Source organism: Dermacentor silvarum, chromosome 1 (assembly GCF_013339745.2).
Source record: "Dermacentor silvarum isolate Dsil-2018 chromosome 1, BIME_Dsil_1.4, whole genome shotgun sequence".
Taxonomy (NCBI): Eukaryota; Metazoa; Arthropoda; class Arachnida; order Ixodida; family Ixodidae; genus Dermacentor; species Dermacentor silvarum.
Genome location: NC_051154.1, coordinates 235,124,883 through 235,244,625, shown reverse-complemented (window position 1 = coordinate 235,244,625; position 119,743 = coordinate 235,124,883). Strand labels below are relative to the sequence as shown.

Sequence of the window (119,743 nt, the reverse complement as noted above, 5' to 3'; positions counted from 1 at the left end):
GAGGGCAGAATGCAGAAGCGCTGGTTACCATGGTTTAATGAATACAACATATAATTTATGTAGAATACTCACTGGAATTTCATCAGTGCTCATTAATTGGCTGCAGCTTGAGCAAAAGCACCACTCATATCCTGAAAAGTAATGTTGCCTGCGAAAATTCTAGCTAGTAAAAGTTTTCACCTTATTTAGGCACTGTAACATTTAACATTCAACTTGAAAGACATGCTTGAGAAGGTTGTTGTGCTTGAGCTCTGGAAATGGCCAGTGACAAGACTACTGATGTGTCATACTGATGAGGCTGCAATTATTAACTGGTGCTGATGTAACATATTTTTAATTTGTTTCTGTTTTGATCTTACTTGCTGTTTTGACTGGCATATCATGGCAGCAGCTCAATTTCACATTTGTCCTGTACAAAGGGCAATTATACTGGATAATGTGCTACGTCTGAAGTAACGGCCAGTAGCAAGGATCTGATTTTTGCATTTGTTTTACCGTGATAGTTGTTATTCAGTCAATCGTAGGAACTGAAGTTGCCTAGACAGCATAGCATAGGTAGTGTGCTCATTTTGCATTCTTTAGGTTACTTACATGGAAGCACACTTGTCAGAGCACCTTTCTGTTAACCAATGCAATGCAACACTGTAGTAACAAATGTGCCAAGTGCATGTTATGCAACATTTTCATTTGAAATATCAGGCTTTGGATTCTTCATTCAGCTTGTGAAACCGAATCGTACCTTTGCAAATACATGTTAATCACGTTACATTTTTGCAATATAAATTAAATATTTCGCAAGAGAAAATGTTGCAGCCTATATTGGTGAGGCCCAGCAACAGCAAGAGAACGATTTGAATGGACGTTTTCTATGGATGTTTTTCAAGTAACACAGTTATTTTATTATTTAATTGTGCAATTTGTGAACTACTGCAATTACTAAAGCACCAAGGCTAGTTTATTTCCACATAGGCTGCATACACAAAGGTTACCCGCTGCAGTAGCTTAGTGGCTATGGTGTTGTGCTACTGTTCGAGGTCTTGGGTTCGATCATGATGGCCACATTTCAATGGGGGCAAAATGCAAAAACGCTTGTGTACTTAGATTTAGGCGCATGTGAAAGAACCCCAGGTGGTCAAATGAATCTGTAGTCCCTCTCACAATCAGATCGTGGTTCTGGCACGTAAGACCTCTGAATTTCATTTAATTTTAATTCACTAAGGAAGGAGATAACCATTTCTTCCTTATCTCTGGTGTTACTCTGGGTATTTGACAGAAGCTTCAACAGTTGCATATGATAAGTGCCACTTATTGGCATCTAAATTCAAAGCTGGGATGTCCTAAGTTTACGCCATCATTTTGGATCCATAAATCTGGTGACTCAAGAAATGGCGAAGACACATAGCATCTAATTTTAAAGCTCTCATTTTGCTCTGCATTTGCTAAAGGAAAAAAAAAAGAAAGCTAAGGCTAAATTATGATTTTGATGATCGCGTCTACAGTGCTCACACAAATGGCAAATAACCAAGAACCAACTGGATAAGCCATTATTATTTCTAGGTCATGCAAAAGTCTGCAACTTTGGATGACACTGTTTGTGGCAGTTGAATGTCAGAGAATGTCAGTCTCACTTGTGCACATTTCGAACATTATGCATAAAGCAACATGCGCTAGCAGACACTACTTGCATACATGAAGCTCTGCCTGTGATGTCACTGCGGTGCCACGTGGAATGGCACCACACAGTGCAGTTTTGATTTACTGTTTTTTTTGCTATTTTAAACATATTTTACGTGATATTGCCTGAAACAACTTGGTGTGCTCCAATGGAGGGAGTTGCGTAGGATATGCCACAGCCTTTGCCTTAAAATGTTCGGAAAACCCTCAAAGTTGCCCTTTAAGCTGTTGAAGCTTTTACCCAATATGACTGCTATAATGTAGATGATCTTGGGTCATACTCATTGTATCAAGCGATTGACAGGAGAGTCATATCTAAATGTCGCTTCATAGTCACTGTACTGCTTGATCTGCAAAAGTACACTTTCAAATGTAAAGAAATGGTACAGTGGTGTTTAGGAAAAATACAAGGAGCTGCTTGCTAACTTGAGGTGTGTGGCTGTACTATAAAGGCACATTGCTTGGAGCAAGCAGCCTGTGAGATTCTTTTTTTGGCATCTAGTTTTAGAGGTGTAAATCCATTCAAGGTTATGGTAATGTCTGGTATAAGAGAAAAACAAAAAGGTGGTGTGCTACACTGATAGGGATTCAGTCATATGAATTGATGAATTGTGCTCTACTCTTTGCGAATTATTCACAGCTTTTTTCATTCGGAACCTAGACAAGATATTTGCTCGTTGTTTGCAGGTTATGAGTCAACATAGAGCTAACCATAAAATCCAGTACTTGTAAAAAAAAAAATTATCCAAAATGGAAATTGTTAGATATACTCTTGTACGCCCCACTTCAGACACTTTGTGTTTAAGAATTTAAACTTAAGCCTGAAATTTAGCATGATGAGACATTTTCCTGTTGCGAAGGGTTCCGGTCACCATATGTGCCACAACAGCTATAGTTACGTGTTTTAACAAAAGTAATTGGCTTGCTGCTCTAGGCTATGGTCTCTTAATGTATTCTGTTGTAAGGTGTAGGACCTATGTTACTGTTCTAGAAAACATGGCACAAAGCAACTGAAATTGTGCTCTAGTGCCATCTTACATAAATCACTTTCTCGACTCAAATAGGCTTTTTTTTTTTTTCTTATTTTTGCATACTTGCATACTGCTTTTCTACCAGACATTTTTGTTCCTCTTCAATTGTGCCATGTCTTGTTATGGCATAGCATTGCATTTCTTAGGTGCATGGTGAAGCTGCTGCTAGGTTAGCAAAATTATTTCTTTACTAAATATTACCATCAGAATTCGCCATTGATAGATTATGTTAATATGTATATTTAATATGCATAGTTTTGCCTCCTTCATATGGCCCTCATTAAATTGATTACTCGAATTATGGAAGTCTTTGTGAGCACCAAACATTTCCAATGCATATGTGCCTCAACACAGAAACTATCTGCCCAAATAATAGACATGGCACAGGAGCACAAAGCCCAGAGTGTATTTTTGTGTTAATATGGACCGTGTCAGCATAGACAGGACATCCTCTAAATCAAAACAGCCGAAAGCCCTTTGCACACTGGCAGTGAAATGCATGCCACTACCAGCATTGCACATTACTGTCAGCACGACTGCACCGGCCACCATCTTTCCTTCTGTGGCACTCACGTGTTAGCTTTGGTACTTGCATGTTCTCTCAAGTGTACACACTTGTTTTTTTTTTTTTTTTTTCAATGAAAGATTGAGCCTTTTGTGTTTCTGCTGTTCTACAGGCATCTAGTGTGCTGGAGTCAGTGGAGACAAACCAGCTTTTCCTTATATGTGCTAACTTTGTCAACAAGCTGGTAGCGCTCCCTACTGCACTCTTCTGCTGGATTCTGTTCTCTTGACACTTCTGTTGGATGCACTTTCTTTGAGTGAAAGCTCCATTGTTGGGAGTTCCATCAACGCGAAGTCTGCCGTCACAGTCAGCGTGGCCAGTGAGGCACTTCAAAGTGCACTGTAAATTTTTTTTTTTTTTTTTGAAATAGTGGTGACTAGAATGCACTCCAACTTGTCAAAGTTCAAATCTAATGTGCAAAAACAAACTGCATTTAAAGCATTTGCTTCTTTCCCTCCATAAATATATTGTTTTTCGTAAGTATTTGTTATTATGGGGACAGTATTGGTCGGGAACCAATGTATCCATGTTAACGAGGCATGACTGTATAGTGTTTGCTCCAGTTTAAGAGTGAGGGAAAAATGTTGCGGGGGGTGCTGAAAAGTTGAAGGAACAGACTAACAGGCTTTCAGGCATAATTTTCTGCATATTTCCTGCATATTCAGAAATAATATTTGGCTCAAATGTTCACAACAGCACTGTCTGGCGACTATGCAAGTTTATTTACCATGGTTAAAAAGTGTTGCAAGACCGGCCCCTTTAGGATTTAACCTTGTCATTCTGAGAAACAGTGTGCAAAGCGCACTTTAGTATTGGTGGTGAGTAAATGAAACCACTTTAAGCTAGAAATGGTTGTTGTACCAATAGAAAATAAGCCAGTGTCACACAGTGGGGTTCTGCCGAAGTTTGCCTGAGAGCACTGGAACGTTTCTCGTGTACACACTTTGTCAAATGTGTACAGGCCACACCGCATGACCATTGCTGGCACAGGGACCATGTGGTATTGTTCCTATTGCTTCTCCAACAGTCCAGTAATATGGCTGGGACTTTTGTCATTGCTCCATTTAGAATGTTGTAACCCCAGGAGCTCCATCACATGCCTTACTGGCAGCTATAATCATGCCTGTACATTTTTGACAAATGCTGTACATTCCTGTGTTGTTTCTTGTTAATATGCAATAGCATTAATTATGCCACTTGTTCCCCAAACCCTGCTGTATTGTTATCTACCAAAAATGTATCACCACTACGTTTTATGCCCCATTAATATAGTTTGTGCGCATCAGCCCTGAAAACCAATTCAAAAGAAGATATGTATGCACATCAGCACGAGTGACTTTGACTCCTAAGTCTGGGTCTATGCTCTGCTTGTCTTTAGTTTGTACCAGTATTGCTGAAGATGATCCCTATTTTCTTGGGCTGAAGTTCTTTCGTCATGGCTTTTGAGGAACAACCCATGTTCATCATCTAGTTTCAGGCTGTGCAGTTGTTTTTCACAACTTATGCATGTTATTTGGGTATCTACATTCCTTTTATTATCATGAGTTCTAACAACCAAACTCGGCAGGCATTCAGGGAAATCCTTTTTCTATAACAAGTTTTCTTACTTTCAGTGTGTACAGGAACTTGGCCAGAAGTGTCATATAGTTATGGAATATGGGTCTGATTGTGCAAAAATTTGGTGAAACAAATAGTGAATTTGTCCACATCTTCGAAGCAAAATGAACTTGGGTGTTAAAGGTTTAGTGGCCAAAGTCCACTTGTTTCTTAGAGCAGTGTTTCTTAAGTGAAGGCTGAGCTCAAGCTCTACAACTCCTATTTCTGAGTCAACGTTGAGCTCCCAACTAGTATTTTGCTTTTATTGACAATCGTTTTCTCATGGTGTGCTTCGAAACACCTCCCCCCCAGTAGCTCAAGGAATACTGGCTTACGCACTTGCACTTGAGAACATCATTCCACTTTGATTGGACGGGTGCCATTGCAGTCAGAACAGTGGAATCATGTTTACTGTGATCTTTTGGTGGGCTTATATAAGTGCAACGGAACATTGTTGGTTTGATCTGGTCATGTGCGACATACATTTTCTCAGAATAGTGGCCACTCTTGAAAAATTCATTATGTAAGGAATAATATATATATTTTTTAAATCAAGGGTGATTTTCCTGATCTATTCAATGGCTGAATTATATCATATTCTCGGTGTTCTAAGACTACTCGCTAACAAAACGTTTTGCATGAACGGCACATATTTTACTGGGACATATCTTGTTAACTCGTTCAGATTTTTAAACATGTATGTGAACAGTTGGCCGAATCAAACCTAATTTAAAATAATAATTAAATGACTTGAAAAGCTTGGAGTCTTTAACACACATGACATATTTTATTGACTTTTTTTCTGCTGGTATTAATGCCCGTTTTGCTTTAGATGCATCTGTACAAAGGCTGATATATTACCATACTCTACTTTTCCATCGCTACCACTTTAGACATCTTGTGGTCGTTATATTTGTACTATCGTGGTCAAATTAAATGCAAATGGAAAATTATAAAGCAGGACACTTTGCACAAGTAATAACTAGAGTACTATTTTGCACTGCTGCACACCTGGTCACCAAAGGTGGCGTAGGTCTCGAACTAAGTATACAAGCTCAAATATGCCGACATCACACGAAGTGGTGAAAGCGGAAACGAAAGAACGCATGCTAGTTAGTTGAAACTTTGTGTCTTGTTTGCCTGTGGTAGCACATGGTGAGCTGGCTGAGCAGCTACAGCAACAGAGTTGACAGGACAGCTGTACACAATGATGGCTGCATTGCTTTGTTGTGCAGTAGCTCTCTCTTTTTTGTTCAGTGGTGCTAAATGTACTGCAATGTATAGGCAGAATGTGCTTGCATTTAGGAATTGATAGGGCCTTGTTTAATTTTCAGATAAAAACTGGAAAAAGGAAATAGTAAAACGAGCTACATGTTAAGGTGTGCATTAGCGGGTGGTCTGGCCATAAAGCCAGCTGCAGGTATTTCTTAGGTGCCCATTCATCGAAGAATGCATTAAAAGAGGCATATTTAAGAAGCTCTGAAACATCCTTTGCTCGTGCTGATTCTTCCCTCATTTGCTGCTTGAGTACAAGGTTGTATGTTCGATTCTGGCAGCAGCAGCACCCATTACTATGAGTGCAGGACATTGATGTGCATGATGTGCATGTGCTGTGCATTAAAAAAAAAAAAAGAAAATCAAAATTAGTTCAAAGCCCTTCACTGTAGCATCTCTTGCAGCCCCGGTATAGATTTGTGACATAAAACTCACAGTGGTTACTGGTCTTATATTGCGCAGGGCTAGTGTAGCATGCAAGATGCCTGCACTTTTGTGCAACATGGTTTTTGTGTGCTGTGTACATGCTCTTCTCTTCCATCCAAGAAAACATGCCAGTGGTAGCTATACCGTTCATTTTCTCACTTGTGTGCACAGTGAGTTGTTAATATAAATATTACAAAAAACTACTGTACAAAAATGGGTGAACGGGAACATCGTGTAGATTCGTTAAACATTCAAAGTTGTGGCTGTTGAGACTCAGCTGCTGGGGCAGATTGATGCTTGGGAACATTGCATGGGTGAAAGCTTAGAGATTTGTAATTATAATTTATTCAGCTACGTACATTTTCTGCACACAGCATTTCCTTGTTTCTACCTGCCATGACTGATTTGCTATGAAAATTCTGGATGATTGTATCTGAACACTGTTCTCCCAACTGTCTGGATTTACAGTTGTTTTAAGCCATGCAGCATGCAGAGGCAGCAGAAAGAGCATTTTGCCTTTAAAATAACTTTTCCCTCTTGTTCTTAATGTCTAAACTTCATTCCATCGAGGATTATCAGTCCAGCCTTCCTGAAATTTTATCATTGCAAGTTTTTATTATGGTTAGCTTCCGCAATCTAAAATTGCACCTTGTGAAGCATGGTATTAGAAATTGGACTCAGAACTGCAAAATCATTTGTCATCACTGCCTCCTCCTCATGTATCTTTTTTCTGTTCTACTGTGGTTCGCATAGTCTCTTTATGCAGCAGCTAATTTACAAGTTAAGTTGCAAAGCTTAGTTTATATATAAAAGCTTGGTGTATCGTGGTTGCCATATCATTCCGTAGCATAGCTAGTGTATCTAAAGGATTTTTTGTAAAAGCTGATGTAGCTGTGCCTTTAGTTGTGCAAATGGAATGAAATGTAAACGGTCATCATAACTGTGTCCTACAGACCAACACACAATACTATAATCAAAGTTGGGATGCATAGCTCTTGCTATTTAGTAAGGTGGCACATCAGTTCATCTTAATAGTAGATTTATATAGTCTATATGCCATTTGCTTGCTTGTTTGTTTGTAAGACCATGTTCCAGGCGGCACCAACGGTTTCAAGGATGTTCCACATCTGCTACTATGGGTGTCAGCAGCACTGGCTCACTTTCAAGGCTATGTTCCATCAGCATGTGTGTTGTCTTCCACTGTTAGGGAAACACTTCATTAGCATTCAGTCCTGTCTAAGTTTGTTTCTTCTGCTTTATTTGAAGAAAAAAAAAACAGCTATTGTGATGCCAAATGTAGAGGTCTATTAATGGAAGACTAATCTGTGGCTCTTCAAATTTAAGCTGCTCTTGACACTTAAACACTAACGAGGTGTTTCCTCAGAAGAGTGGACAACTGTGAATAAATACCCAAGAAAGTGAAGGGGAACAACCACCAGTGTAGCTCAATTGGTAGAGCACCACATGCATCTTGCAGAGCTTAGTTCAGATCCCACTGCTGACATCTTGCCTTTCTTTAACATACTTTCATTTTTATCACAAAGATGAACAAAGGCATAAAATAAGAACATTGCAATGTCTCTAAGCTTTCCTTAGATTCAGTGACCTCTTAATTCTCTACTAGCCATGATTGAGCTCCTAGTTTCCCTTGATTCTCTTGCAAACTGTTCAATTTACTTCTTTAACTGTATGTTGGGCAACTTGTGTTGTGCTATTACTTCTGCAGGCTGTTTAGCACCCAAAGCAAATTGTGTTCATTCTTTTAACACTTTTCATTTTTGCATTGTGGTATTTCAGCACTGTGAGAGGAGTTGTTTCTAAGATATAAACAATACACGAAAGCATCAATTTACAAACCACCAACTTTGCTACATATCCAGATTAATGTGTGTGAAGCCTCATCATGAGAAAGCTGTGCAATACTAAGCGATCCATGATTTCAAAGTTTTATGATTTAAGTTGCAGCAATTCAGAGCAGACTTTTGCTTTAGAAACAAATGTCATGGGGCACTTCCTGTGTGCATAGTGAAATCATTGGCCTCTTGTGCACAAAGGCAGCTTTGCTTTCGTTACTTTGGTTTCATGTATACTTTGCAATTTTGATCAACCAGTGAGTAAATTTGTTGTGTGTATCTTTCATTTATACTATTTGCACTATTGCCACCAGTATTTTATAAACTAGTCGTTCTTAGTGGTATATTAGTGTACGTTGTTCTATGAAGTGTTTTCCCGTGCATCATGTATGGGTGCTACGCAGCGGTGGGTTTATAGTGGTGTTGACTGATGTGATGAATTATAGTTACTAATTCACCTGGTGCATTGTTGTATAATAAAAATGTTTCTAGACCCTTATTTAGTATTTCATCTTTTTATTTCTTCTTTTTAACTAGTCGCTGCTCTTCAGAACTAGTTATGTGCTTTTTGCTGAGAACGAGGTCACTGGTTCGATTTCCAGTCTTGGCAGCTGCATTCCAATGGGGGCTGAATGCAAAAGCGCTTTTGCAGCATACTTTGGGTGCATGCTAAAAAACTCCAGGTGGTCAAAATTAATCCAGAGCCCTTCACTACAGCATCCCTCACAAACCACTGTGCAGTTTTGAGACGTTTCACCCCATAATTTTAATGTTGTAGTTAAGTGTTTTCATGAAGTGTGTAATACTAACGCTAACTCAACATCACAAAAAGAATTTTTTTTTTTTTTTTTTTGTGAACTGCCACTGCAACACTGTTGCACCCAACAGGCTATATGTACTTAATTTGGATGTTTTTGTCCATAAATGCTTAGAAAACATGCTTGAAAATAGGTAACAAATGTATTTCTACTAGTAAATTTGAAACAAAGAATTATGCATAGAAATTGTGTGGTTAAAATGTACAAGAGGGAAAAGAGTTGCCGAGAATGGAGTTTTACACCATGCTTGCCACCCAAGCAATGACACAGTCTTCATTTGCACCTACACAAGCTCGCACGATTGGGTAAGTTGTTGGCTACTGCACTACTGTAGTGTAAACCATACAGCCACACACCACTTATGGATACTTAGCAAGAAATTGTGATCAGCCTGCACAGCGTGTATGCAAGACAAGCATCTGGCATTGTGGACAGCATCTGGACTTTATGTGACTCCTTTTTTGTACTTGCTAGTGGCACAGCCAACATGCCTTAAATTGCTGTCCTGTAACAAATTTTATAAGCTAAAGTTTGTGAATTCTATTGCTCTACGTGCAAGACAAATTGAGGACCACGCAAAGAGTGATGGAACGAACAATGTTAGGCGTAACAGGAACAGCCGCAGCGGGGTGGATCGGAGAGCAAACGGAGATAGCCTATATTCTAGTCAATAGGGTTGATAACTGGTGGACCATTAGAATGGGTGCCTGTGGAAGGGAAGCGCAGTGAAGGACAGCAGAAAACTAGATGGGGTGATGAAATTAGGAAATTTGCAGGCACAGGTTGGAATCAGCTAGCACAAAACGGGGGAAATCTGAGATTGCAGGGAGAGGCCTTCGTCCTGCAGTGGACATAAAAAATAGGCTGATGATGATGATGTGCAAGGTGCACTCTGATGACTGATGACATATCAAAGAGGAACTGGTCACAAATAGAAGCATGCTAGTTCTTTACGAAGCTACAACTTGTGTTATTTGTAGTCCATTATTTAAAATTGAACAAGTAAATGCCAGCTAGTAGATTTCACCTCTAAAGCTTTGAATAAATATGCATCAATATTACCTGAAACTTAATACTAAGCCTCTCTAGGCTTCACTAAGACTGCTTTAAGAATCATTTCAAAGGCAGCATACTTTTTGAGACATGGGACGAACACTAAATCACACAAAGATGGGCGCTGATAACAAAGATGAGCGTTGATAATTATCAGCATTTTCTTTTCTTTGGCAAGCCCTCGGATTTGGTGATTTTGTCTCGTTTCCTCTAAGCTTAATTTCTTTGTTCATGTGGAACAAGGTGGATTTAGTGTTTGTCCATGTCTCAACAAGTGCGCTCGCTGCCTTTGAAAGGACAATCGCCAAACAACTAGCCCACCAATACCTCCCGAGTACTTTAAAATATGAGCAATAATTGATTCACAACATTATTCGCCACAATTCTCACTGACTCGAGTTTCCGACCTGGTTTGTGTGGCATTTCAGTAACAAAATGAAGCAACAACACAGTAGTACACCTGTAAGGCATAACTTTTTTTAAGTTCAATTGTTCTCCCATTTAGTCAGTTTTTGTTGTAACTGCAGCTTCATCTTTATTTCTACAATGAACAAAGGAACCCAAGAAGCAGACGCTCGGCACAAGAAGTGTGACATCTATCTTGCCCTTGCAAACCTATTCTGAAAATTGAACGTACTTGCGTCTGTTTTGATAATTCTCTGCATTTTTTTTTTCTTTGGCAAGCCCTTAGGTTTAGTGATTTTGTCTTGTTTCCTCTAAGCTTAATTTCTTTGTTCATGTGGAACAAGGTGGAGCCAAATTACACTGCATGTTTATGGCTGTATGCAATCAGAAGCTTCAAATGGACAAATACAATAGAGCACAGACATGTCCACCCACCGTGGTGGCGTAGAGACTTTAGCATTGCGTTGCTATGCCCAAGGGTGCAGAATCAAATCTCAGCCGCAATGGCCGCATTTCGATGGGGCCGAAATGCAAGAACGCTTGTGTACCGTGCATTGGGTGCACATTAAAGAACCCCAGGCAGGGGTCAAAATTAATTCGAAGTCCCCCACTAAATCCCATAATTTTTTTATCTTTCTTTATGTTTCTGTCCACAAGAGTTGTGAACTTTGGATGTCTAAACAAATGAGCACAGCAGACTGCATAAAAGTATACAACTACAGGTGAAAAAAAGGACCTTTGCACCACCTATCGCACATGTCTAATTCTCCTTTGAGGCATTGTGTTGGAACCTCCTTCAACATTAAGAACCAGCAATAGCACTAGAAATTTCTACAATCACCACCAGATGCAACTTGAATTTTTGTCTCTCCATTTTACACATCACAAGACATTTACCAAGGTGGTCACTTGACTAGGACTGTTGAGTTGTAGGAAAAAGTGTGTCAGGAAATGTCACCCCTCACTTTAGCCCTTGCAGGTGCCACTTCTTATTTTAGGCTTTAAAAAAATAGGATATTGTAAAAATATGCAGACTTATGCTCAAGATAAGCAGAATTATTGAAATTAAAACATGTTAAAGTTAAACTTTTTACAATACATGTAGTGTGCCTCATAATTATATCAAGGTTTTAGCACGTAAAACCCCAGAATTAATTTTTTTTAATACATGTACACAAAGATGTTACTTATAGCACCACAAACATTTATTGTGAAGGGCAACAGAACAGTTGTGATCCTTTTTTACTGTGCTTTTAATGCTAGAAATGTGAAAATGCATGTATTGTGGCTGATTTATGTAGTAGAACAGTTCAACAAATTTGCATAGTGCATGGCTTAGCGAGTTTATAAAGAGATGAAAAAAAATTATGCAGTGCTCCAAGTAGATTCAAACCTCGGTCCCACAGATTAGCAGTCGGAGGTTTTACCTCTCAGCCACTCGACCTTTTTTTTTTCTTTTTTTTTTTTTTTTGCTTCGTGTCTTTTCCCACTCCTAATTCACTTTGATATGGGAGGTACCGCGAAGCGCCATTCGCTCGCCACTGCTGCCGCTCTTCATTGTGCCAGTGTTGTCATAGCAAGTATTCGTGGTTATCGAGTGACATGTGCTCATGTTTGCCCGTGCATGCGGGAGACCATGCTTGGTAACGTAATTAGTAAGCAAACGCTCACTGAAATTTATACGAGCCTTGCTTTGTGTTGTTGTCTAATAGTTTGCTATCGCAATCAATGCTTCACTTTTTGGGTGAAACTGCAACATTCTTTCATTCTTTAATACATGGAAAACAAAACTGAGAATATCATACTACAGAGATAAAATTGCAATACACACATGCATCGATCAACTGCATCCATTCTGGCAGAAGTTCCAACACAGTATACACACTTCTTACAAAAGCTGCAGTTTCATGAAAAAGGATCTCTCAGATAACAGGCTTTCTGTATGTGATTACACAGTCTAGACCTCCAAAGACTGTATATATAGATCCAGCAGTATTAACATGTCATATGGAGGTTTGCCAGTATTCCGAAACCGTAGAAACCTAATTTAGTATGGCATGATGTCTATGTCTTTTTTAAGTGTTTGTTGGAGAATGACCCAAAAAACAAAGCATCTGCAGTCTATACAACAGTGATCTATGGTCTCAGCGCGTAGACCCAGTCAACAGTTTGTTGCCCACAGCACAAAGCAGCCCCTCAAATTTAATCATGTTATAACAGGAAGTGTCTCCGATTGCAATTTAAAGAAAAAGGTTTTCACTCCAGGAGGTAGACGCGTTCTACAGAACCACCTAAGTACATCCTGATATGGCCGATCTAGATAAGGTTAACGATACAAAGGATCTGGGAAAAGTGTGTCCACTAGTGCCAGCAGAAATCAATTTACCACTCAGAGTGAAAACGTATTCCAGGCTGAATCTGGCCTTTAATTAGAAAAGAAATGATTCAATGACCTTCTTGAGAAAGCCTCAAGGAGCCTGTGGAACACCTATGACAGCTGATGACACTAATACATTAGGAAGATAATGAATTAATTGGAGCGGCAACATTTCACACAAAAACAAAAGGTCAGCATCTGGAAAGGAAGAACATGTGAGAAAACAGCAAGAGACAGGCCACCACATTCAAGGGGGAGGAAGAGATTCCGCCACATCGACTTGTAACGTGATCTCCAAATAAATATTGCAAATATGCAATGCAGTACTTGCAGATGAACTCGTGCATGAGCAGTGAAATACTTGCAGCACATACACAAGACGGGAAACTAAGAACACACTGCAATCTTCAGCAAAACTGAATACAGACAGATTGCGCCCCTGCCATGAATTCGCTTTATGTTGTATTTGTTAAACTTATCCGGAACAGTAAGCATTGCTGTTTTCATACTGTGAGAGAGGTACGTACAGCAGCAGCGGAAAAAGATAAGCACAACTGACCGATGACTGGAGCAGAGAAATTGCGGTATGTGGCGCTCTTGTTTCCGTGCACACTGGTATCTAAAGTACCACATGATTCATGTTTCAAAGAGGCACTGCCTGGCACTCTCGTTTTAGGCATGCTAGGGAACAACAGCATCGCCTACCGCAATTTATCTGCTCGGGTGATCGGTCGCTTGTGCTTATCTTAGTCCGCTGCAGCTGTACTCCCAAATAAACAGTGCACCCAAAAAGCGCAGATCTTTTTTTCCATTAAATGCCTGTGTAGCTTGTACAAACCAAAAACCTGAGCTTATTCACAAATGACTCGTCTAGTATTGTCCAGCTCTGAGGATATCAGTTGCATTACACCGATAGGAATGCATATCAAAAGCCCAGGCCTTGACATGGCTGTCCAGCCAGGTCAGCATGTATGAAAATTGAATTAAGGACAGTATTGCCATTTGGCAGACGAGGAAGAATTACTTTATATAGTTAACAAAATCGGAAGTTGATGAGAACGAGGCTGATAGTCATCAGTTCTCATCTCAACAGAGGAAGATAGTCAACAGTATGGCAATTGGATCACAGATGTCACCGCTTCTTTTTTGCTTGTATTTGGAGCTACTTTGCATGCGCATTCTTCAAGAACAAAATTTCTGGGGGTTACATTGCATACAAATGAGATTCATGTTCTCATGTACGTTGACGATGTGGCCTTTTAACAGCGAAGCTGTTCTAACTAACCGTAAAAAGTACCGCCTGCTGCCACAAAACCTCGCCGAGCTATGACGTCGCTGCCTTGCCTAGCAACCACCTCACGGAGCAGCGTGTGCCTCGCCCCCTCTCCGTGCCGTGCATATGTTGCCTTGACATGGGACGTTAAGGAGAGGGAAGGAGAGCATGCGCACGGCACGCGCAATGCTTGGGAGAGGGAAAGAGAAAATGAGATCGAGATAGAGAAAGAAATTGTAGCAGCACCAACGAGGCAACGTGCAGGGCTGCTGCCGACGCCGCCCGTGTTTCCCCGTTTCCTGCATTCGCACCAGGGAAATGCGGGCGGCATCGGCAGCAGCTCGGAGACACTGCACGCAACCGGTTTCCGCCGCCGCGCTGAGATCTGCGCATGCGCCGTGATAATGATTGGAACTGCGCATGCACTGACCTTGAGGCAACGGCTATGTAAGTGCGTGTGCGGCGGCGTTCGATCAGTAGAAGCCATGCGATGCCCAAGATAGTTCGTACACTCCCGAAGAAGAGGCCACGCTTCGTGATAAATTCTGGGAAATGCTGGGGATGACTTGGTAGTGCTTAGCCTAGCCCGAAAGCCAGGACTAGCTAGGTGCCCATCAGCTCCGCTGTCTCTTTAGCATTAATTTTCTCCTCCAGTGCAAGCTACACAAATTTTTTTCTGTATTGATAGCGTGGTCACACCAAGTTAGCTGCTATGATGGACTGACGCCATGCTCTGCATCTTACCTATAACACCAGCACCGAGGTGAAATGACTTAATGAAGCCAGTGGTAGAACACAAAAAGCAGGATAGGAAAGAGGAGGAAGAAAAAAAAACTATTGACAAATCTCACATGTACATGTAAATTAGCAATAAGTGAAGTTGTCTTTGCTGCACACTGAAATGTCTTCACTTCTCTTTCATTTTCATGTAGCTCAACACTTCTCACTCAATGCACACTCTGGTCCCATTTTGTACCCACAATTGGCTGCTTTTGTTGCAGACTTATTCACTTCTCTATAGCCGACTTCATCACTTATGTATTTCCTCTTGTTCTGCTCTATTTGGGCACCTACCCAGTGGCACATACACATTCTGAAGGAATGGCCAAGAGTGTTCATATACCGAGTGGCACATATCCTGTGGCCCAAGTTCTGTACTCGAGAGGGAGACAAATCTCTGTATAGAAAAGCAGAGTTTTTGGCCAGTGTATATTCACCAACATGCTACTCTAAGGGAATGGGACCAAAGGAAAGAAATGCCCCAAAAAATTAACTCTCCGCTTAACCACTGGGGAACACTAACTCCACACTGAATGAAGTTTTTCTTCTTCATCTTGACAGGAGATTGCTCTGTGCGCATCTCTGTATGTTTGCAAGACTTACTGCACATAATATTGTGCTTATGCTGATGCTATAACAGAAAAGAATAATGCACCTGAAGAGCAATGAGTGGTTGACGCCACCACCTGCAGCTGATCTATAAACCAGCACTGAATTGAAAAAATTTTAACGAAGAAAACGGTAAGCACCAGGCAGGATTGGAAAGAGAAGGAAGAAACCATGTCTCTCCACTTGTTTGTGGAGCACCACCCTCCACAAAGGAAGGCAATTAACATGGGCTAGAATCGACAGTGAAGAATGTTTTCTTCTTTTTTGAAAGGATATAACCCAGGCATGTTTTAAATGTTTACTGAAATCAATACCAGATGAAACAGTGCAAGGCACCTAACACTGTATGGGCACCTTAGTCACAATACAAAAAGAACACAACTGAAAAAGCTTATGTAATCTTGAATATGTGAAGAAGTAACTGCATAGATAGGGTGAATATTGCTATCTGATCTCTTATGGGTTGGCGTCAGTGGTATGAATAACGAGCGATTCTAGAGAAAGCCATAATGATACATTTCAGTCCATCACCAAAGTTTTTGCACCACCACAGTCTATAGTGCATCTTATCTGTATAAAACTGGACATATCCACAAGGTACACAATTGTGTACAAAGTACCTGATGCTGACACTGGCAGTACAAAGCCACACCCCCTCCCAGTGGAGGGAAGTGTAGGCAAATGAGTTCTGTGGAAATTTGCAAGATGGAGAATCTTTCCCAAAACAGAAAGTTGGCCATGAATAGTATATGTGACGGTTCACGGTCATTCAGCCGGATGACCGTGAATGAGGAAGAGGAAGCACACGCGACGAAGAAATAAAGCCCAGTGTTCAGCTTGACATCATGGCCTTTTTGTCACATTAAGTCAATAGGATCAACCTCAGCAGCATCATGAGAACATCCAAAAAGGTAATCAACATCCCGAAGTACACAGGAGCAGAATATGACGTCCCTCTGGACAAATGGCTACGCTTCTTTGACTCCAAGGCGACAACTGCAGGATGGCTGGAGCGAGACATGTTAAACCTGTTCAGCGATCACCTGGAAGGTGAGGCCTCCGACTGGCATTTGACCCAGATTTTCGACACGTGCGAATCATATCAAAGAAAGCATGCTCAAACGATTCACTGCGCCCGTTGGGGATCCATTCCGCCGGTTCATACATTGTCGCCTGAAGAGAGGTCAACCAATCAAGAAATATTACGAAGAAAAAGTACAATTGAGCCACCTCGCCGACTTGAAGGACGTCCACATCGTTTCAGGCGTGACTGATGGTGTGCCTCCAGAAATGGAGATGCATCTTGCTGCGAAGACATTCTCAATGCCAGCAAAGTGGCTTTCAGCTGCACTAGAAGCAGAGTCATCTTTGCAACGCGCTGACATTCACCGTTCAGCAAGGCGGGCAATGGCACAGTGTGATCTTGCTGCGAAGCGAGAAGACTCAGCAGGACCGCCACGCATGCCCCCCGGTGAGTGACGACACTGCGTCTCATCTGGACTGAGACGACAGCTTCACTGGCACAACGAATGCCCTCACCGTGAAAGCGTTTCTGCCTTTGCCGCCGACCAGGGAAACGAGAGTGACCCAAAGTTATGTTGATAGGGCCCTTGTGAACGGGAATGCAGTGAGCGCTACTCTATATACAGGAGCTACCATTACCTTCATCAACGAGACTGTGTTCAAAGCTCTAAAACTGTTATTACTCAAAGATCCATGCATGACCGTTCAACAAGTTACCTCATCAACAAAAACTTTGGGTCGTGTGCAAATAGAACTCCAAATAGGAAATTTAAGAGAGACAGTCCAAGCACATGTGCTGCAAGGCATGAAGACACAACTGTTACTTGGCCTGGACAATGCCCGCTTTTTCAACCTCTCATTGAACCTCAACACTGTGACTTTGTACCAAGGCAACAATATTATCGAATCCCCTCTAACGTATCGAAAACAAACCTTCAGTGTTGACGTTTCTTCATTGCAAAGTGTTGACATGACCCATCTCGAGGAGTGTCAACAAGCAGCATTGAAGGACGTTTTTCAGAAGTATGAAGACATTTTTTCGAAATCCCAAATGGACTTCAGGAGCATTGCGAGTGAGCAACACCGCATTACACCGACCAATAACATTCCCAATCACTGACCGCCATACCGATGCTCCCAGGCCGACAAAGCGGAGATTGCAAGACAAGTAGCGAAGTTCCGTCAGGCCAAATGGCCTTTAGCTTCGCTTCGTTTTTCTGTAGGTGTCTACAGAAATAAACCGTTCATTCATTCATTCAAGTTGCCTGTCTTCTCGGACAAGGTGTAGTACGACCATCTTACTCACCTTACGCTGCACCTGTCATCCTAGCTGAAAAGAAAGACGAAGGCCGTACTCGTTTGTGTATCGACTACCAGAAGCTTAATGCTGTTACACTATCAGCCTATCCCACGCATCAATAATGTGCTAGATAACTTTGGTACATCACAATACTTTTCAACTTTAGATATTACGTCAGAATATTGGCACATTCAAATGCATGAAAAGGACATTCCGAAAACGGGCTTTGTTAAATCTGTTGGCCATTATGAATGGTTAGTCATGCCTCTTGGTCTAAAGAATGCACCCACCACATTCAGGGTGCGTACAGGTCCTTGAAATCCTTGAAAACCCTTGAAATAGAAAAGTGCGTTTTCAAGGCCCTTGAAAGTCCTGGACTTTTTTTCCTTCCTTGAAAATCCTTGAATTTCGTGAGCAATGCACTCTTGATATCGACATTGCGACCTCCTTTCTGTGCTAGATCGGCATCGAACTCACCACACATGGTTCTGTTTTGCAGAACTGCGTGGAAAAAATAAAAGGCTTCACCGCGTTAAACCGCGAACGGAGCGAGAGACCCATGCCGCGCTTCGGTGCTGGCTCGGTTGGCAGTTTACGCTGCTTTTGTCACCCTATCGTTTGTTTCAATCCTCGCCCATCGGTCTGTCTTGTGCCACTTTCACTCTAGCGCGCGAGGTGAAGATAGTGAAGCTAAAGAGAGCTATAGTAGAGCAACTTTACCACTGATGCTCAGTGCCTTTGGGTGGAGGTTTGTTATAATATTATTTATGATAATATAAGTGCAATAACATTACCGTATTTTCCTTTAATTCGCACCATTGTATATAAGACGCACCCCCCTCAAAACGGCAGTTTTCCCGAAAAAACAAAAACAAAACGTGTATAAGTCGCACGGGTGTATAAGCCGCACCTGTTCTTTCGTTAAGCGATTTTAAAAAGTAACGGTGACGTTTCGCTCCGTGAACACGGGTCATGCGCAAGCGTATGGGTGCCATATATTTCCACTCCAGGCGCATTTCTGCCGTCGTGGTTGCCGCGATGTTCCGTTTAAAGTCCAAGGGCGATAACATCGTCGCCACGAGCCGTATGCTGTATTGTGTGCGAATGAAAGCGTGCGACGGCGAGCCAAATCACGCACAAAGGAGGAAAGCGGGAAGGCAGCCCGGGCGGAAGGGTGGGGGGAGCTCCTGTACTCTCGGAGCAACTGCGTAGATTGTAGATTGCGCAGCGGCGCGCGCAGTATCTTGACAGCGATCTGCAGATGCGAGGACTTCGCGGTCGATCGACTCGCGGTGGGCCAACCGCCGCTTGCGTTGCTGCACCATGCTTCTCGCACGGCGCTCGGGCTCGAACTTGATCACGAGAACCCGCAACCTCGATAGCGCGCACCGAACCCGTAGCAGTTAAGTCAGCCAGCGCGCTTCTCGTGGCCATAACTTCGGATTCAATTTTGATGGCAGTATTTCTGAAAAAAAAAAAAATGCATGCATAGGTCGTTTAGAAGAACTTCTTGCTGGGCGAGTTGGTGCATAGCTGTATCGGGAAGCGTTGCACATACACACGGACAAACGCAGGAAAAGAGAGAGGTAAACGCATAGAGCACGAAGGAGCGCATAGGTCACGTCGTTATAAGACGCACCGACGAAAAATTAAGAAAAAATGCGTCTTATACACCGGAAAATGTGGTATGCTGAATGTTTTTTAAATGTTTGATGAACCAACCCAGCTAATGCTGCAAAAGCCTGAGCAGCTGTTGTGAGTGTTCGTTGTGTTACGTTTTAATATTCCGGACTTGAGAAATGATCAAGACAAACCATGTTTTACAAAATTGCAGTATACATCTATTTGTTATAATATAATGGATGTGTAGGAAGACTATACCGAAGTGATCAAGGCTAGATATTAGCATCATTGTAATATATATTTATTTATTTTTACGCTGAATGTTTTCAGTATTTTTGGTGAACTCTGCCCCGCCTATACCGGAGAAATCTCAGCCGCTGTTCTAAGTGTTCATTTTGTGTTGTGATACTGAGAGGTTATCAAGGCTAGACATTTTTATTATAATTGTGATATACATTTAGTTATAAGTGCAATAAAACTGGTCATTTTTGGAAATGTTAGAGTAAAGAAATCCTACTTTGGATGCCGCTTTGAGTCCTTGAAAAACCTTTGACAGGTCCTGGAAAGTCCTGGAATATCCTTGAATTTTTGCCTTAGAAATATGTAGGAACCCTGACATTTTAAAGGGCTGTAAGATCAATCATCACAAAGCATCATTTGAAGAATGTTGTCAACTACTTCAACGACATTGTAGTGTTTTCTAACTCATTTCCGGAGCATGTAAGTCACTTGCAAGCTTTGTTGGAAGCCCTGAAGATCGAGAATATTAAACTGAAGCTCAAGGAGTGTCATTTTGCTCTGAATTCTATTCACTATCTTGGACACAGAGTTTCTCAAGGCACAGTGACACCCAAAAAGAGCAATGTTAAAGCAGTATTGCTGTTTCCAAAACCGACATGTCAGAAAGACCTGCCACAATTTCTAGGAACCATCTATGTTTACTGGCAATACATTCCCCATTTTAGCACTATTGCTTATCCTCTTAAGAGAATGCTACGCAAGGACACTCAATGGGAATGTGACGTTCTATGTGAAAATGCTTTTAATGAAATGAAGAAATGGCTTACCGAAGAGCCAATACTCTGAATATTCAACACCGACAAACCATGCGTTGTTTACTGCGATGCCTCAAGTGTAGGCAGCCAAGCTGTGCTGAAACAACCAAATGACGAAGGAAACGAACAACCTGTGGCTTATTATTTGTGGGAATTACTGAAGCACGAACAGAATTATGCAATAACAGAGCTCGAATGCTTGGCCATAATTGATGCTGTCGACAGGTGGTATTGCTACCTGCATGGAAAGCCTTTTACTGTCATAACCGACCATGCTGGCTTACAGTGGCTTAAGAACATAAAAAATCCGCACGGACACTTAGGTGGTCCTTAAAGCTATCTATGTACGACATCAACATCCGACATCAGAAAGACATCGAAGCAGATGCATTTTCTCGGAGTCCTGTCATCCAACTTCTTTCCATACCAGAGCTTCAAGACCAATGAGATGACCATCCACATTGCAAAAACGCGATCCAAAATGGACTCACCATTGTCAGCAGAAAGAGAATTAAAAAAGTCTATGTCCCTCATGCCCTCCGACTGGGACTTCTCGAGAAAGCCTACTGCCAGATGCTGGAGTGAAGAAAACCTTGCGAATACTTTCACTGCAGTATTACTGGCCAGAAATTATCAGTGATGTTTCTACATACATCCGTCATTGCGATACATGCCAGAGATGCAAGAAACCAAAAAGCAAGCGATTTGGGTTACTGGAATGTCTGCCACCTGCAGAACAACCTTTTGACCTTCTTGCCATAGACACTATCGGTGGCTTTGTGGGATACAACTCGTCAAAGAAGTTCGTTCACTTGGTGATAGATCACACAACGCGTTATGTGTGGGCATTTGCTCACAAAAGTGAGACATCTGCTGCCTACATATCTTGCCTGAAAAACATCTTCGCTGCTGGAAAGCCGAAGAAATTTCCCTCCAACCGTGGAACAGGATTCATCGCAGGCAAATTCAAACAGTTCTTGAAACACAACAACATTCATCGGCTCTTCACACTGTCTCAGCATTCACATTGCAACGGCACGAATGAACGCACAACTATAGTGACTCGACTCAAATGCAAAATCAATGAAGAGCCTCGCAACCCATGGATTCAACAATTTTCAGAGATCGTTCACGATACAACAAGACTCCACACGAAGTGAGAAGATATCCACCTTCTTTTCTGATGTTCATTTATTAAATACCTTCTTATCCTCCACTGTTAAAGGGACACTAAAGCAAAACAATAAATCAACTTAGACTGATAAAGTATTTTTTGGAAACTCTGCTGTAGTAAATTACACTGCAATAGGTCAATTATGACAAGAGAAAATGAAGCTCAAAGTTAATTTTCTTGAATTTCGCGCGGGAACTCCAACGTCAGCACTTCAGTGTGACGTCACGACTTCTAAAGTAATTTTTCGTATTTGGGCCACATTGGCTCAGTCAATGTTTGCGAAACTTGCCACATTCAGTCTTGGGCTCCTTTAGAACACAATGTAGTCAATCTTTACCGCTAAAAAATTAACTGGGACCTAGAAGATGCTGTCAAAATCCATGACGTCACAGTGAGCTAGGGCGGGAACTTCAAGGTGGCGTCGCCACTTGCATCTGTGTTTTTCGTTTCTTTCTGGCTTACCAAGCGGCTTCTCGCGGTAAGAGTGGTGTTTTCAGTATTGTGGAAGGGTAATCTACCGATTCAGAAGAAATCATTTTTCCCTTTAGTGTCCCTTTAAACAACGAGCCCGAAAATCTGGAAGAGGCAAGAAAGGCTGCAGTTTGCAATTCCCTTGCATACCACGAAAAGAACAAGGTCATATACAGCAAAAAGTTTCTACCAAGTGAACTTCAAGTTGGTGACTTTGTGTTCTACAAGACACTGTGGCATCCAAACCAAGGGCAACTATGTGCAGTTATGGAAGGACCTTACAAAATAATCCGAAAAGTGTCCCCAGTGAATTACATGATTGACCGATTCCTGATACTGCTACGTAGAACTACCGACATTGTGCACATCAGCAAGTTGCGCCAGTATTACTGTCCCAACCAAATTACCATTTCTCTGGGGGAAGGGGGAACCTGTAACGGTTCTGCTGACCGAGGAAGAGGAAGAGCACGTGATGAAGAAATAAAGCCCAGTGTTCGGGTTAACATCATGGCCTTTTCGTCACATATACACAGAAGTGCTATGATTTGAGTCACTAAGAAAGTGCCATTTCTTTCGTAATAGGTCAAACTTTGCACACAAAATTTATTACAAGGTCCCCATGTCAAACGTCCTCGGCCAAATTAAGTTTTCGCTAACATATACCGCAACCTGAAAATGTAAACTCATGTGACAGTCTAGCATGAATAATGACCGAGACATAACTTTCGAAGCTTAAGGATGCATACTTTCCTAGCTCTGTGAATGGTTCTTGAAGTGCCAGCCCTTATTTGCAATTGTTCATTTATTCTAGTAAACAAGTATATACAATTCAAAAGTAAGGGCAGGTGGGCGAGTTGGTGTGGTATCATACTTATATAAAAACATTCCAGCTTACAAAAAGAAGAGCCTTTTATTGAGGTGCACCTAACATTTGAGGAAATTCTCTAAGACGTACAGCCCACAGTCAATTTTGGCCACTTCAGTTGGCTTTGAAAGAGACAAAATTGCACACAAACCATGTAAGCATTGATTGAAGTATTTCCCCCAACAGAGCAAACTTCTGCGAAAGCAATGTAAGATAGCGACACTATTAAAGTCACAATATTAAGTTACATAAATTCTATAAAAACAATTACTATTATTAGTGGACAGATATATTCCTGAAGACAAAAAATTTAACATTTTTAGTTTAAAATGTAAACTTTTATTTCACCCCACTTCTTACACTGTCCACAACTTTAGTGAGCGGAAATATCAGCCCAGAAATATGGAGAGCTTTTACACATAAATAAGCGAGGCAGCGAAATTTAAAGCTTTTCCTTTAGCAAGAGAAACCATCTCTGATGCTTATATTATATTATTTATTTATTCATTTATTCATTCATTCATTTATTCATTCATTCATTTATACTATCAACCCTCTGTTGAGGGTTCTTATAGGGAGGGTAAAAACACACACACACACACACACACACACATACCACGTAAACAAGTACATCAAGAGGCAGCGTAATCCTTTAATTACATATCTAAGGATCGTTCGAACTGACAAACATCACCTGAATTAACAACAAATTAAGCTTTGCAACGCATCCCACAGTTCAATCACGGCTGCAAAAAATGAATAATGAGACACACCACTGCGAACAAAGTACGACTGTAATACATAATTGTGATTAACACGAGCGCTTTGTTTCCCTGGCAGTGTTACATACACATTTTTATCTACTTTAAGTCGTCCATCCAGCACCTGAAAAAGACTTTGAGCTGATTCTTTTGTCTTCGTGCTTCTAGTGGTTTCAATTCACAGAACTGCAGCATTTGCGTGACTGATTCTAACCGACGGTACTTGGAGCACATGAAGTGCACAGCGTGGTGTTGAATTTATTCTAAATTTGTTTTTAATCCTTCCTCATGAGGGCACCAAACGACCGAGGAATATTCTAGTAATGGCCTAATGAAAGTCTTGTAAGCATTGAGCCTTATATCCTGCATAGCTTGCTCTAGTTTCTGCCTCAAGAATCCTAGTTAAGAGCACAAATTTTCTACAAGCATATGCCATGCCAGATTATGTGTTATTGTAGTGCCTAAATATTTAAATTAACTAGCATGAACTAATAAATTCCCATGAAATGTAATAATATTCCATAAAGGTAAAAAAGGGTCAGCAGAACCCATCTTGTGATGAATGTCGACGTTAATGTGATTAGCATTGAAGCAACGTAGTACCCGCCGTGGTTGCTCAGTGGCTATGGTGTTGGGCTGCTGAGCACGAGGTCGCGGGATCGAATCCCGGCCACGGCGGCCGCATTTAGATGGGGGCGAAATGCGAAAACACCCGTGTACTTAGATTTAGGTGCACGTTAAAGAACCCCAGGTGGTCCAAATTTCCGGAGTCCCCCACTACGGCGTGCCTCATAATCAGAACTGGTTTTGGCACGTAAAACCCCATAATTTTTTTTTTTTGAAGCAACGTAGCAACACACAATATTTCCCAACGCCGAAACGTGTCACGTATGAGGCATGTATGCAACCGGGCTGCTCCCTCGCTCTTCCCACCTAGCGGCACTGCCGCTAAGTCAGTGTGTGGCACGCACGTGCGTGTATATTTTGTATGTATTATAACGTTAGTAAAATATTTTTGTTTGTATTATTATTGTTTCGTTATGCGACATGCTCTTTTTCATCATTATACTTGAATGAATCCCAACTAGCCTCTGGCTAGGGATTCAGATGCATTATTGCAATTTCATTTTTGTAAATTGTTTCATGTCAATCAAATTCAATTCAATATATATATATATATATATATATATATATATATATATATATATATATACAGGGTGTCCCAGCTATCACGCAGCACGATTTAAAAAAAGAGGAACGGCGTTACGCGCAGCCAACTGAGTGCGTATTGTTTCCAGTACAGTGGAGTAGCCGCCAGTAATTTTTTAGTTACTGAGATTTAATTAAATAATTGTAATTAATTATCTAACTCAAGAATTACTGTCCTAATTATCAAAGTGTCAATGAGAAAGTTGTAGAGCAACATGAAAAACTCCCTATACAGCTTTCTGTTGCTCAATGCGTGCTACATAAATGTGTTTTTTCGAGTGTGAAAGGAGCCCGCGAATACACGCAGGATTGCCGCACGACTGGCCGCTCGAGGCACTTTCCGTGTATTCGCGGGCTTCTTTCATGCTCGGAAAAACACTTTTATGTAGCACGTATTGGGCAACAGAAAGCTGTATCGGGAGTTTTTCATGTTGCTCTACAATTTTCTCATTGACACTTTGATAATTAGGACAGTACTTCTAGAGCTAGATAATTAATTACAATTACCTAATTAAATCTCAGTAACGAAAATATTACTAGCGGCTACTCCACTGCATTGGAAACAATATGCACTAGGTTTGCTTCGCGTAACGCCGTTCCTCTTTTTTTAAGTCTTGCTACGTGATTGCTGGGACACCCTGTATATACAGCGGAACCTAGCTCGTTGATACGATTCTGCATAATACGTTTTTCGGGATGATAGGTTTTTCTTTCTTCTCCCAATAATACGATTTGGTTGGATAATAGGTTCAATGATACAGTTTTCAGATGATACGCTTTATTTTCCGGTTCCCGTGAAGATCGTATCAACGAGATTCCACTGTATATACAGGGTGATCATTTTTACGTTGTATGGAACTTTTAAAAAGAGCCAGTTGCAGATAACATAGTTCTAGTCCTTGAGCTGGATTATTCAGAGGCACGGACCTTACTTGCACGGGAAATCGAAACACATATTAAACTAATTAACAAAATTCCACTAATTATCTGTTGAAATAGTTACTTTACGGCCAATATTGCAATTTAAGAATTGTAGCCATTGAGTGTGCAAGGCGATGTATCCACTAGGAATGAATTTCCAGAATGATGCCAGTTTGGAGATATGCTCCATGAAACTCAACGTGAAAATGCACTGTTCTTCCGCTAACTTTTTTTTAACAAAACACTATTTTATGCATTGAAGCACAAAAGTAACTGGAACGCCCATGCATTCGTTCCACACTTTGGGAAATAACTCGAAACTGGTGTCATCCTGTAAATTCAGTTCAAGTGGATACGTCTTGCAAGCTCACCAGCTACAATTCGTTAATTGCACTATGTGCCGTAAAGTAATAAATTAAGAAGTTAGTGAATTTTGTTCATTAGTTGAAGGTGTGTTTCGATTTCTCGTGCTAGTAATGTCTGCTTCTTCGAATAATACAGCTCAAGGACAAGAATTATGCTATCTGCCACAGGCGATTTTTAAAAGTTCCATAGAGCTCAAAAATGATCACCCTGTATATTAAGACACGATTGTCTGAAGTTCACTGAAACACCCAGTATATATGAGTATTAGCCTTGGGTTCGATTCCACCTAGCACCTAAAAATTTTAAAGCTTTCATTTTTCCTTTTTTTAAAAAAATAAGAAAGTGGCGCATACCCTGTGAGCGACACATACCCAGCGTCACATACTCAGTGACCCAAGATGTCGTCATAATTTAATTGAACAGCTGCACATACCCAGAGACCCAAGTTGGCAGGAAAATGGTTAGAGACACTGATAGATAGACAAATGGATATGGTTAGGTAGGTAGCCACCGGAAAGTGCTAATTGCATTAAAACACAGCCGCAGAGGTCTTATAAAAAATGCTCCTCAGATTTAATCTAACGCCACATATGTGAGTAGCTCCTGTGCTACTCACATATGATACGGACTGAAATAGCAGCATATGGCCTAGAATAGTTAATCTATTCGCCTATAACTTGCGTTCATTTAAAGTTTGACAAATGCTACTCCCCTTAACTTGGCAATCTTGGAAAACTGCGGATGGAGTGAGCCAATGATATCATGACAGTAAGGCACAGAAACATGTCATTTCAGCCGTGTCTCACACTGCTGGTGCATTACATGTGGCAGCTCAATGCCTCATATGCCTGTGGTTTCAAGTTCATTTTTCACTGGAATGCTCCCTTGTTCTTCATCCTGTACCAGGTGCACATTTAAATAAGCTCTAAAGTTGACGCCGTGACGAAAATACTAGTTTTGGTGTACATGAGCTGGAGGTATTGTTGACCTGTTATACGAACTTATCAAAAAAAGATCCTTCATGTTGAAACTGAAAGACCCAGCCTCTGGAGGGAGCCATGATAACAGGCACACTAGTGCCCCTGTATATGCTCTGTATATGCTCGGGGGTCACATACAGGGACATCAGGCCACACTACAGTCCAGCAGGCAGGCAGGCAGGCAGGCAGACAAAAAGTGTTAAATCAACCACATACTGCTGTTGCAGTAAAAAGGCGCAACCCTCTAAAAAAAAACTGTCTCAAAAAGAAAAAATTATTTTCCTTTAGAACAAAAAGCATTTAGTTCCTTTCAAATTAATCTCTAACTGAGTCAATACACTTGTAAAACCTTTTCTCCCACTGTCTGCAGCAACACTGGAGCTCTCCAGCTTCTGAGTGGCCCCTGCAAACTTGTCTTCACCTCGTGCAGTGGTAAATCTCCTTCCTTTATCAAATTTTTTTTCATTAGAAATGAAGAAAAGAAATCACGGTGAGCTTGTACTGATGAATATGGACAGTGCGTAATGCCGGCCCATCCCAAGAGACTAAATACCACGTCATTACTAAAGCAGTGTGAACTGCGATGCTGTCGTGATTGGAGAAACCATTCACAAGCATTCCACAAGTTTGTGTGTTTCCGTTTACGTTCTATCTTAATCTTCTTAATACTTGCTAGTAAAATTAGTGATGGGCAGTCTGTCCAGGAGAAGCAAGTTCCCCCTGCACAATTCAAAAAATGTCAAAGAATAAAAAAGAAATGATGATCATCGTATTTACACGAGGGCACTTGTTGCATTTTTTTCGGTCTTCGTGAAGAAGGAGTTTTCAACCGACTTGAAACATGCTTGGTTTCCGGGTCATACCTTTAGCACCAGCTTTCGTAACCTGTGATTATCTTCAAAAAAGGTCTGGGTCACTTTCAATGCAATTTTTTAAATTCTGGCACAAAATAAAACAGGTGATCTTTGTTTTGTTTTTTTGTTCTATTTGAGCACGTGGAGAACAAACATTGTGGCAACACATTTCATGCCCAATTCCATACTCAAAATCCACTCACAAGAGTTCTAACTCATGCCAGCAGCTTCTGAAATCAGGCTAAATTGTACAGGGACAACTCTCGTTGAGTTTTTGTTGAATCTTTTTATAGGTACGACTGGTTGACGGTTGGCCGAAATGAAGATACACTTTACCACTCATTTCTTCTCTAGAAACCACCCAAACCACTCAAAAGCTCGGGTACGGCTCAGTACCTCCTCCATAAACATCATTTGAGGTATTGCAAGTGTTTCTTTGGTCGTTTTTTTCAAGGAGGAATCAAAACCTTAAGGAGCTTCACTGTATGTTACAAACAGACATTAAAATTTCGCAAGAGTAATGCGACAAGAGTTGGGAAAACTGTCACCACAAACCTGTAAATCATTTTACGGCGATGAACTTGTGAAGTGTCCACTTACACCCACCTACTGGTAGAACGCAGTAATACAATTACGAAGAGCTCCATGAACTCAGTCTTTTTTTTTTAGCCCCCCCTTGTATACACAACATTTCAAAGAATTAAATATAAGGAATATCAGGGAATATAAAAGCAACTTGTGATTATTAGATAGCATTGTTCTGTTCAACAATAGTAGAGATAGCTTACAACTAGAGATGTGCAAATATTTGAAATTTAGAACATGAATCAAATAGTCCTTGCTATTCAATTCGTATTCGATTAGAGAATTCGCTATTCGAAATTTCTAAAGATTCATTTCTGTTCAAATATAAAATATAGCAACACTTATTAGAATCTACAGGGAGGAACATGGGTGCAAGTGGTGGGTGTTTTTAATGATTCTGCTGCACGACAGCCATAGTTTTAGTGCAGAGGCAACAGTTCCTGAGCGATCCCGTTGAACAGTTAACTTCTGCACAATCATTTTTCTACCGTTCAACAAGAATGCCGCACATTTAGGCAGCCTACGAACTCATCTCAATTTAAGCAAAGAAATCTTTAACTTGGCCAATGGCACCACATTTGCACATTTGCATTTGCACCACATTTGCACATTTAAACACATGTGCAGTGCTGTAGTACTGCACTTAGCTCCTCCAGTGAACACAACACTCTACAAGCACCTGGTGATGTGCCATTCCTTTGATCATGTTTCAGTTATGATTGCCCTTTAATTTTTTTTTTTTTTTTCTCTTACAAGCTGCTCACTTGTCAGTTATGAACAGCATTACATGTATCAAATAATGTAGATGAGGCTTTTTATTTAACCAATTTACTACGCACAACCTTTCTTTAGTTTAAATATAGAACACATCTGGCATTTAATTTTTGATGGCCAATTTTCTCTAACAATTGTATTTGATTTGATTAGGGAATTTCTGTACTTACAACAAATGATTCAATTTAATTTTATTTCCATGGTAGGAGGAGACAAGACAAAAAGCTGTGAACACAGCTTGACGGAGGTCCTGCCCCCTGTGGCAATACAGCAGGAGCAGAAGCACAGTGATACTATACAGTGCATAAAGACACAAATAAATGGTCACACATATGAATACATAAATATGTGAAAAAGATGCACACTTATGATGTTCATCTTAAAAACATTTTTAGGTACAAATTTAGCAGTTTATTTTTACAATATATCAACGCAGGAAAGTTTTTTGGGGAAAAAAATAGAAAAATAAATAAAACGTAAGTTACAGGTATATTCCTATATACAACAAGACTTATGTTGACAGTACATTTTAATGAAGTACCTGGCATGGCAAGTAATATCAAAGTTATCTTCATTTAACATATTCAGCAAGGACGGTAAGGTGTAGAGTATTGATTACTTATCGTAATTCTTTCGCGGTATTGGAACAATAAATTTTTCTTTGTGCCTTGTTGGTCAAGCGTATGCATTTTCCTGTAATCCAGACAGTGAAATAGTTACATTGTAATTATTCTTTAAGAAGTATTTGTAATTTAAGAGCAATCTACAGTTGTATAATAAAAACACGGACAAAATATTGTACTTTATACATAAAGTATAATATATATCGTATATATCGTACAGTAGTAGATTGAGGACAGGTTTGAAAATTTATAACATTTAGTAGCCTGGCTAGGAAAAAGTTCATAACTGGGGGGGGGGGGGGTATTTTGTAAGTGTCCACTTAGTGGGCATGTCCATTTCGTCTGCTGCTTAAGTGCTGATTGGCTGAGGGCCCCTGTTTCCCAATTTATAATTCAGCAGCAGACGAAATGGACTTGTCCACTAGGCGGACACTTAGAAAATACCCCCATCCCTCCCTGGTGTCTGGCATCTTGAAGCTGTGAAAGAGTATGTTTATCTAGGCCAAGTAGTGACAGGGGATCTGGATCATTTGAAGGAAATCACCAAATGTACAAAAATGGATCGAAGTGCATACAGCAGGCACTCAGTTATGAATGGTAGCATACTGGGGATAATAAGAGAAGGTTCTTTGGGTACCATGATCAGATAGCTCCTTTCCTAATCCTAAATCCCCTGTATTACTGAATACTGTGCACATGTTTACTAATTGACCTTTTGCAAAAATGTTGCTGTGCATGTGCCAGAAACGGCATGTCTAACCATGTAACCTCAACCAGAGACAAGCAAAATGAAGTATCGTTCCTATTCAACATCTTCCCCTTTACCACCGGCGAACCCTGTCCACGCCTCTACTCTGCCAGTCTGTGGGGTCTGCAGGTATGGGGTAACTATGAGGAACTAGAATTTTTGCAGTAATTTTTAACACGATAGCATTAAGGGCCCCGTGTTTAAAAGCCTTTGTGGTCTTTAAGGGGGGAGGGGGCGGAGGCACTTAGCGGGAGAAATGCAGTCTGTGAATGAGTACACGGTTAGGAAACACCAGGTGGAAAACACCAGGTGGCACTCATGATTTTGCAAATAGCCAATTGCTTGACTGATGGTGTCAAACATACCAAAGCAACATAAGTGCTGTGATAAACACCATAATGATGCAGGGCTGTGACTTAATTTGTAACCCCCTTACTACTGCTATATGATGAACAGCACACCCTGCCTGAATGGAGTTTTTTTTTTTTTTTTTTCATAGTGAGGACTCCAGATGCTTTTGTGGCACAGCAAATTGACCATCTGGGGTTCTTTAACGAGCACCCAGCACTTAATATGCAAGCATTTTTGTATTCCAGCCCCATTATTAGTGGCCGTGTGTTCAGCAGCAGAACAACACAGCCACTAATCCACTGCAGTGTGTGCATGTGTTTTTGCTGTGAGTGATCTTTTTCCATCCCCACACACGCTCATCTAAGTTGTTTATGAGTTTAGTGCATGACTGTGATGTTCCATTGCTGCTGAAGTACTGCAACATCTCCTCCAATCGGTAAGGGAACTACTTTCTGGGAGTGTGGAGGCATGGAGAGCAGGAACAGCAGGCTTCTTTGGAAGGAGCTGTTCAAGAATTCTTGACCTTTTGCTACCTATAGGAGTTACTTGAAAAAGAAGAAGCATGACCAGTTGCCATATCATTTTTTTTTTCTTTTTTAAATGCAGGTACAGAACTAGAAAATTTTGGTTCACTATGTGGCAGTTCTTGAAATAAAGTACAAAGGTGACAAAAGACCATCTCTTGGGGAACAATGTTAAAGGCACTACACTTTGTGTCAAAATAACAATGCAATACAATCAAAGCTGTTTGCACAATGTGAATCCATGCTTGGACTAGCTGGCACCTATCAAGGAAACACATTTCTGGCACGTAATATCAGGGCAACCACGTTAGGGGGTGCTACCTTGGTTCCAGAATCTGTGAGCAATGTGCATGCTGGCCAGGCCAGCAACAATTGCTAGACTTCCCCACACATGCGGAGCAATAAAAATTCTGGCTTTCCCGTGATCGGGAGTAGAAGTAAGCATGAAATGGCTACAGGCAAAGCAGATTGGTTGGAGATGATGCTAGCCGCAATCTTAAAATAGGTATAGTGCATGTATGTTCACAAGGGCGCACCCCACCACACCACACAACCATCCGCGTCCGGCCGGCAGCGTCATCTCGAAGGAAGCAGCGCAAATCCCACACTGCGAAACCCACAGACCGCTGGCGTTAAGAAGAGCACAGGCAACCCTGTCTCAGCGCCAAAAGATGACAACCACATGTATGGTGCCCTGTATCTGCCTTTTGAATGTCGCTATTGGAAATGACAAATCAGCGTACTTCAGCGTACTGAAATCTTCAGCGTACTAGAAGTTGCAGCTTCAGTGACATTGTGAACAAACACTAGGAAGAACTCGGCAGCAATATTTTTTGTAACTTGTTTATGCAGTAACTAGCCTATGTAATGCAGTCCTGTACAAAGGGTTGGGCAACAGAGACCGCATTTCCTTAACTTTTGACTGGTTGCCTAGATGTGTTCATTTGAGTGCCCGGATAACGACTCTGGCTTTTGGCTCAAGGTCACTTTAAGGTTGCCGACAATGAGAGCTAAAAGCATTTCATGCTTAATAAACAAGTACTTCCTGCATTTGTGCTCGGCCATGGAAGGCATAGGTTATGCACAGCAGAAGAGCACAATGTAGGTTATTTCTATTTTGACTCGATTACATAGCATATAGCTTCAGATGCACTGCACACACTTGTTGCAATGAAGCATAGATCATTGATTTTCTTTTCTCATAAAAACAACAACAAAGGCATATCCACAAACTTTTTGTGTAATCGGCCGCTATTTTGTAGCGATGCCTTTAAAGTAATATAACTTTTCGCGCTTATCGCGCTTTGTCAGTGGTCAGAGCGACGGTCCGCTCACGATATCAACGTTGATAACGCGAGTGGACTGTCGCTCTGACAACTGACAAAGCGCGAAAAGGAATTATGACATTAAAGGTATCGCTACAAAATACCGGCCCTAGTGATTGTCACATGTTCGGTATGTTCGATTCACCTGCACCACCTGCACCAGTGTGAACCGAGGCGTAAATACACCCGCGCTTGCGTAGACACAGCAGACACATGTAAGTGGGGTTTTAATGGTGCTTGCGCATGTGTGCTGCGTCGTCTGCTGCACTACTGTTTCGAACCTCTACGTCTGCACCAAGTTGGTACCGACAGTAGAGAGGGTGCAGCAAAATCGGGAAACAGCCCTGCAGCTTTCCAGCAACTTTTGAAACAAATGATGTGGTTCAGAGGATGTCATTGGTGCACCGCTCAAACGAATGGCAGTGTGTTGTTGAATCGAACGTACCTGTTATGTGTGCGTAAAAGCTAGCAAAATAATGCTAAGTAACATTACCATTGCTAGCTTCTATAGCCTGATTTAGCAGACAATTCGCACTGTTTTGATTAGCACATGCACTGCTGTTTTTCACAACACTGTCGCAGAGACTGTGTGTCGTCTCAATCACTGCAACCAGTTCCACCACAGTGTCAGATACATCGAGATCGTGGCATGCTGCCCAGGAATGCAGTGGTCTTCTGTCACATATTGTGTAAAAACCTTCGGAAGGCACTGTCTTGTTAAAGGGTTCTCCTGGGATTTTCTCACACAAACCACCATTTCTACAGTCAATCACCTGCGACCGATCACCACTGTTGTAACAAAACGCAGCCTGATTTTCCTTAGTCTGTGTACAAGGCACTGTATAACACCACGGTATACTAGTGCTTGCCCCAGCAGCGAGATTTTCATCATACTCATGTACTCGACATTCCACATTATCATCGATGCCTAGAGTTTCTTCCTTCCCATTTCTGCAATCAAGTGGCAGTTCAACAGTGGCAGCCTCCTCAACAATTAAGTCCGTGCTCGACACAACAAAAGTTTCTGGCAACTCAGAGTTACCAGCACACACAGGCACTACATGCGACTCATTGGGCCATCCGTGGCTTGCAGACCCATTATTTGTCTCGCACACACGTGCAGAAGCAGAAGCAGTTTTGCAGCGATCTTGTGGTCCCGTCCGTGATTCGGAGCTCTCTTTCGAGATTCTGTTCTCGTACGGCGGCGGCATGCGCGCTCTTGCATTTCGCACAGAGCGGAGTGAGTGCTGTAGGTCGTCACAGTGGTCGGAAGCTCTAAAGGCGTGGACTAAGCGGCTGCTTGCTAGTTTCCGTGCTTTTTGGCTTCGTTTCCACTTTTTGGTTGCCGTTGGCCCCGCCGTGAAGTCTATGAACCGTTTATATTTCCTTACCGATGTGAACTGCTTTAAACCATCGGTGCGCAGTTTTGGATTTTCATATATAGTTTCCAGGAGCTTGCACTGCGGTGCCATTCGATAGGAGTCGTATGAAGCGTAATATTCGTCGTCTTGTCCATCCATAACCGCAGAACCTGCGCACAGTTTATTTATTTTTTAAATATTTCAGTCAAGATTAACTTTTCTGGCACATGAGCACAACATAGAAGTCTTTAATTTCGATGAACATTTTCAATAAAAAGTCACAATAATACAAGGAACGTGACAAAAATTGTTTTAACTATACAATCAAAACCCCGTCTAAACAAAACGAAGGTGCCAAGACAACCAGATACTACGATAAGTCTTTGGCGAGGTTCGACTTTACCTCATTTGCAGCGCAGGTCCACCAGTTCGTCTGCTTGCGTTGTTCTGTGCTGCAGTACTAGCGTGAGCGCATAGCTCTTCGATCATAGAAAGATAAATACGACATCAAAACACTAATATCGGGAATGACAACATCCCTTAACAGGTCTTCCGCGCCGTTATGACATCACGACCTCCACTCGACTCGCAATGTGGCTTACTCTAGTTTCAGAGTCGCCCAAATTCTGAATGATGCAATTTTCTGCTCTCGCTGTTTCCAATGAATAAATAAAAAAAAAACTTTTATTTCGCAAAGATGTAATCGCTCAAAAGAAACACTGCAAAGTTTTTAGCAGAATATATTACAGAGTCAGAGCCGCGATTTCGATACCTTTTCCCGATGCTAATGCCTTTCGACGCTTTTCGAGTTCGTGAGTGCCTGAGTGGTCAACATTTGTGGTCAAGCGACGCGTCGAACGCGGCCACTCACGTATGCGAAAAGCGCCGAAAGGCATTCGGGTATTAGCATCAAAAAAGCACGGATGCCCTCATGGTGATGGTAATAATTTTTTTAACTATAATAAAAAATTGCCCGCCAATCCACCCTGTGAAGGTGGTTGGAAAGCGAAGCTTTTTACGCCACCCTCACGGTGACTGCGGCGCACTTTTTATTTCACACACTACAACGTAACTTTAACCACGGCCTTTATTATTATTTACTTCACAACAATGTTCACTACTGCTTTATGATCGGTGTGATATACACTACTGGGGTAGTCTAGAAAATGAACCGAAGCAGTTACTAGGCTGGAAGGGTTTCGAATGACGTCAACCCTCTTTCAAGCAGCTGCATCATAGAGAAAGGAATTCAACTTCTTTCTCTATGGCTGCATAAGCTTTGCAACAGCTGCAATCTAATCTTACGGACCGCGCCGAGCCTGTTTCCGTTGTTTGCCCGCAGCCCTTATCATCATGTTGGCTCATCACTTTGAAGCTTGTTTTTGTGGTTTTTCTTGCGAAAACGAGTGCTTAGTTGTACGCTGAATGCCTGAATTCAAGTAAGCTATACTGCTATACCTGCAAGTGTTAGCGGTTCGTCGGGATCGTTTTTTGATTACAACGACGGACACGACAGAACCCTTGGCTGGTAGAGGTACAAAGCTTCGCTTTAAAATTAAAAGTATGTATTGACATACGCACACGCGCACGTGGTTGATGATCATCGATGGTGTGCATTACTCTTTAAAGCTGTACCATAGAGAAAGACTGTACTGTGAGTAGACTGGCGGATTCAGAAAGAGGGCCTTGCGCCCCCCCCCTCCCCCCTCCACTCATTACCCCACCCCATACCTCACCCTTCATTCTTTTATGATTTGATATGAGGGCACTCTCCTAGTGGCTGCTCTGAATCTGCCCCTGCTCTAGAAGGCCCAATAAGGTTAAACACAAACAAACTGGGCTCTCGGCACACATTTTGCACTAGAAATTACAATCTTATGGAATCGCTGCCTCTAAGCCCTTTCCTCAAAAATAGGATGATGCCCCACAGCTCTCTACTATTGCCTCGGCCAGCATCCACAACCAAAGCGTTAGCACAAGCGACATTCCATTATTCTGTCGTTCCATCCCCTTCCCTTGTTTCATTATACTTTTGTCTCACAAATAAGTGGTTGATTGGTAACTGACTGATTGCACTTATTTGAGCTCGTACGTATCACTGCGATGGAGAAGAAATGTGCCTTTAAGAAAGGCAGAAGCAACTACCTCTGCAATCTTGAGTGCACTTGGAAGCAGAAGTGTGGCATACGTGGATCTAATTGAGCAAATTGGTTTGCGTAGAGGTATAGCTACCTGTACATTATATATATATATATATATATATATATATATATATATATATATATATATATATATATAGGAAATCAGAAGCACAACTTCGCGGTTATCTTAGGTTTATTATTTACCTAACAGTTTCGGTCGGTGGACCGACCTTTTTCAAGGGATACCTTTAAAAAGGTCGGTCCACCAACCGAAACTGTTGGGTAAATAATAAACCTAAGATAACCGCGAATACCTTGAAAAAGGTCGGTCCACCGACCGAAACTGTTGGGTAAATAATAAACCTAAGATAACCGCGAAGTTGTGCTTCTGATTTTCTTAAGTACGCTTGGCTTGGCCCATTGAAAAAGCCAGTTACTATATATATATATATATATATATATATATATATATATACACACATACACACACACATGATATGTATACAATAAGCACAGAAGCACAGCTTCCTGTAAAAGTGTATATATATAGGAGGCTATGGTAGAGAACCTACGCAGTTGGTCTCCCACTATAGTGGAGCTTCAGGGTTCTGAAGTAGCGAAACAAGAGCCTGCCACAATTCCAAGGCATTCTCAAGGCAATGTCGGCCATTGCCCTACTGGAGAGGGCTTTTAGTCTAAACCGTGCTGTACACTCATGTCAGAGCAGGTGGTACGGATCAGCCTGGTGCTGGTACTGAAGGCAAGTGCTGGTTATCGATGCTGACTCCCCCTATCGTATCAGCATCAATAGAGTAGGAATGGGGCCAGCAATGCTCCAGTCCAGGTGCGCCTGACAACCACAGCGTCCTTGTGAGAGAGTTCTTGGGAGGAGACAGACCATGGCACGTGGCGATAGCAGGTTAACAGCATGCCAAATAGGCGGTTTGTTGTGCCCTAGCTTTTCACAGCTGAGAGGAGCATTCAGTATTCACTGCCATGAACCCAGATAAGATGGCAGACTATTATGTTCTCAGACTTGTGCAGAGAGAAGTTGCGCACACGCAAGCCTAAGGGTTGTTTTATTGCCAGGGATTCCACTGTGTACAGGACTTAATTTGATGATCACTTGCTGTCCGAGATTGTGGAGGTGGGAGATGTCTTGTCGGAGCGCTTGGTAAGCATACAAAATGTTGGCGCACACTTTAAATGCTGACAGCAAGTCCATACAATAAATATTATTAGACAACGGGCCAGCTTCACTCAGTTTTCCCAACTTGTGCGATGCTGACATGCAGTTTTAGAGGCCATGGTTAATCCTGGATACCCTAGCTCACTCCAGGGCCGCAATTTTGTAGCGATGACTTATGACTTATTCTATACTAGTCTTATCATCCACCGCTCACGGCCGGCTGATCCCATTGATAACGCGAGCGGACCGTTGCTCTGACCACTGACAAAGCGTGATAAGCGCGAAAAGGCATTATTACCGTAAAGGCATCGCTACAAAATACCAGCCCAGACTAGCCATTAGGTGTGCTCAAATGAAACCTTAGGGATGCCTCTATGGTGCTCTGTTACTTCTGGGATGAGGTAGCACGGCCACATATTCTACAAACCTTGTACTCAGCATCTTTTAAGCTTTGGCTATTATACACATTCTTTGAACATTTGGGCCTCCCCAATTTGTGGAAAAGTCTGCAAATGTTGTTCCTCGAACTTAACAACAGTGGTTGCGGTTACTATATGCATTGCTGGGAACTATGATCAGGCTTGTGGAAATTCTGTGTCATACATGTTCTTTCGAAGATCAATGAAAGCTATTGCCATTTGAACAAAAGCTCATTGGTGAAGATGGAGAGCAAGCACTGCTTAATGGAGTGGACTACACGCCTACATGCCTATGGAGTGGACTACACGCCTATACCACCATGAAAATGATTTTGCAGCAGGCTATGACTACAACTATTGTTCCATCTGAGTGGGCCTCTGCAAATTTAGTTAGCAGCAATAGAGTGGAACCTCGTAACAGTGAACCTGCATAGAGTGAACTCCATGCATTTCTTTATTATACATCGGGCGCACCGGATGAGCGAGGTATTTGAGAACATGGCTTCGAATTGCCCTAGACACTGTTATTCTTGTCCTATTTGTCTAGGCACCTAACTTAGTCTTCACCACCCTTCTGTTGCTTAGCCAGCACATTGATTCCAGGGTATCGGCTTTCAATCTGACAAAGGAGATGAAAAAAGCCGTACACTGTCCTAGTCACCTTAGAGGCCGCCCACAGCAAATTGGGCATCGCTACCTTCTTAAATGTTACCAAATTCCTTTTATTTTGGAAGGAAAAAAGAGAAATAAGAGCTACCAGTGGTCAGACGCCATTCAGGCGGTTGAGTTTCTCCGGCAGGTGGACTGATGAGCATGGGCGTCGGCAGGACTTTGTCTTGGGGGTGGGGGGAGTAAGTGCCCCTTTTGCGCACCCCTGCCGACGCCCATGCTGATGCGTGACAACACTGAAAAGCCAATTATGGCCATTGCGCAGTAGCTTCAAGTAGCAGAGTCAACAGCCAAGCTTTCTGTGCACGATATCATTAGGTGTCCTGAGCAATTTATTTGCTTGCTCCCATAGGGCGTGCAATCCAAGAGCGGCTGTTTATGAACTTCTGCAGCCACAACACCCTCAATGTGGCATCCTAATTCCTAATATAAACGTGGTACTCAACTATGTATTGGGGGCACCACTGAGAGGGAAGACTAACAAGCAGCCATACAATGTTAAATAACCGCGGTAAACGCTGCTGTTGTTAAAGCACTGCTCCACATTAACATGCACTATCCTGACTTGAGAATGAAGCGATTATTGAAGCCCAATTTAGTGAATAATTTAGACTAAAATTGATTTTATCAACTTTCTGTGAAAATAGCGGTAAGAGAAACAATATAAAAATATTGGAACAAATATTTTTATTCTTATCTGAAAAATCGTTGCTCTTCGTGAATTCGTCATGATGTTCTCAAGTATGTCGCGTACCCAGTCAACACCACCTAGATAGCACAAGACCTACACACTCCGATCATGACGTCATGCTACCTGGCCCAACTGCCATAGAATCTAATGGGGATGCTCCCGCGTAAGCAACAGTGATTTTGACGTCACCGCTTTCATCACGCCAGCCTTGGCAATGGAAATTTTCGGGTCAGGTAGCATGACGTCATAGATCAGAGTGCCAGTGGCACACCGACGGGTGGGGGGGGGTTCAGGGGTTGTGACCCCCTCCCTGAGGCCGAGTTAACCCCCGCTTTTATTTAACCCCTTTTCTTTCCTTGTGCCTTTCAGTACTGCAACTAAGATGTAAGACACGCAATCGTCTGCACACTTGCAAAAAGCGCATTTTTTGACAATTTCCCGTGAAGAAATTGAAATTAGTGCTGTTGAGATGGTATTGGCAAACTGAGGCAAACTGTCAACCCCCCCCTGGCAGAGATCCTGGGTGCGCTACTGCGGAGTGTGTAGGCCTGTGCTATCTTGGTGGTGTTGACCCAGTTAATCTTTATGGCACACACAGGGTCAGCACCAAGTTTTTAAAAAGTGAAGCCTTCTATGCGGATGAAACCAACTGTATGCTGTTCGTTAGTTGCAAATTAAAGTGTCCAGTATTCTTGAATTGTTTGTAATGGTTAATTAACTAGCTCTTTAATTATTACACTTACAGCAGATATGTTATATATATAGTATGTTATAGAACACATTCGAAAACATCAATTTAAATTTTTGTGGCGCATTTTCTCCTGCACATTTCCTTTTCGCTCATTTAAAAGAAAGTCCGCAAAATATCAAAAAGCAGTGTTGCTCTCAAACATGATGCAAAGGAACTAAAAATGCTCGATGCCTAATCTGATGGGTGTACTGCTTTGACAGGGCATCTATCTTGGTGTGGCTACAAAATTCCTGCTAACGGTGAGCCTCACGTCTGAGTGCAGGGCCATTTGTGACAGTGGTAAGCAAACTGCCAAAGCCAAGTTATTCAAAAATTGTAGCGCAAGCTATTAATTTGCTACAAAAGACCAACCCGACCATGGGCATGAATTTAGCCACCAGCTTGAAGAAATTCGACATGTCATATATATGACTGAACTGGTCCATTACATGGGCAAAATTAGTTCATTTGGCGCGTTTGAGAACATTGCTGTGGCGCACAAACGGAGAGTTGTCTCAGGATTACTCCATGTTGCGCTGGCTTTCTTTCGAACGCAGAAAGAAGTGCCATGCAAGAGATGGCGTGTAGCAAAGAATTGAAATTGATGTTTCCGAATGGTCCTTAAACCTTGTGTCGACATATCTGCCCGTAAGTATTAAAATTTTGAAATTAACTATTACAAGCTAAATAATTTTGAGCAACACAAAAAATGCTGAACACTTCTTCAGGTTGCTGCTAGCAACATACAGTTAGTTTCATCCGCATACAAGGGTTCGCTTTTTTTATACTTGGCATATGATAGGTGGGACAGCTAGGAGAACGAGTGTTTGAGTGAGCGTGTGTGTGTGTGTGTGCATTGTACATACCGAGAGAAGCAACAGCAGAGGACCTGCATTGAATGCACAGAATGAAAGAGGAATAAATGGGCAATGTGGCATGCCCAGCTTTAGCGACACAGCCATTGTGGGGCTTGTACCTGGCCCACAAAGCTAAATGACCCATGCATCAGTGGTTTGCGATACCACATAACCACTACCTCAGATTTTCGCAATGTAGAAAAAAAAGCTACATGTCAACACCCCCTATGTCAGGAAGCCAAGGTGCTTTTTGCATTTATTTGGCACGGGTTACATTAAAAGAAGACATCATGATTTGCTGTGCACTACTAGTCCTGGCATCATGCTGTCGTTATGGAGTTGGCAGCTATCTAATAAAGCAAAAAGCGAGTTACAAAATTATTGTGTCACTACCCTTTTAATTTTGGTTACACAATGCAAGTTGTAGGATGCCATCTAAGGAGCCTTCTACTGCAAAAATTTTTGAAATTGGTTCATTATTTGACGACATGGCAGAAATTGAATTGTTGTGTTGCCATGCTGCCAGGAGGGAAGCTTCACTGCTAATGTAAACACTCTTCCCCTTTGCCTTGATTAGCATCCACGAGCGAAATTCTTTCCCTGCCTTCTCCCATACTGTAGCAGAGGGACCAGATCACATTTATATATTGAGAACCACCCCCTTTTTCTCCTCTTACTTTTTGCTGCACGGTGCACTTCCAGTGGCGGTATTGTGCATTCTGTATTGGGTGATTTACCAAAGTCACGCGCCATAATCGGTGATGTTGAAGGCAGCGAGTCTAATGTCGTGGCATTTGTGCAAGTGACCTTGACTCTGGCTGGAAGCAGGGCTCCCTCGAGAGGAAGGGCACATGGACGTTTGTTTGAAATTATAGCTGTTCTCGTGCTGTTCAGCCATTTGATACTTTGTAAACACAATCTACACGCCGCGTTAGTTTGCTTGCAATGCGAAAACGTGGTAAAGGGCCCTGTAAGGAAGGCTTTTCAGGAAAGCAGCATCCAAAATGTCAGTTATTTGGTCACACATTTTGTGGATGGATATAGTTGGAACTGGCATCCTCAGAATTTTTGGCAAAGAAATGTAGCCGTAGCACTGAATTACTTCAATTGAAAGATGTGCCCAAAGTTCATTAGAAATAACATTTTGCTATTTGGCTAATTATCTGTTTTTTTTCCTCTGTTTTTTGCAACTAATGCCCACATCTTCAAGCAGTTCAGCTAAATTAATTAAATTATGGGGTTTTACGTGCCAAAACTACGATCTGATTTTGAGGCACGCCGTAGTGGGGGACTTCGGAATAATTTTGACCACTTGGGGTTCTTTAACGTGCACCTAAATCTAAGTACACGGGTGTTTCCGCATTTCGCGCCCATCAAAATGAGGCCGCTGTGGCCGGGATTCGATCCCGCGACCTCGTGCTCAGCAGCCCAACACCACAGCCACGACGGGTCAAGTAGTTCAGCTGAAGTGAAGGAATAGTCCTCTATTTGTCCTAGGTGACTTTATATATAGGCTAAAAAAATATGAAAAAACTGTATAGGCTAAAAATGGGCAGTATATATATCTGTTTACTGCGGTTCTTCTATGATGCTTATTTTCGCTCTTTACACAGGATGCTTCAGAAGCAGATTCAGGGTTTGTGGTTCCGGAATATATTGAGAGCTGCACTTCTGTCACATCTAGCAAGCATCAGATTCATTTTGTAATTGGTGTGAAGTAGTATGAAATGGTACAGAAATACTCCTGTACTGCAGTACAGGAAATTAAGAATTATTTTCTTACATAAGGTTTTAATTTTCATATTTGATAGTGCCAACCATGTCTCTGCAACACATTTCAATTTAGTACAATCTTTTACGAATACTTGCATACAGTTTATGCCTGCATTTTTTTTACAAATTATCATAACAGTCATTACAGCAGGAAGCCTAATTCATCTGTTGTGCTAAACATAATTATATCTTTAATTAAGCTATTTCAAAACATGTGCCAGTTGCAGTGTAGCTTGGTACTGAAGGTTGCATCACAGTAATCAGAGCAGGTGATGATGTATCAACAATCTTTTACATGGACACGAGTCACCCTGGTGTAGTGGACATGGGTGACACCATTACTGTTACACAGAGCCTAAAGATGCATCTGACATAGGATCAGAGGGACCACAAGAAAGGAAGACAAGGGAATGCTACAGTATTTCCCCAGAGAAACAGCAGTGGAGAACCTTTTCATACACAGTGGAATGTGAAGAAAAGCTGAGTGGGGGCAAAAGGGAAGTGTAGATCTGTCTCCACCAAACGTATCGCATGATGTAGTAGCCTTAGATTATACTGTGTAGTCACACAGCCATCCTTTTCACTACATTTTTTAGCATGTGGTTTGTGGTACCACATGATCACAGCTTCCCATTTCCATGATGCCATTTTTTGTATGAAGCTATGCTGCACTTCGTGCATATGCTTTGAACTGGTAGATTTAAATGAAGATACAATCAGCTTCTGTACGTTGAATGATTTGAAGCTTCATGCTGTGGTTACTGGATTGGTGGCTATCTACTAAAGCACAAGGAAAAATTTAAGAGGTTGTGGAGTGCATTCACCTTGGGTCAAACTCCCTATTTCCCTATTCAAATACACGTAAAATGCAGACACACTCTCGTTAGGTTAGTGCTAAACCAATTCGAATGAGATTTATTGCATTTACTAAAGAAAGGTCATTTTTACCGACTGTAGGAAGCAGAATCTTTATTTGGTGCCTCGAATTTTTTCACGAAGATTGTCCAAAATTAGCACATTAAAAAAAAACCTAAAGCACAAATTTCATAAGTCCATAACTCTGTGCCAAAAACAGATATACCGTATCTGTAAACTGCATCTGTTGGAGCGTCTAAAAGGAGACAAATGTGGTGTACAAGTTTACAGCTTGTGTGAAACTGTTAGGATGCTTACAAGGGTATTGCAAAAGCCCAACTCGCAAACTAGAAGTAGATTAAAGAGTTGTATACAAATAATACATCACTTTTGTCCACTTTAGGAGCAGTTTACAGAAATGTGATATCGTTTTTATTGCCGAGTTAGAGTTGTAAACTTGGTTCTTCAGTTTCTTGTTTAACTTTTGCAATTTTCAAGAAGTTTTGTAAAAATTGATGGCCTAACTAATAAAATATATCCGGCACGGAACAAATCAATGAGGACAAGTGGTTCTCCGCTATCAGGAGCCCCGATGCTGGGGCGCAACTATGGGCTGTCCAGAGGGCCCACGATGCGGCGGTCGGGCATGGCCTGACTGTCCCAACGTGGGAGCGGCCCGCTGCGCGCTGAGTCGCGTACCTCAGGACTTTTATTAAAGTTTTACATCCATCCATCCATCCTGCAGTCAATAGATTTCAACTTTTTTCTTTTAAATGCAACAAACCATCAAAATCAGTGCAGTAGATGCTGAAAAAAACAATTTCTCTGGTCCCATGTATTTAGATAGGAGCTCCCGAGGTAATGCTTCCTCTAAATGCAGTTGTTTGCAATAAGTTATTGCTAAGATGGATTGTTTTTCTGGGTTCCAAATAAAGACCATGAATAGAGCTTACTTCATGGGCTTTGCTTCACCAATTCAGCTTCTTTGGACCTAATCACATTTCCTGATCAGTGCCAGATGTCTGGTTGAGACTTTCATATACCCTAATGATTTCACGAGTTACATAAACAAGATAGTCGCAGGTGAATGTTCCATCCTTTTACCCCTACACTGATTCATTTAGGTAGGTTTTTCCTTCTGACAAATGAAACTGGAATGCACTTGCACAAAAAAACTCATTACTGCCACTGTGGATGCTCTTGAGGGCCACTATCTGTAGCTTCAAAATCTCGAATTATGTACATTTCAGTCCATAACAGACTCTTAATAACTTTAACCTGTAAAAAAATTAAATTTTGGAGTTTTACGTGCCAAAACCACAATATGATTATGAAGCACGCTGTAGTTGGGTACTCCGGAATAATTTGGACCACTTGGGGTTCTTTTACATGCACCCAATGTGCGGTACAAGGGCGTTTCTGCATTTCACCCCCAACGAAATGTGGCCACCACGGCCGAGACTCGATTCCGCACCCTTGGACTTAGCAGCGCTACACAAAAGCCACTACGCCACCACGGCGGGTACCTGATCCTTTAACAGCTCCTAATAGTTGCAGTGTAAGTGTAGACCGCTTATAACGTAAGTCACCGGAGTCGCGAATATCTGCACTATAAGCGGTACCGCACTATAACCAAAACAACTATTTTATTGCGATAATGGACACTCCAGGTGCATTTATGCCGTCGCTGTCACCATGCTCTAGGTTCCGTATTCGCTTAATAAATAAATTAACAAGCACAGTGTCACGTGCGCACAAACATGAACACATCTCGCTCGTTGACTGCGGAAACGAACTGTCAAAACGCTCGTGTCACGAAGCGCGGCGAGCTAATTGGCCTTCGTGCTATCATGCCTCTCGCTTCAACGCGACCTATAAGCGGCGAAAACACGGCGCGCAGCGGACTTTCCCCGTAGCAGATTTCTTTAAAAATAGGGCCAAGGCGATCGCATCGCCGAAGTGGATCGTCGCAGATTACGTCCCGATTCGGTCCACTGAAACCGTTCCGCATTGCTTTGCTGGTGAAAATCCTCTCCTTCTGTTTGCGCCAGTCCCGAACGCAAGTTTCAGATTCTCCGAACACCCGTGATGCGGCCCGATTTCTGTCCGTCTCCGCACACATGATCACTTTCCTTTTAAATGCTGCATCACGATGAACTCGCTACTTCATGCTGCCTAAGCACGTGTACTGCAGCACATATGGAGGAAGCTACAGTAGCTATAGGCTTGAGCTAGAGTAGCTAGGCTCAACGCACGTGCGAAGCGGCCATTTTGAAATGTCGACGGCTATATGGTAACGCAGATTTAGGGTCGTACTCGATTCTAATGCGCACGCAATTTTCTAACCTGTTCTATCGGAAAAAAAGTGCGCGTTAGATTCGAGTAAATACGGTATTTGTGGCTTGAGGGGAGCGTTTGCCGTCTAGGTTGACTGCCGAACTTCTGCAGGCAGCTGCACTGTAACCAGTATTTCGTGTCCCGCAACTGCACTATAAGCGATACGCGTATACATAGAGTGCTATGGGAAAATTAACAGGAGTCTGAAAAGACCGTATTATATCCGGTCCTGCACTATAAGCGGTTACGTTATAAGTGGTCTATGCTATATACATACATATAAAGGACAAGATGCACAACATAGCGGGTATTTTTGGTTCACTTTCCCAACAGTTTCGGTTGACCTATTGGGCAAATAAACCAACGATAACCACAAAGTTGTGCTCCTCATCCTTCTAAATATGAATGATCCATTGGGAAAAAAAATATATATGTACTATATGACAAGAACAGTGAAATGTCTCTATACAAAGAAACAAACAAGCACGTAAGAATTATTCTTTATTAAAACTACTGCATCATGGCAGATCTTAAACTGGCCCTATTGCACAATACATAATGCAGCTTGATTCACATGGAAGTTTTGTATTGCAGCAATGTGTGTAAAACATTTTCATGAGCACACAAAACAATGACGTACAAATTTTCATTCATACTGATTAAATTCCAGCGTTCTATAACCTTGACATCGTAAGCTGCACTATTGTAGGCCAGCTCTTCACCACATTCTTGCACAATGCCTCCTCACTAGTGTCCCAGTAGAGAACAACACTGCTTCTAATGTGGATAAAGTGTCAGTTTACCAACAATGTATAACAGAAAGGAAAAAAAAATGAAATGGTTAACATTAATGTGAATTGAACCATAACATATATGCTGTATAGGCACAGGTGGACAGATCATAAAAATTGCATGTAAAAAAAAAAAAGAAAACTGGGTATATGAGAACTATAAATGCATAAACGACTATGCTTGCTACTTAAAGATTAGAAGTTAAACCACATGTCTACCAGCAAGGCTGCCACTGTACAACATGCACAGCCTTCTAGAAAACTGCATTAAAATTAACTGCCTGAAACTGAGGGAAATGCATGCGACATTTAGTTTCACAAGCACAATGCTACCTCTATCTAGGGTTTGAGATTTTTTCACTCCAGAATGCGTGTTCTTTTTCACCGGTCAGTAAAACAGACAACCCCCATTTGAGGACTGTGCCAAGCCTCCCTGAGCAACATTAAACAAGTTTGAAATTTAGCTCTTACATTCAGAAGAACTTTATGTTCACCTATCTGAACTGTTGCAATTCTTCAGAGTCAATATTCATCCCTTTTAAAAGTAACAAGCAGCATGTAATTACAACATCCAACGTTAGTTAAAAGACCACATGGAATAAGCCAGTTTTCAGCATTAATCCACACCATAAATATATGATCACAGTAGGACGTGCCCCATTCACCATTATACTAAAATACAATTTTATGTACAGTCCATTACACATACACACTATTATTACCATGGTAATGCGTAGCTGCCTCAGGCTGTTACATAACAGGTAAGGTATGAAGCAACATTTCACTGTGAAAATTGCTGAGGTGCTTTATAGCAAGAAATTTTGATTTTTAATTGCACAGCTAAGAGGCAAGACACATTTCAAACAGTGTAACTAATGTGTCCTGCAGTGTCTGCCATGTCAAATATCACAAAACATAAAACAAATTGGTTTGTTGTAGCAGAACCAAATGTTGAGCTCACTTAATGTGAAATAGCTTATTGTAATACTGAACACACAAATGAAGCTAGATTGCTATTGTGTCAAGAAAGCAAGTGCCACTAACACTAACATTGGCACTCTGTTCAGGTCTTGCATCATGAACACTTTTGCATTTGTCATTTCTTGCCCATAAACGAAACAATGAATGCATGTGTGTGTATTTGCACATGCGTGTGTATGCACACACACACAAAGGACCTGATGTATAATGATTAACAGCCTTACAAGTGACATGCAGTTCACAAGAGAACAAATCCTCGTCGCTGCACCTCTGAAATGTAACAGTGTGCCACATTGCCCTTTATGGCCTGTCCATTAATTAAGCCATGTCAATGCCCCTAAACTCCTTCCTCATTCTTAATACATAACCATTTATTTGTAATGTTTTCTTGTCTTACTTTTGACCAGAGATGGTGGAAGATTGGTTTGGCTGGCACGCAAGTGAGACGTCTTGCAGTGCATGTGGCACTAGAAATGCTAGGCCAGTAGTCGCAAAATGTTCTAGCGTACAAGTTAGCACCACATGAAGAAAGCGCGAGAGAGAAAGGCAAGTTTGCCCACGAGATCCTACAAGTTGTCATATATATATATTTTTAGTGCTTCTCAGCCAATGAGGCATTTTTCTGGTCCCAAGTCCCTGCAATATAATTTTGTACTTATTGTCATAAACTCTACGCTGTTTGAAACTGTGTGTGTGCACAGCAGTTACATGTCACAGTCATTGTAACTCTGACATTGCTTATACTTCAGAATAATGAGCATAACTAAAAAATAAATATACCTACACTACCTGATAAACAGATTAATCTGACACTCTTACAATCACAATATCTTCACGTTTTGCAAAACCACTGCAACAAGAACTTTGGCCAGATGTTACGTTAAAAATGGTTTTGAAAAGATGTTCAATGCTATGAACTGAGCGGCATTCAGTGTCACTTACAAATAACAAATTTTTATGTAGGTGGCTAACCTTACCAGTATATATATGGCAGTCAAAACCTGAACTCCTTCAACCTTTATCTCAAGGAGCATGTATGGCTAAATCAAAATTTTCACAATCTTTATATAGAGCAGTTCTGAATGCTTTTAAAGAGAACTGCTTGACAACATAACAATGTCTATTTGATGATACACAAAGTTACCAAGTTAATTACATCATGCGGACTCATCACAAGTACGCCTGCTCTCATTACTCTTAGCTGCACAACCGTAAAACACCAAAACACTGCATACATGAGAGGAGAACCTGCGCTTTGCCTGGAGCATATTTTTCACATGCATTTTCCTACATGTTCAACAGCAGTAAAATTTAATAAAGAAGACCACACAATCGGTGCCGGACAAAAATTTTGGCACACTTTTACTTATTATTTAATAACTAGATTATATGCAAGCACTTTGCAAGTATTGCGTTCATCGCACTAGACAAGCACAATGAAGGTGTAAAAAAAAAAAATGGTTTCAGCACTTTCTCTGTAGAATGCAAGTGACAGCTCTACAAAAAGCATAAACTTGAAATGTGAACTTTTGAGTGACTCATTCAGAGAGGGAGATAATGGCATACCGCAGGCTGCAAACAAGTTTCTACATGCATGTCAAAAGTGTATAATGTATGAAAACAACAAAACTGAGCTTGCCCATACTAATGCGAAATTTGCAGGCACAAAAAGGCCCGTTTTTTTTCGCTCGTGAAGCGCCAGCTTCCTCAAATACGAAAGTCCTTCGCATCAATATTAACTGTTCCTCAAAGAAGCCCTGCAACATCTTTTAAGAAAGGCACAGAATGTGCTTGGTATTAAAAGGCATTAAAGGGCCATCACCTCAAGAATCATCTAAAAAAAATGTTTCGCAATGTATCCAATATATGGGTAAAGTTTATGCAATCAAGTGTTCCACATGCCATGCCTTCAATGCCTTCCCCTTCTTTTCATCATTTCTACTGTGATCAAAGTTGTGCCACCATAATGACATTAAGTTGCCCATGTTGTTCCACTCTTCAATTAGCCTTAGCATGACCTCCAACACCAATCTGCCACACTGTTTGATACCATAGACCACAGTATCTGTTCAGCCACCAAACAGCAGCACCACTACGAGACAGTTCTGCCCCCCCCCGCCCCCCCCCCCCCCCCCTTTTTTTTGTTGTTCTGCTGAAGGCACAGCTTAGCCATAATGTCAAAAGAAATTTGGCCAATAGCCACTATGTTTATAGGTGCATCACAGTAAACATGAAAGGTTAAAGGGATTACAAGAAGCTGAAGGAGAGTCTTTTGAACAAAGCTGAAAGCTCCCTGCTGTGAGTACAAGAATATTTTGCTCTGGTGTTCATGAAAGCACCACCTAAAAACTAGGCAGGTTTATTTACTGCATTCAAAAAGTGCTGAAGGGCCATTTTATACCTGAAAACATTAAGCCTCTTTTTATGATTATAACAAAGGATATAAATTAAAGTAACATTATTGTTCATTTTTGTTTGCATGGCAAGTTATGGGGAATCCTCGTTAGCTCACATTTTTGCATTTTTGAAGCATTGGTATCCAATTATGCTAGTCAGCAATTCAAAACAAAAATTTTTATCCAAGGTAACAACAATGGGTAGCTGCTTTGTAGGAAATATACATGTATTATTATGGCAAAAGAGACAATACAGGGCCTTTTTGATCACTTTATAAACAAGGACAACATAAAATTTTTAATTGCACAGACATGTCACATTTCGATCTGAGAATGCAGTTCTTACAACTAATATGTGCCATAATACTTGCACAATAAACAAAGAACTATAAAAAATCACAATCATAATTATCATGCTTTTTCTCTTCCAACAGACTATAATCAAACATGATGTTGGTGTCATTTAAAGGCCCTTCCCGACCAGTTTATTATTGAATACTAATTTAAGGCATCATTTCACCGATCTTTGTCAAATGCAGTGGGTTCTGTGCTTGTGAAATTGATGTGCTCATCATATGGGTGATCTCTTACAGTTGGTACATTTTTCTGTTCAGAAATCCTAAAAAGTGAATGAAGTTAATTTGTTATGACACTGCAATCGGTACGTCACTGTAACAACTGACAGGTATCCCACTGCTATGATGTCTTTCATACAAACATTTTATTTGTGTTTCACGGGTGTTCTTATAAGGGAAATGATAAATTTTAGCTACTAATACCGCCCAAGCAGGAGAGGGTTTGCAAGATGTGGCTAAAAAACTTTCCTAAAATATGCAATAAGTTTTTTTATTTTTTGCTAGAAATTTAATGCTTGGTCAGTCTACTTCTACTTGCAAAAAAAAAAATAAAAAGAAAATGTTTTAGAACACAGTGAAAGACTTAATTGCTCACTGTGCCTCAAGGAGCTGCAGATTTGGTCATATTTGGGTGTTATTCATTTATACATTCACAAGTGGCACCTACTCCTAAGGCTCTATCAAAGAATCAGCGAAACTTGCCTACTACAAGATGTAGCTTTTCTATATATTGTAATCTAACGAAACAGAAAAGATGCATTTGTCTATGTTGTCTCAATGTTCCAACAATACTGGATAGCTTGCACATTGTGAATGCACCATTTTATATACTTAAACTAGCAGTATTGTGATGAAATTTTACATACATAATCTTCAGTGCACATAGAATGCACTGGTCTATATGTGCTTTAATATACCTCCCATGCTTGTATTTCATACTAAATAACACTTTTAATATACTGAATGCTTGTATTTCACACCCCTCTCTCATATATATCTATATATGACAGAGGGGTGCAAAAAACAAGCATTCAGAATTATAACTTTTTTAGAGCAACATTCTTTTAGGCCCATTAAAACTTCTTAATTGCATTCTAATAAATGAGCAAATTAAGCTATTGCACAGCAATTATTGCGTAAGGCTACTACATGGAAAACGTACCAGGCAAAAAGGGTATAGAAGCTACATAAAACAAATAACATTGAAAACAGCAAGACAGAATCTATTGTCACCGTAAGTTTGATAACCCTAGCAATATGAAACTAAAAGGAAAATTGGTTTCTGAGGCTCAATTCCCCTTAAAGGGGCCCTGAACCACCCCTCGGGCTTGGTGAAATAACATAGTCCGCGGGTAGCATACGCTGCTGTGAACATCTCAGCCAAGTTTTGCTGTTGTACGCGGTGCGTGAAGCTCGCAAGCGGAGCGCGAAGTCACCTTTCTCTCAAACGCCCTCGTTTCAACAGAGCCATGATCTTCACTCTTTTCTGTGTGCTTGCAATAAAGCACATTCCAATACGTGACTGCTATTCGTCGCTGCGGCTGGTTACACCGCGGCCGCCGCAGGGTGCCGCCATGAGTCCACTGCCTAAGCGTACTGCGGTTCTCTGAGGACAAGCACGTTTGGCTTACGTTTAGCATGGCGTAGACACCAAAATCGGAAATTTGAACTGCGCGCCATGGTGACGTTTTGAAGGTGAAGCGTTGTGGCCCCACCCCACACCGGCGTAGCCTTCGCAGTGCAAGGCATTGAAGAAGGGAGGGGGAGCACTGCGGAGGCTGTGTTTGATTGCCAATAACTCTGCTTCTGCTGAACGCATTGAAGTACTTTTTGTGGCACAGTATTTCTGAAATAGCCTATTTTCCCCTCAAATGTTTTTCTCCACTTCGACAAAAAGTGGTTCAGGGCCCCTTTAAAGTAAGTCTAAAATTTGTTCAACACAGCTAAATCAAGCACTGCAACTTTATGCTCTCTCTTCTCCGCACACACATTAAATGATGTTTTACGTGCAACAGTTCCTGGCTTTGAGCTCAACTATTGTAGTTTCAGAAAAAAAAAAAAATGCCGGCTTAAAACAGACATACATAAGAAAGAGGATGCGATGTAGGCTACATCCCATCTTCTGTTCTTTGAGATTCCTCGTTTTGTCTGCACGTATGAACAGAGTAGCTCAATGACACGTTGTTCAGTCTTATCACTTCCAAGTCACTGTGATCATATTACAGGGACACTAGAGAAACACTCAAATAAATTCAGAGTGGTAGATTATTTTTTCAAAAAACCATGTGCACCTCTGCAAGAAAAAAAAATTGTAGTTGAGAAATTTAGGGCAAAGAATCCCTCTATAAATTTTGTGGTCAAACAATGGCACCGGGACCAATGACATTAGCCTGACATTTCAGACTTGACAATATTTTCACATATCCGAGACATTTTTGTGCAGTAAAAGTCTACAAAAGTTGTCAAATTCAGTCTACGCTCACTTTTGAAAAGAATGCGATTACTCTGTATTCATAACAATATACTGCTGAATGCACACTACCAAATATATATGATGCTTTGTTGAGAAAACACGAAAACGTTAAAGTAGTGCTGGCACCTAACTTTTGTATTCTTTCTAGCTTACTAAGTCATCTCAAAACAGAAGTAACACATTTCCAATTCCAAAGTTTAATAGATCACCTTTAATATAGTCCCTCTTTATTATATTACCCATTTACCTCTGTCTTGCTTTAACTGCCCACGTCCTATGCCTGCAAGTTTCCTAATCTCAACACACCACCTAATCCTCTGCCTTCCTCAGCTGTGCTCCTTCCACTGGCTCGCATTCTCCAACTCTGGTACACCACCATCAGCAGCATCACATGACCTGTCGAACTCCATTCTTTCCTCTTAATCTAAAAAATGAAGGCAAAACAATTAATTACAGAGTTTAACATCACAAAAATACACAGTGGGTTATAAAGGATGCCGTAGCAGAGGGCCTCATATTTATTTTGAATCACCTGGGATTCGGTTCTTTAACACGCACCTAATGTGCAGTACACGAGCGTTTTTGCATTCCATTCCTGTCGAAATACGGCTGCTGCAGCTGGCTATCGAACTTGCATCCTCTCAATCTGAACTGGAGTATCAGCTACACATGTTTACTCTCTAATCCGTACTGCTGCCTTCCTATTGTTTAATGTTATGCCTACCATTTTTCGTTTCACCACTCATTGTGCAGTCCTAATTAAGACCATGCAAAAATTTAAACATACACTTGAGCAAAGGAGAGCATCAAAACACCCATTCATGCCTTGACCCATGTGGCGACTGGTATTAAGAACAGAAGACATGCATACGACAGCAATGACCAGAAAAAACTATTGGTTCTGAATGGCCTGCATGTTTAGCAGTGAGCTGAATGCAAATGGCAATATTACTAATGGTGTTTGATTAAAAGAGAGAGAGAAAAAAAAAGGGGGTGGGGTAGGGACAGGAATGTAAACATGCTGTTTGCTTAAACTTTTTAAATGCTTCATTGCTTGAAACCACACAGAATAAAGAAGTTGGTAGACTAAAAGCTTCAACAAAGGACATTTACATTAACTTCTTTGCAGCCTTTCAGCATCCCTATCCCTTTAAGCTAAAAGTTTACTGTCACATAGCCACCACCCATGTTCCACTTGTGGTAAAAAGGCAACATGACATCTATTGTATAAACCAGCATAAAGCACATGTAAGTACTTAACTATGCTGGACATATTTTTACTTGTTGCTTGGTTCATACCGATTGTGATGGAAAAGACATGAAAACATGCAAAAAAACAATGGGACAGGAAAGACCGTCTCCGCTGATGCTTTTTCCTGTTCAGTCATTTTTTACATTTTTCTTGTCTTTGCCTCTGCAAAATGCTGGACACAATATGATCATCATTATAACTTGTTAATCTTCTCTCGGAGAACCCTTTTTCGCATCGACAGAATATCACACTTCTTATCCTCCTCCACTCCTAATAAATTGCTGTAAAACCTTATTTCGCAGTAAAACTTGGCTTAAAGAAATTACATGCACTATCATAAGTTTTTGAGCTGCCAGACTGTCTCGTACATGTTGGGCAATGAACATTACTGGCACTCCATTTCCATTTTTGCCTATATTGATAAAGGGACACTAAAGGCAATTACTAAGTGAAGCTAAAATGTTGGGTCAATGCTCCAAGGTGTCTTAAGTGTTACTTTTACCAAGAACAGGAATCTCGTGGGCAAGTAAACTCCATAAACTTAATGCAGGGTTAACAATGTCACTGTGTGAACATAGTACCAGGTCCCAGAATCTACCTTGTCCAGTTTTAAGTGGTAAACTGCCGTCAGCATAAGTTAATTACACTGCACTTCAACATGAAGGGAAATGCAGTTAGGCTAATTTTAGTGGCTTTTATTACCCCCCAAAGAACAACAACTACTTTACGATGCTACTTTGTCACAGTGTTCTGTCACTGCTATCTGTGTGAGAGTGACACCATCTCAGTGCACGTCCTTGACTCAAAACGGTGAATAGCACATGGCAGAGCATGACCTTTGAGCTCACTGATGCAGCTTAAGATATCACACGCCGTTTATCATAGGCAACTTGAATGCTTCAAAGTTTCGAAAAGAGTAATCTAAGATTGCAGATTTAATCAAAGTATGCCTTTAAAAGTGTCAGTTTAAACGTCTAGCATCATCACACAACAGCAAAAAATCAGAATAATGTTTAACTGTGTTCAACACAAATGACCTGAACTTTGCAAATAAGTAATGCAAAATATTTTTTAATAAAATTGCCAAAATTTAAATCTGATGTATCAATTTACTGCTGCTATGACTTTTGAACCAAGAATTTGATTGCCATCTCGCTACCATGTTCAACTGATAAAAAATTACATTTTTTGGTGATAATAGCTTAACACTACCATTGTGGCAAATTCTGTTGTAAACTTACAATAACTGATACGTTTCCATAATTGTTTACCTATACCCCAGACCTACCATTGCACTTAAGAAAAACATGACATTCAGGCACAAAAAAAAATATATATATATTGATGTTTGTAAAATAATTTTAAGCATTTTTTTTTTTTTGGAGCTCGAGCATTACCAAAATTAAACATCAGTAGAACAGAGGAGAAAGGTTTGAGGATTATGATTGCATGTACATGTGTGAACTCTGTGCCTCAGCTCCATACAGAAATAAACTTGACCGTTTCACGTGTAGAATACTGTCAGGCCAGAATTAATTCGAACAGTGGAGCACGTGGCTCTCGCTACATGCAGTGTTGTCTAACTACAGCTATGAAAAACAGCTGCCCATGCACAGTGAAGTTGGAGGTTCACCAGGTTCATGTTCCGCACTCGTATTATTTGCTGCTGCCAAAATTTGTGAGTGTGAGCATACTGCTAGAGCACTGCACACATATGCTTTCATATAACACTTGTCACTGCACTAAACAAACAGACACATACCTCTAAACAACAACAAAAAGTACTTTCTTTCCACTTGCACGCATCAATCAACACCGCACAAAAGCTGGAGCTTTCTGCACTCCTCTAGAACACACACAAACCATTGATAAGCTGAGCATTGTTGACAAAACATGACGCACGACACAAACCCGCAATTTTTATAACTGCACATGAGCAGCAGTGCATTGCAGCTGCAGTTAGATGGCACTACATGTACTGAAAGTCGTATGCTGTACGCTTCATGTTTCATTCTGGCATTATAGTAGCTAGAATACTGCCAACAATTCCAGAAACTTGCCTGGCATAACGCATCACTAGGAAAACCAACAAAAAAGAAAGTATTCTACATGAGCCCCTAACTGCACCACCCTAACCCATTCACATGTCCATCTTTGTGCTACTCACTTGTTACCCAGAGACTGATTTTGCAGCATACATTGTAAAATGTCTTAAAATGTCCAAACATTTTAAATATGATCGCTCTATTTTTGTGCTTATGATCCTGAGAGCTGAATTATGCACCTATAACCATGGATATGGCACCTGAAGGAGCTCATATTGTGGGTTGCATGCTTCATAGTACAGTGGCCTTTGCACACCACCATGCTAGAAGTGTTGTCTTTCTCATCTTGAAATAGATGCTGTTTTACAGATACATTGGTGCAACGCTTGCTGTGCTCCCATAAACACAACAAAACTAAATTATGCTTTTCGAATTTTCAACGTACAACTCTCACTAAAATCTTCACCCTGCAGTGGTTGCTTGGTGGCCTAAACACCAGTTGTGAGGAGAGTGGTTAAAGTTATGAACACTTTGGTACACTACTTGCTATGCTCTAGTGACATAGACCTACTGTTCACTGAGAAGTGCTGTGGAACATAATAAAATTTTCCTAAAACGTCTACACAAGATTTTGTCATATTAATGAAACACCTGGTGACACTCCATTCACAAACAAAGACTGCACTAAGAAGTTTACATCTTATTATTAGACAACTAATGTAGCATGTCACGCATACAAGGACACGAGCCTGATTGCCTTTAATCTAAAAAAACACACACACTGAATCGCCTTTAAGAGGTGGCAACACTCGCATAACCCTTATCATTTGGTACGCTTCGATTTCGTAGTTCTTTTTTAGAAAATTAGAGTTGTGGTACCTTCCTTTTCATAAAAATTCTCACCAAAAGTCATGCATTATTTTTTCCAGAATAAAGGCTAGCAAAAACAAATTATGGCAAACATGGTACACAGTTTTATGCCATTGCTTTTATGTATTCCTCACACCCATAAATCTGTAAGGCCACAGGTAATACTCTAATATACTACAACATTAAAGTGCCAGTTTTAGCTTTGTTTCTCAGTCAGTCATTTGTTCTAATCTTAATTGTGTATAGCGTGCAGTTATAAATTAACTTTTGTCCCAGTGTTTCGTTACCATTGCATCCTTGCATTTTTAGTTATAGCTCCTCTATGAAGGCATAAAAGGTAGTCGAGCCCACTTTTAACGATCCCAGTTGCAACGAATGCTTGGTTATTACGAACCAAGATAGCATGATGGCCAAAATTTTCATATTTGTCTATGGCAGCCCGTCACAGAGCAAACATATCGTGGCTCTGAGCTTGCCTAGAGCGAATAAGGTAGGCGCCGATCTCCTTGCATCTCTGCTGTTAAATATGCTTCTAAGTGTTGCATGACCTCCTAGATAATGTTCAAGCCTGCGTCACGTGAATGGCATTGCAGAGGAAGGATGATGCTCCCACTGAAAACTGTGCTGTGCGAAAAAGTCAATAACGACAAGCATCATCCGCACCCCCTTTAAATCAGCTGGCTATCCCAATTTCGAGCGCAATATCACCTCGCGTGACACGCAGGCCTGAACCCGGATACGAACCGTTGGGAAGTGACAGTTCGGAAGGCAGTTTGAAAGTAAACTGTGCGAGATTCCTGCATTCCTGATTCCTGAAGTCGATGTTGCGGAGTCATGCTTAGATGAGGGCTTCATCGGTAAGGTGAAAGGCTTTGTCAGCAGCAAATCGGATGAAGAGAGAGAGGAGACTGCGGAACCGATGGCACCACCACCTCTCAGCTCATTAACAGTGGTCGAGTACATTGCCTCACTGAAACAGCTGGTCTCCAGCAAAGCTCTCGGTGATGAGTACTTTGCTGCCTTGAACAATCTCGAAATGACGATAATTGGTTCAGCATTGACAAAGCAAAGCAAGCTTACAAACTTCTTTGGAAAAAAAATAAACGTTCCTGCCATTTGGTTAACACATTCTTGATTGCGCACTTATTACGAACACTCGGCTATAACAATCGCAGTCCGAGTGACCGTGATGGTCATTAAAAGTGGGCTTGACCGTATTATCAGCTTAGCAAGTAGTAAGCCTACCTTGTCAGCATTAAAGAGACACAAAAGGCAAACATTCAATCCATCTAAAGTGACAGGTTAGCGCTTCAAAATCTCCAGCATCCAGCAAGAAAATTACAAAATGTAGGACAGGATTCGTGCTACCACTATGCAAATGCAGTGCCAGATTCCAATGCCTCATTTATAACTGGCAAATAGTAGTGAAGCACTTAATGTAGGTTAATTTTGTTGCATCTCAACATATGACCTTCGGGATCAGCAGCACAGTGCAGGACTCCTGTGCAGTAGAGGCGTCAATGAATTCTGTCACAACAAACTTTCAAAGATCACCGTTTCACAATCTGTGTCTGCAGTTGGTGGTTTGTCTACTCTGTTTTGATTTGTCATTGGCTATTGGCTCCTAGAAGTCCTAGAAGGTGAAAACATGCCTCGAGCATACATATCATAGGTGGATAGCAAAATAGCGCATCGTCTGCTACGGCACTTCCGATACGGGGCCTACCTCTCACTACTCCAGGTTCCCAATGTTCGGTGTAATTGGGAAGGAACACGTACGCTTCTGCGATGTGAATATGACCAGCTGCACAGCTATCGCACGCCTGACTTCTCCCGTAAATGGAAAGAAAATGTTTTGAATTCTACGGAACGAAGTGCGCAAGTGTAAATAGGTAGATGCTGTCAATGAGCGACGGGGAGCGGTGAGGTGCGGGTTCCGAACGTAGCAGCCATTGTTTTTATATTTTCGAGCACCAAAGTTGGTACACGAGCACATGATGCCTGTTATCAACGAACAAATGTTCACAAATAACGATAAGAGCTTCTGACAACAGTACAGACCCTACGCTCGCCCAAGGGTACCGAGTCAGACCAGCATCAAGTTCGAGTGCCACGAATTAATGAATGAGCACTCAGGTAAAGAAGTAAGAGGCATAATTTATAGTCATAGTATATTCACAAACAGAAAAATTATAGTGATGCCGAATCTTTAATGAATTCTAAACATCAAAACTAGTCTGTAACACGTCTTCATATAGCACAAAACGCATGCGAGAAACAAGCTGTCCGCTGTGAAACATGCAGTAGTCCAGAAGTGTACCATATTTTCCAATGTATTAGTCAAATTTTTTTCTTAATTTTTCGACGGTGCAAGTTATAGAACACTTATATACGTATTTTTTCTAAAAAAATACTGCTGTCAAAATTGGATTGGATGCTATGGCCACGCGAAGCGCGCTGGGTTGACCTCCTCTGGCAGTTGCTACGGGTTGTGTGTGCGCTATGGAGGTACCGGGTTCTTCTCGTTCTTCTTGCCGAGCGCCTTGCGAGGACAGCAGCAATGCAAGCGGCGGCAGGCCGACCGCGAGTCGACCGACTCCGAAGTCTTCGCATCTGCAGATCGCTTTCAAGATATGGCGCGCGCCGCTGCGCTAACTTAACAGTTGCTATCAGAGCATAAGCCACCCCACCCCTCCTTCCTCCTGTGCTGCCTTCCCGTTCTCCTTCCTTGTGCGTGATTCAGCTCACCGCCGGATGCTTTCACTCACACATACAGCATATAGTGTGCGAGGACGATGTTATCGCCCTTGGACTTTATACGGAACATTGTGGTGACCACGACGGCAGAAATGCGGCTGGAGTGTCTGAATCATTGCTATCGGAATTGTATAGGAATGGCACCTATACGCTTGCACATCACCCGCGTTCACGAAGTGAGATGTCGCTGTATTTTTTTTAAGTCGCATACCGAATGAACAGGTGCATCTTATACACCAGTGTGACTTATATTCATTTTATTTTTTTTTCTGAGAAACTGCAGTTTTGAGGGGGGTGCGACTTATACAAAGGTGCGACTTATAGACCGGAAAATATGGTATATGACACTTGAATGAAGTAATGATATCTCGCACCTTTCGGAACTGTGCAGCGGCGATTACATTGGTTATTCAGCTAAGCTACACAGCACGCAAGATGTAATGCTATAAATTTGCGAGAAAAGAAATTGCGAGTGCCGACAGAGCATGCAGAAAGCATTGGCACAAACCGTAGCGCGTATATGGCAGCACGGCATCTCGAATCGGAAGTGCCTGCAGAAGACACCATACTCCACAATAGTTTGGAGAATCTAGTTGTTGCTATCCCCCCCCCCCTTTTTTTTGCTATCGCATTAAAAATGCAGGTTGAAAAAGTGTCTTTTTATTGCCCACACTCCCAATGACATTGTGACCAACTGCGAGTGAGGTACTGGTGGCATTTATAACAAGTAGGTACTACCAGAGCTGTGTGATGACTTTTGACTTTGCTAGCATTGCACAAACTACACTTGCACATCAAGAATTGCTAGCACTTTCAAGCTTGAGTTGCACTGAACACAAGATGCTGCTGTGTATTCAGAATTTGTGTTTCCCTCCAGAATGAACTCTCTCTTCAATGCACAAAGGAGGCCAGCCCTAGATATTCCAGTGTGCATGAATGCAGGCTCCAGTGTGCGACCCTTTTCACTGTTGTCCCTGGCTTCTTGCTATGCGGAGAACATGTTTTTGAACTTGCCTACCAGCAGGTGAACTGGAGATGTGTTCTAAGGTTCGAATTATACACCACAAGAGCTAGTACTCAAATTCCACGTGAAGCTGCTGATCGGTAATACTTGAGACGACTAGAGGTACGACTTCTTGTATTTCTCAAGTATTATGCATACAGATAATGATGCAGGTATGCTTTAAAAAAAAAAAACATTAAAGCACAATCTCAGGGTCTTTAGCAGTCAATAAATGCATGAGGGTATCGGCCAATAACACGCATTTGTTAACTCATGGCACACTGGTGTTCAAGCAAGTGCTGATGAAGTCGTTATGTGCCTTCTCTGTTAACAAGTTTTATAAACTGGAACCCAGAGACACATGGTATAGTAATTTATACTAAATAGCCTGCAACATACATTCAGAACTGAAATTCACTATTGTGCCCCTTGAATGTTTGCCTTTAGTATTCCTTCAATGACTACTAGTATAATGCTTGAGGAAACATTCACATGTGGATTATTACAATTGCTGAAATTATTTTTTTTTCTATTTAATTAAAAAATTTTCTCATATTTCGCCTTTTTGCTGGCAGCTACTTCACTTTAATATTTGAATGAACAGTGGCTATAGGAAAAGCCTGGCCAAAGTGCCAAGGTGCCTCGTGGTGCCTCAACTATAAATTATGATATGTGCAATGCCAATTGAACAACCACTCCTCTTACTATGAGGAAGAGAATTTTTAACTCAACCAATCCAGATCCCATGCCCTTAAACACACACTTGCCAGTTTTAACTGCACTAATCTTTAAATGTTTGACTGACCAAGTAAATAAGGCAACCAATGCCACCTTTGAACGGCCATCATAAAGTACATTTGACTTGAGATTACCATGGTGTGTTAATAAGGAATATTTCAAAATATATACTTTTTGTTAAATACAAAGGAACACAAAAAATGGTTTAACAAAACATACTATTTGCATACTTAAAAATGATACTATAACAGCGCTTCATTTAACTGCAAAAGAAGAGCAAGAGTACAAGCATTTGTGCTCATCTTCACTTGTAGTAGCCTGCCAAAGCTATTAGTAGCATATGATGGTGACAAATATAGCAAGCATTAAAAATGCATTTAGACTGCTCTTGAACATACGAAGATATAATACAGTTTTCCCAAACCACCATGTGCAGAATGCAATTTACAGTCAGTCAGAGGCAGGGAGTTGCATTATTTTTTAAAATGAAGCCATGGAAAATATCTAAGACCATTAAATAGCAGAACCACCCAAGCGCCATTTTTCACAAGATTAAATTCAGATTTGGCATATTCATTTGTGAAATTTTCAGCTTGATCTACACAGCCAGTCACTGCTGTCACAAGACAGGCTAGCTGAAATCTGCTCTGTCTGGTCTTTACTTATACATACACCATGTGTGCTGCCAGCAAAGGAAGCTGCCATCTTCAACAAAGTTAAAGTACAGACTATCTCAGAAACAACTTATCTCAGAGGGTGCTACACGAATGGCATAACTCAAGAGCAGACTTTCTTTTCTCAAGATGTGGAGCCATTGGCACTATAAAAAAAATGCACAGTCAAAAGAAATGTTTGTAGTAATTCTGCACGGCTCACATGCATCGACCAGAAATGCTACAACTGGGACATAGTTATGTTGACTGCACACAATTAGTCCACTCTAAGTGGATTGATCATGCTGGCATCACTGTTAACCTTTTAACAGTTTGATTTCATGCCAAAAATGACAGTAAAATAGGTAAATTTTAATATAGTTTAAAACTCACCCAAGTGAGAAGCTATGTTTGACATACTGACCTCAGCATTTTAAACCATGCAGACGGCACCAAAGTATACATGAAGAAGAGCACTTGTCATGGACCAAAAAATGGCCAATAATGAATGACAATTTGGCTTGTCATAAAGTGGTAAGTGTACTGACAAACTGTGATGTCATACCACAGCCTAAAATGCAAGTAACCTTATCATGGCACTTCATCAGAAATATTGCAGAAGTTGCTGTACACATTAGGCCAATTTTTCAACAGCCATGCTAACAGCAATTAGCAAAAACCACATAACTGCGCAGAGTAATATACAATGCCAATGCAAAATGACTCGCAAAATAAACACGTGTTGGACTTTCCAACAAAGCTGCCAGCTGGAATTAACAAACTGGAAATGTCACACATGACAAGAATTATACTACTACGTCCTGGCGTTTAGATAAAATGTGGATGTAAAAAAATGCAGCACGATACCCTCAGCAGGCCATCTTTGATGCTTTTAAAATGCGATGAAGTGCTGACAACTCACTCAGGTCAGGCAGATCACATGTACTACTTCCTATGAAAGATGACATTCTTCAAGGTTGTACTTAATTCTAAGTTGTTCTTGATTTCCACTTTAGAACAAAGGTACCCTGGCTTGACAGGTTACACCAAATCAAACCATAAGGATTAAGTACAATGCAACACTTTTAGTATGTGCGAAGTTTAAACTGCTGCCTGACATTTTTCAGAAACTTGCCTTTCTTCAGTAAACTTACTGTTGCTCTCCAAAAGCACATGCCAAAGAAGCACATGCCAAAGTAGTCACAACCATAACAAATTGAGTGCAGCTGCCAACAAACTGCTCATCTTTCTGATACGCTTTGTGCACTTCTGTCTACTATTTTCCCCTCACAACCTGCCTGAACATGCTGTTCGGCAACACATTACAGATCCCTTTGTTCGATGACCCTGCCATACTTGATTGATGGGGCTTAAAGAAGACCTTGATGATGCTGCTGGCATACAAGAAAAGCTGCAAAAAGAAGGTTAAAAACAGAGTTCTGAGAGACTGCACTTAGTGAGGGGCTTAAAACGTAGGTGCTCTTCAATGAACTGGCAGGGACAGCGTGCCAGGGCACAATGGCGAGGTGGAGCTGGAGGGCAAGGGCCATCCTCAAAACCATCGGGATGCACTGGCATGTTGAGGTCTAGTCGTTTTCTGACAAATTCTTTCACCCACCGTTGGCTGTAGCGGAGGAGAAGCTTTTCAGCATACTTCTGCATAAAGGAAAAGTCACACGAAGGCATGGATTCAGAAACTGTTTTAATGACACTGCAGCAGTCCAACACATTGCACTGAAGCGGTAAATGCTTGAAATAGGCAGGCAATAAAGGATGAGCTCAAATTTTGGCTACCTACTTGTCTTATGGTCAACTATTCAAACAGTGCAGATGATGGCACAAGAAAGACATATTGGGTTCACAAGAACTGAAAGCTGGGTGAGTTGGTTTGGAAACACTTGTGCTGCGTCTCTCCCCCAGTTTCCCGTCTTGATTGATTTTTATGTCGTTTTATAACAATATATTGCTAAATCGATATGTCCAGACTTCAGTTCTTATGAACTTCACTTAGAGTAATGTGGATTCTAATCTGTCACTGAGCTCTAGGATCAGCAAAAGCACTTATGCCATGTCCCTTTTTCCACATCCCATCAAAATTTTGCCTGGCTTGTTTCAACCAAAAGATAGATCGGTCAGGGGTGCTACTGGCTGTGTCCTGTCTGTCTTTCTGGCCTTGCCATTTGTACTGTTTGACATGCAGGTAATCAGAGGCATTTTTAAAAATGCATTTTTAGTTTCCGTGACTTGAATTTTTGCATTGTACACCACAATAGACAGTGTCCACATCATACCCTGTCTACCTTACGAGAACAGTACATTGTAGGACACTTAACCAGTCAGCTGTCTCGCTCTTTCACTTTTGCTGTTTTATCTAAAGATGACTAGAAAAACGAAAGCAAAGATTTAAGCAATGCATCATGAACTCACTAGCAAAGCTACTAACAATAATAAAACCAGAGAAATGGAGCCTTATTTCATACTGGAAGGTACTGTAAAAAAGCACCTCACCAGCTGAAACATAGTCTGAAGAAGTACAGTAGAGAAATAGAACATGAAAAAAAATTTAATTCTGGGGTTTTACGTGCCATAACCACAATATGATTATGAGGCACGCCATACGTGGTGGGAGACTCCTGATTACCTTTTAACACCTGAGGTTCTTTAACATGCACGGGCGTTCTTGCATTTCATGCCCATTAAAATGTGACTGCCACAGCTGGAATTTGATCCCGTGCTCTCGGGCTTAGCAGCGCAATGCCAAAGTCACCATGGCGGGTGAGAAATAAAGCATGTCCACAAGTAAAATACACAGATTTGACAGGCAAGCACACTAACATGTGAAACATTTGCAACATTCAAAAATGGATACAACATTCATAAGTTGTAAGCACACGTAAGCACACAGTAAAATAACATACCTCCAATTTTATCATTTTATTTCCATCAATACTATTTAAGTGTAAGACTTGTATGTAGCATAGGTGCTTCTACCCCCCTCCCCCCCCCCCCCCCATTTCCACCCACCCACACACACCATGCTTTCTTTTTTTAAGTTGAAAAAATTAAAAAAAAAAAGCAAAATTTGTCCAAAGCAAATAGCGCAATTCAGCCTGTTGAGGTGGATTACCTGAAAAGGTGGAGTTACTTGCATGACAAATTGATATGTCCAGGTTGCTAAATAAAAATGTTCACCAATTTACTTTTTAATTATTAGCTTTTAGAGCACATGTTGCAACTGTGAAATTGAAGCCAAGCAGTAGTGAAGAGATGTCTGCTTAGAAGAAATCCTAAGACTGGAGCCATTTTAGAGATATTTGCCTCCAAAATCTGCTAAAAAATGCATTGGGATTATAGAACTGCTTAACACATGCTTTTTGGAAACTTAGTTGGACTGCCCATGTACTTCGTAGCACACTTTAGACCAGTCACGTTTACACACTCATGTTTATCAGTTTAAAGCAAAATATATGTCTTGGAGAATATATGTCTCACACAATATTTAAGTTCAGTTTTTACTTAGATGTTTCATTTTAAGGAAGTAAAAAATTCCATAAATGGCAAATAGAAGGCACACAAGTATTAAATGAACCCAGAATGCCAGAGTTCTGGTTCCTTTATGTGGGAGCATTCTAAAATGGATAACAGTTTTGCAGCTGTGCAACACAACAGCTTTTGGTGTCTGAAATGGATGCTTTCATTCTGCTACCAGACATAGCACCCATGAAGAATGACAGCAATTACTGACATTAAGGAGGGCATGTAGTTGCAAGTGGCTTCATGTCTTGGAGCGAGAAAAAAGGGATAGAAAAATAGAGCAGTGCAGTTTGGAGATCTACGCTGAGCGCAGGCTGTGTAAAATGTGCCAACTATGACAGCCATACACTTCCCATTTTTTTCAGTTATTTGTGCAGGTTTATTATATATCATACCTTACAGTATGGAGAACACTTCTGTACAGGACTATTAAAAGCATATGATGCAGCTAAAATAAAAAATTCTGGTGTGTTACATGCAAAAACCACAATATGATTATGAGGCACGCACACCGTAGTGGGGGTCTCTAGATTAATTTTGACCACCTGGGATTATTTAAAGTGCACCCAATGCATGATACATGGGCGTTTTTGCATTTCGCCTCCATTGAAACGCGGCCGTTGTGGCCACGATTTGATCCCGCAACCTTGTTCTGGGCAGTGCAATGCCATAGCCGCTATGCCACTACAGCGGGTGTAGCCAAAATGAATTGTCTACATCCGATAAACAACAATTGCTCAAGTTGAGTACTGATGCTGCCTGCATTAATTTCAAAAACACTTTCTAAAGTCGACAGCCAGATACTTGCCTCTCTCTGCGAGATGCGAGTCGTAGAGCTGCCTCCTGTAATGATGATGTCTGACATGTCAATGTCCATTCGCGTCCGATCAACTGGATATAGTGCTGCCCCATTTCTGCCCTAAAAAGAGTTGAAGAGAAAGAAAAAAGAAAACACATAACAACCTGACTCTACGTATCGTAACCATTAAAATCAAACACGACAGTAAAAAAGCACTGCTTTACCGAGTTGGTGGTGTCCCCTGCGGCTCTTGCATCAAGGGCATCTTGACGGTCTTGGTTTTCCAGCATCTCGTATAGATACCTCTGCAGATGACACCCCAATTGAAAATGATTCTAGCTTTTGCACATGCCAAAAAGGAACTACCTACACAAAAATATTCAAAAGAGTACTTACAATGCATTGGCTAACATCAAAATAGACGAATATGAGCTGGTATTGTGTCAAGGAAGACAGTAAAGCACTGCACAATAGTGTTTTGACAAATTTCACATAATTTCCTAGGCCAGAGTACTTAGAGTGGATAAATCTTTGATAAGTATTGGCACAGAGCTATTTTTTCGATACGGAGGCCTTATGAACACAGACTTGACACTTTACTGCAAAATCAGATTAATGGTGGTGACCACAGTATCATAAGTTTTACATCCAGTCTGGCCACAAGAACTTCAGCCTGAAAACATTGCTAAAAGTTGTACTTTAATGTTCAAATGAATTGGGCTTAAAATCACATCTGTCCGACTAATGCAAGTAAAATCTAAAAAAAAAAAGTATATGTTGAAGTGCATAATATGAGTTTTTTTTTTTTTTATATACTATACTATTGATTGCAGACTACATGCCATGGTTAGCATGTTGCATTTATGACTTGAATACAAGAAAAATCAAAGCATCTTTTGAACTTTATTCCTTACAAAAAATTTGCTATTTTTTCAATGCCTTCTTTGTGATTTGTAAGGATTCAGTTTTGTAGCTCTTCCATTTCCTTCTGAGCTGTCAAAAGCTCGTTTGCATACAAAGATAAAGACAGAAAACAGGTACATGGACATCTGTGTAGAGAAGTGAACATATCTGATCGCAGTCCGATTGAGCGCTAGTTGCAGCATATTGAAAAACTAACGCTCGTTACTGCTAAGGCTGCAGCATGCTCTTTTTTAAATGATGCAAAAAAACATCAAGAATGCCATTTCAGCATTTGCAGTGGGCATGAAACAGCCAGCAGATAAGCGAACAAAAGAGTCAGCTAGTGTCAAACACACATCCTGCAGAGCTTTCTCTCATACAATTTGCGCAAAAATGCCAAGTGCCCTGTTGCTAGCTAGGTGATGCCTTTACTCCGTCTCACAATAGGTAAAAGAGAGACGGAGAGAGAGAGAGAGAGAGAGACATTGCATACATATTACATGCTCCATGAAATTTTATGCTCAGGATCATAATCTGTATTTGGTGCCAAAATAATTCACTGATGAATTGAAAGTCGTAGTCAATACTTCATTGCACAGTCCATGAAGCGATTAATGTTAGAGCACTGCCTCCCTATCAATGTCAGTAAAATAGTTGACGTTCATGCAGAGACTCATCACTGATGCAGCAGCTCATCCAACTGCTTAGCACTTAAAGTACAATAAAAAGAAAAATGATTCCACCATACAAAATAACCCACTCTTCCATTGAGAAGACGCTGGGTAAGCCAGAAAAGATGCAAAAACTGACGGGTGGTGACACCACCTTGAAGTTCCCGCACCAGGGCCGCCATGACGTCACGGATTTTTATGTTGTCTTCTCAGGCCTAGTTAAGCTCTTCGTGGCAAAAATGAACTACATACTATTCTAAAAGAATCAAGAAGTGAACATGGAAATTTGATAAATATACTTTGCAATCGATGACGTCACAGTGACGTAGAGGCCCTGTAATTTCAGCACAAAACTCAAAAGTGATTCAAATTCAATTGAAAAGTGACATTTTGACTGTCATTTTTCTCTTGTAATAGATAACCTATTACTGCAAAATCAACAAAAGTAAGAGTTTTTAAAGAATAGTATATAAATCTATACTGATTAGTGTCCCTTTAGAGGGGTCCTGAACCACCTTTCGGGCTTGGTGAAAAAACTTAGTCCGCGCACTAAAAAACTTAGTCCGCGCATGTTTGCAGCCCGCCAAGTTTTGCAGTCGTGCGTGGTGCATAGAGCTCGCAAGCGGAGCGCGAAGTCACCTATCTCTCAGATGCTCTCTTTTCAAGCAGAAGCCTGCTGCTCATTCTTTTCGGACGCTTTATTTTGTAATATAGCAGATTCTCATACGCGGCTGCTATTGGCCAATAGCTGACATCAATCAAGAAGGGCTTTTGAATAAGTGCACTTCTTCCTACTCTTACTGTGTATATTTACTGACGAAGTTTAATAAACAGGCTGAAGTAAGCGAAAATCTGCTTTCGAATTTTGATAACTGTTACGTACTTCTGCAAGAAGCAGACTATCGGCTGCTCACGCTCGACGGCGGCCGCCCGCATAGGAAATAAACTTTGGCCACCCTGCTTATCAGTGTCGTAGCCGTCTGGTCTCGCTAATTTCAACTAGTTTGAAGACTCAACTAGCCACGAATCACGCGAAACTTAAGGTCAGACCCCATGCATGCATGCCAGAGCGCGCGCTCACTCCTAGCTGCTCCTGGTTAGATGCCTTGGCAGACTTTGCTTCGTAATGAGCTATTGATAGCGCTTCAAAACATGCAAGTTGGATGCGGCTACTATCCATCTGTCAATCTGATGTAGGGCAAAGCTGCTCCGCACCATGTAGCACAGCCAGACTGGAGCATATGAGTGCGAGCACGTGCTCAAGCCCTGTCGTGCACAAAGCAAACACTACGCATACGCACTACAGTTGCAAGTAGCTGCGGTCTACTACGTTGCGTAGATACCGCGGCCGCCGCGGGGTGACGTGACGAGTCTGCTGGCTGATCACACTGCAGCTCACTGAGGACAACCGTGTTTGGCTTGCATTTGGCACATTGTAGGCGGCAAAATTGGAAGTAGTGGCGTCTATGTGAACATCCAAAATCAAATTCTAACTGTCCGCCACGTTGACATTCAGTAGGCAGAGCATTGTGGGCACGCCCCGCTTCACCATAGCCTTCGCAGTGCAAGGCATTGAAGAAGGAGCGGCGGAAGCACCGCAAAGGCGGTGTTTGCCAATGACTCCGCTTCTGCTGACTGCATTGAAGTACTTTTTTGCGGTTAAGTATTCCTGAAATAGCCTATTTTAACATCAAATGCATTTCTCCACGTCGATAAAAAGTGGTTCAGGGCATCTTTAATGCAAGCCCACGCTAAGGGGAACAGCACTAAGAAAGGGAGAGCAGCCTCCAAAAGCACTGAGGAAATCTGGCTGCAGCTTGAAGTTTTGATGACGGTGAGGACCAACAGTCCAGTAGGCAACATGTGCTAAAGATTTGGCTACATGTGAGCACTTTCAATACATCATGTCATTCTATTTTTATTTTGAGGCCTTGCCATTGCTATGTCCGCAGACACACGTGCGGCCACCTAATTTTTTATTTGGATGAAGGCTTTGCAAAGCTTCCAGAAATCACAGCCATATCTCACCTGCATGTGTGCCCCATCTATAGAAACACTACAGTGTGCACTAATTTTGGGATCCATTATTTATCATTGCACGCATTAGTCGTGAAATTAGAATTTTATCAGAAAGCACAGGTCTGCACAATATGACACAACAAGAGAGTTAGACCTAGGCTTCCAATTTCACAGTTTACTTTAATTTTTTAAGATCAATCGGTCTTTATTAGTGTCCATTAGCTTGAAAGCAAGCTTTGAAAGTCATTAAAACAATGGTGTACAGTACACCTTCATTAATTTGATTCTGGCTATTTAGATTGATCAGATAATTCAATTCAGACCGAAGGTCCCGGCCAGCACCCATACATTTCTATGGGCCAAAACTTTCCTCGTTTCGATCTTGAAATTGGCACTCACCAGACACTTCGCACTTGACTGTCAGCACAAATGTGCCTGACCCAAATGGTGACATTAATCGTGACCCATTGGCGGCAGAGTGTCTTGAGAGCACTAAGCTAGATACTTCTCTCACTGTTCACCACCAAAAAGTACTGCATCACATATTAAAGGGTCACTAAAGGCAAATATTAAGTCAAGCTAAGGTGATAGATTATTGCTAGAGAGCATCTAAGGCGTCAATATGGTTGCAAACAAAGCTTCAGTAATCGAGAAATTGAGGTAAATGCAGGACATAATTTGAGACTATACCCTGGGGCATTCAAGTACTAGCCCGATCACGTAGAAACTCATTATAATTTTTTCACTAGTACTCAACCACTAGTCATAAAAAGATCATTGCATTGCATTATACAGTTAAACCTGGATATAACGAAATTGACAAATTACCGAAAAACTTCGTTATAAAGAGGATTTCGGTATATGCAGGTTCGGCATGAAAATTTGAAAAAGAAATGCTTACCGCATGTACTATCGCTCAAGATTTACTCCCAATACACTAAAGTTGCAATGAACAAAAAAGTCCCAGTTTCGCCCAAAAGGCGAAGCATCGATTGCGACAGCAAATTAGCAGACAGCTATGCGAAGTAAGGATAGTACAGTCAAACCGCGTTAATACGTAGTCGTGAAAATTCCCCCACCCAGCCCCTATTGAACCCCATGTATTGGCTGACCGCTTAAGCGGTAGTCGCTCATTGCCCACCAAACGGTTAGTGCGTACTATTTTTCTTGCTCTACAAGCACAGGCACAAAATCGGCAAAATCTCATGTGTGCAGACATTCGATTCTCGAGTTGCGACGCCCGGACGACAGTCGCCAGCGATAGTGAATTTACAACATGGCCACCATGACGTGTTTCCTGCTCGTACAGCTGTTGCCGATTGTCGCATACAAAAGCATGGCCTTCGAGATAAGTTCCCGGTAACGCGGAGAAGCTGCCGGTAGGGGGTGCGAATTCGCTGTTGCCGTCGGAGTAGTAACCGCGCAGAAGCACATTTTATTGAGAAGCGCATTTGTGGCGTCACTGTGGATGTCACTTTGAGGTTCCGTGTAAAGTCCAAACACGGCAACATCATCGCCGCGTGCCGTACGCTGTGTGTGCGAGTGAAAGCTTGGGGGGGGGGGTCGGCCGACTCAATCTCGCGCGCGCGAGGGAGAAGGAGGGGGGGGGGGGGGCGGAAGCCCGCTTCCGCGCTAGGCACGGTGGGGGAGGCGAGAAAGGGAGGCGTTTACTTCGGCGGCGGCCGCCGTATCTTGAAAGCGATCTGCGATGTGGAAAAAGTGTGCGCCCGCGCGTGGTTATCTTCAAAGCGAACTGCAGACGAGGTCAATATCTCGCGTTTCTTCGTCGAAGCACTCATCCTTGGAATGTCACACCAGGTACTGGATGCGTGGACCATGTCGCTTCGCACAAGCGCGAGGCGTTGGAAACGAAGAGCGAGCGACACGATCGTAGCGTCGCATAGTGTCACCTAGTGTCAGGTTAGCGAAGTGAAGCGCAGAGACTTGCGCAGTGACCAAAGAGTGGCGCTGTCAGCGTGTTGAAAAAAAAAAAGAAGTTTTTTTTTTTCCTTTGGCAACATCAACAGGAAAAGGATAGTGTTATGATCGGCTTGGAACTGCACCTGTCAAATGTGGGAATCAAGCTCGAGCGCCTTTCCCGTGACGAGATAATCCTCTTTCATCCCCGAGAGAGCGTCTGACCTCTACGGAGCAGACGAAAACAGCGAGCTACCAAGAAGGAAGACCCGAGGGAGAGGAGGTCGCCAACTTGACCGCCCGACAGAGGTCTGACACTTCCACAAGTTCCCTGAAGGAGTCATCGGCAGGTTATGCCTGGAATCTGTATCTCTCCAATGTGGGAAGCAAGCCCCAGCGCTTTTCCCGTGACGAGATAATCCCCTTCAGCCCCGAGAGAGCTCTCACCTCTACGGAGCAGACGAAAACGGCGAGCTACCAAGAAGGAGGACCCAAGGGCGAGGAGGTCGTCAACTATGACCACCGGAGAGAGGACTTCCCCGAAGGAAATGCCGGCCACCACGAGGGGATTTAAGGCCGTCCTGGCCCCCGTGTTAATCAGAACCGCTCGAGACTCGGATAGAGTCAAAACCATGTACCAATGAAGTGAATACAATCTTTTCTATTTTTCATCATTACGATGCCCGCCTTCATCGTCGTCTCCTGATTCCTGTGGTGACGACCCACCTCACCCGGTCGAGATTATATCAATAGTGCCAGCTTGGCGGGCTAGGCCAGCTGCAGCAAGCGGCGGGATCAGGTTTGAATGAAGGGAAGGGGAAAGGTCACGCCCGGGGCGGCAAGAGCGCCGGGTTCAGGGATGCAGGCCCTGCCTCGCGCACGCTCGCAGCACACACATGTGTGCTCACTCTCGCCTTGCAGTCACCGTGAATTCAAGCGCGCCAAGCGTGCCGCCGCCGCTTCGCATTCCGTCGCGGCGGAGAAGGTGCTTCCGGTTGCTGCTCGCACAAAAATGACAATTTGGGGCGAAATCACTAGGTTGTCGGCAGGGAAAATTCGTTATTTCGAGGGGGTCTCCCGTTGCCACTTCGTTACGTAGAGGTCTCAAATACATGTGCTTCTATGAAGTAACGGTGGGGAATACAAAAACTTTGTTATATCCAGGAATGCGTTATATGGAGGTTTGTTATAAGCCTATCACAAAAAAGTAAAGGCCGGACAGCCCCTGCGGACAACAATCAATTGACTTTTACTTCTTTTCAACAGAATGTACCACAAATGTAGACTGTTAATATACTTCATTGGTTCACCAAAATCCAAGACTTCAAAAAATGCTCATTAAAAAGTGGAAGAGACACCTTCAATTTACACATGTAGTAGGTGAGCGACCTGAAGGTATCCAGCATAAAAATTCGTTCCACTGCTCAACATACATAAAAAAAAAGTATTCTGCAAATTATGTAATTAAAAATTGCAGGCAAAATAGTGTGTACAATTTGTAGCTCATGTATAATAAATAGCAAGCAGTAAACGCTAAGCATAATAAACGCATTTGCTAAAAAGCACACCAATGAAAATTCATTTCAACACAACATAGAGACTTTATGTGCCATCGCATTGTCGCAGCTATTGTTAAACAAGGGACAGACAGCAGTGCCATTGATAATCTTCAGATCTTTGGCTCTTAACAGCAAGTAATGCACTAGATGCCTCCGCAAATTTTTTTTCTGCTTTCCAGGTGAATTATTAATTCGTTAGAGACGAAGTGCATTTCAACAAGAGCTAAAGAAAAATGTAACATTAGCACTGTCACTACATTAATTAGGAGCTTATAAACAGCAAAAATGAGCATGAGAAAGGACAAGTACAAGAAAGACAGCACGAGTAAGCAAATAAAGTTGTTAAGTGCCAGTAGATGTACATTAATAGGAAAAAAAAAAGCCAGAAAGAGAGATGGGTACAAGAAAGACAGCAGGAGTACATGTCCTGCCATCTTTTTTGTACCCATCTCTCTTTCGTGCTTCTTTTTTCCTACAGTATAGACCACTTATAATGTAACCACTTATAGTGCAGGACTGGATATAATACGGTCTTTTCAGACTCCTGTTAATTTCCCCATAGCACTCTATGTATACGCATATCGCTTATAGTGCAGTTGCGGGAGCAAAATACCGGTTACAGTGCGGCCGCCTGGAAGTTCGGCAGTCAACCAAGACGGCAAATGCTCCCCTCAAGCCGCAGATCTACTCCGACGTCACGGTGGCGAACAACCAGCGTCTATACTCCAACAACACGATGCAACCAGCATGTCTGGCGCCGTCGGACGTGTTCCAACATTGCTGGTGCGTGAATAGCTCCGTTTCTACTTTTGCCCGCCGCGCCGAGCTGGCCACGCATCCCAGCATTTTTAGCGTGGGGCGCTGGCAAAATGATGCAAATGATGCAATGGCGGGAGCGCGTGAAAGCACATCCGCCGCTGCGGCTCTCTGCGCATTAACAAGCATGGTGTCACGCGCGCACAAGCAAACATGAACATGTCTTGCTCGATGACCATGAAAACTTGCTGTCAAAACGCTATAGTGAAGAAGCGCGGCAGCAGCAGCGAGCGAATTGACCTTCACGCTGCGTCTCGCATCAACTTGAACTAAGCTGAGAAAACACAGCGCACAGATGGCTTTCAAGATACAGCGGGCCCAGGCGGAAAGCACGGAGTAGAGCGCACCCCCCAATCCTTACCCTCCCCTTGGAGCCTTGCGCACGATGGAAGACGGCGCGCTTCCTTCCCGCTTTCCTCCCTTGCATGCGCGAGACTGAGCCGCGATCGCCGGCTCACCCTCGCACGCTTTCACTCACACATACAGCATCCAGCGCAAGGCGATGATTTTATCGCCCTTGGACTTTATACGGAACCTCACAGCGACAGCGACAGTGATGGCAGAAATGTGCCTCGAGTGTCTATATGATTGCTATTGCAATAAAATAATTTTTTTGGTTATAGTGCGGTACCACTTATAGTGTGGCTATTGGCGACTCCGGCGACTTACGTTATAAGCCGTCTACACTGTATTAATGAACATGCACCAACATTGTCCATCACGCTGTGGGCAGAACATCAGAAATACATAAAGTTTCCGGACAAATATGTCATCTGACTTGTACTTCCCTTTATGCTGCGCTTGTATGTGTTCCAACAGGTTTCTTCATCACTCATGCACTGGCTACACACCAAGACAACAAGTAGTCACAAGCATGTGAGGTTAGAAGGATACGTGAACTTTGTGACATGAAATCTTTCCACGGTCATCAAGGCCAAGCAATATCTTGTGACGGAAGAAGAGACTGTTGATGCTGGCAATACACCGCTCGAGCATGTGCAGCAACTGAAAACAGCAAAATGCAATTTAAGCAACAGCACAAGTTACTACCATTTTATGAGACATACCATACAATACACTTGAATTACTACCCACCAAACTTCCTGCATGAAATGCCATTATCTTTACATCTGTCTTGCATTAAAACTTGCAGAAAATGCTATGGTCCAAACAGCACAAGGCATGACGCAGGCAGCATCACGCAAAAGCCAAGGTCTTATTGCATTCTGGGAATCTACACAACCACAGCATCACTTTTCCAATGTCTCTCAATACTTGTAATGAGACAGTAGAAGAAGAAGGAAAAAGGGCCTCCAATGGCTCCAGTTTCGCACTTATGCCTTTCATGTGCACGGTGTGCCAATTAAGGAAAAGAAAACAAGATTTGCATTTAAAGGTGGTAATTTTCCTTGTTGTCGTGCCAAAGTAAAATAAGTCATATGAGCAGGATTCTTCAACACTAACTGTATAGCAAATGGCAGTGAGTGAGGTCCTGACTGATACTACTGCAATAACCACTGTTAGAACATAGAATAATTGTCTCCATTCATACTGGTGCACAGTGCATACAAGTTCCACTCCTAAAATTCCATCCACCAGTAGCTACGACTGCAATGTATCTTTGGCCGACCCACAGAAAGTTGTGCGATCAAAGTAGTTCTGTTTCATCATCATCATCATCAGCCTATATTTATGTCCACTGCAGGACCGAAGGACTGTCCCTGCAAACTCCAATTACCCCTGTTTTGCGCTAGCTGATTCCAACCATGCGCCCGCAAATTTCCTAACTTCATCACCCCACCTAGTTTTCTGCTGTCCTCGACTGCGATTCCCTACTCTTGGTATCCATTCTGTAACTCTTATGGTCCACCGGTTATCTATCCTACACATTACATGGCCTGCCCAGATCCATCTTTTTCTCTTAATGTCAGCTTATTAATGTCTGTTTATTCATAAGCAAATTTCAGCAAGAGTAACTTCCCCATAGGACTAAAATTGCTACCCCACACTGGCCATTGTGCTGGCTATCCCTGGTTAGCTGTCCCAGCTAACTTTAGCTAAGCCGATAAAAAATAACGGGCACAATTTATGATTATGAGACCTACAGTGTTCAGTGAACAGTCCTCTTCTGCAACAGAAATAACTGTTGTATGCTAATTATCTGGCTAATTAGAAATGATTAATCAGACAAGTTATTACTGTGAATTCAGAACGTGACTTCCAATGGCAAAATTGTTATTACATCCTAAAACGTAGCATTTAGTTGCTTTCATTGCACTATTTCCTGCATAATAATTTTCTTTGGAGCCCTGAGGATTATCATATAAAGTTGAGAAAGGCTGCCTTGTTGTCCAATAAATCTGCTTATAGCTTCACAACCAAATAAAGAAATGTGTGCCATTTGCGGCAATGACAGAGCGAATGAAATTGATTTTTCTGTAGTTCAAATGGTCACGGAGATGGTGCCACTATTGTTGCAATGAAACATTCATATTTATTCCAATTTTAATCCAATAAGAGGTCACCAGTACTGCATCTACAAACGTTATACCAAAGAACATCTACTGTCGAACGGGGTGTATAAACAACATTTTATCGCGCGTGATCGTGTTTTGCTGGAAAAATTTGCCTATCTGAGTGATGCAGCGTGCTGTCCACTTTTATGTCCACTGTGTACGGGATGAAAGTAATCACATTTTCGCCTCAACTTTATGTTTAAAAGTGTAAAGTTAACAACATAAATATTCGAAATCTATTCAATAAATATTCAGATTTTTGAACAGAGACTGTTCTATTTGAGGACCAAATTCAATAGGTCAATATTCGATTCATTATTTGAAAGTTTCAAACATTCGCACACCCCTAGTATGCAGTGCAGAGTCTACAAAGACCTGGCCCAGGGCTCTCTCTCTTTATACCCCCAAACCTTTTCCCGCTTGTCATTTTCATAGCAACGGCACGCCAAATGGATGCAAATAAGAAAAGAAATAAAGATTGCCTTAGCAGCAGGCTGACATGTGTTCTTGACATTACCAGGCTCCTTGCACTGGAGCACATGTAGGCTTGCTGCTGCGTGCCAAACGTTTGTCAGAGCTCTCGGGTAAATTTGATTTCACTAACCTTTCTTGGTTAAAACCGAACTTTGAAAAAAAAAAATATTCTGCTTACTTAAATTTACCTTTTTTTTCTGCTTAAACAGAAAATGCTGAACCCTAGCTATAAGTAATCACGAAATTACTCCTAAATACATAGCAGTAATAGAAAACCACCACAAGTCTTTTATGCTCAGGTGAATTCATGCTGGCCTTTTCATTCCCACAGCAATAAAATAAAATAAAGTTATGGGGTTTAACACTTTCCTGTCCTGGCCTATTCCCACAGAGAGCCCGCCATCGATAGTTGCAAATTCATACTTTGTCGCTTTCCGAGTGCACTCAGACAGCTAGCGCCATTTATTGGGTTATTTATGAACTATTTAGTCAGTCTCGGTCATCGGTTTTTTTTTTCCGCCAGGCACAGATTTTTAAACCGCCTTCAGAGGAAGGGTGTAGTCAGAGCGATGAGCGCTCATCATTTCCAAGATGGCGTCGTTGTTGCACGCAGCTTCTGTACAGAAATGTTGCCTTTCTCCGACTCCAATGCATCTGCATGCAAGTTTTTGGACTTTGGAAATAGCACGGACATGGAAGACAACTTCGGTTTGGCATATTTTAGATTGGAGTTTTGCTTTATTCGCCGAACAGCTTAAAAGCTGCTGTGCACTGATATAAAGTTGTCCTGCATATACTGAAGGTCACAGTTCTTATCTGGATGGTGTTAACATTCATTGGTCTGGATCATTTGCCGGTTGCTGTGCAGAGAGACGAGTTTCATGATCTGCCAAATGACATCACTACCCAAATGAGAATGTTTGCCGACGACTGCATTTTGTACAATAGAATTGAGTCACCAGGCGATCAGGCCGACCTTAATCTTAACTTACAGAAAATTAAGAACTGGTGCGATCGGTGGCAAATGCAGCTTAACCCAACTAAATCGGTTTTTATGTCGGTCTCTAGAAAAAAGAATATTCAAAATTTTTCATACAGTATCAACAGTCATGAACTTGCTCGAGTTAAACAATATAAATACCTAGGTCTTATATTTACACCCGACTTGCGTTGGAATCTTCACGTAAATGAGCTTTGTGCAAAAGCTAACAAAGTAATGTGGGGTCTGAGACGTAACCTGCATTGTGCCTCCCCTGAAATTAAAATTTTAGCTTACAAAACCTTGCTAATACCCATAATTGAGTAGGCAAAAATAGTATGGGACCCCTACACCCAAAGTATCTGTCTAAAACTACAGAAGGTCCAGCGCCTTACTTCTAGGTTTATATTTAATAAATACCGGCGTTTCCACTCTCCAACTGAATTATGTAAACTTGCAGAGCTTCCACCTCTACAAAAACGTACCGAGTTTGAAAGGCTTAAATTCCTGTTCCTAGTCATTCATAACCATGTCAAAATAAGATCCGACAAGCACTTCCAAATGAAGACACAGGAAACATCACGGCACAGACACAGTATGTATATACCTCCTCCCACAGTGCACAATGACTGCTTCAAATATAGTTTTTTTTCCCAGGGCAATTCAGCAATGGAACTCTTTGCCCGATTCAATTGTTCAAATAAAATCAGTTAATGCATTCTTGGAAGCATTACATTGCCTTATGTACCCTGATGCACCTTGATGTTCTGTACTAATATTGTGATATAATAAGCCAAATGTGCTCTGTAATTATATTGTTAATGTGTTTCATATCAGCAGTGCTGCTTCATCTTTTTTCTTTTTTGTGCATTGGTCAAGTGCACAAATGCACTTCTCTGTTTATGTATGTTAAATCCACTCCTGTAATAGCCCGTCATATGGGCTGACAGTATCAATAAATAAATAAATAAATAAATAAATAAATAAATAAATAAATAAATAAATAAATAAATAAAAAGACAGCCGGGAGTTAACCCCAGCATTGCACTAGGGCTGGTCACTAGGGTTAACGCTTTCTTTTATATCTCAAGAAATTTTTTACATAGAAAGATGATATTTGCAGGAATATTGCACAAATTCTCTGCATTAAAAATGCACGTTACGAAAATTTTTGAAAGGCGTTTCTCTGGGAAGCAACAATGACGTTTTTGTAGAACTTTTTCTTTTTTCTACAAAATTTTTGTTCAGATATATTTTTTTAAAGTTTATTATATAGACATGTTGTTTGAGACTAGTGCCATCAGAAAGAAAATTTCTTCCTCTTCAATTTGGTACTATACAGTTTAGTATCAAGAATGCTCTGTGATAGAAAAAAAAAAGTATTTACTAGACTACCCAAAAACTGCTGCATTCCCTGCGGGCAGGAAAGTGTTAAGTTGGACATCCAAAAAGAGAAGGACTAACTATTGGGCTAGTTGGTCATGCATTACTGTTGAGGGGAACTTGCGCTAAAAAAAGACACACACATAACAAATGCAAACAAGCACAGGTATTTTATCCACTATTCTTGTGCGTACATTGTTTTTAGCTCTAATTACCCCCAACAGTAATACCCCAAAGCAATACATGGGTTATGAGTGACACCGTAGTGGGTGGCCCTCAGGGTTAATTTCGATCCCCTGAGATTCTTCAATATGCGCCCAAGTATGGTAAATGAGTGTTTTTAAAAAAGCATTCAACCCACATTGAAAGCAACCACAGCAGCTGGGAATCAAACCCGTGACTCATAACAAGAGATGCATGGCTCTTTTCAGTCAAGATTCATACCAGTGTAACATCTTATTTAGTGTTTAAAACTAATGTTCAGGTCTATCAAGTGTAGGACTGAACTACTTTTGCACAAAAATGGTATTCCTCTTTTCCCTATATGTTCACTAACCTACAGAATTCATATTTCCTTTTACATGCAGGCCTTCTTTTTTTTAAGTTAACAACAGCAAATATTGAGGAAAATTGACAGCTTCGAGGCACTATATATCGTAGTGCAGATTGCTTAATTTTATATATATATATATATATATATATATATATATATTGAAATGAAAACAAAGTGTGCTTGCCTTAAATTTAAGCCACATACAGACGAAGATGCCCAGGGCGTTGACCACGAGCCAGACAACACCACCGCCAAAGAGGGCGAGGCCTCGAACACCAGAGAAGAGCAGGCAGAGAAGAATGAAGAAACCCAGAAGCACCCAGACCAGCAAGAGCCTCTTGTAGCACACGTTGTAGAGGGTGAAGCGCACATCGTGCACAAGAACTTGCATGGCTGCCACATACTCCTCCACAGTCAGCTGCGCACAATGCCACAAGAAACCTGACACAGGTGACAAACACAGCAACCACAGCTTGCACAAAGCCAGTATAACCCTTGCTAAAGATAAATGCAACTCTTATTAGTTTTAACCCTTTTAGGTGCCAATTAATTCTGTTGATTGACAACTTACTTTCACCACATTTTTTGCATCTTCAGAATCACAACAAGCGTACAGGTGCAGAATAGGTCAAGAATTTTCAACCTTTTAGTGAGTTTTGTCAAGTTTACAGAATGTGGGCTCCATGTGAAAACTCACTACAGGAACATTAGATATGAGAACATCAGCTATTTCGTGTCTAGCAGGCTAAAAGGGTACCTATCCAGGAACTAGAAAATTATGTCTGGTTAAAAACAATGAAGGAAGTGAACCTACTACATGCAACGACATACTCACACCGAGCAAAAACACACAACCGTCTACCTTCCCAATCGTTTGACTAAAGCATTTTGGACCCATAATTCAAACTTGCAGTACAATTCCAATCAGAACAGTTTCAAGATGTATACGGCACATTTTAAGTATAATTATTTTTATCAATGCTTTTGCTGTTGATGCAATATCTTGGCATACACAATTGTGTACACAGCACCTTAAATGGTTGAAACATTGCTCTCTCCTCAGGATACACAGCAAAACCTGTTTGGGTAAGCACTTCAGTAAGCTTGCCCAACATGCACTTCAAAGCAAGACGGTAACACACATAACTACATAACTGACTACTCTGAATGGGCGACCGTACAAGTATGGCCGAAACTTTGTTATGGCCCAGACAACGGCTAAGCATTCTTTTTCTGTGGCAGAGTAGTTTTTCTCAGCAGCGGATAACGTTCGGCTCGCATAGGCAATCACACGCTCTACGTCATTTTGCCACTGAACCAATACAGCTCCAAGGCCGACGTTGCTGGCGTCTGTGTGCAACTCCGTGTCAGCGTTCTCGTCAAAGTGACCAAGTACAGGTGGGGCCTGGAGAAGGTTGCGGAGGGTATCAAATGCGAGGCGCTGATCCTGACCCCAAACAAACGGGATGCCTTCCTTCGTAAGTTGGTTGAGCGGTTCAGCGATCTTAGAAAAATTTTTGACAAAGCGTCGGTAGTACGCACAGAGCCCCAGAAATCGGCGGAGATCGCGCTTATTTGTTGGCACGGGAAATGCGGCGACGGCGCTCGTTTTCTCGGGGTCTGGGCGGATGCCGGCATGTCTTACAACGTGACCTAGAAACTTCGTACCAAAAATGACATTTCTCGGGTTTTAGAGAAAGTCCAGTTGTTTGAATTGCCTGAAGAACTGTCTGAAGGCGCTGTACGTGCTGTGCAAACGTGTCCGAAAAGACCACCACGTCGTCGAGGTAAACGAGACACGATTGCCATTTCAGCCCAGAGAGAACCGTGTCCATCATTCTTTGAAAAGTAGCTGGCGCTGAGCATAATTCAAAAGGAAGCACCTTGAACTCATAGAGTCCATCAGGAGTAATAAAAGCGGTCTTTTCACGATCATGCGCGTCGACTGCGATTTGCCAGTAGCCACTGCGTAAATCCATGGAAGAAAAGTAGCGAGCGTTGCGTATACGATCCAAGGAGTCATCTATTCGGGGCAGGGGATAAACGTCTTTCTTCGTGATCTTATTTAATTTTCGATAATCCACGCAAAAGCGCAAGGTACCATCTTTCTTTTTTACTAACACAACTGGCGAAGCCCAGGGACTGGTCGATGGCTGGATGACGTCATCTTTAAGCATCTGCTAAACTTGGTGACGTATGGCGTCTTGTTCCTTTTGCGATACCCGGTAGGCATGTTGTCGAACGGCCCTTTCGGTAGGTTCGGTAATGATACGATGCTGGGCAAGCGGCGTCTGGTTAACCTTCGTCGTTGTAGCGAAACAATCTCGAAAAGAACCGAGTACATCGAGAAGCCTTTCTCGTTGTTCTGATGGTAGGCTCGGGTTCACATCGAGAGTGCTCGCAAACGCCATGGCAGAATGGTCACACGGTGAAAGAGCAGCTAATACTGGCGGACCGTTGACGTCGGCAATTTCTGCAAAGTATGCAATCGTGGTGAGTCTTGTGAGATGACGATATTCCTCACTAAAGTTCGTGACCAGCAGGTGAGCCTGTCTGTTTCGAGGCTGAATAACTCCTCTGGCAACGCATATTTGTCATGCAAGGAGGAGAGACAAATTGGCCTCCGCAATTACAACGTGGGGAACGTCTTGTTCACATTCCACACCGACAAAGAGGCTGCTGCGAGGAGGCAGAGTCACGGATTCATCGGACACACGCAGCGCAGTCTTCGGTAATTGGGTGATGTCAGTTTCAGAAGGAAAAGGGTCCTCGAACGACACCAGCAACTCACGTAAGTCAATGATTGCGCCGTATTCACAAAGAAAGTCCATTCCAAGGATTATTGGGCGGGAGCACACAGGATCAGGGGGTCGATACGTAGGTACGCTCGGGTACCTTGAGCCGGGTAGCGGATGCGAAGAGGTGTCCGGGAACAGATGTGTGGCCTGGTCCACTGTACGCATGACGGGATCTGTAGATGGTGGTGCAGGAGCCCTCAATGCCGCCGCATATGTTAGCACAGGGACCTCGGGTCTCGGTGGTGCGAGTGGTTGCACCGCCTGTCTGATTTCACTCCGGATGACGTCTGCAAGTGCTGTCATAGGTGGTTGGGGTCCCACTGGTGCCACTGCTTGGAGTTGCCGCAGTTCGTCACGCACAACGCTTCGTATGAAGTCTGCGAGGGCCTGCTTCTCGCTGTCGGACCCAAGAGAGCACGCAGTAGCCGTGATGTCGTGGCGTTCGTACTGTGACGACCGCTGCTGGAGAGTACGCTCCATCGTGGTTGCCTCACTCACGAACTCGGCCACAGTTGTTGGTGGATTGCGTACGAGTCTGGCGAAAAGCTGTTCCTTGACTCCACGCATTAAATGTCGCACCTTCTTTTCCTCGGGCATTGCAGGGTCTGCGCGTCTGAAAAATCGAAGCATGTCCTCGACAAACATCGAGACTCTCTCATTGGGCCGCTGGTTCCTAGAAGAGATGGCTTGTCCAGCTCTCTCCTTTCTTTCGGCGTTGCGGTACGCATCGCGGAGCTGTCGGCTAAACTCTTGCCATGTCGCAAAGGAACCCTCATGGTTCTCATGCCACGTCTTCGCAGAGTCTTCTAGCGCGAAGTAAACTCTCCGCAGCTTGCGAACATCATCCCACTCGTTGATGCTGGCAAAGCGATCGAAGTGGTCCAGCCAGTCTTCAACGTCTTCAAAAGTGTCCCCGTGGAACGGTCTGGGTGTCTGTGGCGCATGAAAAACATGCGGGAGAGAATACTGGGCATTGTGGGTTTGGCTCGCCTGGTTTGTAGTAGTTGTTGACATTGTTATTTCCTGTCTCGATGACAAGGGAACGAATTCGGGTGGTAGTCCTTGCAGGCGGCGGCTGCTTCTTGCTGTGGGAGCTGTGGCTGTCAGTAAGGTGCTAGGAGTGACGGCGGAAACTTGGGAGCGAAGGTGCATTTACCCAGCACCTCCACCAGTGATGTCGCGGGCGAGACAACAGAGACAGCCAGAAGTCCACGTCTTTATCGGAACCAGACCAAAAGAACAACGTTCTCTTCTTCTACCTACCCCCCAAGCGTGTACGTGCCACACTAGATGGCTCATATGTGTCGGCATGTGCCATTATTGACCTTTATCAGCAATGTGAGAATCAGTGCGCAGTCGACTTCCATTAATTCTATCCTAACGGGACTGACGAAATCGGTCGAATTATTCAGCAGGTCGAGTTAAACAAAAGGCAGAAAAAATGGCGAAGCACGCGGCCGACTCACTTAGCAGTATTGCCTTTAACGTTCGCTTTGCCACAATACAGCTCTGTTATGCGGTGAAGCTTACCATGCGAGGAAAGGTGCCACTGTCACGGGGGACATGGCACGTGTTCCTTAATTTACACATGAACATGCGCCGTCTCCGGTCACAGTATGAGCAACACGAGGCATTAGTTTACTGGCAGGCCTTCAGAGTTTTAGATAGACCTCCACTCTTTTGTTGGATTTAAACGTCCCCTCAACAATAGGAGTTTTGTCGTTTTACCGCATTTTTTTTCGCTAGCTTTCTCAAAACACATGATTTTTTTCCACTTGTCAGTGCATGGCATGTGCACGCGCGTATAATTAAGCAACGCGTACTAGGCCCCGTTAACGGTCTCATATACGAGACACGCGTGGCGGGCAAAACGAGGGCTGAAATTGCCCCAGCAACATCAGAAACAGCTCTGAAAGGCTGCCAGTATGCTTATTAGCCGTCCAGGTGCTCATACTGTGACCGGAGACGGCATGTGCACACTTGTACACTAGCCCGTGTGTGGGGATGCGCGACTCTCACACGTCTCCTGTGGTCCGGCTTCGCCGCGTGGCTAAGTGCTGGCGGTGGTCGTGGTGGTTGCGAGATGGCGCGAGTGTCGCGATGCTAACTCCACCGAACGGCGGGGTGACTTGGGAGAGAAAGGTCGAGGACGCTTCCTCTTTGGCTTGGGATCGGCGACCAACACGTACGAACGCTTCGCACGTGCACCGGCCCGCTTCGCGCGACCATCGCGCGAGGCTAAGAGCAGGACACCAGATTGTTCGAGCGCGCCACCGTTCGCGTGACTGTACACGTGAATGACTAGGCGATGGTGTCATAACATGGGGCGAACGTATTCACTCGCTATCGGGTCGCGGTGAGTCGGACTTCCTTGATTTGTTGCGCGCCCATGTGAATGTTCTATTGGTAGTAATTCGGCTAGTGTGTATTAGTGTATAAAAGGTGCAATAAATGCCCTTTTGATTGTTTGCACTACTGTGTTGTCGTTCCTTTGTTCCAAGAGCACATGTGAGACCCCACACATGACAGTGGCCCCCTTTCAGTGTTGCCAGGTTTGGCTATATATAGCCAAATTGGGCTACAGAAAAATTTTTTTGCCATCGACTTGGACGAGTTGGCTATGTGGCTATATTTGGGCTACTAAAAATCTGCGACTTGGCTTTGTTTGGGCTATAGGCACCGGGCGGCCGTCGTAAGGCGCCAGCGGCGTGCCGGCGATATGCTGGCGAACAGCGCCGCGAACGGCAGCTGTCAGAGCACTGGCATGTGAAGCAGACGACGGGACGAAGGCACTCGGTGCTTCCAGTGATTTGGCACTGCGGGTTTTAAGGGAAACGCACACGAAAACGCATTTTAGTGTGTCTGCTTTTGAGAAAGGTCGTCACTTGTACGAGGCAGATCACATTCGTGGCATCAGGTAGTATATAAAGCAGAAAACGAGCGCAAATTGCGATGCAAATGCCCCACGCGAACGGAGCTCACCACGTACGGCAAGCTAAGACGTGGAACTCCAGCAGTTATATTCCAGATGTTATTTTGCATTGCGCTTTAACATTTAATCCTGATTTAATCCTGAAAATATGCGAATAACACAAAAATTATGTACAGAAAAAAAGGGAGACATACGTCTTCCTTATTCTGTTTCTTGAGCTGCTTCGCCGATCGCACATGTGTCAGTAAGTTCCCGTTCTCTGTCCGTTGTAGTTCTTTTATCTTTGCAATGCTTCCCCATTCTTAATTGCTTATAAACTAGCCCAATCTTCAGTTACTGCCCATTTTATATAGCTTAGCACGACGGGAGCCGTCGGTGGCGGCGAGTGTGAACACGCCACTGCGTTGGCGTTCGCCGTCGATGCACAGTCGTGTGCCAGATGCAACCAGAGTTGGGAATTGCTAGGAAGGAAAGGGTACATTAAAGGAAGACTGATACACTGATAAGACGGCAAAATGACTACAAATCTGAGTGTTTGCCTTCGGTGCCCAAGCTCCGGAGCCGTTTCACTGCGGAGGCGAAGACACTGCAGGCAAGTGGGTCACAAATCTCTTGCGTATGAACGGCTCTTTTATTAACGTTAGAACAACTAGACCATAGCAAATCAGCGTCGGAAATGTACAGTGCCCAGCGATTGAAGCACTGGCAGCGCGCGGCTGCCTGCCGTTTTTTGTTTTTTGTTTTCGTATCACAGGTGAGCGCTGTGGGACCAAATGCAGTCATAATGCGTTACGAAGGTTCTCGCTTTCACTTTACACCACAATGCATCAGTTTGGTGTCCCCAGCGCTTACAGACAGTGCAAAAAGCGCTGGCGACCCTGTGATTCGAGTATCGCGTTTCAATTGCTGAGCACTGAATGCGCTGTTGCCTACAGACCGTACATATACAGACTTTATGCCTGAAAAATGCGATGCCGCGATGTTAACAACGATTAAATTGAATGGCCTGACCAGCTTCAGTCATGTTTCAGTAACTGTTGGTGCACCCAAAAACGCAACAACTTTGATTAGACTTGGTTTCACGGCAGCGTCTGCTGCGCGCGGCCCGGCTGCCACATGCCATTACAGTCGCGGCGCCGCGGCATGAAGGCGCCACCGGTCCAAATTCATCCCGCGCCCGGTGCCTATACGTGGCGCTCTAATCCACGCTCCAGAGGCGACTCTGATGGAGTGGAAACAAATTTCAAAGGCTATGTTTTAGCTGGCTGATCCGGCCGCGCGACTGTTCGTGTGTGCGTACTCTTTTTGCGCCGTTCTCTGAGCCAGTGGCTTTGATATTTGATGCACTTAAACTTACAACCCGCTTCATCGTCAGACACCCAATCCCCGGGAATCGGGATGAGCCTGGGAGTACAGAGCTTTTCACAGTACACTGTACTTACATGGCTATGCTCAGAAAGTGAGAGCAATAAAATAGGGTCGGGCGATCGTGGCGCCGACATGAAAGAAGGGAAGCACGGGTAGAAGACACGCTCCAGTGTGTTCATGGCCATGGCTTCTCGGTGAAGTATCACGCCGGGCAGAGCTTTCGACCGGCTCCACGTTTCTCATGCTAAACTTTACTGCCATTTTCCTTTCCCTGCGAGATTAATTTTTGTTCCCATGCTTACATTCGAGATTTATTTCGATAGGTTGGACTTTAGATTGGATGCTCTTCGGAGAGGAGAATCGAACCACGGGGAAGTGGGCCAAGTATGCTATAGAAAGTATAAAAAAGAATGGGAGCAAGACCCCAGCTCAAAGGTGGGTCGTGGTGCTTTTACTTATACAGTAAAAGCTCGATGATACGATCACGGCTAATACGAATTTCCGGATGATACGAATTTTTCTGTGGTCCCGGCCGAGCCCCATTACTTTGCAACGTGCTAGAGAACGGTTGCTACGAATCAATTTTCAGCCTGCGTCGGTTGATACGAATAAACGCCGCCCCACCGACGGCCGCGAAAGAGAACAGCGCGCAGTCACGCGCTTTCTCTCCTTCTCTTTTGGTGCGGAGGTGCGGCGCCGGACAGCGCGGACTCCGCGACTGGGCGCGAAGAGTTTGAAGCGGTGGCGCTTTTGGTGCTCTTGTACTTTTCCTCCTTTTCTGTGAGCCATCAGATGGAGTGGCTGCTGCGCTTCGGGCCGCGTTCTTCGTGTTTGCGCCATTTTGCCTAGTCGCAGCGAGCTATGTCTCGCAAGCGGAAATCACTCTCCTTTAAAGAGAAATTAGACATTCTTCGAAAGGTCGATGAGGATTTCAAGAGAAAGCGGACGGAGTTGGCTAAAGAGCTAGGCGTCGCAATTGTTGCACAGCGCAACTGAGCACAATTGTTGCACAGCGAGACTATCATGAAAAACGTGCTTTCGTTCAACGTCAACGCGAAGCAAGCGAATTCGAACACGCTTATTTCGAACATACCGCGCACCGACAATGCTCTTAGCAGCGCGCCAAATCACGCGGCGGCGCCTCTGACCGGCATTGCTCCGACACCGCCATAGAGCAAAAGCTCAGGAGAGACCCCTCAATGCCGCGCGCGAAGTAACGGGAGAAAAAAAAGAACCCGCGGCGGAAATTTCCTTCTCTCTCAAATTGAAAGGTCGCCGTTTCCGCATCGCGCCGGAACAAGCGTGTACGTGCCGACTAAAGTGTTCTAGACAACCGTATTCTAGCACACACTAGTGCCGACGTCTCAGCCACGCGGATAAAATGGCAGTGAACCCTTCTCCTCTATTTTCTAGTCACATGTTGACCTTGCACGCTGCAGCAGCAGCGCAGAGGGAAGCAGCGGCGGAGGCGCAGTCGGGCCAACGAAACTGCCCACGCCCGCTCGCTTCTCAATAACGGCAGAAAACGAAACTTCAGGGGGCGGCTAAAATAAGCTGGCGCCAGCACGGCAGCGGGCGCGCACGGAGTTGTGCCACGGAGATGTGCGCACGGAGTCGAAGGTGAGAGAGCTACGAGGGAGTTGAGAGGGAGGGCGAGGGGAGCCACCGAAGCGGCGGAGTTGACGCGGCGAAATCCGCTTCCCTGCCGCTCTCCTCCCTCACCTTCGATGGTCTCCGCGCGCACCCGTGTGCCGCGCCGCCCGCTCGCTCCCTGAAGCTTCTTTTTCTGTCGTTATCGGGAAGCGACCGTTAGCCGGCGTGGGCAGTTCGTGGCCCGCGCTTGCTATGCGCTTGCGCGCCGCGATATTTCACGACTGGCACCGTTCGTGCATCGTGCTATGGTGCACGAATACTTCAAAAATACGTCCTTTTAATTCGAACAAATTTTCGGGCCCCTTCGAGTTCGAATTATCGAGATTCGACAGTAGTTTTAATTGTGTTTCGATGATACGAATTTCGGCTAATACGAATATTTTTCGTGACCCCGTGAGATTCGTATCATCGAGCTTTTACTGTAGATGGTTTGCCCGTAACGTCACATATGCAGATACTCATTGAGCTAATATCGAAACATGTTTGCCACGATGACATCAGTGCACCACGTCACATGAGCATCAACCACAGTGTTAGCTTAGCACCTAGGTGAGGTGTCCCGCTGTTGGCTCGAGGATGCGGGTTTGATTCCCGGCCGCGGTGGCCGCATTTCGATCGAGGCAAAATACAGGAACACCCGTGTACTTAGATTTAGGTGCAAGTTAAAGAACTCCAGGTGGTCAGAATTACTCCGGAGTCCCCCACTGCACCATGCCTCCTAATCAGATTGTGGTTTTGGCACTTATAACCCCAGCAATTGTTATTAGCACATGAACATGGTTTGCTTTTTCACAGTAACCGGTTTTCGCAGGATTACCACTGTTCTCAATTTGTCGTTTACCTTTGCTATTTGTGCGCCGTCGCGGCTGTCACGATTTCGAGCAAGTTACGTTCGGGACGTGCTTGTCGCCAAAAATGCCCGCGCGCTTCTTACACTGGCGTGCCGTTTTGCGCAGTAGTCTTTGAAAGTTTAGCTTACACCGATTCAGACAGTGAGTGGCATCTGTTGTCTGTCACTTTATTTTAACGCATGTTCTTGGCGTGCTAGAGACCTAAGATGGCAACCAGGCTGATGTAAATGGACACTATATAGAGTGTGTCCCAGCTAACCCGGGCCAAGCTAACTACAAAAAAAGAGAAAACAAGATAGGACGATCAGACTAATAACGCCAGATATCATAGCGCGAAAGACTGATTCTGGCTCATAAAAAAAAAAAAATCTGTGGGCGCGTTCCCGTCGCAGACCGATGAACTTTTTCTACGTCATAGGCAGAGGTCACGTGAGGTCGATGATGCTGAACATTATTTTGCGTTCACGGCAGCTAAAAAGTAGAGTTCGTAGTTAATATTACTGCAAATAAGTAAAAATAACAACTTAGTACTATCGGTTCTGTGTGCAAGCATTATGTCGTTGTTGATGTCAAGGGTCGACCGTGACGGCGACACGGACATTTTGTTACGACGGGTTGTGCAAAAAAGAATTTCCGTAGTCGAATATGAAAATGTATACACAAATAATTCTGAAAATAAAAATGGCTATATTTGGTTACGACATTTTTTGCAATTTTTTGGGGTTTGGCTATATTTGGGCTACAATTTCTGTAGCTTTGGGCTACACCGCCTCGTACGACCTGGCAACACTGCCCCCTTTTCATTCTTGGTATGCTTCACCGCATAACACGGCTGCATTGCAGCGAAGTTGACCAATCAAGTTTGAATATCTGGTGAAGGCCAATTTTGAGGTCGAAATAACGGAAGTTTGGACCCATAGAAATGTATGGGCGCCAGCTGGGACCTTCGGGCAGGATCGAATTAACCGAAAAAATCGAATTAACCAGAGTCGAATTAACGGAAGTCTACTGTAAATGGAGGGCTCTTCAATTCTCTTGCACTTTATCAACCAGTACTCAACAGTGTGGTGTTCTTTGAGAATCAGTGTATATGGAGAGCTCTTCAATTTCCTTGAACTTTATCAACAAGTTCTCAACATTAGTTCACATGCTGCAAGTTCAGGGTAGCATCTGTGCATCTCATGGTACATTCCCATAGGACTTGTTAGAAATGAGAAATAAGGTCACTTCCTTCACTTCTGCAGAGGTACAAGGTCTTAAGTGTAGTGGTGATGCAACATCAAGTCCCGTGTAACATTCAATGTCACTAGTCACACTGCTTGTACAAGTACAACCACCAGAGACAACAAAATGGGAATTAAACCTGTCTGCTAGCTTTTTTCCGCCGATTCTTATACTATTTACAAACAATTCGCAGAAATTTGAGAATGTGCCGCCTTGGCAAAAATTCTTAAATACAGTACACTCCTATTAAGACAAACAGAAATAAGCTCTGCTAGCTATACAAAAGAAGCAAATGGTGTTTCTGTTAACATAGATAGCTACACCTGCATTGAAAATGACATCGAAACCTGCAGGGCTGACACCACAGAAACAATAATTGAGAAGGTCCTTGAGGTGCTTCCGTAGGCTAATTATGATGAGGACACCACCAAATAGTCACAAGACCCAGCAGTGTTCATGCATGATGCAAATAATAATGCTCTGAATACTCTGGTATATTTTTTCAACAACATGATGGCACTAAACATTTTTTTTTTTTGAACAAGCTAGCTAAAATGTCAGCTTTTGTCACAGCACGCAGAGTTTTACAGCACCAGCAGGCAACAATTACTCAAGAGTGCATGAAGCAATACTTTGAATCATGCAAATCCAACAAATATCTTTTTTTTTTTTTTCACAACCTGCTTGTTGTTTTTAAAGCTGCTTCAATTATTGTTTCATGTAGTGGATATTTGGGTGCACCAGGAATGGTAGATTCTGAGGTTTGTGGATCACTTCTGTTACGACAAAGCTTTTATAAGACAGACATTTTAGTGGTCCCTTCGAGTTAACTTTAATAGGAGCCTACTGTCCTTTCCATATCGTAGAAGCATTATTTGCGATGCTTGGGAATTTCAATCTGCAGCATTTTGCTTACTTTGCATAGGAGTAAATTAAGTTAATTTCTCAATATCTTATGAAACTCTATAAAATTCCTTATCTTACCACCTGCAGCAAAGCAGGGATGGAAGCGGCCAAGGAAGTTTTGGAGCAGCTCCCGAGCAGCAAATTTGGCACTTTGGAGCAGGTTTGGAGCATGAATTGTCCATTTTGGAGCAGCTTGGTAAAGGTCAATATGAGTGAAATACAGGCATATGAAGAAAAGGTGTTCCTTATTTGACTAAGCAGAACACTATTAGGTTATGGCAGATCAGTTCTGCGGAAGCCCGCAAAGCAAGCAAAATTCATGACGGAGAAATTATCATCCACCTGACTGTAGCATGAAGCTGCAAAGGAAACCCATACAGGTTTCTCAAAAACCACCATTAAGTGACATACCGGATGTGCCAACTAAATGTGGCCAAGAAAAAAATAACCAAGGGCTTTCCGTGCACAGCGCCCACTCTGTGTTGATTGACTTGTGGTAATGCTAGTGGAGTCTTTTTTTTTTTTTTCATTCATTGTGAACAAGCTACTAATATTTCACTTTGATGAACCATACATTTATTACCTTACTTATACCCCTGTCAAGCGGGCAAGTTAAGTGCACTTACGGAGAGGGTCACTCGGTTTAAGTGCACTTTGCCAAATCTAAACGTTGCAAGTGGAGTGTCACTCGCAGAAGAGTGTACTCCAGTCGAAGTGCGTTCATGGAACGCACTTTGCTGGCCGAGTGCGTAGCCTCGCCGCCAGCGGTTTCAATGGTACAAAATGTAATGCATAAAAAAAGGACACAGAAGTTCATTTTAGTGGTTGAACAGTTCTTGCGCACAGATAATAGCCTAAAACCCGCTCATATTAGTTCAAGCAGGATCAAATGCCGCCTCGTCGCACGCCGCTATGTCGTTCTGGATTGGCTAGGCATTTTTCTTGGCCGGCATTGACTTGCCACACTCTCATAATAAAAAATCTTTTCGTTTTTTGTTGAAAAAACAGATTAAGTTTGTTTTTATTAATAATACAATGTAAAACAATCACTTTTTAGAAATACTTATCTTTTTAATCTACATCATCTCAAAAAATGCTCGTAGTCCGTCACCATTTTTTTTTTACTGCGAGTGCGCTCTGTTTTTCCGTTTAGAACCGCGTAGCCTAGTGTCACTCAAGGTCCCGAAGTGCACTCCCCATAAGTGCACTTAACTTGCCCGCTTGACAGGGGTATTAGTCAATAAGGTGCCAATGCAAAGGTTGTGGAATACGTCAAGAAGTGACCGATAACAGCATATATAGCGACCTAGGTTCTGGGTGGTCTTTTTTTTTTTCCGACAAAAAAGAAAAAAGAATAGAAGTAAAAAAAAAGAAGGGGGGGGGCAACGAATAATTTTCGTTCTTTTTTTTTTTTAAATCCACGTTACGTGTCCCCGCGCCAGTAATATAAATGGTCTCGGACGTAAACGTAGTCATCAGCAGTGCACTGTGTATATTACGAACGTGCATACCGGGGGCACGATCGGAGATATTTGTTCATTTCGCGTTGTTCTGTTCAGTTGCTGCAACATCACAAAGTGGCAGTCTGCAAAATTTGTGACAACGGGAGGGAGAGAGCTGCCAATCGGCAAGAGGTGAACTCCCCGGACGACAACTGTTCGGGGAGTTCGTCGCTTTTGGCGACATCAAAATGACGACACGCTCCTATCAATAATTTTGATTACGAGCACGTCATCTGCTAGGAGCAGAACGCGACGAGAAATGTGAAGTTCGAGCGGTCATCCGCTCGCTACGAGACTGGCTTCACGTGGCACATCTGGTGGATTGGATTGGATGGGCTTTCTTTCTCGTTAAAACGTCTTCACAAATCCTAGGTTTATAAATGCCGTTATCGGTCACTTATCAACGTCACCTATGTTTTCACTTATATCTCATCGATTAGGTATTTGGCTAATTTAGCATATTCGTGCACAATGAACAAGGAATATCCACAGTGGTCACCACGAACAACATCCATCAAGGTACAGTGAATGCCGTTCGCATAGTGCCCTCAGGAAATTTGGAATGACGTACTGGTCACTGCACGTTTACCAGAGTTTCACATCGCTTGCAGAGAAAAATGTTTAAGATATTTTTGAAAACAATAAAGGGATAAACATGATCACTGGCTTTCCGGTCTGCGTCTTCGACCAATATCTTGAATAAGCTTGATTACTCGAGCTTATACGCGGTTCCGCCACAGGCGCCATAAAGCCAGTGTAAAACGGCAACCGATATTTCGTCTGCCGAACTATAGTTTATACAAATTCTTAGGAATCGATGTGCACAAGTCGCGTCGTGTACATCGGCGCCGCGAACGCAATTTCTAAGGTTTGTGGTTTCGCCGAACCTTTAATTACGACCACAATTTGGCCACTAATGTTGACGAAATATGAAAATTTACATCATTTAATTGCGTTCTGCAGCGACAAGGGCCTGATTTTGTGTGGTGTAGCTGTCCAGAAAATAGTGTAGCCTGAATGCAAATCAGAGTCACGATTGTGGTTGCCATTGGACATATGTGACCAAGAAGTTTCATGAAATCAAGCAGGTCGTTTGTCAGCGTGCTGCACCATCATCGCAGTAATCGTAGTGGTGGATGTGTGAAATATATTTAGAACATCACACGCATGGCGTTCGCTCATTAATCGATGCAGATGTACCAATAGGGCGCAAACTCGAGTGCTAATATGTATAGAGAAACTGATGAGCTGCACACGCTGAGCAGACTGTATGACCTTATTCATTCAGCACGGCTTTTTTCCCCCGACTTCCCCATGAAATGTGTGCCAGTTCAAATCATGTTTAGCTGGTCCACATATACGCAAACGCGTAACACTTTTTATAAAACACTCATAATGCATTGTATAGCACAAAACGGATTTCATTTTCCTATGACCTATTTACAATTACGCCACCAAACTAATACACCTCAAGGGCACCAACGCTGAAACGGATTGCTTAGGCTCGGATTGCAGGGCTAAATCCTAGCTAACGCATGTCTATGGCTGTGTGATTGTCCCTGAACACGCACATCCTGGTAAATTTCGCAACTTCATTTGAAATTAGTGTTCTGGCGCAGGTTGGCGCAGCTCGACGGTTTGGCGCAGGATGGCGCAATTGGCACACCACTTCCATCCCTGTAAAATTAATGCAGCTGGCCTCGGTATTATGCTCTAGGTTTTCCTGAAGCTAAGCACAGCGGAAAATTGGAAAGGACTACTAGTACGACAGTTGCACGTGCACTCTTAGCATGTCAAAATTGGTTTACTGAGGGTGAAGGGTGCGAGTGCCAAAGCTGCAGTCAAATCTTTTTTTTTTTGCTACACATTAAAAGCACATAGGTTTCACTGCACTGAAAAACATATCAAATGCCAAATGCTCAGCTTATTACACTTCATTCATTGAAGGTGGTACCCAGCTGATGTTCACCACCTCATAAACTTTGTCACCAGTGAATGCGGCAAACAGTAAAAGGGCAAGGGCAGTTAAACATAAAAGGTAAACAGTCAATCTCAACCAACTTGATTTTGCAAAGCTGAAAACAATTTTTTGCACCCTTCTGAACACCTTGCAGTTAACAAGAGTTGGTGCCTTAATTTACTTTTAAACAATGCAGTGGTCATTGCTGTGTTTGCTGCTGCTGCAAAAAAAAAAAAAAAATGAACTCATTTTGGCAACCTCCATGATTGGTTGTGCACGTTGGCTGTGGTAATTCTAGATGCAATCAAGAGGCTCTAAACTTGTCAAAATGTCACAAGTTACAAACAAATGCAGGAACAGTTTTGAAAAAATTATGCGAATCCTATGCACTGTGGGAATCTATGTACACTGCGGCGGTGCTTTCTGTGCTGTTTGCGTTGATTGTCGATAATTGGCAGTGATGTTTATGGTGATTGTTTAAGTTCATCAGCATTTAGTGCAATACTAGAGCTGTGAGTTGTTGTTAAACATTACTTACGTGCACCACTTTTATTTGTCTATGTAGTACAAAGAACACATAGCGGGACATGTTTGCTTAAGGCATTGTTGCGAGCCATTGTTCATAGCCTGCGAGAAGGCACTGTCATTGCCTCCCACGATGCAACACATCGGGGCAAAAGTGTTAAACTTCAATTAGATTATGGGGCATGCGGCAATGGGGGACTCCAATTTAATTTTGACGACCTGGGATTCTTTAATGTGCACCTAAATCTAAATACACGAGTGTTTTTACCTTTCAACCCCTTCGGAATGCGGCTGCCCCAGTCAGAATTGGACCCGCAATCTCGAGCAATATCAGTGCCACAAAAATACCGTGGCCTGTACAGAAGTGTCGACCTAAAGGGCGGCCACTTCCATAGTGTATAGACGCTGCAGTGCTTTAATGCCGGCTTTGCGTCTGCACGCTATACGTCAGTTGTCCGCTTGACAAATTTACACACATTTTTCAGAAATAGTAGAAATGTACCGCAGTGTATATTGAATTTAAATTTATCCAGTTTGTCCGCAACTCCTGCCATGTCTAGTAGTAGCATTTCCTTACTTTCTTAAAAAAATTAAATTATGGGGTTTTACGTGCCTAAACCACGATCTGATAATGAGGCACGCCGTAGTGGGGGACTCCGGAAATTTGGACCACCTGGGGTTCTTTAACGTGCACCTAAATCTAAGTACACGGGTGTTTTCGCATTTCGCCCCCATCAAAATACGGCCGCCATGGCCGGGATTCGATGCCGCGATATCGTGCTCAGCAGCCCAACACCATAGCCACTGAGCAACCACGGCGGGTTCCTTGCCTTCTTACATTGCCTTTTATCTCTCCCAGCCTCCTCCCACCATGTATGCGAGCGAAGAGTGGCAAGGCTGTTACCCATGTTGTTACTCGCTCGTTTCGTGACTGCGTCAGTTCTACCCATTCTCTGTCTCCTCTCCTTATCTCCTCTCTACCATTCTCTCTACCTCCACTATGGACTGTTGCATGTTAGTACAGAAGTAAGCAGCTGCAGTTTCTGCAGTGCTTTTGCAGGGTGTCAAGGATAACTACAGCAGTCGAGAGGTTATTGTGGCGACGCCCAGGGAGCTCCAGAGGGCATTGTAGCGATGCGATGGAAAGATCCAAACGAGTTTCTTTTCTCTCTGCCGTGCTCCTGCCATGTATATACATGCTCTGAACCACCTCCTGATGCGGCATGGAAGACGACGGAGACGATAGCGGTGACAGCAGCGGCAGCAGCAGTAGTGGGAAGAAAGAGGCAAAAAAAAAAAAAAAAGCTTTGCTTTCAAAGTAATCTACTGGTGCAGCTTGATAGAGTGTTTCCCTTAATGTCCTCGAAACAGCAAGGCTTCTTCATGTTTTAAGGACCACAAAACAAAAATGAACAAACGCAACACACAAGTCCACACCCATAATGTTTACATTAATGAAAGCTTTGTCTTTCTTTTAGCTGCAAAACTATACTAACCGTAAGACCAGTGGCCATCAGCTCTTCTGGCACCAGCTCAGGCTTGAACTCTGCTTTGGTGATCCATGCACAACGCCTGTTAGTTGGTAGGGCATTCACAATGATATCACCATTATCTGCAAAAAAAAAAAAAGAAAAGCAAACAATGTTGACCTCTGGAACTAACATGGTATGTCTTAACAGCACTCACTAAAGCCAGTGGCAGATGAAGTTCGGGTAGCCAGGCGCTCGCTGAGGGGCACAGCAACTGATTCCAGCCTGTGTGTAGTTGTGGGTGCTATGTGGTTGCTAACAGCCTGTGGCTCAGCCGATGCCCGGGGCTTGAGCCTAGCTGGTGCAGGAGGGCAGACAGCTACAGGGGGTACAGAGAAGCTGGCAGCAGCTGGAGGCCTGGGTGGTGCCAAGGGTCCCAAGTCTGTCCGTAACTCGGCAGGAGAAGGCACTGCAAATGGCAGCCATTCCTTTCAGCACCCGCAGAAAAGCTTACACACTGCTCCTCACAATCAGTACAGAGGCAGTAATTGAGCTATAAAAATAAACTGCCCATCTGAATGGGTAATAGGAGGTCAGTTTGGTGTTGCGCTGATTCGAGGACACACATGTCCCATCTAATGGGTGATCAAAGTGATAGGGATGGGCGAATATTCGGTATTGTCGAATATTCGATCGAATAATTCTATATTCGTTATTCGCTTCGATTTGATTCGAATTCAGGTATTCCGTGGCTTCTGGCTGCCGAATAGGCAGCCAGAAGCCACGGACACCCGGTACACATCTCGGAGGCTATGCTTCACGTCATGGCTGCCATACCTCAATGGTAAATCTCGAAGACTATATGTTTTTGCATTAAAGAGCTAGAAATTTGCGATGCAAAAGAGCAGGAATGGCGCTAGCGAACAACCGAAACGAAGCTGGGGAATCCGCGTCGCCACAGTCATCAGCGGAAATCGTACGTGAATGATAGCAACGACGGAACGCTTCGTGCCTATTTGTTCCTTTATTGCGTTTACCGCCGCACATAACACCACGTTGGCCGCAGGATTTCATAGTCGCCACCCATGATCGCGTCGATAGCTGCCGCGGTTTCTTCCGCAGCGGTTGCGGCAAAAAGTAGTTTTGTTTTGACTCAATACGCATGTCGGCCGCGTGCCTAAAAACCTGCATAGTGACCATCTATGATCGCATAGATAGCAACCGCGATTTCATCTGCAGTTGTTGCAGCAAACGGCAGTTTCGTTCTGACTCGGTGCGTGCGTCGGCCGCGTGCCGCAACTCTGCAAACACTGCAATGTCGTCGTTCATAATCGCATCGATAGCGGCCGCGGTTGTGACAAACAGTTGTTTCAGTTTGATTCGGTGCAAAGCTGTCGAGAATGAAGAGCACCGGCTACATCGCGATGGACGTGCAATCTGTTGGTGGCCAGCTTACTGGCGAAAAAATAACCGGGATGTGCGCGTGGTAGTGCAAAGTGCGTCGCAAATGATGGCGCGCATTGCGGCCGTGCTGTGAGAGCCAATCAGTCACGTAGTGACGAGAATTGCAAAAAAAAAAAAAATTATGGGGTTTTACGTGCCAAAACCACGATCTGATTATGAGGCACGGCGTAGTGGGGGACTCCGGAAATTTGGACTACCTGGGGTTCTTTAACGTGCACCTATCTAAGTACATGGGTGTTTTCGTATTTCGCCCCCATCGAAATGCGGCCGCCGTGGCTGGGAGTTCGATCACCGCGACCTCGTGCTCAGCAGCCCAACACCATAGCCACTGAGCAACCACGGCGGGTTGACGAGAATTGCAGCTTCCACACTGCTTTTGTGCAAAATAGCAAAAGAATTTGCTCATCCATTACACTAATAAAATCGTGCTGACATAGTAAGCATTTGCTTATTGTTTTCTGGATACCCTGATAATTTGGCATTCGGTTAACTCGGACATTTTTTTTTTTTTCGGTGCCGTGAGATTTTAATTAACTATGTTTTACTGTAATATGTGATATATACTATTCGAACTATTCGATTTGAAATTATTCGACCAAATCACTATTCACTTCGAACCTCAAATTCACTATTCGCCCAATCCCTACAAAGTGAACATCAACATGGTAATGCCCTGAGAATTTGATGTGCTCACCACATTCTCTGCTTAATCTTATGATTTGATGCTGGTGAAAACTTGAGTGAAGCAAGAGCTACGGCCCTCCTCGTTTACTTTTGTAGGTGCCACTAAATGCAATGACCAAGATATGTACAGTGCTCAGCAATACAGACACAATAAACAACTGGCACTTTTTGCAGCACCAGTTGGCACTGGAGACACTGAGCTGATGCTATACTACGAGCTGATGCTATGCTGATATACTATGAAAGCAAGGGCCTTTGTGATGCATTGTGATTGCATTTGGCATACCAGTGATCACCCAGCGCTCACCGATGGCACAAGAAGTGCCGGCCATCATGCGAGCCAATTATTGTGCTTGAATTGCTGAGCTCTGTACAATGATTTTATTATGAACGTGCGGCATATTGCATGTGGTATTATAAGGGGCATTAAAGGGATAAATCGGGCTGAAATGGTGCAAGGGAAAAAGACAAATTAGTAATGGAGAAAATCACAATTGACCGCCGAACTTTCCCAAGACACAGCAGCCACGATATGTCAGCAAATTCACTCCTGAGTTGACTCACTTAGACTCGGAGTCATCCATGAGTTTTAGACAGAGTCTGGAGCGAGTTTGAATAAGCGTTATGTCTGAATGAATCAGGGCGAGTCCATGAAGATGAGGTCTAACCACCGTATTCTAGAACGGTCCCTCCACTCAGCTCTCTACCTTAGCTCAAGAAAGTGGATGGCAGTGCCACCCCTCAACAGAAATGGTCACTGCACTTCGACATTTCATGGCAATGCTTCAGAAGCACAGCATCTTCTTCAGTCGAGAGACAGCACTGGGGTCAACTCAGCAAAGTGGAGGAAAAGCTTAGAGTTCATGATCATCTGAAAATATGGGGGTAAGTCTTAGTGATTCAAGGCGAGTTGAAGTGGATGCGAGTCTGAGTCTGAAAGCGTCCCAGTCAATCGGTGCTTAAGCCCCCAAGCCAGAATCACATATAATTCCAATTGTTCTTGAGTCCACGTGACTACAGATAACAATGAGTCGACATGATCCTGAATGACCTGATTCTCTGTATTCATAAGAATTCATTCAAACCAGTAAGGCTGAGTGAGGTCATGTCAACAAGTGACTGGTGTTGTTATGATTGGAATCAGTAGTCTTCAATGTGTTGTGAAGCCATAACAAAAATTTTTAGGTTAGTGGGGGCATCGACGACACAATGAGCTGAGATTTGTCCAAGTCACCAACACCATGAGTAGGCAGCTCTAATAAATTTGACTACTTACTTGCTTACAATTCAAGAATGGAAGAATATCACGGGAAGACAAAAAGAGATCAGAATCAGTTGTCTTCAATGGATTGTGAAACCATGTAGACCAATAGAAAGCTTGGGACGCAGAAGAATGGAACAATGTAACTGGAAGCCAAAAAGAGATCAGGAAGACCTTCTATGAGCTCAACCCCCAAACATTTCAAAACAATTCCTCAACTTCTTCACGAGGACCCTCAAAGGACAATCCAGAACATTGCTGCCATTGTTGGTGTCTCACCTCGTATGGATCAGTGCAAGTGATCATAATTTATTATTTGAACATGCACCATGTTGCTGCCAAGTTTGTTTCCAGGCTGTTGACTGAAGAGCAGAAATAACACCCCGTTGACGTCTACCAAGAATTCTGTCTGCATGCCATGAATGACCCGTCCTTCATGTTGAGGTTCATTGCTGGAGACTAAACTTGGGTGTGGACACAAGACGAAGTAACAGTCTTCACAGTGGAAGAGCCCATTACTTCCATAATCAAAAAAGACAAGTCTGCCGCTCGACAAAGTGCTTGCCTGTCTTCAACATTTCGGCATTGTGCATAAAGAATTCCTCCCAAATGGCCAGACCATCCCCAGAAAGTTTAACTGCAGAGTTTTAGGCATCTGACGGAGGATATTTGGCAAAAATGGCCCAGTTTGTCGCATATCAGAAAAGGATGCAGCATGACAACAATGCATTTTGTCACACAGCTCTCCTCGCATGCAAGTTTCTCATTGAAAACAACATGGTCTCTATTACAAACACCCATTTTATTCCCCATATTTGGCTCCCGCTGACTTTGCTCTCTTCTCAAAATTAAAAACCCAGTTCAAAGGTTTACAGATAATGAAACCAAGAAAAGCATAGGGCAAATTAAATTGTTTGGAATTAATAAGGAAAATAGAAATGAAGGTGAATCAAAAGACAGTTTGCCTTCATCGTTGTTCATCCTTCTTCTAAGTCATCATCACCCCTCATCCAGCCTTTACGTCCCCGTTCCCCTCTCCCCCTGCGCAGAGCAGCAGGCTAGAGCAAGCTAGCTCAGGCCGACCTCTCTGCCTTACTTCAAATAAGTTCTCTCCCTCTCTGCCACCAGTGAGAGCCAAACCTGCAACTTTTGCAAGATGTCTACAATGCTCTGCCAAATGAGCTAGATAGAACGGCAGCTGTTCCCCCCATCCACGTTCTTGGACATTTATGTACGTGTAATAAACCTAGTCATGGAAGCGTTAGCCAGCGGCACTCATGGCTATGGCACGGATGTGGAACATACTTTCAACCACACACATCAAGTAGTATGGGATCGTAGGAGCAGGCATTTGGCCAATAACTCTCGTACACAACCTCAAGGCACTGAGGTTGCCAAAGACCCTTGCTATGCAAGAAGAAAAAGGCGTCCGTCAACTTGACTGCTGCTTAATGCCACAAGAGGAAAAATTCCTGCAGCCACAACCCCAGTTGAGAGTGATGTGATGCGAACCATTGTTTGGCGAGAAGAGGGGTTCTCATGAATTGTGTTATTTTTCTAGAGCGAAATGGCGACCACATTTGTAACATGCGTGCAAACTGGTGGTATGTGCAGCGGGAATGACAAATTGGTTGCCGAAGGTGAAATGTTTTATTACATTGAAGTGTTAGAGATGATTACGTACATTATGTTACCTTACGGTACATAGTGTGGTATAAAAGTTGCAAACAGGGATAACGTGCCTCAGACATATGGTACATATGTACATTACTTTGACAAATTATTCAATGTCCTTTGGTTCACTGGTTTCATTGATTTAATTGATTTGTAGTGTTCACTTTTGGCGATCCGTTTTCATTCCAGCAGGGCAGCGCAGGCTTCAGGCGTCTGAGCTGCGTAACGACGACAAGCAGCCTCGACGTGCTTACGCTTACATTTCTCGTACTCGGCTGGGATAAGAAGCTCTTTAGGGCGAGGCATTTTGACGAGAAATGGTCCTGTAGAGCGATGTAGAGACTCTAAGTGGCTCCCAGGGCGCACTGAAGTGGGATGGAGCAAGCCTCTCTTTTACAGAAAGTCCTGACGTCACTTACACGTGTGTAGGGGGTGTAGCATCAATCGTCACTTAGATTGCTAGATGCCTAGGGTCAACGTCAACAATCACAACTAGTGGAAGAACCCCGGTGCACTTTTTCAGAAAGCCGAGAGTGAAGTGATAAGTTATTGCACACTGTTTCACTGGCACTTCGGGCACTATCTAGGTGTTTGACAACTCTAGCTGCTTGGCCAAAACAGTCAGACAGATGGCAGGAGAAACTGTTCTACACTCGACAAGAATGCTTCACATTAAAAGAATCAGGTGAATCAAGCCTGCCAGTTCCCTTGGTTTTTCTCTCTTACATATGGGTGTTTCCTCATTGATGAGTATAAGGGCAGTCGCCACCCAAAAGTATCGATTGGTGAGTGATATGGTCACAGAAGCAACAACAGGAACACTGGGAGCACTGTATTACTGCGGAAGAGGACTATTTTGAAGGTGATAATGTTTAAATGTAGATAAACAAGTTACTTTCTTGAAAACAGAGCTAAGTAGCTTAAAAAATTTTATGCCAGCTTGCATACAGTAAATTGTGCAGGAACTTTGGTAAACAAGGTCTGTTCAGAACACCACTCAAAAAACATTGAAACAACATATTGTCACACTGCTGTGTAACTCGCTTGGCGAGCTTTGTCTGCCCCCGGAGAAATTGTCACGCTGCACGGCGCAGCCGAAGGAAGAGAAAGTAAAAGGGTGCGCGAGGAGCTGGCCGCTGCCTTTGGGCTTGGATGACCGTCCTGTCCCTTGCGCTACGCTAACCACCCATCATTCTTGTAAATAAATCCATCCCATCCATTACAATATGGTTTTTATGGTACTTAGCAGCTACATCATGCCCACCTCGTCCTTGCCCTCACCCACCCGGTCGAACAACTGCAGCCGAACAGTCTTGTAAATGATGCAAGCTGATGCGCAAATACCTTTTCTCGTATAGGTCACTTCGTTATAAACGCTGCATCCCCCTATAGATGCAACAGTGCACAGTAAGTGTACTGAAAGAAGCGGAGTTTACTCAGAGCAAGTTCAGAGCCCTACTGAAAAATCCTGATTTTGTTCAGGATGTTTCTCTTCATCAAGTAATCTGCTACAGATGACCCGATGCTGTTGGAGATGCTTAGAGTCCTGATAATGACAAAGAGCTGCACAGAATCAAATGCTACTTTTGCTTGACAAGTTATCGTCATCAGGTTTTAAACCTTTAAGAGCCGCCAAAAAAAAAACAAAAAAAAGCGTTCAGAAAATGACATTTTTCCTTTTGCTCGAGCATCTGGACAGCAAACTTTTTTATATAATAAAATAATATATATATAACACTGGGGTAGTAAATTCACAACCTGTGTCTGAAAATACAAAACAACAAGAACCATGTACTTTGGCTGGAAATTTCATAATGACGCAACCACTCGATGCTACAGGTACATTTTAGAGCAAAAATTCGTTGAGAAAGGCTTGGAAATGCAAATAACCTTGAACTCGGCCGCGCAACGCTTGAAACAGCGAAGCTGGGCGATTGTAGCCCAGCATTTTCCGGAAGTGCGCGCGAACTTTTTATCTTATTACTCATGATGATGACAATTTCTTTTCGCGCGTCTCGTACTCACAGCCGTCACTGCGCGCTGCATAGCGCAGCTTGCAACACCAACACTGCGTTTTAATGCCAACACCGCGTTCCAGGAGACCTGCTCCGTGAATGCATCTCTCTTTCTCTCGCTCTCATAGCGCGCAAAACTCTTCACCTCGCAGAGCACGAGCGTACGAACGCGCCAGCTGTGGACGAAGACGACGACGCTCGAATGCAATCGTATGGTTCGCATAAGTGCATGTCCTGCAAGCATGGCTGTATAGCCTAGTTGTTACGATGCTCGCTTTGGGACCGGGAGTTCGCGTGTTCGAATCCCACCTTGGTAAGAATGTTTATTTTCTTTCCTTTCTTGGTAGTTTTTTGATACGCACCACAAATTACGGCTGGCTTAAACAGCTTCGCTGTTAAAAAGTCAAAGTTTTTGAAGAGTGGCTATGGACGATTAGCACATTGCTTTGGTATGAGTGATCTCAAAACATGGTACAAAACAAAGTCCCACACCGCACTCCTTACACCAGAACCATGTTACTCTGCGGACTTTGTTACCAGTGTTGCTTTGACCTTTGCAACACACAACACACTGCCTTGTTTTTCGCCTGCTATAGATGGGATTAAGTCCACAAAGTGCCATGCTGTCAGATGAGTAAGGCCTGCTTACATGTGAGCCTGAGGGGTCAGCGACACGCGACTGGCAGTCTCTATTTTTAAAATCTCTGCTGGACAGAGTCCGTAGGCACTACGTGACCGAAGAGGGAACTTGCCAGGATGTCAAAATGAATTTGGCGAGCCCGACCTGTTACCAGCACTAAGAAAGAGTTCCCAAACACATGGACAAGACAGACTTGTCCTTCACACTTTTGCAAAAAATATTGTAACCGAGTAAGACTCACACACAGCACTTAAAGGGTTAACGAAAGCTATTACAAGCACACCAAAGTGAATTTAAACTTCGTATCTTGTAGACTGTGCCTTACTGATCACTACAAGACCACTCAACCACATTCCAGAGCTCAATTGTTTTTAAAATGCAGTATGATGCCTGTGATAATACCACTGGTGTTCATGTTTAAAATTATGGGGTTTTACGTGCCAAAACCAGTTCTGATTATGAGGCACGCCGTAGTGGGGGACTCCGGAAATTTTGACCACCTGGGGTTCTTTAACGTGCACCTAAATCTAAGTACACGGGTGTTTTCGCATTTCGCCCCCATCGAAATGCGGCCACCGTGGCCGGGATTCGATCCCGCGACCTCGTGCTCAGCAGCCCAACACCATAGCCACTGAGCAACCACGGCGGGTCACTGGTGTTCATGTAAACTACTCCATGCCACAGGTATTTGTGCACAAGCATTTATATTTGGCTGGTGCCTGCCCAAATGACTAATTGACTGTGCTGAAATTTACTGCAATAAAGTTTCATTTTTATACAAAGTGCCCTTATGTCAATATTCATATGTGTGATACTTTTTTTAAAAATGGAAGCATAAAAAAGCAGCCACATTAGTTCTCTAATGTGATGCCCAAGTTAGCAGCTTTGTGAACAGCTCTGAAAGAGGCCTAAGCCTCTTTCATTTCTGTATCCTGTAGTGTACAATCCATACCCTAGATGGTGTCACAAATCCGGCCACAGGGAGGCGAATTCAAAACCGTGTAACAGCAACCCATGAAATGTGGCATGAAGGCACATGCACAATAGTGCGAGTTTGCACAGACAGGAGTCTCAGCAGGCGACATTTATGCTCATTTGGGACAGCATTTGTACAAGGTACAAATGCTGGTACAAGCATTTCACACCAGCATCTTGTGTCAATTGTGACTCAAGCACGAAAATGCGACCCTTGATTCAGATGCAAACAGCTTCTCATCAATCTCTATATTGGCCAATCCTAGCTAGCCAAGCTATACAACATAGCTGAGACAAGCTAAAGGCATCGCATGGCTCTAGTTGCACCCGCTGAAAAAAAAATACCGTCAGCACCGTGCTAACGATTGGGAGTTATTACATTAGCAGTAGCGCAGGAGTTACAAACGGCCATTTTTTTCAACACAGTTCTTTAAAAACACAGATGAATTTAGAAGGATTGTCTACTTATTTTCAAAAGAGTTAGTTTGAAGCACAATCCAAATCAAAAGCTTATCATCCAAAGTATCCATACCTGCAGCGATTTCATTGGGAAACATGAAAAAAAATTTAACATAACTTTTAGATATATGAAATCCGTTGGTTATATTTGTATAGGTGTTGGCAACACTGGTAACTTAAGAGCAATAGTAACACTGCACCACAAAAATTTCGGTTCAAACAAGTGCAAGTTTGAAGCAAGAAAAGCAAGTTTTTTTGTTGTTTTTTTTTTACCTTGCAATTAAAATCTCTTCCTGTAGCTGCATGCAGAAAAATATATGAAAGGCACAGAAACCCCCTATAGAAATAACTTTTGATGAAAAACAGTGCACTTGGCAATGACTATCGCAATGACAGTGCACTTGGCGGTATCAGCCAGAAATGCAACCTGCACCAGAAACCCAAATTTTTGTACTGAAAGTTTATGAATGATTATACAATAAAAGTTGCCTCGTGTGTAACCTCATTCAAAAACTTATTTTTGTGGTCACTAACAGTCAGCCAAACTGACCCCTAGTACTTCCGAAGAGCGTGAGAACTCACTTATACAGTTTTGCTGTCTTTGATGTATCAGCTGTTCATTGACATACATAGTTTTTTTAAATAAAAAAATATAACTCCTTAACTAAGGCAAAAAAGGCAAACTTGTTTCTATCATTCTGAGACATGATATTTCAATCACCACCATAATTTCAGGACATGTTCCGGATGGTAGATAGTCACTTTAACCAATTGAGGGTCACCACCATACATGTTATGAAACAAGTGACAAAGGTCACTGCTGTACATGTACGAAGGTTACAGCACATTTCAAAAGCATACCTGTATTGGAATAAAGCATTGCTTTGGATGGATGCAAGTTGTAAAAAAAATGTATGTATGTATGTATGTATGTATGTATGTATGTATGTATGTATGTATATATATATATATATATATATATATATATATATATAGTTTTTGTTCTACCACTTGTCAGTTCCACTAGAACTAATTTTTTGCTTCATGCTATGGTGGCTAGCACTACAGTGGCCTAGGAGTATTCATGCATCAACTTGTTAAGTGCCGTTTGTTCACGCTCCCACGTGTTTGCTTCAGTCTTTCAAGTCTACGGCTTTGGTAACTAGTTTAACCAAATAAAAACAGGCACCAGGTAAACATTTATGACCACTACCTACAAAAGTGCAATGAGGCAAATCATCAAGCATACTTTCAGTCTGGCATCATTCCAAGCCTTGCTACTTCATTAATTAATTGTTCCAGAATAATCATGTACCTTTCTTGAGCAGAGCATCCATTTTAACAGGCAATGGAGGCTCGACGGTCTGTGTCTGTGAAGGTTCAATTGTGGCTGCCGCAGAACCATCATCATCAAACTTGACCCAGGAGCTCTTGGGGGCATCACTAGGCTGGGAGGACTCTCTCGTGGGTGCATGTGGTGCTGCCTGAGCATCACCCTCAGGCGATAACTCAGACTTCAAATCTGTGTTTTCAGACATAACAGGTCCTTCTGAAACATAAAACAGCAAGGACTCAAAAACAAATTTCATCAAGAATGTTATTGCTTCATAAAATGTTCTCCAACCATTTATCAAAAACCACACAGAATACAAACAATAAGTACTATGCAAAAGGCATTACTACTCAAATGGTTGCAAAAAGCAGTGGTAGCCTAGATAAAAGCAACATAAGGGCCCATTCACACTTGCGACTAGGCAGGTCGCATGACCAAGTTAGTTGCAAGTAGTCCCTTTTCTTGAAAGGCAACCGTTTTGGGCCAGTCGCTCGTAGCTCAATTTTTCAGTCGCTCGACCGCAGTCGCAGAACAGCTGAACCAATCAGATGCGAAGAAACAGGACGTCCGTATGTGCCGACTTATTTTACGCGGCGATGACATTGCAAGCAGACGTTAACGGCGTATCGCGAGACATTTCGGTTTAGCGACTCGTCAGTCGCATTTGTCGGTGCGACATCGTTCGTCTTGAGCAGCTCTCTGGTCGCCAGTCACAATCGGTCGCAGGACATCGTCTAATCGCAAGTGGGAATGCGCCCGAAGCCGCTTCGCTCACATTAAAGTCCAGCCATCGCTCGAATCAAAATCCATGGCTCAAAACCAATGTACACAGTGCCAATGAAGTGCGCGCGAACTGCGTAGATTCCTAGAGTTCTCGCTGAGCACGATAATCTCCGGGATTGCGACTTGCAGGTTGCACTCAGCGGGGCTTGCCAGTATGAGCATCAGTCGCCTTTGGTCACGAGTTGCAAATGGTCGCGCAACCTCAAATCACCGGTGTGATTGAGCCTTAAAATAATTCACACACACACTGACTGAATTAAATGTTGTCAGGGATGACAAGTACAAGTGAAGAATGAGGAAGAGAAAGAGATGATAGGAACGAAGGCAGATAAGAAGACAGGAAAAAGGAAGAAGTGAAGGGGGCGCGCAGAGATGCTATCTTGGAGACGAGGCACACGCATGGAAAGACGTGGTGGCAGGGGCACAGCGTTCCGGGAGAAGACGGCCAGAGAATACCGCTCTGGGTCCTGCCCCAGTACCTTGACGATCCAGCTATGTCCCAACCGAGTACCAGGTTCAGCAAGCAGCTGAGCGCCTGCTCCAGTCGGTAAAGGTTTGCCAGTAGTATTGTATAATTTGAGTTTAGCATTGGCAGTTTTATTTTTAGAACGTACTTTGCTTTTCTCCAGTGTTTATCTGAAGACAGAAGAGAGAGAAAGAAAGAGTGAATGAGTGTGCATGTGCGTGCCTGGGTCGCGCACGCTTCTATTGTATGAATGGAACTATGTAGTAGTAAATGAGGATTTTTGTGGCACAGCAGCCACCACAGCTATATGTACCAAGACCATATTCATTACTGTTGTAAAACAACAGAACAATAATCAGGGCTATAAAGCTGAAAGCTTAGCCGCAATAACATGTTTAGCTAAAGTTCACAGAAAACATATATTGGTTGTAGTTGGTCGGGTTTAATAACCACTAACGCATTTAAGAGGATGAAATACTTGGCTATTTAATCCAGATGTATATACATCTCGCAGTGATGCAATAAGCACGCAGCTACTATTTGTACCTGCAGATACAGGGTTGCAAATGTCAGAGGCTGTTCTTCAGGGATTATGTGCCAGCTTGTACAGGGCCATATTCTCAACTACACAATCTCCTCTTCCAGGACCATAGGTTAAACATACACCAAACCAGCAACTACAGATGTGATGGAAGAAACCCGTAGGTGAACAACACATACAGCAAATTATTTATGCCCTGCAGCAGTCAGGTGCATAGAATGTCTCGGTGCATGGAGACAGCAGAAATGGTGTGAAGTCAACGTACGTCCATTACTGCAGTGAGACATTGTGTTGACAGATGTTACATGAGAAGAAAGTGAAAACACTGCCATGAAAAGCTGAGAATTGCACCTGCACTCCCTATTACTTGGCAAACAAATCTAGCATAACATTGTCTAAATTTGTTTTGCAGCTTTTTCACCTAGAACATAAATGCAAATGCAACAATTACAACACAAAAATGCTGCAAATGATACCTGCTACCCTACTCTGCCTCAGAGCCTCTTAAGAATTTTTTTTACTGAGTTGCGCCCCCTTCGGCAAACACTTCTTTTGGTTCATTTCTTGGTATTTCTGCAAGCTTTCCAACTACAGGTAACGTGAAAGCATTAGTGTTGCTTATGCAAACTTAGTTTTTTTTTTTTTCACTGTTCTTATCTGTAAGTGTGCAGTCATATAAGTGTAAACAATGCAACTACAACAAAGAAAAACAGGGCCAAAATTAATTAGTGTTGAAACACATTCACACCGGCTTGGTTGTGCGACCTCTGCTGCAAGTCGGTTTGAATGAGCCCTTAAAGTGTTAAACAGCCTGTTAAAGAAACCATGCTGTATACAATGAAAGCAGCTGACCTGCTTTACTCAAGATAATAAAATACGCTCATGATACACCACTTTCAACACATTTCTAACTTTTGCACATGAGCACTGCTAATTCAATTAATTATATCTCAAACAAGGTTGTCATTTTGCTTTTATTCTTTCTGAGACATGAAAACAGCAAAATGACAAGCTAATCTACTGTATAATTAAACATATAAGTACACGCGGAACATAAGTGAATGTTCAGAAGCTCACATGAAAAGAGGACGATAAGAATTATTTTTGCTTGTCTTGAAAAGTTTAGGGAATCTTCAAGAATCAGAAACAGGTGGTTAAGTTATAGCATGAGTGGGAACTTGTGCTTATTTTCTAAACATAGATAGTGGCTTAGGCAGAACATTTTATTATAGGCTTCATTTTATTTCCTCGCAATTCACTGCAGTAAGGGGGAAGTGCATGCATAGTACTAGTGATGAAGGTGAAGATGGAAAATCTAATGTGGGCAAACCACAGTATAAGTTAAACTACACTATGATGCAATCAATACACCTACTCTTCCTTGTACAGCCAGCATAAATTTCTGGCAGTTTACAAACAAAATGAACATTCGAAGTACAAAAAATATCTGTTAAAATGCTCAATTTACCTTCAGCAGAGTTGCCAGTCGATAAATGCAGCTGTAGTGATAAAGAAGTGAGTCACTGCACATAGTGACTCGTACTGCACTTCGGACAGCTACCCACTCTCTTCACACGAAGTGACTCGCCATTCAGAGAGGTGCCTGAATGAGGCACTCAGCATGAAGAACCTAGGCAAATATCCTGCACATCCCCACCCACACCTCCCTCTCTCTTTTTTCATAGAAAAAAACCTTGTTTAACACTGCAACTCTACATGACACTAGCCAATCTTTGTCCACAGACTCACCGAGGATGGACCATCCAACACACGCTCCAATTGTTACATAATATGTAAGACTTCAAGCTGAGCACCAATTTAAGCAGCAGCACAATACTTGGGCACCACTTTTCCAGATGCTGCCTCAAACAATTATCGACAGATTCAATAAACACGTTATATGCACAAGTGAATAAAACAGGAAAATAAAATTGGCTAAGAAAGAAGAATGATGGAAGAATTACAAACTAATCAGGGGCGGTATTCTGTAAGAGTCCAATTAGTGGGCTGTCCATTAATTGGACTCTTACAGAATACCGCCCCAGGCGAAAAAAATCGAGGCCGCAGCCAAATACTTTTAATCTAAGCGCCTTTCACAATAAGGCTTCAAACTTAGCCCTCAAGTAGTCAACTTCTCTCACTACATGAGCTGAGTACCAAAAAACAAAGGTGAAGTAGGCTGCTGCAAAATCAAAATCTGAGCGATTATCTGCATTAATTTTACCAAGATACATTCTTTCACATACCATAAATGTACTTAATTCGTGATTGCCCTATGAGATCGAACAAATCTATTATTCAATACTGACAACTAAAAATTTCATCATACACTTTCACATGCATTCAACCATTATCATAAGATATGTATTCCCTCCACCCAGAAAAAATATTTCCAAGACTCGAGTATTTTTACTACGTATGTCCGTACGTTGGAACAGTACCTCACAGCACTGTCAGCTAGTAGCTTTGGTAAAAGTGACTGTAGAGCTGCATTCTCTAACCTGCCTTGCATATATAGTATTGACGTGTACCTCACATTACTGTTACTCCATTGTTGACATCTTGCGTTTTAATATCATTGGTGATCTTTTTGCATATGCACAGAAATGTGCCCGTCCCCCTTTCTTCACTCAACTCACAATCTTAAAAGCAATATATATATATATATATACAGGAGAAAAACAAAATTTTTCATAACATCTAATAGTGTATCATGGTTTGGTAGAATTATTCCAGTTTTTTAGGTTATGTGTTGTCATCAGTCATCATTAATGCAGCAATTAGCACACACAAATGCACTTTTCTTCAAACTAATGAAACTTGCGCACGTGACTCACTAGGCTCCACACCAAATTCGTTAAAGATAACAATGTGTATTGTGAGAACAGACTATCAATGTTGCACAACTTAAAAAAAAAAAAAAGATTAGTAATAAGTGTACAGTAATAGACAGTTGCAACGAAAAAAAAAAAAAAAAAGCTGAACAACTGAAGAATAACTTTCTATTGCTACTCAGTTTAATTTCTCCCATTTTCCTTTACAAAACTTCATCACATGTGCTCAGAACATTGGTCACACACGAATATGGCCTCACTATGCTGCTCATCGCAATTGATTCACAAACAAATGTTACTGAGAAAGAGGCACCTGAAGGCTCTTTGTAGATCACACATTCTACACAGGCATCATAATCAGTGCTTATATAGCGTGCTAGAACAGCACAAACATAATGTTCAGAGGAGCCAGATGGGGCAAGAGATATGGTACCCTTAAGAACTATATTTTAGAACTTTTTTTAAAGACTTACTTTAATTTTCTGGTACGAACAGCAAAAGTATGTGCGCAAATTACCTGTGGATGACACGGTGGTTGTACAGTGCTCGAGCAGCATTATGCCCAGACAACGGCGTTTATTCAGTGGTAATTCATCACCAGCCATTTATCAGCGTAGGTTTCCTTGGCTGGCTTGTGATAGAATAATGGTTGCCCTGCCATTCAGAAACGAGACAGCCTCAGAGCGCGAAGTTTTAGGATTTAGTGCCCCACTAAACGTGATAACAAGACTTCAAATGTTGCGATCAGTACCACGACGTCGTCCCGTTAAATTTCTGGATAACCCCGCTAACTGTCACGGAAACATCAGGGCTGTCTTGCCCAAAGATTGCCAAGAACATTAAATGCATAATCGCTGGTAACACACAGGAGGACAACAGTAGCATGACCATGTAGAAAAATAAAGCAACGTAAAACAACAAAAGTTTCCTCGAACTTGACGCAGGTAAAACAACATTATCGGATGCAACACTTCGCACTCGATGGGCACCTGCCAGGATACGGGATTTTCGGACACGAAAGGTAAATCGAGTCTCGTTTTTTGACGCAGCTAAGGAGAAACATGAAGTGACACGCACATCAACAGCGCGGAGACCTACAAGAATCCCGCACGGGTTCTGCTATTTACGTAAACAATCCACGAACTTTAGCGGCTCTGTCATAGCAGATAAGCTCCCGTCAGATATCAATGCTTTAGCAGGTGGTATTCATGCCAACTGTCAGGTTTAATCACTACGTTTTACGAAAAACAATCAAGAACGCGTGAAACGTGTAAAGTGCGAAAATCCTCACCTAGTTACATCAAGCAGGTAAAGACCATCCCTCATGCGGGCTTTGCAACTTCGACTGGAACGAAATACTTATGGAATATCTAGGTATGCGCCTCTGCAACGTTGTGCGTAACCACCTTCACGTAACCTAGTACGCCCTAGCACACAATACAGTCGAAGCAGGTAGCAGGCCGTAACACCCGTAGCCGTAGTGGCTGTACGTTGCCCGTAGCGTTTTTCCGACGGGCTTCAAGCTAGAAGGGAAACTATACCTTCCACTGTGGTACGAAAATAAGGGGTGGAAGCGCATGAAACTTCTAGGGAACTCGATAGATGGCGTAACTCATGCAAAAAAAAAAAACTTTTTATTTGTTTATTACTTTTATGTATCTATTCAGACCAGAGTAACAACAGGGTAAAGGGAATGGTCATAGATTATTATCATCATCATCAACAACAACAAAATGTTTTGTTATGTTGTTTAATATTATCTTGCAGCTGGCTGCCGCCGTAGAGTTAATACTCCCGTTCAAATCGCCTGCTCCACTGTGAACCAGTTCACGGTTGGTTCACGGCGGTTCACGAGGCGTTCAGAAGTTGTGCAGCTCAATTTCTGCGGTGCATACACAGTAGTGCGACACTCAAAACCATGACCTACTGGAACTCCAGACCTGCACCACGGCCGCTGGCCGTGGTGCAGGTTTGTGGCGCAGGCCGTAGCGCAGGCCGCGGTGCAGGCACGGCCGCGCCTGCACACAGATCACCGTTCACCGACTTCTATGGGAGTCGCCCGCGCCCACTCTCGTTCAACTGTTGGCCGTTGATGTCGCCTTTATGACCTGTTCGTCTGCTACTCTGCGGTTGATTGGCGCGACGTTGTAATCAGAATAGCGGCTGTTGTGTTGTTGCGCACTGCTTGCATAGTTGATAATCTTTGCGAACACATTGACAGTGATGTCACAAGGTTTTCATCGGTCCCTTGGCTCCAAACGTTGGCTGCCTGAACCTGGAAAATGTCGGTGCGTGTAGGCCGCTGTTCTCTCCTCCACTCATTTTACTTGTTAAAGGTTGCCCGTGAGTGTGTCGTGAGTTCAAAAAGAGAATTACGCATACAGCTTCACTGCGTACGTATACCTTTCGCACAAGCGTTATGCTGCCGCCGTACCACGCAGAAAAGATAGCTTTGCAATTTGGAAAGAGTTCCTGGACAGAACGCCTGCAGTGCGCAGCACGTTTTAAAGCACTGGGATACCTTTTGCAAGCTTTCAACTCACCTAGACATCAAACAATATGTAAAAAAATCACCGCCCAAGAACTCCGTACAGATGGTTAACCAGCGAAGCTGAAACGTGCGGCCCCGTTGTTTATATTATCACTGGGTTAATCCCAACGGAGTCCACCGTTGTCGCATTGCCGCTTGCGATTCTTCAAAATTAAATTGCTTAAAAATTAAATTTGTCCGTCACGACGACAGAAGAGAAGTGAAATTCTACACTAAAATTATGAGCGGCAACGGAGCCACTGTGAAAAAGACGACGAACGCGGGAGCAGTGGCAAAAGCGCGTTCGCGCGAGGGGCGCCAACGAGCCAGCTGTGGAACAAGACGACGACGCTCGAGCCATCGCTGGTGATGATAGTGGGCCTCTTCGATTATCTGCAGTCCCGGACTACAGTGTACTAGAAGTACCCGGACTGTCCAAGAAGCTGCATACGCAACGCTCATTGGCTGAAAGCACTGCCTCGGGCAGTCCGGGACTGTCAGGGACGGATAATCGAAGAGGCCCAGTATCTTCGCACCAACGTTCATAGATGCTTTTTCAAGTATCTATAAACGTTGCTTCGCACATCGGGCGGACGGATTTTGATTTCGCCTAGCCATATACCGCTTCGCTGTAAAAAAAAGAAAGAAAGAAAGTATGCTCACCTTTTCATGAAACAGATTCGATCAATTCCATGCACCCATCGGGCGCTAAAATTACTTGTGCTAACTTTCACAAGATCCTGTCTTTCATCGCAGCTCACAGCACTAAATCCTAATGTCATCTCTGACATTACGCTATCTGTAATCAACTAAAAAAAGCTCGTTTATCCTATGAATCTTTTAAAAGAATGTTTTCAGTCGCTTACACAGGCAAGGAAAGGGAAAGTTATGCCGTGTAGCATTGCAGCTGCCACCTGTACTCGTTGTTTACCTTTCTTGTACGGCTCCTCCTCCTCCTCTAATCTGACTATTCAAACGTAAAACACTCGAAAATTTGGTTTTCTTTTTATATTTGTGAGTTTACTCATTCACCACCAATGCAAGCGCTTTGTGCCTGCCGAAATGGCAGCACGAGCGTTGGAACAGATCGCGCAAGCAGACGACAGCGAACAGGTTATAACTAGCGCCACTCTGCCCGTACGTTCTGTCCCTAGCGGCAAAACAGTTGAACTAGACCAGGCGTGCTGGGCAAGGGACATCTGTGCAGGTCTGGAGTTCAGTAGGTCGTGCTCAAAACCCTCCATGCTCAAAACGAATACCACGTCTGCACTAGAGTGTACTACATGGAGGAAGGAAAGGGTAGGAGAGGCCCCGGCCAGCATGGAGGAGCCGGCATGCTGGCCGGCATGCGGCCAGCATGGCCAGCATGCCGGCCAGCACGACGTGTTGTGTGCGGCAGAAGTCACGTGCCATTTTTCGCAAAGGAGCACTGGGACTGGTACGGTGTTCTGTGCTGGTACCCCAAACGTCAACGTTGCCATAGCAACCGCGCTCCTAAAGCTCTCGCTGCTGTTCTTGGCCTCTGAAAAGTGAGATAAGATTTTTCCGTCGGTGTCTCTCTCGCAATACATTTTTTTTTTTTTTTGTTTTAGCGAGAAAACCTGACTTTGGAGTGTGGTGTGTAAGCTTGAAAATTGTGTTTTGGGTCTGTGAGTGCGAGTGTCAGCCAGCAACAGATACGCTCAAGCAATCACAGCGCAGGTCTTCGTCGTCTTTTCCAATGTGCCACTGAAAAAAAAAAAAAAAAAGAAAGAAAGAAAGAAAGAAAAACACGGAGCGCGTCTCCTTCACTAAAACTGCTACAGACGTTTCGTAGGCTTTGTTTTGACGCGCGTCGGCAGCGCACACTTCCGGCGGCTCGTAACAATGCAAGTTCAAAGCTCGCGCCCAAACCCTACAGTGCAAAGCAATGGGGCTGATTTTTTCAAAGCATTGGGGTTTAGGGACAGTGGAGGCAAAATAGACTTTAAGCGGGTAGAAATAACCAAACGGAGGTTATCTGATTGGTGGCTAAAATCAAGGCAGGGGTGAGATTTCACCCTCCACAAAGTACAAAATATGTTAATAGTATAGTGCCTAGAATGTAAGTATATTCTAGGCACTATATTAATAGTCACGGCTAGGTGGCGTGTGCCACCGGCCGATTTTATAAAAAGTAGCGCCATCCGCTTCTCTCCTCCTCCGTTCCGCTGTCGCGCTCGGCGCGGCCAGCGAGATCGAGGAGCGATATCGACAGTGGCGCCGCGTACGTCGGGCCTGCCGTGGCAGACGACAGCTAACGCGCTACCAGAGGAAATCCGCGGAAAACTTGGATCGCGCCCTGCGGAGCAGCTATTGAAGTGCGATTTTGCTTCGTCAGTCAGAAACTGGCCTTAATAATGCCGTTTTGGAAGTAGCAACGCGACGATGCGAGACGGCGCAAATACCAAGTGTGCAGCAGGCGCTTGCGCGCGCCGGAAGGTAAACAAAAAAAGCATTTAGCCCGCGCCTTGTCGGTTACGGCAACTTCAGGCGCAGCAGCATGCCTTCACAACGAAGTTCTTGTCCCTAACACGTTTGATCCGTTTGTGCGTACAGCACTTTCGTCGCACAGGCCAGAGAATGGCGGTCGGAGCGCGCTGGAAAGAAAAAAATGTACAGAAGCGCAACGCGTGCTTCCACGTGACACGAATAGGCCAATGGGGGAGCGGAGGAGGCTGGGGCGACAGGAGGCGGCAAGGAGGAAACGCCGGGGTGAGCGCGGTGGCGGAAAGATCTAAGAATGGCGCTACTTTTTATATATAGGGGCTTTAGCCGATTTAAGCTGCGGAAGCCGCGCCAAGGCGGCGGGCGTCTGCTACGAGCCTGATATTTTGGTTGCTATTGACCAACATCGCGATAATTTGGGATATATTAAGTACTAAGTCACCGCAAGGTAATACCGCGGTGACTCACCGCACAGAGAACACGCTTGCCGGCCGTGAAAACGGGTATTTTGTCTATATCCTTCTAGCTCGCTTGGTCCGCGCTTACGCGGCTGTTTGAGTAACGCATTCCGCGCGCTTACTTCATTTAGTTAAGCGTGGAATGAGCATCGTGAACGTGCTGAAGAACAAAATAAGCTGGAGATCGCGACGATAACCAGGAGAACGTGGCAGATATAGCTAGTTCATGTTAACGCTTTTACACCCTATCGTTTCATTTCTTTTATTTCATGCATTCGATTTGTTTTACAAGGCTGCCTCCCGCGCTCTGCTGTTTCTGTATTAAGGCGAAATCCTTAACTGGCTCTTGGGAAGCGGAATGTGTCCGTCGGCGGGGCCGCGGTACCAAAAATAAATACAAATCGCGTAACTCTCACGTCTCGTTCACTTGGTATATATACCAAAGTATAGCGTGGAAAGGCACAAATGTGTGACTAAGATGACTGATGGGTCATGGCATTAGTAACTTGACGTAATTGCATTCACGTCGCGATTGACGACAACAATATGACGTGTGGTGCAAACCCGCATTTTTCGTCCAGAAATCCCTTTGATGGTGTGGGTGTGACGATAAGAACGTATTGAATGCCAACCTCGATCTCAACGTGTCGAACTCAACGTGTCGAATGCCCACTCCTGCCTAAGACCAGGTAACAAGGCTGGCAGTACTTGTAATATAAATGAAATAAAATATTATGAAGAACTGAGAGCACAGGTAAAGTGTAATGATAGTAATGATAATTTCTGGGGTTTCACATCCAAAAATCACAATATGGCTATGAGAGACGCCGTTTTGGAGGCTCCGGTGATTTCGACCACCTGGGGTTCTTTAACGTGCACCTATATCTATGTACACAGGTGTTTTATACATTTCGCCTCCATCGAAATGTAAGCCGCCGTGGTTTACCTAGTTGTTACGAAGAATTAGATTACCTAGTTGTTATGAAGAACAGCGATTGCACCCGTTCACTGCACCAAGTTAATAACATTCTAGACATTTTCATCAAATCTTCGGGAGGACTCAAGTTCACGCACGAGTTGCCGATCAATAACAGAATTCAATTCCTTGACATTAACCTATACTTTTCATCAAGTAAGCATATATGCTGGACCTATCAGCCTAGATCCAAGAAAACCTTGTTGCCATATGACAGCGCACAGACAAAACTAATTAAGAGGGGCATAGCCACCATGTGTATCAAGGCA

At 42.8% G+C, this 119,743-nt stretch overlaps 2 protein-coding genes across 2 annotated transcripts; both read right to left on the bottom strand.

Moving 5' to 3' along the window:
• Positions 1–28,774: 28,774 nt before the first annotated feature.
• On the bottom strand, positions 28,775–35,224 carry LOC119436943 (uncharacterized). The gene is made up of 2 exons (XM_037703988.2): positions 35,032–35,224; positions 28,775–34,798 (listed from the first exon to the last, which is right to left on the bottom strand). The coding sequence occupies exon 2, from the start codon at positions 34,785–34,787 to the stop codon at positions 33,747–33,749; it is 1,041 nt and encodes a 346-aa protein (XP_037559916.1). The 5' UTR covers positions 34,788–34,798; positions 35,032–35,224; the 3' UTR covers positions 28,775–33,746.
• An 11,553-nt stretch (positions 35,225–46,777) lies between these two features.
• On the bottom strand, positions 46,778–114,583 carry LOC119436941 (transmembrane protein 268-like). The gene is made up of 10 exons (XM_037703984.2): positions 114,336–114,583; positions 108,403–108,636; positions 98,133–98,384; positions 97,943–98,058; positions 80,912–81,145; positions 75,717–75,827; positions 67,334–67,369; positions 67,162–67,242; positions 66,947–67,057; positions 46,778–64,260 (listed from the first exon to the last, which is right to left on the bottom strand). Exons 2-10 carry the CDS (start codon positions 108,623–108,625, stop codon positions 64,030–64,032), a joined length of 1,395 nt encoding a protein of 464 aa, XP_037559912.1. The 5' UTR covers positions 108,626–108,636; positions 114,336–114,583; the 3' UTR covers positions 46,778–64,029.
• Between the last annotated feature and the right edge of the window lie 5,160 nt (positions 114,584–119,743).

Coding starts and splice junctions, on each gene's coding strand:
- LOC119436943 (XM_037703988.2), bottom strand. CDS start 34,787: ATGGATGGACAAGACGACGAATATTACGCTTCATACGACTCCTATCGA.
- LOC119436941 (XM_037703984.2), bottom strand. CDS start 108,625: ATGTCTGAAAACACAGATTTGAAGTCTGAGTTATCGCCTGAGGGTGAT. Junction 75,828..80,911: donor GTATGTGGCTTAAATTTAAG/GCAAGCACACTT, acceptor TGCTGTTTTCAG/TTGCTGCACATGCTCGAGCG. Junction 64,261..66,946: donor CTCGCATCTCGCAGAGAGAG/GCAAGTATCTGG, acceptor TCCTTTATGCAG/AAGTATGCTGAAAAGCTTCT.